This window comes from Osmerus mordax, chromosome 10 (assembly GCF_038355195.1).
Source record: "Osmerus mordax isolate fOsmMor3 chromosome 10, fOsmMor3.pri, whole genome shotgun sequence".
NCBI lineage: Eukaryota > Metazoa > Chordata > Actinopteri > Osmeriformes > Osmeridae > Osmerus > Osmerus mordax.
In genome coordinates, this window is record NC_090059.1 from 1,032,570 (window position 1) to 1,176,748 (window position 144,179).

Here is a 144,179-nt window from a genome sequence, read left to right on the forward strand (position 1 = left end):
CCTGTCTGACAGGAAGCAGTGCGTTAAACTGGGAACACAAGTCTCTGACTCCCGGTCCATCAGCAACGGATCACCTCAGGGCTGCGTCCTTTCTCCTCTGCTCTTCTCCCTGTACACCAACAGTTGCACCTCCAGTCATCCGTCCGTCAAACTCCTGAAGTTTGCGGACGACACCACCCTTATTGGGCTCATCTCTGGTGGAGACGAGTCTGATTATAGGTGGGAAGCGGCCAACCTGGTGACCTGGTGCAGCCAGAACAACTTAGAGCTCAATGCTCTTAAGACAGTGGAGATGGTTGTGGACTTCAGGAGGAACACAGCCCCACTCACCCCCATCACCCTGTGTGACTCCCCAGTCAACACTGTGGAGTCCTTCCGCTTCCTGGGCACTATCCTCTCCCAGGACCTCAAGTGGGAACTGAACATCAGCTCCCTCATCAAGAAAGCACAACAGAGGATGTACTTCCTTCGGCAGCTGAAGAAGTTCAACCTGCCAAAGACAATGATGGTGCACTTCTACTCAGCCATCATTGAGTCCATCCTCACCTCCTCCATCACCGTCTGGTACGCTGCTGCCACTGCCAAGGACAAGAGCAGACTGCAGCTATCATCCGTACTGCTGAGAAGGTGATTGGCTGCAATCTGCCTACCCTCGAGGACCTGCACACCTCGAGGACCCTGAGGCGAGCGAGGAAGATTGTGGCCGACTCCTCCCACCCTGGACACTCCCTGTTTCAGTCACTCCCCTCCGGCAGAAGGCTGCGGTCTATCAGGACCAATACCTCACGCCACAAAAACAGTTTCTTCCCTTCCGCTGTTGGCCTCTTCAACAAGGCCAAGGGACCACACTGACTCAAATGACTTATTGCCTAAAACACTCTGCTTTTGCACTGCACCATAACATGGTATCTTGTACATTTGTATTTTCTGTAATATTTGTATTTTTGTATTTTTATATTGTAATTTACGGCAACTTATATTTATCCCACTTAGTACTGCTAGTTTATGTACCCTTAGTATAGTTAGTCCACATATTTAAATTTTAGGTATATGTTTATTGTATGCACCTTCCTGCCAAAGCAAATTCCTTGTCTGTGCAAACTTTCATGGCGAATAAATCCCTTTCTGATTCTGATTCTGAGAAGAGCCGGATTATAGGGAAGCGGCCAACCTGGTGACCTGGTGCAGCCAGAACAACTTAGAGCTCAATGCTCTTAAGACAGTGGAGATGGTTGTGGACTTCAGGAAGAACACAGCCCCACTCACCCCCATCACCCTGTGTGACTCCCCAGTCAACACTGTGGAGTCCTTCCGCTTCCTGGGCACTATCCTCTCCCAGGACCTCAAGTGGGAACTGAACATTAGCTCCCTCATCAAGAAAGCACAACAGAGGATTTACTTCCTTCGGCAGCTGAAGAAGTTCAACCTGCCATAGACAATGATGGTGCACTTCTACTCAGCCATCATTGAGTCCATCCTCACCTCCTCCATCACCGTCTGGTACGCTGCTGCTGTCGAAGTACAATAATCCAAATTTGTATCCAATATCCAAGTTTTTAAAACAGCACGTAAAAGGCAGCAAAGTATGATGCAAAGTGTTTATTAGCATCCAACACAGAGGAACGATTCCAACAAACGTGAGTGTGGTCTCGAGATCAGACTGACTTTTTCTCCGGACATTTGTCTATATATCTGCTTTCCATTATTTTGAGATCTTTTGTCATTGGTACATTATCTCTGGTCACAGATGCATTTATGTATTTCACGCCTGGTTGGTCAATGGTCACAAAATTTACATTGCTCGTACTTTCCCCCTACTTTCTCTTTCCAAGGCCCACGTGGGGCCATGCAGCCCAGCTGCACAGGGACACTGAGTCTAAGGACATAAATCTGTCCCCTGACATCAGGCGGTTGTAGTTCTCTATCTGGGCTATGTAGTCCTTCATGGGAGAGGCCTACACACATTCTTTTCTCTCTGGCACTCAAACCCCATGTATCTGGACTTCCACATTTGGCCATGTTTTAGTGGCAATTCTAATCCATCAACAGCTTTGCATCTGGTTTTCAATAATATAGCGTATAAAAGTAAAAAAGGTGATTAAGTGGTTCTATATCAATCATATAAACCATGATCATTTCTCCATCGTCATAATTACAACAGTGTGCTGATAATTTCTTCATCACTGCCACTGCCAAGGAAAAGAGCAGGCTGCAGCGTATCATCCGCACTGCTGAGAAGGTGATTGGCTGCAATCTTCCTACCCTCGAGGACCTGCACACCTCGAGGACCCTGAGGCGAGCGAGGAAGATTGTGGCCGACTCCTCCCACCCTGGACACTCCCTGTTTCAGTCACTCCCCTCCGGCAGAAGGCTGTGGTCCATCAGGACCAATACTTCACGCCACAAAAACAGTTTCTTCCCTTCCGCTGTTGGCCTCTTCAACAAGGCCAAGGGACCACACTGACTCTAATGACTTCCTGCTTAAAACACACAGCTTTTTGCACTGCATTACAAAATTGTATCTTGTACATTTGTATTTTTTGTAATATTTGTATTTTTATATTGTAATTTACGGCAACTTATATTTTATTTTATTGTATATTTTATTTAATTCTAATTGGGTGTGCTCAAGCCTTCGGCGAGAGCACAACCTTTGTTCTCTCACATATATATTATTATTATGTATTTTTTTATTTTTTTTGCCCCCCTAAAACTCAGTCAATATTTGGCCTACATAGACAACGTAGGTGTCAAAAGTTTTGTCTTGGTAGCGATTGAGTTGCTTCTATTGGAATTTACGTTCTGTTGCATGGTTTAGGCTTAAGTTAAGTTTTTGTGGCGAAAAGTGAAGCTAACGGTGGCTAATTTGCTAGCCACAGTCACTAACGTCACTGCGTCACTAACGTCACGAAAACACGCGTGACTAACTTTGGCAGAACATTCGTTTCGCATCTGTTAACTTGGGGGATAGCTAGGCTAACTATAGCTTTACTGCAAGGCAGCTGCAGAAACGCCACAAGAAAAGAGGCCAGGGTGATAACTATTTACTCATTTTACTTTGTGATATGACACACAATTGTGATGTGTAATGTACAATATAAGCTGATATTATTAAGGAAGTACATCTACTTTCGGAAACAGTAGTCTACTATTTCACTGAAGTATTAGCATCATGACATTAGCCTGTGTTGCCCGGGCAACACATACTACAGTGGTCTATAATGTAGCGTTATCTGTTTTCAATCGTTAAAATAAACATTCCTCACATATACATTTTCGTTGTAGGATTTATTCTGACATTAGTAAACGATTTGTTGGTGAAATTACCATTACCTGTGGTTTCAAACCAGTGTAGCTCACTGCAACGCTGTAGCTTACGCGAGACACACTACAAAAACATCTACACTACACAGCTGTAGGAAGTCAAACGGCGACAGAACATGTTCGGCACTCCCCTTACTTACTATCTACTAACCTGAACTTCATTGCCACAGCCTAAACGTTGTCAATCTGTTCATGAAAATAATTAATTTCAGCTTAAACCGTACAACGGAACGTTAAATCCAATTCAACCAACGCAATCGCTACCAAGACGAACACAGCAGTAGTCTAGTACTGTACCGTAGTAGTACAATTTACCGGGGCAACTTCTCCACACAGGGCTATATCGCATTTTGCGTTGTTACTGACAATGATCGCTACCAGTGAGCTTTTTATGAATGAACGATTTTCCACTAAATAAATGTCAAGCTTATTTACGTTTTTGGGGGCATATTTTCAGTTAGCAGATGGTACTGTTTGAATCGCGATTCCATCTTCTACTGCCGGGTAACGTCGTAGAATAATCTTCAAATGGGGTTCTTTATTATGAATGAATGCAATGAGTAGGCTAAATGCCTGAAAATATCACGAGAAGGGAAAACTTAAAAGGACATTTAAATCATAGAGATTAGGTCAATTTTTACACCGGTCTGCCAAATGTATTAGTTTTGATTCAGCTATGAGGCTGCCTCTTGCAGGGGAAATGAGAAGAAATCTATTTCATTCTACACTTCACTCGTATTTTGAGTTGTAAATGAGCAGCAAAAAAATATGCTTTTAAATCTATGTAATGTTTATTAATAATAAGTATGCATTTTTATATAAAATATACAGAAATATCAGTTGTAAACATTTCATAAAAAACGGACCCCGCCTGTGCAACCGACGCAAGCAAGCACACCCTACAATTTCCCCAGAAATTGTACCCTCTCTAGTTCCACTTAGTACTGCTAGTTTATGTACCCTTATTATAGATAGTCCACATATTAAATTTTTTGGGTCCCTATATGTTTATTGTATGCACCTTCCTGCCAAAGCAAATTCCTTGTCTGTGCAAACTTTCATGGCGAATAAATCCCATTCTGATTCTGATTCTTTATTTATATAGCACATTTCCTACAAGAATTGTAGCTCAAGGTGCTTTACATAAAATCAATAATACAAGTGATAAAAGTAATAATTAAAATAGCAAATTATAAAAACAATAATATAACTAATAAAAGTAGTAAAACCCTTCTGAGATAGTCTGAGAAGGTTTTAAGCTGTCTTTTAAAAATGTCTAGCGTATTTGCTTCCCTAATATTTATGGGTAATTTGTTTCATAGTTTTGGGGCGTAATTGACAAAGGCCGAATCACCAATCTTCTTAAGACTGCTTCTGGTGACCTCTAATAGGCCTGCATTTGATGATCGCAGTGTTCTAGCTGGTGTGTAATTTATAAGGGAGTTAGCAATGTAGCTAGGTCCTTGTCCGTGTAGAGCTTTGTAAGTGAGGAAAAGGACCTTAAAGTCAATTCTGAAGGTAACGGGGAGCCAGTGTAGAGTAGCTAGGACAGGACTAATGTGTTCTCTCCTTTTAGTTTTGGTTAATAATCTAGCTGCAGAAATTTGAATGAGCTGTAGTCTTTCAGTGGTTTTCTTGGGAAGACCAGTGAAAAGTGCGTTACAGTAGTCCAGCCGGCTGGATATAAAAGCATGAATTAACTTCTCTGCATAATTTTGGTTTATGAATGGTTGTACCTTTGCTATATTCCTCAGGTGAAAGAAAGCTGTTTTGGTCACTTTATTAATGTGAGCGTTGAAATTCAAATCTGAGTCCAGGATTACTCCGAGACTCGTCACCTCTGGTTTAAGACAGGGGGTTAAGCCTCCTAGATTCTTAGTAAGCATCTCTCTTTTGGATTTGGGGCCACATAGTAGGACTTCGGTTTTGTCTTCATTTAATTTAAGAAAGTTATCATTCATCCATTTGTTTATTGCCAACAGGCAGTTGGTAATGGAATTGATGGCCGTTGCATCGTTGGGTTCAGTGGATATATATAGTTGTGTGTCATCCACATAGCTATGGAAATCTATGTCATGTTCTCTGATTATGTCGCCGAGTGGTAACATATAAAGAGAAAAAAGTAATGGACCTAAGCAGCTTCCTTGAGCAACCCCGTAGCATTTCTAATGTTTCTTGGACCTATGGTCTCTTAAACTAACATAAAACTTCCTTCCTGGTACTGACCTTCCGAGCAGTGAACGGGACTGCACCCGTCTACATCAAGTCTCTCCTGCAGCCTTACACCCCCACCCGTCACCTAAGGTCTTCTTCAGACAACCGCCTGGTGGTCCCACCGCTCAAGACCGCCCGGTCCCAACACAAGCTCTTCTCCTGTCTGGCCCCCCAGTGGTGGAATCAACTCCCCACCTCCATCAGAGACACTGACTGTCTCTCCACCTTCAAGAAAAGGCTCAAGACGCACTTGTTCCGGGAGTACAACGGTACTTAGGAACGGTTCGCTTGACCCGATGTTAGTTTCCTCAAGGATCACAATGACTCTTGCTTAGAGACTTGTTGCTCTTGTGGTTAGTGGTAACTGATTTACATTTTTGTTCTCGCTGTGATATATTGTTTTATTACTGTTGCTTGCTTTTTTCCACAGGTACACTTGCACTTGTAGCTGTTCATGTTGTTTAATTGTAACTTGTTTAACTACATGCTCTTATGGTTCTTCCCTTTGGCACTTACTTTGGTTGTTCACAATGTGTGCTTCATATTTTGGCTACTCGCGATGTTTTTTGGCTATCTTGTTGTTATGATCAGTGACCTATGCACTTTGTAAAGCTCTCTCTTGGAAGTCGCTTTGGATAAAAGCGTCTGCTAAATGAATAAATGTAAATGTAAATATGATTTCATCCAGTTCAATACACTATCCGTGAACCCAATAAGCTTTTCCAGTCTATTGATTAGGATGTCGTGATCAATGCTGCACTGAGATCTAACAGGATAAGGATAGAGACTATTCACACACAATGGCAATTCAAAGTGCTTTACAAATGAGTAAGTGTAAGTGTATTGTGTATTTATTAAAACAAACATATAACTGTGTAAAATAATGAAAATTATAAAGGAGAGAAATATTCAATTTCAAATTAGAACGGCCAAAAATGGTACTACTTACTTTGCGCAAAAATGTCAGCTCTCAATTGTGTGTAAGAGTGCTCTTGGGTGTGCGTAAATTCTGTTCTTACCTAAGAACAAATCCCAAAAAGGAAAACATTGATAAATGCCAGAATCTTAATGAAAACTGTGTAAGTGGGGTTTGAGCAAACCCTATTTGTGCAAAATAAGTAGTTATACCGTTTTCGTCCGTTCTAATTAAAAATTTTATATATTTCTCTCCTTTATAATTTTCCAACTAATAACTTTCATTATTTTACACATTCTTTTTGTTTGTATTAATAAATACACACTACACTTACACTTCTGCTCATTTGTGAAGCACTTTGAATTTCCATTGTGTATGAATTGTGCTAGGCCTATATAAATACAGTATTTTACAATCGCTATGACAATTTTTTCAATACTTTTAACAAGTTTCCTAAACTCTTGACACAGTTAGCACAACATCCGTCTGTATTGGCTATACCATTAACACATTTCTTGTTGCTTTGACACAAAATGCATAGAATAAACACATGTTAAATGCCTGAACTTCTTTTACACACAAGCTTAACCAAAACCAAAACAATCGATTTTTACTGCCCAATTTACCAATGCTTTCACACTGTATGTCGGAACAGATAACATCATGTTCAAAACCTAACTTATTGGCTAAAGTCAAAGTGAACAGCTGTTCATATTGTAAATTGAAATACAAACATATCCCCTGTATTTTATTCCATTGCTACTGAGAAACAGCTGGTTGAAGTTATGCAAATACTGTAAATCACAGCTAATTCCCAACTCGGAAACACTCAAGTGTTTACAGTAAGAGGACCTCTTTGGGCTGATCTTATGTGGAAAAAGAACAATACAGAGAAACACGAAGAAAGAAAGAATATGTAATGCCTGCACGAGGGAGAAGAAGACCATTACCAGGACAAGGGAGAGGAGTTAAAATGTGTGGTGGTGCTCAGAGAAGGGCCAGAGCTAGGGTAACTGATGAAATATTGTAAATGGCAGCTATATTGCATATTTCTTGCAGTAATGTCCTGTTGCAACTGAAGCCTTTACTGCAGCAATTATGTTTCTGTCTTCTTTTTTTCAATACAGTAACCGTACATTCTATAAAGCTACTCTGAGATGGGTCATTCATTTTTTGTTCTGAATTTCTGCAACAAAAGAAACAAAATGCATGCATTTACTAAACCCAACAAAACTAAAATGTAAAGAGGCTTCAAAAGAAACTGCATTGCAAAACACAATCTATGATCCATATACTGTGCGACCTGACACATATACTGTATAATATAATGCAGTTTCTGTAATTTCATCTGATGTTAGTGTTTTTTTATGACATGTGCTATGATTGATTAAATGTTCCTGTTGAAAGAGAACGTGTGTTAGTGTTTTGGTAGACATGGTGTAATGTTTAGTGTATTTTTGTGTTATGAAAATTAATGTTTGAGTTTAGTTTACAATGTGTGATTTTGAGCGTGAAATTAACAGTTTTGCCAATTGTGTGTGGTAGGTGTGTTGGTGCATTAAGAGTTAAGGAAACTTGTTAGATGTATTGAAAAGATTGTCATAGCGATTGTAAAAAAAACGTTGCCATCCAATAATAAGTGACTTATCACTGTATTTATAGGCCCAAAGTAAGCTTATTCCACACACTAGTACTACACCACACAATGGCGTATTTATTGCTGCTGCAAAATACTTCTCCAGATACAGCGTTCACTGCATGAGTAATGGCATTCCATGCATCGGTTTTATTTACTGCTTTGTATCCACCGCTGACGCTACTAAATATGATGTGTCATTTGTCGCTAAGTTCTTGCAGCTGTACCTCCACTTCAGAATTACTAAAGTTTTTCTGTCTTTTGGAGTCGAGGCCTCCACCGTCTTTACCACGTCTTTTCGAGCTCACAAGCTTTCAACTTATGACATATTGGGATTCATCATTCTAAGACCACACCTGCGAACAATTCTGCTGTTTAGGAACACGTCATGAATCACACGTATACTTTTCTTAGGAACTTTCTTAAGAACAAATGTAAGAAATAACTTAAGAGATATTGGTGAATGAGGCCCAATGAACCTGACTATAAGATGTGATACAAATGATCTCAAACAGGCAGAAACACATTGGGCCTCATTCTCGAACGCAGTTAAGAAGAATTTAAGAAGGAATTTCTTCTTTATTTGATTTAGGCAAACATTTGGCATTCATGAAAGGTTTCTCATCTGGGATTTGTTCTGAACTTCAGAAGACTTTCCGAACTCGAAATAGCAGTCGTAAATCGGCCAGTTGTCTCAAATGCGATTCCTTAAAAAAACACAAGGGGAATTGCATTTAAGAAAATTCTGCGTGTTAGAAGTGTTAATGAATTTGTGAGAAATCGTTGGTGATTGCGTTCACATCAACTCTGCAGACATACTCGGATCAAAATAATTATAATAATTTACCTTGCTTAGTGTGCACACTGTTAGATCCAGTGGAGAACAATTCCACTGCTCATCTTACTGGTATGATGTTGTATGTGACAAATAAAACCGTTAAGTTGCACTTGGACTTGAACATCATCACTGATCACTCGACCTATTTAAAGGGACGAATGTGCATATGGAAGCAAATTGTTACCAAAATTCTAATGAAAATGCCTTTTCAGAAATGCATTTGCAATTTAAGAATGTGGCTGCATTATTTGACTCATAAATAAAATTAGTAATCAATCATCCTATTTGCATTTTAATTTTCTTCAAGAGTGCTCAATCTTTCACTTAATTAAAATGAAAAAGAAATAGACATTTGAGATTTAATTTTCAAAACATGCCCCAGCAAATAGATACCAAAATTCAATTTGAAATGTAAAATTTGTGAAAATGAAAATGCATTTCCAGAAAATGCATTTTCATTTTCAAGAACGTGGCTGCAAATTTTTATTTTTTCAAATTTTACATTTCAAATTGAATTTTGGTATCTATTTGCTGGGGCATGTTTTGAAAATTAATCTCAAATGTCTATTTCTTTTTCATTTTAATTAAGTGAAAGATTGAGCACTCTTGAAGAAAATTAAAATGCAAATAGGATGATTGATTACTAATTTTATTTATGAGTCAAATAATGCAGCCACATTCTTAACCCTTGTGCTGCCTTCGGGTAACATGACCCAAAGGTTCATAATGAACCATCGTTGTGTTTACCCAATTTTACCCAATACAAAAACAAATAAAAATAATTTATTTTAACCTTCGCAATGTGGGGGGTCTGAGACAGCCCAACGGTTAAAAGAAAATGTTTTACTTTGTTTTTGTATGCGGTAAAGTTGTCGCAATACGACGGTGGGTCACAACGACTGATGGGTCAGAATGACCCGAAGATAACACAAGGGTTAAAATGCAAATGCATTTCTGGAAATGCATTTGCATTTGAATTATGGTAACGATTTGCTTCCATACGTGCACCCTAGGCATACAATATGGCACAATTGCTTTTCGCTTGGACATAACGTGCGTTCGTGTTGCTTTCCTAATTGTGTCGATTCTGACTGCATACGTCATTGCTGTTGTGTGCCCTTACAAGGAGCTGTCGGGGCGTGTATGTATGCAAATTCAGGAGCACGAGGACGCGCTTTCAACTTAAGAAAACTCTTTCGAGGGAGCACCAAGCCCCCACCCTCGCCCCTCGGCTTGAAGCAACGGCCCCGGTGGATGTAAGTGGTATTGCATTTCGTGTTTGACTTCCGACTCTTCCGGTCGTTTTTATTCTATTAACTTTTACAAAACTATCTCCCCCAATAATTTTTGTTCGATTCTCGAACCTGGCTCATACTACTAGCTTTTTCATAGAATAATTTTTCCTGCTTTTTGCTAAGTTTGAAACCAATCCGAAATGGTTAAACTAGCACCCCATGTATTTGCTTACGTCAATAAAAGTTGCCTGCAAATGTGCTCGCGGATACTAACAGGGCACGAGCACAAAAGTTCACATTGGCCGATAGCCGATTTACCTGGAGCTGAAAGAAATGGCTTGAGTTGCCTGCCCTGTTGTAGCAAGTTTAGCAAATGGTTGTCACACATAATGAAATGTTGTTAATATAGTTTATTCCCGTTATTTTAAAATAGATTTGATTTTTCGTAAAAACGTTCATGACATGATGGCAAATATTATATTATGTTAAGCGTGAGCATAGATTGTTGACATGTCTATCTGGAGCAAAGACGAAGATTAATAGTACTTTAACTGATAACCACAATAGGAAATTATATATATATTTAAATAATATTAGTCTTGCCTTCAGAAGCTTTTGTTAAACACACTCATTATTCTTTTTTTGATCGTGTCAAAGCCAGACTGCTTTTGTGGGACAATGAAGGTCCTCAGTGACTATGTTTCACCCCCACTTATATCTGATGGGAACGTCTTGTATATAGTTCTGTTAATATGCCCCTTTCAAAGGCACGTTCAGTAAAGTAGATTATATTTTAGACACACTTCTCAATTTATTACATTATTACCAAGTCTTGTTAGATCACGTTATATCCATTAATAGGCGTTTGGGTTAGGGTTAACCCTACAAAACCAATTTTAGGTTGAACATATAAAACACAAGCCACATTTCTACACTGATGTTAGATTGAAGGCAGTGTGATTTTCGTGGCATTTCGTTTGAATATAAAGTTGACAGTAAGCTATGGTAAGTCTGCATTATGGAAGATTTCTGTTACAAAAATAACTATTAAGCTTTCTTTGCCTGGCGAGACGGAGCTAAGTGTTCATGTTAACAGTTTATTTAATCCGATACAATGCGTTGGAAATCATACTCAAATCACGAAGAAAAAAACCAACATATGTGATGAGTTCCATCTAGAATAGCCCTATATTTAGCCCTATAGCCTATTTCTAAAAAACAAGTGAAAGGAATGCTATACAGTGACAGCATACATTTCCGTAAAGTTTGCATCATGTCTCTGATTCTTATCGGACTTGTACCCCATTCTGCCACTGCAATGCCTTAGCTCACACGCTCGCAACCATATAAATCTATGCTCGCGACTGGTTGTCGCAAAGTATGACGTGTACAGCTAGTTGCAAGCGTGCACGAGGTCTTGGAGCTAGGGAAAAAAAGAGCCACTGTTTAAAGCTAGACCGAAAGAGTCGGAAGTGGAAAGATGGCGCGGTCCAGTTTCGTACTCTCGCTTGCCTCACTGCGCCACTGAGCACTTTTCATAGAAATGAATGGGGACGCCATCTTGGAAGACAAAAGTTGCTTCCTATAGTTATATTAACTCTATGGGGAGCACAGCTCAGAAAACTTCTGCTGCGTAGGAACACATTTTCAAGCGTTCATGAATTTGGCGGATGTATTTTTCTTACGTTGTTTTTCCGAAGCCCGTAAGAAACATTTCAGAAGAAACTTCAGAAAATGTTTGAGAATGAGGACCAATGTCAAAAGACAGTTCCGTCGAGTTAATTCCTGCACGCATAGCATTTTGTTCAAAAACATGCAGACTTTTTGAAGTGCAGACATGAATGAATTGACGTGTTTACTTCCTCTCCAAAGAATGTATTAATTTAAATAAACAAGTTGAGAAATAATGCCACTTTAACTGTTCAAAAGCCATTGGTTAATTGACATAAAATAAAGAAAGGGATTTATTCGCCATGAAAGTTTGCACAGACAAGGAATTTGCTTTGGCAGGAAGGTGCATACAATAAACATATACCTAAAATTTAAATATGTGGACTAACTATACTAAGGGTACATAAACTAGCAGTACTAAGTGGGATAAGAATATAATTAAATATACAATAAAATATAAGTTGCCGTAAATTACAATATAAAAATACAAAAATACAAATATTACAAAAAATACAAATGTACAAGATACCATGTTGTGGTGCAGTGCAAAAGCAGAGTGTTTTAAGCAATAAGTCATTTGAGTCAGTGTGGTCCCTTGGCCTTGTTGAAGAGGCCAACAGCGGAAGGGAAGAAACTGTTTTTGTGGCGTGAGGTATTGGTCCTGATAGACCGCAGCCTTCTGCCGGAGGGGAGTGACTGAAACAGGGAGTGTCCAGGGTGGGAGGAGTCGGCCACAATCTTCCTCGCTCGCCTCAGGGTCCTCGAGGTGTGCAGGTCCTCGAGGGTAGGCAGATTGCAGCCAATCACCTTCTCAGCAGTACGGATGATACGCTGCAGTCTGCTCTTGTCCTTGGCAGTGGCAGCAGCGTACCAGACGGTGATGGAGGAGGTGAGGATGGACTCAATGATGGCTGAGTAGAAGTGCACCATCATTGTCTTTGGCAGGTTGAACTTCTTCAGCTGCCGAAGGAAGTACATCCTCTGTTGTGCTTTCTTGATGAGGGAGCTGATGTTCAGTTCCCACTTGAGGTCCTGGGAGAGGATAGTGCCCAGGAAGCGGAAGGACTCCACAGTGTTGACTGGGGAGTCACACAGGGTGATGGGGGTGAGTGGCGCAGTGTTCCTCCTGAGGTCCACAACCATCTCCACTGTCTTAAGAGCATTGAGCTCTAAGTTGTTCTGGCTGCACCAGGTCACCAGGTTGGCCGCTTCCCACCTATAATCAGACTCGTCTCCACCAGAGATGAGCCCAATAAGGGTGGTGTCGTCCGCAAACTTCAGGAGTTTGACGGACGGATGACTGGAGGTGCAACTGTTGGTGTACAGGGAGAAGAGCAGAGGAGAAAGGACGCAGCCCTGAGGTGATCCGTTGCTGATGGACCGGGAGTCAGAGACTTGTGTTCCCAGCTTAACGCACTGCTTCCTGTCAGACAGGAAGTCTGTGATCCACCTGCAGGTGGAATCAGGCACGTTCAGCTGGGAGAGCTTGTCCTGAAGCAGGGCGGGGATGATGGTATTGAAGGCAGAGCTGAAGTCCACAAACAGGATCCTGGCATAGGATGCTGGGGAGTCCAGTTGCTGTAGGGTGAAGTGGAGGGCCATGTTAACTGCATCGTCCACAGACCTGTTGGCTCTGTAGGCAAACTGCAGGGGGTCCAGTAGAGGGTCAGTGATGGATTTAAGGTGTGCCAGCACCAGGCGCTCGAAAGACTTCATTACCACAGAGGTCAGGGCGACGGGTCTGTAGTCATTATGTCCTGTTGGCCTTGGCTTTTTGGGCACAGGGATGATGGTGGAGGACTTGAGACAGGCTGGCACATGGCATGTCTCAAGGGAGGTGTTAAAGATGTAGGTAAACACCGGAGACAGCTGGTCAGCGCAGTGCTTGAGGGTGGCTGGAGAGACAGAGTCTGGGCTTGTAGTTGGTAATTTGCCTGAGCCCTCTCCAGACAGAAGCAGAGTCGTTTGCAGAGAATTGGTGTTTTAGCCTCTCTGAGTACAGTCGTTTAGCCTCCCTCACCGCCTTGCTAAACCTGTTCTTCGACTCCTTGAAACTGTCTTTGTCCCCACTCCTAAACGCGGCCTCTTTCTCTGACCTCAACCTTCTGAGTTTAGCTGTAAACCAGGGTTTGTCGTTGTTGTAATGGAATGGAAATGTATGTAATGGAATTCTGTTTTACAATTTATTGTATTACCTTGGAAAATAATGTTAAGAATATAAGCAGATGACTTTATTCTGTATAACATTTTAGCCTCAATGGATACAGGATTCATGATTGTGTTAAAATTATTATATATATTTTATGTGGACTGCAGGATAATCATAAGTAAGTAAGTAAGTAAGTAAGTAAGACTTTATTTATATAGCACTTTTCATACAAGAATTGCAGCTCAAAGTGCTTTACATAAAATCAACAAAAACAATAATACAAGTGTTGATCTAAAACGTTTAACAAACCAAACTAGCCGCACTCTATCTGCGGTCTCTCGAATCCATCTTAGATCCGAGTTGCCACTTGCAGTTTCTAATACACCTACATGACAAGGGGGTAGACAGGACGAGACTAGAAAGTTACAGCATAACATGAGAAGAGAGGAGGAGAGCAACACCCAGACAATGCTCCTAGAGGAGTACAGTGTGGGAACAGACAAAAACCTCAGCACATAAGCACAAGAACATTTACAAAAACACGTGACTTGCAACGGGGAGGTGGGGGGGGGGGTAGACAAGCAGCATCTGGACCTGCAGCCATGGTAGGCGCTGGACACAGACCCGCCAGCCACCCTGGGGAAACAAGCAGGCGAAGGCGTTGGATGGGGGTGGGGGGGTGGTGATATCTGTAGTAGGTGAAAGTTAATGTGTGAGTAGGTCTGGGTTGGCGCCCTCGACCTCCATAGCTTCACTGGTCCACTGTTTTGATGTCCTCACAGCAGGCTTACAGCGCTTTAGCTTCTGCCTGTATGCAGGAATCAGGTGGACCATGGCGTGGTCAGAGTGACCCAGTGCTGCTCGGGGGACCGCATGGTATGCTTTGCTGATTGTAGAGTAGCAGTGATCCAAGGTGTTTCCTTCTCTGGTAGGGCATTTGATGAATTGTCTATATTTTGGGAGTTCTTGAGTGAGATTGCCTTTGTTAAAGTCGCCTAGCACAAGTCTGATTCTGATTCTGATAAGGCCTTAGAAACTAAGCAGAGCATCTAGACAAGTTACAATCAATTATGGCATATCCGTTCTTGGACAACCCTGTGGAGAGGGGCGGAGCAAGGGTTGTGTCTCAGGGGGGGCGAAACTGATTGGGGGCCCCCCTGTTATTAATATTTTGCAGTGCAATAAAATATAACAATAAAAAGTAACCAATGGCAACCTCTATTGTGAACAGCACATATTAGCCTATATAATAAATGTGTTCAGTCATCATAGCCCATAATGTGCGGACAAAATGTAGGCCTAGGCCACTAGCCTCGCATTCAGCATTCATTAGAATCCTTCACACACAGTAGGCCTACACAAATCCATGCATAACATGGGTTTAATGATCTGTCCATTTACCAAATACACTATATTCAAATTCAACGATAAGATGTCATAAACCCTCCAAAATGAAGTTAAAGACAGTAGCCTATAGTCATCCTAACAGTGACAACTAATAATAAACAAACATAGGCCTATAAAACAATTCTTTCAGCAACAATTTGGGCAAGCTACACGCGAAACCAAGCCCCCATGAAAAAGAAAACGAGTGTGCAACACACACACACGCGTGACGCGCACTACAGTTGACCACCTACAGGCATGCTACGATTGAACAAAAATTCTACTAGACTATAATCATTTTCTTTTCCGAACTGACATGTATTGTGCATCTCTCAAAACCAGCAAACTCATAGCCGACACACAGGTCAAAACACAAAACATTTATCAATTTCAGACGGCTGAAAGTCCTCTCTGCCTTAGCACTGCTTATCGGAATTGTCAAGTACCTAAATGCGATAAAGAATGGCAAGGGTGGGGAAAGCACAGTCCATGTCGTTGTCAATGAGAAATGGTAGGATGCTGTGTGTGTTTAGTTCATGTTTTTCCATGCTCAGCTCACGGTACATGGTACAAAGTGTAACAAATTCATCCACCACATAATTGGCCTTAGACAGATATTCCGAATAGAACTCTGCAAGCGCTCTAACATTCCGAGCAGCATCAGGGTGACAAAAATGTTTCGGGTTCATCACAGCAAATTTCTCAGCCATTCTCCTGAAATCAGCAACGCGATGCTCAAACTGCGAAAGTTTACTCATCTATCCTACTGTACGTCTACTACGTCTCTACGTCATGTAAACAAATTGAAAATGTATATATATTTAGTAAAATGGTCTTTTAGTTAATCCCCATGCTTGATGCAGTAACAGGAATGAATGAGACACTAAAACCACCTGATGATCACGACAATCCTTGTTCATACAACTAGCCCAGAAACACTGCGCCACAATAATAATCTCACCTACATCTGAAGGAATCTGATATATTTTTGCGAAGAAATTGCACACAACTATATGGAAAACTATATTTAGTAAAATTGTCTACCATGGATACAATCAACGTTTGCCAAAGAGAAATTATGAAAAAAAACATATCGCGAGGCCCCTTCGGGTGCGGGGCCCGGGGTTTACGGCGCCCCCGCCCCCACCCCCCCTCCGCTACTGCCTATGGATGAAGGTGCTCAGATTAAACAAAGAGCGTTTATCCCACCAGCCCCAAGGGTCTTCAGAGACAGAAGTAATGCTTCCCTGACCAGTATGTGGAAGAGGTATAGGTTCAGCAGGCCCAGCATAGTTTATCTTGATAGATTTTATAGTCATTCTTAAATATTGCCCAGGGTGCCCCTTAACGCAATAAATTATAGTGTGCCCTCTATAAATGTCAAAACATGTCTTAATGAGTTTCTTTAAGGAAGATAAAATGTGATGCAGTACCCTATAAGGTGCCCTTACAATGGTCTATTTTTGACTGTTCGCGTGCCCTTACTTCCAATGGAAAAGGGTGCTGTCATGAAGTGCCCTTTATGCTGCCCCTACATGACAGTGTCCCAAATGGTGCCCTTTCCAAAGAAGACGATTAGATGCTGTGCCCAACAGTCTCCCCTACAATGTGCCCACTAGGGCAAGCTTTCCCAAGTGAGGCTGTGACGACACTTGGGGTGTCGTCCCATTCCCATTGTTACACTGGTGAGAGCCCATGTTGTGCAGTAGCAATTAACATAGGCAGACTATGTTAATTGGAAATATGGAAATATGGGACAGCTGTCCATACACTGTCAGCCAGAATAGTAATAATTGGATTTGGATTAAATATGCACGCGTAATATTATAATTATATATTCTTAGTCATGCTGAGCAATTTTAAATGACTGTTCTGCCAAGCAAAGTGTGCTACAGTTTGGGTCACCTTCTGATCTGAAAGATTGTGCTGGATCTGTGCAATAATACTTATTTCAGTGAATCCCATTTTAGTCATGGTTATCTTTCCCTTTTATCCTAAAGCTCAGCATTTAGCCTATCAGTTAATAAATGTGTGTGGCGAAGTATTGCTGCCACGTTCTTTTTTGAGCCATTATTCTCAATCTCCTGTTGAGAATATTGACCATAGGCTACTGTCAGAATGGTTTCAGACAGCTCATCAAATTACGCTAATTAGGCTATCAGTAGGCCTAACTGCATATAGTTATGTTAAGTAGATTTGGTATGCCTACAATTTACGCATTTTAACGGTCCTAATGGCTTGACAAGTTGTCTCCATTGCCATGTTAATTGCGGCAACATTGCCCTTTTTGGGGACAACTCCAAAAAACTCAAAAAATCAATTTACGCTGCTGAAAATAACACCCCTCTGCTGGTTTTGCTTTTTTGCGACATAACTCCTCTTTTCGACGATTGCCTTATCTGGGCTGCACAGTCCAAGCTTATTGGGGTCTAGTTTGAATTAGCGTTGTCTGTTAGTGGAACAGAACGTTAGTGGAACGGCTTGAGGTTTAAGTCTAAGTTGACGTTTACCCAAGTGAGACTTATTTGTGTAAGCGCGACTTGCGTTAGCGACGTTGATGGAACAACCCACTGGTGAGAGTGGGACCTGTGTAGCAGGTCAACCTGAATTTGCAGGTAGGCTACATTAGATGACTGTCATGCCTATTAGAGGTCAGTAAAATATAAAGTAAAGATATGTCGTCCCATAGCGGTTCCATAGCCTTTAGTCAGATATATTTTCATCATAATAGATAAATATTGGTATTAATAAGATATTAATTGTACAAAAGTTAGTTTCTAAGAACACAAAAGCAAGAACAAAGCTTTTAAAGTAGGTTTAATTTTCAAAATGTACCAAGTTTACAAATTGATAAAAATATGAAAGCCTTTGATTAAAAATATAAAACAAGCAAAATATATTTAAAGTTTTTTGGTGAGAAATTTCCTGTGACATAAGCACCAACACTGTCAAGGCAACAATTTTGGCCCTGCCCGAAATTTTTACTTGGAATGTTACTGAGCATTTGGAGATCTTAATCCAGTAAGTTTTTTTTATTATAAAAATTTATCTGACAAAATGATAATTTAATACAACCACTTTCTGCTTTATTAAGTAGCCTACTATGGTATGAATTCATGTTTCAGCAATAACAAATTAGAATTTAATGATAATCACTTCACTAGTTCAACTCTTTGTGGTGATTATCCCCCCCCCAAAAAAGCACCCAGAAATTGTATGCAACTTCACGCCACACTCTTCCCAGTTCAGCAAGCAGGACAGTCAATGTTTGTGTATGAATAAAAAACATGCATGCATTTAACAAAAAACTGACAGTTACACCATTTCAAGATCAACAACAAAGGATTACTCTGCTAAACATGTAAATAAAGTTGTGTTGGTCACAATACTTGAACAAATAATACATTTTCATCAAGTTATGGGAGATTGACTATGCCAATACTGGTTATTAAACCTGTGTGGTGTCGTTAAGCCATTTTAAATTAAATTCATTCCTTTTTTAAGTACACCCTTATATGGCATACAGACAGTGAACAACACAAACATCAAACCAACATCAATACAACATTCAAGGGGTAAATATAAAACATACTCTTAAACAGTATGCACATGGTCTGGTTTCCTTACAGAATTTAGATTTCCTGTGTGCCCTGTCCAAAACTGATTCTAGTATACCTACTTTTAACAATCAACCAGAATGTAGGTATTGGTTTGAAAGATTGTCTTAACCACTTCCAAAATGTCACTCACTTAAACAACTTACAAGGCTTATGTTTCAAACAAGTTTCAAAACTATTTAAGCAAAATATTAAGGACAATGCTACAAAACATTCAAAACTAATGTAATGTACAAAATAAACAACATTTTATGATTAAACCAGGGGCGTAGACAGAATAATCTTTTTGGCTAGGTAAAAAATATGGATATGCATCTTTTCATATATTTTTTTACTTATTTACTATTCGATGTGCACCCGGTGCATCATTTTTCGGACATATTTTCATTTTTGGGTAGGCCTTAGAACAAATTGGGTAGTCCGGTGCCTACCCAAGCCTACCCGTGGCTACGCCCCTGGGTTAAACACACACTAAAGGTCTGAAGAAAGGGAAAAACATTAAAGACATGGATCCTGGCTGCCATACAAATTGACCTTGAATTCATACCAGAAATTTGGGATGAACTTTGACATTTTGGGAGATACAGTGCAAGACATATTGGCTAGATTTTTCAGGCTGAGACCAACAAGCCTATCAGAAACAACGGTGGGTAAATACCTTTGTTGCCCTTTCTTTGGTGTGCACAGACATATTTAACATGTTGTATCTTCCCCCAAAAATGTAACTTTGATTCTATTAAGAGAACTAGCTAACTTGACAGTAAAAGTATTTACTAATTTAGAAATTTTACTTTTTTATTTATTTTTGGCCTGGACATTGCAACTACCTGCACAGTGACACATTCACATGCAATATTTACAAAGAAACTAACAATATATTTGAATTTGCTAGACTGCACAATGGCAAAGGATCAAAATAATCTAAATTGGACTGATGGCTGTGAAAAAACTTAAGTTGTGTGTTAGATAGGTGTTAATTTCAAGCTAATGAAAGATAATTATTTTAATTTTCCTGATGATTTTTTCCAATTCAGATAGGGCATGTCAAACTAATTGAGGGCACAGCCTCTTCTTTATTGATGCATTGTACCAACAGCATCGGGGATGTCCCAATTTCCCTTAGTGAAATCTATGCAGGGGTTTGGCTGGCCCCTCAGCTGTGGACACACTTTAGGTTTGGAGATGGACAGTAGACAAAATGAGATAAAGAAACAGCAGATGCAAATTTATCATGTTACATACTGTGTGCGATGAAGGCTTAAATTTGAACCCTACATCTCAGCCATTATAACACATTGGTGTCTTTTGGTGTGTCAAGATGTGAGCAAGATGCTAGCCAGTTCCAGTTCTGTGGATGACATGCAGATCTATGGTTGTGAAGGCTCAAGTGAGCCGTATTCCCAGCACCTGCTCCAATTCTTGTCTTCTTTGCTGCACCTTAGCAAACATAAAAAAGGTGATCAGCCTCTCTACAGGTGAACTATGGTGTACTCACCATGTGGATCCTCTAATATAATAAAACTTTATTTATATAGCACATTTCATACAAATATTGCAGCTCAAGGTGCTTTACATATAATCAATAAAAATAATAATAAAAGTAATAAAAGTAATAAAACCCTTCTGAACATCAGGCCGCAGTCTTTGCGGTATCTTGGGCCAAAGTCTTTGTAGTTTCCCAATATAAATCTAAATGTAACTCAGCAAAAACACAGGCCGCAGTCTTTGCGGGAATCCAAAACGCATAAGCTGCAGTCTTTGCGGTATCTCGAGCCACAGTCTTTGTGGTTTCCCAATATAAATGTAAAAAAATGTAACAACAAAATACAAGCCGCAGTCTTTGCGGGAATCCAAAACACACATGCCGCAGTCTTTGCGGTATCTCAAGCCACAGTCTTTGCGGTATCTCGAGCCGCAGTCTTTGCGGGAATCCAAAACACACATGCCGCAGTCTTTGTGGTATCTCAAGCCACAGTCTTTGCGGTATCTCGAGCCACAGTTTTTGTGGTTTCCCAAACAAGCCGCAGTCTTTTCGGTATCTCGAGCCACAGTCTTTGTGGTTTCCCAATATAAATAAAAATGCAACTCAACAAAACACAGGCCGCAGTCTTTGCGGGAATCCAAAACACATAAGCTGCAGTGTTTGCGTTATCCTGAGCCACAGTCTTTGCGGTATCTCGAGCCACAGTCTTTGTGGTTTCCCAATATAAATAAAAATGTAACTCAACAAAATACAAGCCGCAGTCTTTGTGGGAATTCATAACATACAAACCATGGTCTTTCCGGTATCTCGAGCCACAGTCTTTGTGGTTTCCCAATATAAACAAGCCGCAGTCTTTGCGGTATCTCGAGCCACAGTCTTTGTCGTTTCCCAATATAAATAAAAATGCAACTCAACAAAAACACAGGCCGCAGTCTTTGCGGGAATCCTAAACACATAAGCCGCAGTCTTTGCGGTATCCTGAGCCACAGTCTTTGTGGTTTCCCAATATAAATCAAATGTAACTCAACAAAATAAATCAAATGTAACACAATCAATAAAAGCAGTAAAACAATTCAAAACACAATCCGCAATCTTTTGCGGGAATCCCAAAAATCGATAAAAACAATAATGCAAAGTAGTAAAACCCTTCTGAGATCAAAGTAGTTAAATGCTTTTGGTAAAAAGATTTTAAGATGTCTTTTGAAAATGTCTAGTGTGTTTGCTTCCCTAATATTTATGGGTAATGTGTTCCATAGTTTTAGGGCATAATTGACAAAGGCCGCATCACCAATCTTCTTATTCTGGTGACCTCTAATTGGTCTGCATTTGATGGTTGCAGTGTTCTAGCTGGTGTGTAGTTAATAATAGACTTAGCAATGTAGCTAGGTCCTTGTCCGTTTAGAGCTTTGTATGTGAGGAAAAGGACCTTAAAGTCAATTTTGAAGGTTACAGGGAGCCAGTTTAAAGTAGCTAGGACAGGACTAATGTGTTCTATCCTTTTAGGTTTGGTTAATAATCTATTTGCAGAGTTTTGAATGAGCTGTAGTCCTTCAGTGGTTTTCTTGGGAAGACCAGCAAAAAGTGCGTTACAGTAGTCCAGCCGGAATTTATGGCTGTTGGATCGTTGGGTTCAGCGGATATATATAGTTGTGTGTCATCTGAAAGTTTGCACAGACAAGGAATTTGCTTTGGCAGGAAGGTGCATACAATAAACATATAGGGACCTAAAATTAAAACAATTGTGGACTACCTATACTAAGGGTACATAAACTAGCAGTACTAAGTGGGATTAGAATTCAATTAAATATACAATAAAATAAAATATAAATTGCCGTAAATTACAATATAAAAATACAAAAATACAAATATTACAAACAATACAAATGTACAAGATACAATTTTGTAATGCAGTGCAAAAAGCAGTGTGTTTTAAGCAGGAAGTCATTAGAGTCAGTGTGGACCCTTGGCCTTGTTGAAGAGGCCAACAGCGGAAGGGAAGAAACTGTTTTTGTGGCGTGAGGTATTGGTCCTGATGGACCGCAGCGTTCTGCCGGAGGGGAGTGACTGAAACAGGGAGTGTCCAGGGTGGGAGGAGTCGTGCTTTACATAAAATCAATAAAAATAATAATAAAAGTGATAAAAGTAATACAAATTTAAAAATTCAAATGTAACTCAACAAAATACAAGCCGCAGTCTTTGCGGGAATCAACACACATAAGCCGCAGTCTTTGCGGTATCTCGAATCTGTCTTAGACTCGAGATGCCTTTGCAGTTTCCAAAACATATAACATCCGAGTCTAGCCGCAATCTATCTGCGGTCTCTCAAATCCATCTTAGACTCAAGCTGCCTTTTAGTTTCCAAAACATATAACAACCCAGACTAGCCGCAATCTATCTGCGGTCTCTCGAATCCGTCTTAGACTCGAGCTGTCTTTGCAGTTTCCAAAACATATAACAACCCAGATTAGCCCCAATCTATATATAAAGAGAAAAAAGTAATGGACTTTGAGCAGCTTCCTTGAGCAACCCCGTAGCAGTTCTCATGTTTCTTAGACATATGGTCTCCTAAACTAACATAAAACTTCCTTCCTGTGATATATGATTTCATCCAGATTAATACACTATCTGTGAAACCAATAAACTTTTCCAGTCTATTGATTAGCATGTCGTAATACATGTAGCATCAACACAATGTTATGGGTGAGCGAGTTGATTGTAACAAGATGGCCGCCATGTGCGGACGTTCAACTCTGTAGTGATGTGTTCGATTCGTTCATTTCCCGACTCGGTCTTTCTACGAGTCTTTGGATCATTTTTCACGTGACCTGCATAGGCTCTGTAGTGGTAGCTAGAGGAAACGAACGATTCGTTCATTTCCCGACTCGGTCTTTCTACGAGTCTTTGGATAATTTTTCACGTGACCTGCACAGGCTCGGTAGTGGTAGCTAGAAGAAACGAACGATTCGTTCATTTCCCGACTCGGTCTTTCTACAAGTCTTTGGATCATTTTTCACTTGACCTGCATAGGCTCTGTACTGGAGGAAATGAACGATTCGTTCATTTCCCGACTCGGTCTTTCTACGAGTCTTTGGATCCTTTTTTCACGTGACCCGCATTGTATTTTTTAGTAGAGGAAACAGTTTCCTCATTCCCTTTCGCGTGGCCGCTGTTTTAGTAAGACGTGAATGATATTCGCTCCAGTCATCATACTAACTGGTTTTGTTATTTTCACTTTACATTTACACTTACAGTTTAGTGCAGTGTAATAGTTTGCCGTGATAATTAAATGCTAGTGTGATAATAAATGACCAAATCATACAACTGTCATGATACATTATTTTAATGTATCATATTTTAACTCTTAAAATAGTATCTGCTGGTGCACATGTCATGCACTAACCTACATGAGAATATGATACAGTGGACGGATAGCCCCCCCCCCCCTGTTGAATGACTCGAAAAAAGATTCGTTAATTTTACTGAACGAGATTCAAAGAACCGAATCAGTAAAATGATCCGAACTTCCCATCACTACAACTCCGTTGTCCGGCAATGCGGACGAGACATCTACCCTTTATATATCTATGCGCGTGACTACCTGTAGCAGAACATTCGTTTCGCATCTGTTAACTTGGGGGATAGCTAGGCTAACTGTAGCAGTTGTTTTTGGTTTTGCCCTGCCCTAGTGTTTCCCTGTCATTGTCTTCACCTGTGTCGTTAGCTTCATTGTGTCCACCTGTGTGTCGTTTGGTTCTGTGTATTTAGGTTTCTGTTTTGTGTCCAGTCTTGGTCTTGTCATTACTACTACCTGTGTCGTGTGAGTACCCTTTCTGTAGTGAAGGGCAAATCGAGGCTTTTCGAAACACCAATACAATCGAAACATTAGAGTCGGGGCCTTTGAAACGCTCGAAACCTTTACTCAACAGCGACATCTGCTGGCAGCTACGAGTATACCAAAACTAACAGTCTTATAGCTAATTTGGTGTGCTTTGCCTTCGGCAAGGGCACAAACTTTGTTCTCTCACATATATATTTATTTATTTATTATTTATTTTCGCCCCCCTAAGGATCAGTCAATATTTGGACTACATACACAATGGCGGTGTCAAAAGGTTCGTCTTGTTAGCGATTGCGTTGGTTGTATTTTTATTTACGTTCCGTTGCATGGTTTAAGTAGAAATTGCGTTTTTGTGGTGAAAAGTGAAGCTAACGGTGGCTAATTTTCTAGCCACAGTCACTGACGTTACTAACGTCACTACGTCACTAACGTCACGAAAACACGCGTGACTACCTGTAGCAGAACATTCGTTTCGCATCTGTTAACTTGGGGGATAGCTAGGCTAACTATAGCTTTACTGCAAGGCAGCCACAAGCAAAGAGGCCAGGGTGAACTATTTACTCATTTTACTTTGTGATGTGAAACACAATCGTGAAATGTAATGTACAATATTAGCTGATATTATTAAGGAAGTAAGCCCACATCTACTTTCGGAAACGGTAGTCTACTATTTCACTGAAGCATTAGCATCATGACATTCGCCTCTATTGCCCGGGAAACACATACTACAGCGGGCTATGATGCATCTGTTTTCAATCGTTAAAATAAACATTCCTCACAAATACATTTTCGTTGTCGTATTTATTATGACATTACATTACAAGTAAACGATTTGTTGGTGAAATTATCATTACCTGTGGTTTCAAACCAGTGTTGCTCACTGCAACGCTGTAGCCTACGCGCGACACACTACAAAAACATCTACACGGCTGTTTAGGAAGTCAAACGGCGACAGAACATGTTCGGCACTCCCCTTACTTAAATCAAAAGTCTTTCAATAGGTGAAACTATCTGACTACTAACCTGAACTTCATTGCCACAGCCTAAACTTTGTCAATCTGTTCATGAAAATAATTAATATCAGCCTAAACTGTACAACGGAACGTTTAAACGAATTCAACCAACGGAATCGCTACCAAGATGAACACAGCAGTAGTCTAGTACTGTACTGTAGTAGTAAAATTTACCGGGGCAGCTTCTCCACACAGGGCTATATCGCATTTTGCGTTGTTACTGACAATGATCGCTACCAGTGAGCTTTTTATGAATGAGCGATTTTTCAATAAATAAATGTCAAGCTTATTTACGTTTTGGGGGGCATATTTTCAGTTAGCAGATGGTACTGTTTGAATCGCGATTCCATTTTCTACTGCTGGTAACGTCGTAGAATAATCTTCAAAGGGGGTTCTTTATTAATGAATGAATGCAATATGAGTAGGCTAAATGCCTGAAAATATCACGAGATGGGAAAACTTAAAAGGACGTTTAAGTCATAGAGATTAGGTCAATTTTTACACCGGTCTGCCAAATTTATTCGTTTAGATTCAACGATGAGGCTGCCTCTTGCAGGGAAACTTAGAAGACATCTATTTCATTCTACACGTCACTCGTATTTTGAGTTGTAAATGAGCAGCAAAAAAAGATGCTTTTACATTTAGTCATTTAGCAGACGCTCTTATCCAGAGCGACTTACAGTAAGTACAGGGACATACCCCCTGAGGCAAGTAGGGTGAAATGCCTTGCCCAAGGACACAATGTCATTTTTGCATGGCCAGGAATCGAACCTGGCAACCTTCTGAGTACTAGCCCGCTTCCCTAACCGCTCAGCCACCTGACTCCCTTTTAAATCTATGTAATCTTTATAAATAATAAGTATGCATTTTTATATAAAATATACAGTTGTAACTAGAGAGGGTACAAATTGTACCCTCTCTAGTTATTATTATTACACATCTTCTTCTGCTATGGGAGTCTATGGCAGCCCTTAGAACCAAATTGTCAAAAGTTGTGAAATTTGGCACACTCTTTGGGACCAGTGCCCTCATCAATTTCACCAAGTTTCATGTCTCCCATTCCAACCATCTAGCGCCACCAATGGGTCAAAGTTGAAGGTGTGTTTACACACGTTACTTTTGAACAATATGCCGCATTTTCTAAAATGAGGTACCGTTGGATTTCCTGGATCAAGACGAGTCAAACGCACTCTATGACATCATACCCGATTATATAGATTCTCCGCCATTTTGAATGTTAAGGAAAAGCGTTTTTTCGCTGCTCCTCCTACAATTCCTGTTGAATCTTTTTCAGAATTGCCACAGATGATCTTCAGACCAAGCCTCACAAAAGATATCCCCTGGCGTTTTGATTTTCGCAACCGTTTGTTAGTTACAGCCAATCAAATTGATGTGGCCGAATTGATGTGGCCACCATTTTAATTGAATGAATATAATGTTTTTTCGCTACCTCTCCTATAAGGTTTGTCGAATCTTCTTCAAAATTGCCACAGATGATCTTCAGACCAAGCTTCACAAAAGTTATCATATGGATTTTTGATTTTCGAAATTGTTTGTTAGTTACAGACAATCGAATTGATGTGGCCGCCATTTTGATTGAATTAATATAACGTTTTTTCGCTACCTCTCCTATAAAGTTTGTCCAATCTTCACCAAATTTGGCACAGATCATCTTCAGACCAAGCCTCACAAAAGACATCACATGGCGTTTAGATTTTTCCAACTGTTTGTTAGTTACAGCCAATCAAATTGAGCAACTGATCCGGAAAATGGGAAGTGAGGTCATATCTTAGCCAATCTTTGATGCATTGTCTCCAAACTTGGTGTATGGACTCAGGGCCCTCTTATTAAGAGGTCTGAGACAGGTAGTGTCATTTGACCTCTAGGGGGCACTACAATAGGCAGGATTGTGTGTTGACCAATAGCTGTTGATTTGTTTGTCTTATTTAAGTGATTCCTTTGTCTCGTGATATGTTAGTAGATCCCTTGTCTGACACATGTTAACTTGGGATACCAGCCGAAATGATGTGGCCGCCATTTTTAAAGGTGACATGACATGAAAACTTCACTTTAGGAGGTTAGTTAACATTAATGAGTTCCCCTAGCCTGCCTTCGATAGGTGTAAACCAAGCCCTGGGTGTTCTTCTCCGCCTTTGAGAAAAGGAAGGCTCAATTGCTCTGTTTGAAAATCTCCTCTTTGTTACGTCACAAAGAGGAAGGTTACCTCCCCTCTCTCTGCTTTGCCCGCCCAGAGAATCTGACCCGCCCATAAGAAACTGAGCTACGACCGTGCAAGTGTTTTTATCCTTGAGAGACATCATGGCTTGCAAATGAACGAAGCATTACATTTCCTCAGTTTGGATGTACAAAGGAAAAAAAAATATTTTTACAGTTCCTTCATCCGAGCCTCTGAAGACCCAGTGTCTTAATTTTATTTTCTCTGGAAATGCGCCTACACAACTTCTGTTGTAGGCGCATTTGTTTTGTATGTCTGCGCCAAACACTTCAGCCACGACTGTTTCCTCAACTTGAGCTGATACAAAACTGGCCTTGCTGAAATTAAATTCTGGATCAGTACTAACTCTCCTTCATCCAGCTACTAACCTCGGACAAGTAAGTTAACTAACGCTATATCATTTTGTAGCTTTACTGTATATGGTTACCGAGCTTGCTACCCCTAGAATGTGGCTGTAACATTAGCTCTGCAGCTAATAGCTGAGTTACTGTCGCTGATGTAAAGGTAGCATCAAGTATGTGTGTGAATACACATGCTGTAACGTGAGTGTTGTACACTTCTTTGTTATTTGGATAACCGTTCTGCTGTTGGTGTTATGGCGCGCGCGATATCCGCCTTTCCCCTCATTGAAATGACTGAGTGTATACCTCTGCAAACCAGGGTTATCAGATGAGAATGGGCAAATTCAACGCATCTTACAGCAACGGGCTACAGCCGTTGCGATACATCCATTGTAAACATTAGCGCATGGTGCCGCCCCTCCGCTCCTCATTAGCATTTAAAGCTACAGACACCAAAACAGTGCGTTCTGAGGAAAGCTCTTTGTGGGACTGCTAGTAGTGGCTGTAATTCTGCACCAAGGCTGAATTTCGGGAAAGAGACTTCTGATACAGTATTAGGGGACCACTAAGGCCTATATAAAAGCATCCAAAAACAGCATGTCATGTCACCTTTAACGAATATAACGTCTTTTCGCTAACTCTCCTATAAAGTTGTCCAATCTTCACCAAATTTGGCACAGATCATCTTCAGACCAAGCCTCACAAAAGAAATCACATGTTTTTTGTTTTTTCTAAACCTTTTGACTGGAACAGCCAATCAGTCGTCAACCAAGCCACCATAAAAGAAGTGAGGTCATATCTCAGCACCTCTTTACTGCATTGACACCAAATTTGATATAAGGACTAGGGACCCTGTTCTAAAGAGGTCCAATAGGTCAATCACCTTGACATGTCAAAATAGGACTGAATTACAGCTGTTTAAACTTGGGCCAAATCTGACAACCGCTTGCCAGTTGAAAAACTGCTTATATTTTTACACAGTAATTTCCAGCACTGAGAATAGCTCACTAGGATAAATTGGTGTCCTCGCAAGGGCAACATAAGAGGTTCGAATCCAGCCAACGAGCCTGCATGTCACTGGTTTTCTGTTTAGCGAGACTGTAAGCCACTGCAAAGGAAGCCAGGTACAACGCAGTCGCTAGCTACCTGTAGTCTAGCTGTATATAGTCATGGCAATCCTCACACAAACTATCAAAATTATTTTAGATTTTTGAAACGGTTTGATCGGTACAGCCAATCAAAATCTGCGGCAAAGCCGGCAAACAGGAAGTTGGGTCAAATCAGCAAATCTTTGATGGATTCAAAGCTGCATTTACTCAGAACCCTGTCTAAAATGTTTTTTGTTCATTTTACCTGCTTTACCGGTTTGGCCACCTCATTGCTGCTTGCAGCTATATTTATTATTATTATTGGTGGCTAAGCAGCGACGCAAACTCTATGATGTCATACCCAGTTATATAGATTCTCTGCCATTTTGAATGATAAGGAAAAGTTTTTTTTTGCTACTCCTCCTACAATTCTTGTTGAATCTTCTTCAAAATTGATCTTCAGACCAAGCCTCACAAAAGTTATCCTATGGCGTTTTGATTTTTGCCACCGAAAAACTCAAAACTGTTTTTCCGGTAAAGCTGATCAAAGTCGGTGATGAAGCCGTCAAAACAGGAAGTGAGATCATATCTCAGGAAATATTTGCTGAATTGACATCAAACGTGGTACAGGTGCTCGGGACCCTGTTCCAAAGAGGTCCACAAAAGGTTGTGTCATCTAACCGCTAGGGGGTGATCCCGTGTCTGACACATGTTAAATTGTGATACCAGCTGAATTGATGCGGCCGCCATTTTGAATGAATGAATAAAACGTTTTTAGTGGATATCAAATATTCACCAAATTTGGCACATATTATCTTCAGACCACAATCACCTTGACATAGGACTGAATTACAGCCTTTTAAATTTGGCCCAAATCTGACAACCGCTTGCCACGGGGAAAACTGCTTATATTTTACCCAGTAGCTGAACTCTGATTTCCAGCACTGAGAATAGCTTACTAGGATAAGTTGGTGTCCTGGCAACGGCAACGTCAGAGGTTCGAATCCAGCCAAAGCTGACGAGCTTGTCATGTCTCTGATTCTCTGTTTAGCGAGACTGTAGGCCACTGCAAAGGAAGCCAGGTACACCACAGTCGCTAGCTACCTGTAGTCAAGCTGTATATAGTCAATGCAATCCTCACACAAACTATCAAAATTATTTTAGATTATCGAAACCGTTTGTCCGGTACAGCCAAATCGTCAGCAGAGCCGCCAAACAGAAAGTTGTGTTGTATCTCAGCAAATCTTTGATGGATTCACGCCAAACTTGCTGCGTGTACTCGGAACCCTCTTTTGAGGATGTCGAAAGTTTCTTCTGGGTCATCTGACCTGCTCTGCCACCCCATTGCTGCTTGCAGCTATATTCCAATTTGGATGCCTTCAAAACAGCGACAACAGCTGTTTTGAAGGCATCTGGGAAAACGACAGTTTTAAGGGATGTGGAAACTCTAGCACCGGACCTGAGATACCATCAAACACTCGCTTAAAGAATGTTGTGGGTATAGGATTAATATCTGAGGTTGTGGATTTACATTCAGTGACTATTTAAGTTCACTTAGTGTGATACATATAAATGTGATCATGGTTATGTTGCAGGATCTAGTGATGTCAGTTTCACCTCCACTAGTAATTATACTATCTCTGATCGAAGTTATTTTGTTCTTGAAGAACAGAGCAAGCTCTTCACATTTAACTTCTGAGGATAGAGGGGGGCCGGGATAGTGTTTAGCAGCTGGTCAATGGTGGAGAAAAGTACTGGAATTTCTGGCATTTTCTGTAATAATGTTGGAAAAATATTATTTCCTTGCTAGACGGATGGTTTTGTTACAGGTGGTTAGTGCATCTTTATAGATATTGTAGTGGATAGTGATCTTTGTTTTTCTAAATTTTCTCTCTGCTGCACGGCATTTTCTTTTCATTTCACTAACTTTTTTATTTCTCAGCCATGGGGAAGTTCTGCTTGTAGACTTCTTTTTGGTTTTCAGTAATAGAAAAAAAACAAACACGGTCTGAACTAACAGGGTTTCAAACACCTTAAAGAATTCAGAACTAGGCATGTAACGATTCACTCAACACACGATACAATTTACAATACTGGTTTCACTATACTATTTTCATATGATTCTTTTTAACAAAATTAGATTTTAGACAAATTATAAATTCAAGTGTTTTTATTTCTCACTCATACACATACACTTCCAACACAAATAACGACTCTTTTAGAAAGTTAACAATTTCTTAGTCGCTGTTGATGTCTTCAGTATCGTCTGGATAGTAAAACTCAGCTGACTCCTCGATATCGCTCATTTTGAAGATGACGTCAGAGCAGGGCAATAAGAATCCGTATCAGACCGCAGACCGGCGATGAGGTCAATACGCGGCTGGCATGACTACCCATTAGCCAATCAGAACGCTCGTACTGTCGTTGCCATATAATAAATCTAATATAATTTTGACTGATGTATACAGTAACTGTAACTGAGTAACTGAACATGATAATATTCAACACTGAGAATAGCTCAATGGTCTGGGACAATGACCCGCAAAGTATAAGGTTGTAGGTTCGAATTCAGCCACAGTGGTTGAGCCTGTCTTACATTTGAATATCTGTTTAGTTAAACAGGATGACATCGTTCTGAAGTACCATGCGCAATTTCACCTTGATATGTCAAAAGATCATTGAATTAGAGCTGTTTCAACCTTGGCTGAATCTAACAATGCTTACCACAGGAGAAACAGCTTACTTTTTCATACAGTAACTGAACATGACAATATTCAACACTGAGAATAGCTCAATGGGCTGGGACGGTGACCTGCTAAGTATAAGGTCGTAGGTACGAATCCTGCCACAGTGGTTGAGCCTGTCTTAAATTTGAATATCTGTTTAGTTAAACAGGATGACATCGTTCTGAAGTACCATGCGCAATTTCACCTTGATATGTCAAAAGATCATTGAATTACAGCTGTTTAAACTTTGGCCGAATCAAACAATCCGTGCTACAGGAGAAACGGCTTCTTGTATAGTAACTGACCACGTATTCTCATCCTTTAGGGTAGCTCAATGGGTTGAAACGGTGTCCTACAAAGTGCAAGTCACAGGTTTGAATCCAGGCACAGTCTTTTGGCCTGTCATAATTTTGATTACTTGTTTAGTTAAACAGGCAGACATCGTTCTGAAATACCATGCGCAATTTCATGCAATTTCACCTTGAAATGTCGACCGTTTCTTAACCTTTGTCCCAAAGCTGATCAAAAACTAATACTCATATCACGCAGTCGGAGCACAGCTAGATAATCAGCGTCAGCACCCTTGGGTACCCAGCATGCAGTGCGGCATGTCACAAAACGCAAAGTCTTGTGGAAAATTGTTTGGTTACAACAGCCGTGCGAGGGATTTCAGTTTCAGTTAATATAATCTTGTTGGTCACCCTGATTGTGCATGTTGTGTAGTTTAATGGGACCAGAGAGTCGGCTGCTGTACTGTCACAGGCTATTCTCGCAAGGAGCTGAATATGACCGCTGCCCTAGCCCAGTTGCCCACATGACTATTGTTAGTTGTGCATTGACTGAGAGTCTGGAAAGAGATCAACTCAAGAAGAGTTTAAGTATCCTATAAAAAGTTAATACTCAGCCCTTACTAATCATAAAATCTCAGCAGTTGGTGTGTAGCAGAGAGGCTAGAGAGACTGACTAGTAACCTTATGCTCATGAGTTCAAATCCCTGGTCAGTATATTGTTGTTGGCCAAACATGAAGTAGTTTTGCTCTCTTGTTGTCCAAGTCTCGATCTTCTACAGTGTACTTGTTTATAATATTTTGCCATTTTGCGGAGGAACCCGCATCGCTCCTTGCAGCTATATTTCTTATTATTTTTCTTCTCCGTGCGCCTCAATATCTCAAAAAGTCCCTTGTCACAAATTTTCTAATTTGGCACATTGATACTACATCCAAGTGGTTACCCCCACACCAAATATGGGCCACATCAGACCATAGGGGGTGCCACAGGCCACGCCCAAAAGTCAAATTTTCAAAGTGATGGCATTCCCACCTCATTGCTCCAATTCTTCTGAATCTTGGTGTGCATGCCTCAATTTTCATGAGGAACAAAAAAGCCTCAAGGACCCATAAGGTCCGCCATGATGGATTTTCCTGTACAGTGATAATTTTGGAAAACTTCCTCTTCTCTTGAACCAAAGCTCTAATTGACTTGAGATTTTGTACAGAATGTATCATTGACGTATTGAAAATTTTTACTTAAGACAATTGAATCACATACAAAATGGCTGAAAGGGGTGTATTTATGTTAATGTCCACATTGCCTCAATATGTTTGTGTCACTAAATCAAATGTATTTTTGAAGGATGGTTCAAACTTAATAGCCTTTAAGGTGACATGCCCCTGAAGTACCATGCAAAGTTTCACCTTGATATGTCAAAATATGACTGAATTACAGCTGTTTGAACTTCGAGCAAATCTGACAATGCTCGCCATTGGAGAAACAGCTTTTTTTATTATCCAGTTTTGTGTAATCCATGTCTGGGAATGGCTCAATTGGCTGAGATTTTGTGCTGGTAAGCAAAGGGTTGTAGGTTCAAAACCAGTCAGAGGCATAGTTCCGATCAATCCTCCGGTTGTAAAACATAACAATGCGTGTTTATTTGAGCCCATCACAACACTCTGATCAACTGTTTAGCGAGACTGTGTGAACCACTGCAAAACAAGCCAGGTTCACCACAGTAGCTAGCTACTTGTAGTCTACGCTTGGTAGTGTCAGATTCACAACTGAGTTAGCTTTAATTAAGTATATTGATTGTTCAGGTGGATCCCTTGCCTGTTGCGCAAATTCATTTCATTAACCTAAGCCAGGACAAATCGCCACTGATGTTATAGGCATGATTTGAAATTCCCTTCCATGACAAGTTATGGCACCCCAAACAACCTTTTTAAAGCACTACGAGTACGAGTTCTAATCCAGTCAGAGGTATAAACATTTTTTTTTATTATTCTGACAGAAATTACAGTTTCAAGTCTTCTGGTTAATCCCAGTCCAACTATCTATTATGTCAATTTTACAACACAACTTGCCATTTTGAAGGAGGAATCCGCCATTACATTTACATTACATTTAGTCATTTAGCAGACGCTCTTATCCAGAGCGACTTACAGTAAGTACAGGGACATTCCCCCGAGGCAAGTAGGGTGAAGTGCCTTGCCCAAGGACACAACGTCAGTTGGCATGACCGGGAATCGAACTGGCAACCTTCGGATTACTAGCCCGATTCCCTCACCTCTCAGCCAACTGACTCCACTACTGCTTGCAGCTATATTTACTTTTTGTATTCATTGTAACATTGTTTCAAACTGACTGATCTTTTTCCATCTGACAGCCAATTTTCAGCACATTTAGAGGCATCAAACATTTCCAGGGAGGGCGCCTCTGTACTGATCCGAATGAGGTCCTCTGTGGTGGATGGATTCAAACTACTCATTAATGGGAAATGTAGTTTTTATGTTGTATTCGCACCGGTGTTCAAGTAGGGCCGCAACTGCGCTCTTGGTTTTCAGCATGGCTTGCGGTAGGATAGAAGGGGACTCAGTTGGGGCGTTGATTTTGTTGACGGAAGCATTATTTAAGTTTCTATTGTTAAACTCGTGTTTATTTTGGTATGTGTCGTGTGGACGTAAGTTTGCTTAGTTCTATTGTTCACACTGAGTGTGAAGGTTAGCTAGCTTGATCGTTAGCTAGGCTGTTACAGCGCAGGACAGATCCAGTAGGCTATCGCAGGACGCAGCCTATGAAGTTTATCTGAGTCATGATTATTAGTATAATAAAAAAAGGAGGAATAAATGTTTCCGGTTGCAAATAATAATGGTTTGAGACGCAAAAGAAGGTCTTGCGTTAATAGCGCTAAATTATTTTGAATGCATTAAAAAATTCTAATTAATTGCTAAGATTAACGCATTATCTTTCCCAGCCCTACTATTTTACAAAGACTGGCCTTCGGAAAAAAAGACAAATGTTGCCACATTACGTTGGGATGCTGTTGGAGCAGCAAGTTGCCTAAATAAAGCCTATGCAATGTTTATGATAGCTGTCAATGCGAAAAAGGAAAGCTCAGAGGAGGTGAAAGGCTTGGTGACCGGCATGGAGAAATGCGCGTCTAGTGTGAACATCCTCGCGCCATTCGTAACCAATCGTGGCGCTTCACAGCCAGTGTGTCCCAGGCGTAACGCTACAACTTGCTCGCTGCTATCACAGCTGTAATGAAAGGTCAAAGTATACAGTTTCAGCACCCCTGCTGTTTGAAATGTGTAGCTCGATTTGTTTAACATCTCAACCGACTTGAATTGTTACAAATCGAATATCAATCAGCTCAGAGTGCATCGTTACATCCCTATTCAAAACCCTTCTGCACACCTAACTCAATCTGCTAAACTTAACCTGTGCATTTGAGAACGTCTTTAAGAGGCATTCCCTCCTCATCATTGCCTCTTATTATCAAATATTTCAAAACTTTCACTTTTAATATATAAGCAAAAATAGCTAAGACATGTTTTCAACTTGTCATAATAGGGTATCATGTGTATATGATATAAATCTTAAAAAGATTATAGGCTGTGATCATGCGGTAACATTTGATAAATTATTAACAAGCCACCAAACTAAGACTTGGATAAGTATTGTTGAATGGTGGTTGGCCATGGAAAGGCTGCATTGTTTTGACATTATTGATTTTATGTACCAACTCACAAAAACAAAATTGGTGGATTTGCACAAACAATGATATATTGAAAGGTGAAGGTCTGAATACTTTATGTTTATGGATAAATGTTCTACTAGAAGCAAACCTTTGCGTTACCGTATCTGCCCACAGCCTCAGGAACCCACGGGGCCTGGTAAAATTCTGTTCGCCTCTCCTCCTCTGGGTTCCCTGCAACATCCATCATCAGCTGGAAAACAAACAGAAATATGACATTATGTAGTATAAAACCAGACCACATGATGTCAAGCAATCGCAGTAGGGCCTACATTTGTAAAGAGGACTTTAAAAATCCTACTTAAAGGGCAACCGTTAAGTTATTCTATTTGTTTTCATTCAATCTAACATTGGTGTGCTCTAATACGTGAAAATAAAAATGAATACTGAACAGATTTTAAGCCCTCTAGGGCATAGTGCCTGTGATGCAGTTGGTGATTAAGATCCGTATTTGTGAAACACAAAAATACATATTACTTGAAATATAGTGCCCCTGATAAAGATCAAATCACAATTGAAACTAGAGAGGGTACAATTTCTGGGGAAATTGTGAGGTGTGCTTGTGATGGTTGCAAATAGTTTTTTAATTTAAATTTTACAACTGATATTTCTGTATATTTTAAATAAGTATGCATACTTATTATTTATGAAGACGGCATATATTAAGAAGCATTCATTTGTTGCTGCTCAAAATTCTAAGAGTGAAGTGTAGAATGTCTTAAGATTCCTATATGTTTAATGTATGCACCTTCCTGCCAAAGTAAATTCCTTCCTTGTCTGTGCAAACTTTCATGGCAATTAAAACCCTTTCTGATTCTGATGAAACAGTGTTCTCTTCTCCCTGAGATTCTTCTCTGGCAGCCTCACATAGTTGAAACAGTTGCATGAAAACAAAGAAATTGGGCAATCCTTTGTAAAAACTGTCCTAACCTATATGACTTCAACTTCCCCTAAGTTTTTCCCTTCAAGTGATATTATTTTAGCATTTTAAGATAAGATAATCTTTTATTAGTCCCACAGTTGGGACATTTTCAGGATTACAGCAGCGCAGAGGTAGTGCAAACTTACAAACAAGAGTAGAAAGAACAACATAGTGCAAAAACAACAATGTAGCAAAATAATTAAAATAAGTAATAAAAATACAGTAGTAGGTAAATATATTGCACAGATTTGTTGTGTTTGGTGGTCTACTGGGAACAAAGCTGGTTGTACAGCCTGACAGCAGCAGGAAGGAAGGACCTGCAGTACCTCTCCTTCACACACCGGGGGTGAATCAGCCGGTGGCTGCAGGAGCTGCTTAGCGCTTCCAGGGCCTCCCGCATGGGGTGGGAGGTGTTGTCCATCAGGGATGATAGCTTGGCAATCAGCCTGTCTCCCACCACCTCCACCGTATCCAGTGGGCACACTAGCACACTGCTGGCCTTCCTAATTTAAGCATGTACTCATATTGCATTCAATCAATGATAAATAACCCACTGTAACACCCCTATGTTACGTCCCACTAGTCAAAGTGGGACGAACAGGCCCTCAGACAACTGGAGGCCGTAACACCCCAGCCGGGATGTTAATAGAAGAGTCGGGTATCAAACAGTAGGAGCACTGGGGTGTTTATTAACAATACACAGACAGTTGTGGGCCACTGTCTACGCCTTAACTTAGAACAGTAAAATGCCTAATAAAGCTGCTAACCTAATACTGTAGCCTGACTAACTATAGGCTACAGCCAAAAGACCCCCTGGACAAACACCCAGCTATACCACAACCCCCCCAGTCTCCAATAAGAACCTGAACATTTAACACAAACTTCAATTCAATTCAACTTTATTTCACCATGTATACAGATACTAGCAATTTGATTTGGTATTCTCCATGCAGGCTATAGCATCACAAATAGAACAACAAGACAATACAGAAAAACAATACATGGACAGATAGTACCAGTATGAGAAAAATAATAAATAAGAATGGAGGTAGTGCAACAATAGTAATGTTAAATAAAGTGCTATAAAGTTCATGTGTAAGAACTATTTAGGAGGGCTATTGCTTGGGGGAAAAAACTGTTGAGGTGACCTGATGTTTTGGTCATGATGGCCCTGTATCGCCGTCCAGAGGGGAGACGGTTAAAGAGACTGTTGGCAGGATGTGAGGGGTCTGCCGTGATCTTTATTGCTTTCCTGAAGGATCTGGAGCTGTGAAGGTCATTGATGGAGGGAAGGGGGCAACCGATGATGCGCTTTGCTTAGATGAATGTCCAATAACTATAGAATAGACTAATGCGTTCTGCAGAGAAGGGAGACTAGCGTTAGTCACGGTTTGGAATGTTTTTTTTGGGACAACGTTGTTAATGCGGCAGGCGTGTGTTGCTTAGGCGGCCGCCTTAACTGAAAAGTGCTGCGGGAAACCCTGGCAATTCGTCAACGCTCAGAATGTAGCTCTAAAACAGGGGCACTCATTGGACATAAGCTCATTCTCAAAAGTCCCAACTGGAAAATGTTTGCTATTTTCACAGCCGTGTAGAGAAGATCTTCGTGACAAGATTGGCATCTAACTCATTTTCACCGTGGGCCACATCAGCATTAGGGTTTCCCTCAAAGGGCCAGTTGTAACTACGATGTAACGATCTTTTCGACGTAAAAACATTGTTTTTAGCTGTAGCTTTTGTGAACATATTCTGCTGCGATTGCAGTCCGGCTTTTATTTCTTGGACAATCTGCTGTTTTTCTTGGAGGATAAATTTGGCATATTTATCTCTGTGTTTGGTGTCAAAATGCCGACGGAGATTGTTCTCTTTAACGACCAACATCACCTCAACACAAAATACATATAGTTTTTTCTCCTTGAAGCAAATTTTTTTCGGCTATTCACGTTCCCATCTTTCTTGAAACTGCCTTCCATCCAGGGCCGGATGCAGCCTGCTTTGACTGGGGTAGCTGTGAACATTTATGGGGGGTATCGTGATTACGGAAAGGGATCGTATTATTTTTTATATTGGATATGCTGTTGGAGTGCTGTCATTCAAACCATGCTCGCCTCCACCCACTTGGAAATTTGCGTTAAACACCGATGTGTATATAGACTACACTGCTTTCTAGAGGCGGGATGTGCACTTTGCCATAACATAATTGAAATTGTGAGAGATGTATGTTTATGGTCAATGCACGCTGTAAAGCAGCGTAGACTTATTTCAATAGGCCTACACCATTTAAGCTCCCGCGGGCTTGAGTTTGACACATGTGGTTTAGGCTGTGGCATTGAAATTCAGGTTAGTAGTCAGATTGTTTCACTTTTGATAAATTAAGTTCCAGCGGCGTCCTTGGACTACAGTCTTGCACGGTTTCATTTTTCGGAACTGTAACCGAACCACGCAGGCAACATCAATTCCGAGATCAAACCGACACCCGACATAAGGACAGATTTCACCCCCGAAAACTGAACCACCCTCATTTAATTGTTCTGAGAGCCGAATCCTTACCCGTTAAAAAAAGACTCCAAACAGCAGATTTAGCTTGCGCAGGTTGCACAATAGTGTATTCTCCGTTATAACCTTTTGTTTGATTTCACCATTTATCGTTAAGTTAAGCATTTTGATAGACCCACTGAATTATCTTTTGTAATGTATATTCTCAATTGCAGGCAACAAAACAGTGGATAAATTCGTCTTTTTGTTGTTGCTACGCACTCTATCATAACGTCTTATCTGATAGGCTATTAACTGAGTATCATGCAAATTAGAACATTAAACACATCTTGAAACATTTTATTTTAATAACGTTTCCGACCCGCAATATATTAGTTCTGAACCGCGCAAGCCTTCCCTTAAGCCCAAAAATTATATTTTAGCGGGTTACCTGCGGGGAACCACGGCTACCCAACCGGGTGCCGGACTCTACTTTGGACCCTTTTTACTGGGGCATGTGCCCCAGTATAAATCTGCTGTGCCCCAGTAAAATCTGAAGTTTGAGTTTTAACAATTTACTTCATTAGTCAGTGCATTCATTTAGATTGATAATCCCGGAAAAAATAAACACTGTATGCCAATCAACGCTTGTAAAATCAAAGCAGTTTAACACAAGCCGATGCCCACAGAATTCCATGTCAGCGTGCTCTTCTGAGCTTGCCAAATAGCCACTGTAGCACGCACACAGAAGTCAGACTTGAGGTAGGCTAAGAAAACATTACAAAACGAAAGAACGTTTCTAAATAATAGGCCTACAGATCATCTTATTTTGACTAAAGCATAAAAACAATATTACATGAAGCTCAAATAACAGTATTTGCACTCAAATAAATACAAAAAAATGTGCGCGCTCGCATTAACTATTGATGTCCCTGCCAAAGCTGATATCAAACTTGCGTCCATGAACTGTTGTATAGTGGGTTAAGCAAGGGGAGTTTCTATAGCCTACCGTATTTTTCGGAAAATAAGCCACATTTTCTATAAACCACACCCCACCAGAATGGGAGCTTTGTGTTTGTAAATCTGAGAATAAACCTCACTGGAATATATGCCGCATTTGATACAGGAACAATGATACCAAGCAATGCACAAGTAGCCTATAGGTGATCTTACAGCATGCCGTTGTGTAACACACTTCGAAAACGAAAGTAAGTAAGTGCGTAATGTATGTTTTCTATTGCCCGGGGGAATTAACTAATATTTACCTTTAGATGCCTGAGTTCTAAATATTTCCGACAGCCCCCAAAGCGTAAATTGGGGAGTAGAGCATTCAGCCGCTCTCCATCCCCATCTCTGGAATTCACCACCACCCCAACTCAGAAATATTGATTATATCCCCCATTTCAAATTGGAACTCAAAACCCATCTGTTTAAAACTGCTTATTCCATTTAATGTCAATTACTCTGCCTTCGTCTGTTGTTTTTAATGTCTTATGTACCCTGTACGGTGTCCTTGAGTGCCAAGAAAGGCGCCTTTAAAAAAAAACTTCCGGGCTAAGTTAGCTAGCATAATACCATGCTAGTGTTACTTGTTAGCCTTCTCATTAGTACATTTTGAAGCCATACTAAAGCATTTGTGGCATAGTTTTTGTCCATCGGAAAATATTCAGATGAAATGTTCTAAATCGCATATATGCTACGTTACGCTGTGAGACCCGCATTCGAACAATCACATATGTGCGACACTACTCCTTAACGGGCTAAATAGCATTCATGAAAAAAGTGTTTCTACTGTTGTTTCGTTATAAAAACGTGCTATAAGCCACTTCGAAATATATACCGCACAACCACAAGAAAAAATAAATAAATCGGGGTATAAACCGCGGTTTTATTTCCGAAAAATACGGTAGTAGTGCATTCTGGCAGCAAGCTTGGAAGAAAAAAAAGGGATATGAAAAGGGGCCGGTGACCCAGTATAGCTTTATGTCTAACAACGCCCCTGGGAAGTGCCGAAAATGTTCTGTTGCCGTTTGGGTTCCTAAACAGCAGTGGAATTGTAATTTTTTCTTACCAGTGTCGCATACAACGCTACAGTGAGCTACACTGGTTTAAAACTTCAAGTATATAATGATAATTTCACCAACAAATCATGTACTTATAATCTAATATCATAAATCCTAAAACTGTATTTGTGAGGCATGTTTATTATTTTAACGATTAAAAATGGATGTATCACAGACAGCTGTCATGTGTCATCCAACAGAGGCTAATGTCATGATGCTAACGCCTCAGTGAAATAGCAGACTACTGTTTCTGAAAGTAGATGTACTAATAATATCAGTGTTTATCGTTTTGTACATTACATTTCACAATTGTGTTTTTATCACATTGATAAAACAAATAGTTATCACCCTGGCCTTTGCCTGTGGCGTTTCTGCAGCTGTCTTGCAGTTTTAAGTTTCTACCTATCTCCCAGAAGTTAACGAGTGCAGAGGTTTGTGACGTTGTGATGTTTGTGACTGTGGCTAGCTAGTTAGCCACCATTAGCTTATAGCAATAGTGGTACCTGCGACCTTTCGAACAGAGTGCCCGGTTCTCCTAATAATTGTGGGAAACTAAGGTGGGACACAAAAACAAACAAACACACACACACACAGATTCTTGGCATTATTAGAGAGATTTAGCTGTGTCCTGCAAAACACAACTTTTTACCTCTTTTGTAGATAAAGTTTGCTGTCTTTCATTAGACATGTGGTCGATTTAAAGATCAACAGAGGTCAACTTTTGTTTAGGTTCCCAAGCAAAAAAATAACTACTTTTAGAGCTATATAGGGTCTGTTGGTACATAGGTGAGAAAACTGCACTTCATTGCAGCCTCTGCATGTCCCAAACACTCATGTTTGGGACTCACTCAAAATGTGGTGTGTGGGGAACATGACAGGACCAATGATGGTAGGAGGTTGCTGCCTAATGACGTGCTGTCTGTGCACTCTTGCGATCAAGCATCCTTGTCCTAAGAAGCTTGAATCTCATTTCAGCATTCATATGCTGCCTGCCTTTGTGATGTTCTTAAGGCACAGTACCTCCCGCACCTTCACACTCAATTTGCACCTTTTCCGTGTAGCCCAGAGACTAAAGGGGTTCTTAAATAAAAATTACTTTTTGGAAAGGTTAGCAAGTTAGTCATTCAAGAGGAGAAAACTAGCTTGCTACTGCAGATGGCAAGGCAAATGTTATGAATTACACTCACTGGACTCAAAAATACATTTCTGAAACCAAGAAAACTATAATATACTTCATACATCTTCTGAAACGTGTACAACTAATTCGAATAATATTACTGAAATACTCAACTATAACTCTCTATCTCTTTCAAACAACAAAAGTCACAACATTTCTTAACACATTGAGAACAAAGAGCCATTAGCCGTTTATCAATCCGAAGAACGCCAAGAAGGTACTTGTGTTCTTGAGAAAAGCGTTCTTGACGAGAATAGTCTTAGATCGTGAGGGTTAGGGTTAGAATGTAATGCAGTGACTTTTGAGGAAATCAGATGCATTCCTGCTGATCAAGTCACCAACCCATGCATCTTTGATAAAAGGGGTGGATCGAGAACAAATCTGGGCATTTTTTGCGTTCTTGGTCAATTGCATTCTTCGGATTGGAACAATACTTGGCCTTGAAAGATGACGTCAAACAAGTTCACGAGAACACAAGGACGGGAAAAAAGCAGATTTATAAACAGCAACTGAGTCTACACCCCAATAATGCTGTGTGGTTTCTATTGGATGATCCAATTATTGGATGGACAGCATGTCAGTTTATACTGCAAAAGCTTTGATTGGTGTGAGGACATCCTTCAGAAATGATCATAAATACCATGTATGTCTATGGAAGGGGGTGCAGCGTATAAGCTTCGTAGGTTTTGTATTGAAGTCAATGTAGCCATAGGAGGATGGAGGCTAGCTGTTCTCTGACTGTTGAGCTGTGCTGTTGAGTTACTGTGGACCTTTATTGCAAAACCTTGTCATTACCCCCCCCCCCCCCCCTTTTTGTACGATTGTGGACTTCCACAATTAATAAATTCCACATTCCACATGCATAGTGGCAATAATTTGAGCCCAAAATAGTTTTTGAGTTTTATGTAAAATAAATATTATGTTGGACAATGACAACCCAAATTTTGGGCCACACAGTGCTTAGCAGCCAGTGTGGCCGGTCCAATTTCATGACATGGGCGCCAAAAGGAAAAAGGCTCCGCTTTCAAGCGCTTTCACAGCTAATTGCAGTGCTTCGCTGCCAGTGTGTTAGATATAATTACCCCCCCCCCCCAATGCAGCTAACTTTAGATCAGGTTTTAGTTATCAAGTTATAGTTATTTAAGTTAAACTGCAACTTGTTTTTGTTGTGCCATTGAGGTATATGCAAATCCTATCCTTTTTCCACAGTGCATACTTGCCCACTAGTCCATTTCAGTTAATAGCTGGAGTTTTATGTTTTTGCTTTGCTTGTAGCTGCTAGGTAATCACTTCAAGGTAGGTCTCTGAGGTCAAGACTGGGTATAACCAACTATATACAACTCATATTGCATGACAGTAACCAACCTGAATCAATTTTAGTAGTGGCTATATATTGATTTGTAAAAGTACTAACAGAACATGCTAAATTACACTCCTCCATTTAAGGACTGTGCACTATAGCATGGTATAGTACCGTTTGTCATATACATACATGCAGGGGCGCCGTATAAAATAGGTAAATCTATTTAAAACATTGTAAAAACTCATATGAAATTACAATATATCATATAAACCATCATCATTGAGTATATATATATTTCAAATATAATACTACAATTTATGATCTCTTTGTTTTTACTTGTGTTTGACAATAAAAGTTAAATATCCCCATTGACAGGAATGTTTGTTCCTGCCTTAGCGCACTTATCACTGACAGTGTTTAGTTGCAGTCAGTAGACGCATTAGTCGCCAGAAATAGTGATCACAATGTTGCCTAGTGAACATAAATCAGGTTTTCAAAAAACATCATAGAACGTCATAGAAAAAAAAGAGAGAGGAAAGTCAAAGGAGAGGTTTTCAATCTGTAACCGAGTTTTTCACCAAAAAAGGTGGGTAGCCAGTAGTCTGTGGTATTAACCTGTTGGCTTAATGTCCATAGTGAAATAAGCTAGCATTCTGACCCATCAGTCATTGTGACCCACCGTCGTATTGCGACAACTTTACCGCATACAAAAACAAAGTGAAGCATTTTCTTTTAACCGTTGGGCTGTCTCAGACCCCCCACATTGTGAAGGTTAGAAAATTATTTTTATTTGTTTTTGTATTGGGTAAAATTGGGTAAACACAACGATGGTTCGTTATGAACCTTTGGGTCATGTGACCCGAAGGCAGCACAAGGGTTAAAATAATCCAGTTTGATACGTTCATTTAGATTGAATTATGGCCGTTACATGACATCTATAGATACAGACTTTATTATTCCCATCATGAAGTGCAATTTATTTGAGAAGCTTGCACACACACACACCCACACACCAAAACATCTATTGGATCTAATCATTAGATCCAATAGATACAAATATGCCATATACCAATAAATGAATGTTCTGTAGTGTGTAGACATTGTCTCCAAAACATTGTCAATGTTCTGTAGTGTGAGTATCATTTATTGGTAAATGGCATATTTGTATATATACTGTATATATCACGATATATATATCACATGCATTGTGTACATCCTACAGAGCCAGGGCCCTCTCAGGTAGAGCTAGAAGGAGGAAGCAGTGTGGAAGCACAGGAAGAAGGGAAAGAAAGTTACAGTGATGATGAGGATGAGAGATGCATGGTGGAAGAAGACAGAAGTCATAAAAAGGATGTTGACCCAGGTTTGTGGCCTGCAGGTTTGACTGACAGGGACAGGGAGGCTTTTGTGAGGGCACTGGCCAGCAGAGATGATGATGACGATGTACACATGCAGACTTGCATGTACAAATCACCAGCAGTAACAATTGTGCTAGTACTAGTATTGAACTACAAGAAGCAAGACAGTTGCAAGCCTTTAATTAGAGTTATGTAAAGCTTTTGATGGGACAGTTAGGTCCTAGATTTGTGGTGACAACAGCTGCGCACAGGGGGCCCAATTCGATTCTTTTGTCATGGGGCCCAACATTCCTGGTGGCGCCCCTGGATATATCCAAAGTCTGTAACTGGAACATATGCATGGATAATATAAGTCAAGTAGTACCTTAAGGTCCCGGCTTTGGGACTTCAGCCAATCCTGGATGAAGTCTTGGGGGTTGTTACTGAAGCTCAACATGAAGTCTCTCTGAGTCTTCAGATGGTTGATAGACTCTATGGTTTCATGGATCTGTGAGGTGTTGAGTTAAAGCAAGCCTTGTGAGACAGCCAATAATATTGGCTGTACCAATATTATTGGCTATATTATTATTACATTATATTAATTAATATATATTATAGTATTACATATTATTGGCTAATACCAATAATATGAAATGTTTGTACAGAATAAGCAACTACCAAATTCAGACACCTCTTTTGTATTTTTTTTTATTTGAACAGGTCAATGACCTTAGTGTTTTATATACATAAACTATTAACCAATTAACATGGGACATTATTTAAATGACATTTATTGAAAAAACCTTGGGCCACATTACACATTTTTCTATCTTGGACTACAATGAAAAGACTGGGTAGTGTCTATTCAATGTCTCACTATAGGTTTTCAGACTATTCTGCAAACACAACTGTTGTCTTTGAGGAGCACAAATCAAAAATCTAAAGTCATAGTAGGGAAGGACAGAGTTTTGTGATACTTATACTTTTTGAGGGAATATACTTCCTGCAATATTTTGACATCAAAACAAACAAGGACGCCACAGCTCGCAACCACTGTTGTTTGTGTATTGTAATTTTTATTTTAATAGCGTGCTGACATTATTAAAACTTTCATAAGTTTACCACAAATCCTAACATTGATCCTCTATTTCCATAGTCCACACTTGCCCACTAGTCCATTTCTTTGTGTTTTGCATTGTGCGTTTCTTGTCTCAAACTTTCTGTTTTTCCCATAGGTTTTAAAACTAAGTTCAGTATGTTTACTCTGGAATTATTGGCAACCCTGATGAAGATGACTAAAAAGGGTTATAAAAAATTTACATTTTGGTGATTAGCTTAATTTCACCCTGAGAAAATGTTAACAATCCAAAAATCTAAACTCCCTTTGCAAACGAAGTGCATAACATTAAGTGACGAGCCCTGATAAAATCAATTGTGACCTAGCTAACTGGGATTGATTCTTGCACTCACACACACACATAATGATTACATCTATCATTACAGCATGATTACCCTAGACTACTGTAAATCAGTCTAATAACAAATTGTTCCCAAATCTGACAATTAAAATCGTGTAGTGTGGCCCTAGTTTAAGGCAAATCCAATTTAAGTGTGAGGTAAACTTTAAGTATATCCAGTCTTTTCAATGAAAGAATCAATGTAATGGACCTAGCCTGGAAAGAAAAGGCTAGATTATCTGGATTTGTCAATGCCAAAGTTTAAATTAAGTGGACTATGACATCACTGTAGTGGTTGGCTTAATCAACTGTACCTTCATTTCAAGAGCAGCAAACTCCTGCTGATTAGTTGCAGAGGACAGGAAGCTGTTCATCTGAACTTTGAGCGGGTCGTCCACCTCCACATCAATGTCATAGCATGCAGTCTTCTTGAGGTCATTAGGGTCAACACTAGGCAATAGTGAGAATTTGGCAGACAAGTACCAATCATTTGATTTTGATCATTTCTTCCAAAATCACAACCACCATGTAATGTTGATGAATTTACAAACTTGGGATACGCACACGTGCCCATGGACAAACCTGATGAAATGATGGATGATTATGGGGTCAGGATGCTGCAGTAGCCCAGCCAGCTTCATGGGAATCTCAGTAAATCTCAGACGAGGACAGACAAAAATCTAGAGGGCCATCAGACAGACCATCAAATTATCACCACAACCCTAGCCCTACCAATGCACAAACAATATTACCTTTGTATTCTATACATTTACATTTATTCATTTAGCAGACGCTTTTATCCAAAGCGACTTCCAAGAGAGAGCTTTACAAAGTGCATAGGTCACTGATCATAACAACAAGATAGCCAAAAAACATCGCGAGTAGCCAAAATATGAAGCACACATTGTGAACAACCAAAGTAAGTGCCAAAGGGAAGAACCATAAGAGCATGTAGTTAAACAAGTTACAATTAAACAACATGAACAGCTATAAGTGTGAAATCAACCTTCAATCCCTCTATAATTTCACCCATTTTGTTGTTTCTTAGGGCTAATCAGATCACTTCCAAATAAAGAGGCAATGCTAATACAAGTTATTTTCTGTATTTACAGTAAGAGGAGCATATTAAGCACAACACATTAATGTGAAGTACTGACAGCACAAACTACATTGTTTGACAAAAGATAAGATTTAGGAACACATTCTAATACACAATTGTTTCCTGCCTGGTTGCATGTTTCATGTTGGTACCTGTCTCAAGTAGCGGTTGCAGTTAATGTACTCCTTCTCCTGGCTGTCCTGCAGCTGGTTGACCTTGATGTAGAGCCACAGAGCCTGCATGATGCTGGCACGTGTTTGAGTGTGGATACCTAACAGTCGGGCCAACCTGGGGTCCAGTTTATATTGAGGTGGCTGTACCAGTGGACGAGTTTGGAAAGCAAACAGAGGCTGGCTTCATTTATCGGGCTTGATCAACATGTTTCATTCAACATTTTCCAACATTAGAGTGGGTGTTTTTGATTGCCCTGTTGAGTTTTTCTTAGAATATGAACTCCTGTGTGCCGCTTTCCTTTTTGTCTCAAAAATACAAATTGCATAATAGTAAGATTCATAAAATGTATAATTAGTTATTTACCTGGTGATCAAGCACGAGTAGTAAAGTGCATTTTACACTTGAATCTCCAGGTCTCTTCACCTGGAAGCCATCAGTTTCCTGGGTGGTAGGCATCCTGTGCCACTGAGACAAAATAATTAGAGTTCAGGCTTGAACAATGAAATTACACAATTGAGCCAATTATAATTTCTGCAATAACATATGATAGTGTATATCCTTATGAAGCAGGTCATACCTCTACCAAGTGGTTGTCTGGCCCATAAAGCTCCTTGTCAAGCTCAATTACCAGACTTTTAAAAAAAGATGAAAACTTCCGTTTTTGCTTTCCAGTCTATCAACAGAAATGTGAGAGATGAGGGAGAAATAAGTTTACGAGCATTATTTTGTAGTTGAATGGTTTAATTACATTGTGTATAGAGCTGCATTTATTGGATCTTACAACTTAGACTCATGAATAGTGTTGCTTTTGTCAACGAAGAAGGAGTCAGATTGTTGAGTGGTTAGAGAATCAGGCTAGTAATCAGAAGGTTGATGGTTCGATTCCCGGCCGTGTTATATGTTATAACGTTATTTTGCCTCGTTTAGTTGCTTTATTATGATTAGCCAACTCAGGAGGCTGTGGTTAATGTGTCTCATTTTAACGTTAGCTTTAGACGTTAGCCACTGGAGCTGAAAACGACTGAGACAAATGTGTGTGACTAGCATGTGTGTATATTTGTTTGTGAGAGAGTGTAAAGTGGGTTGACAAGAATGACTAGTGTGTGTAAGTGTGTGTGTCTTTGTTTGTATGAGAGTGCAAAGTGGGTTCTTAGTTCCTACCTGACTGACTGTACTAAGAATCCCTTGTTGGCCAAATACTGTAGCTAGTTTTGTCATTTACATAGCAATCACACTGAACTGAATTTGGCATCAACAACATGACTTTGAATACCTTATTCTAGACCAATACATACATTTAAACAAATGTTTTAGGCATTAACATGCCTCCCGAGACTACTGCTTCGACTACTTCTGTTTTGATTAAAAAGAGACAATTAAGATAATTAAGATCAAGATAAAATTAAACTGGACTAAATGCCATCAGTTTTCATTGACTAAAACTACACAAAAATAGTCATGGATAAGTCTGACTAAAATAAGACTAAAATGCTCAGACTTTTAGTCGACGGAAACTTGACTCTACTAAAAAGAGTATGAACGTGACTAAAACTAATAAGAACTCAAATGAAAGCTTGACACAACAGATCTGTAGCACGCAAACTTGGGGTTGATGAAAGGCGAGTGGTAAAGTCAGCTACCTCGCTTTATTGTACATGTAACTGTCGCAATTAAATTATACTAATGTATAATTTGTTTTCAACCAATGTCATGATTTAGAATTAATAATTGCATTCAGTAGGCTATTATTAAGTGGTTGGTAAGAGTACAGTGCCTTTATTTTGAAGACCGTGGAACGCTTGTGATTGATAGAGAGCGTCAACAAGCTAACAGCAAACGAAACACGGACAATTTAATGCTCTGATAAAAGTTTAAAGTTGTTATAGCTTATGTTAGCGATTGGGGGAAACCTCTAATTCCCTTGTGTACAGCATACAACCAACGAGTTATGTTGTTTTGTGTCTGTATTTTACTTTGGTGAACGTTATTTAGGCTACATGCTGCGCATGTCATTGTATGTTCATATTAAGCTAATGTGGTCTTTATTTTCTCGTTATACTGTGGGTTTAGTTTTCACGGTGGATTTGGAGAAGAAGCTTCAAATATATGGAACGCCGAGTTAGTCAAAATTAAATAAATAAATAGGTAAATAAATATATAAATACATACATAAATAAATATGGCTATGAAAAAAAATCTGAAATTTAAAAAAGATGGCAATAAATATAGCATTATATAATTATATAGCTGAATCCATTTACCGACATCAATAAATAAATACATTTATTTATATCAAAATGACCTTTTTGTAAAGACAACATTTATTTATTTCATGGGACTTTTATTTCCTGATGCCACATTTATTTATTTTTTGAGACTTTTACACACCACATTTATTTCCACATATATTTCCACACCACATTTATTTCCACACCACATTTATTTCTGTGCTGTTTTTATTTCCCATCTCACATGCAAACTAGAGGGGCGTGGTTATCTTCAGACCAACGCAGCTCCACAAAAGATCGAAGGCAGATAGGACACCTAGATTCGGTAGATGATGGAAGACATTAGTCGTGTCAGAGATCGCATGCTGGCCTTATAGATCAAATTGATCAGCATGGCTTGTCAGGATGTATTATTTTGGCACACATTGTATATTTTGTAGAGGTACTTGGGCGGATAAATGCTAAGTCTTAAATGGTTTGAGACTCAAGCACCGTGTTTTTGTGCAAGACGGCAAGTGTAGAAAGCCACAACAAGAATCTTCCTTTAGGGTTTAGCGTATTTTGATCGTAAACTATTGTCTGGGTTCACAGTGACGATTTAAGTAAGCTAATTTGTAAGATGTAGTTTCATAAGGGGCTGTGGTATCGTGGGAAATTTGGCTATTGCCTCAAGACAACCCCAAATAGGCCTACGCGATTAGCCTACACATTCGGGTATTTTCTGGTGTGCCCACGATAACCAGCTGTTTTCGATGAACCCAGGCCATACAAAATGTTGCTTAAGTGCCAATAAATTTGTGACTACAAGCTCCTTTCATCCATGAGCCTGAATAGCTTCAACGGACCAACAATCATGTATTTTTGCTCTAGTGCGATCGAATCCCACTTCATGCCAGCTTGCAACTGTTTTATTTTCTTAGCCTACAGCAGCAAGTATGAGATGCGACTTTAAATTCGCCAATAATGTTGAATGTTGTGTGAATTTGTGACGAATCTGGTGATAGAGGCCAACGGCAGCTGCTGCTGTTAGGTGAACGCACAGCTCGATAGCTGCGACGTAGCGCTGAAGTTACCTTTGTAAACATTGCTTTAGCTTGTGTGACGTGTAACTTGTCTGCAAAGCTAACAATCACTGCCACCACGTCTTCCTAGGTGGTATTTAAGACTTCAATATCTATGTTCTGTAGAGCACTTATCCGCCCAAGTACCTCTACAAAATCTACAATGTTTGCCAAAATAATACATCCTGACAAGTCATGCTGATCAATTTGATCTATAAGGCCAGCATTCGATCTCTGACACGACTAATGTCTTCCATCATCTACCGAATCTAGGTGTCCCTATCTGCCTTCGATCTTGTGTGCAGCTGCGTTGGTCCGAAGATAACCACGCCCCTCTCGTTTGCATGTGAGATCGGAATTAAATACAGCACAGAAATAAATGTGGTGTGGAAAAGTCTACAAAAATAAATAAATGTGGCATTAGGAAATAAATGTCCCATGAAATAAATAAATGTGTTTACAAAAACGTCATTTTGAAATAAAGGTATTTATTTATTGATGTTGGTAAATGGATTCAGCTATATAATTATATAATGCTATATTTATATATGTATTGCCATCTTTTTTTAATTTCAGAATTTATTTCATAGCCATACTTATTTATGTATGTATTTATCTATTTATTTAATTTGGACTAACTCGGCCTTCCATACAAATAAACCTGTAGCAAGACAGCCACTTGTGCCAGTGCTTCAAGGGAATTATAAATACTGTTTTAATTTAACCATTTTAAGATTGTTTGGGTGCAGCGTTTAATTGAAGGCGGCGTTTATTACACAATGGTCATTTTTGGTGTGGCGTTTATTCATGTGCGGCGTTTAATCGAAGAAATACGGTAACTAAGTTGGAGGTAAAGGGAGGGGGAACTATTCAAAGTTGACTGAAGAAAATTTACAAATTGCATTTTCAGTTCCTTGTTTTGAAGGGAAACTGATCTGTACAGACATCTGGTAGCATGGTGGAAGACAAAGGCCAATTAATTTTTTGAAATGCAGGGACTTGAGGGAATTCCTTCAGATTCTGAAAAGCAATTTTCTTACAAATGAACATCATCCAAAAGACATTTTAAAAGCCTATAGATTCTGTCACGCTTTAAATTTAACAAGCAACTTTCAACAAGGAATATGCACCACAGAGTTTTGTACAGATCTATTAACACTCAAATACCTTCTACACAAATTGGCTAATATGGACACCACCATATGCAAGTACTCTGAAACAAAGCATGTTCTTGCAGGTCACAAGATAACAAAATATTTCAATGATTAATACTGCTATATTTACATCGACACTTACATCCTCTAGTAGTTTGCCCTCCATCCTTAGTTCCCAGGATGAAACTTTATCAATTTCTTCACCTTCTGGCTTGCCAGGAGTATAGGTGTTGGATATGTAAATCCTCAATTTGCGCTTTTGCTGTAGTGGATGGAATTCAGTCATAGAACAAACACCAGACCATGTGAACAGAGCGTCACAGTAACAAAACATAATAACCCTCCTTGGCCATGGCACTTTAAATAACAAGCTCAATACAAACAAGTGGCTTATTAGTTAGCTAGCAAAAGTCTTTGTGAAAGGGATTCTGGACAGATGTTCCTCATTTAATTTGAGCGTTGTGTTCCAATATGGGTTCTTTTTTCCCACAGTTTTTTTTTCTGGGCTGAACTTGCATCTAGAAGTAGTGTTTTAAGTCAATAGAAAGAGCCACACTGGTTTTTCAGATGTTCAAGTTCAAGTCTTTTATTGTCAGATGCACAGAACAACACAGGGTCAGACTAGGCACTGAAATTCTTAGGACAAGACAACGCAAAGCAACCTGGCATAACATTTACATTACATTTATTCATTTAGCAGACGCTTTTATCCAAAGCGACTTCCAAGAGAGAGCTTTACAAATAACATATAAGTACACAGAACATACATTACATCTATGATAAGATAAAATATAGTAAATCTCCTAATATACAAATAATATACAATATTCAATACAGTATACAGATGTGTTGTTCTAAGTGACAGTACAGAGCAATATTAGTGCCAGCACAAATTGAATCTGAATGTACTCGTTTTAGAATTAATTTGTTTTATTTGAATTTGAAATGTACAAACTGTATTGTATACTAAATTATGCCATTTGGCAGATTGATACTGAATCTAATGGTTTAAAATCAAATTTCGACATTATATTCGACTTCTATGTATTCAATTTTGTTGTAGGCAAACGCAGCTAGCCTAATCAGTCACAAATGATTTGGTAGTTGACAACACTCTCCCTCTTCCAGAGTGCCGAGTCTGAACATATTAGGTTAGCCAATGTAGCCTAACACACATTTTTCGCAACCACACAAATCGGTAGCTAGCATATGTGACAGGTGCTGGTATTAGTCCTCATGTACAGTACTGTGCAAAAGTTTTAGGCAGGAGTGAAAAAATTCTGTAAAGTAAGAATGCTTTCAAAAATAGACATGTTAATAGTTTATGTTTATCAATTAACAAAGTGCAAAGTGAGTGAACAGAAGAAAAATCTACATGAAATCAATATTTGGTGTAACCATCCTTTGCCTTCAAAACAGCATCAATTCTTCTATATACACTTGCACACAGTTTTTGAAGGAACTCAGCAGGTAGGTTGTCTCAAACATCTTGGAGAACTAACCACAGTTCTTCTGTGGATTTAGGCAACCTCAGTTGCTTTTCTCTCTTCATGTAATCCCAGACAAACTCGATGACATTGAGATCAGGGCTCTGTGGGGGCCATACCATCACTTCCAGGACTCCTTGTTGTTCTTTACGCTGAAGATAGTTCTTAATGACTTTCACTGTATGTTTGGGGTCGTTGTCATGCTGCAGAATGAATTTGGGGGCAATCAGATGCCTCCCTGATGGTATTGCATGATGGATAAGTATCTGCCTGTACTTTTCAGCATTGAGGATACCATTAATGCTGACCAAATCCCCAACTCCATTTGCAGAAATGCAGCCCAAAACTTGCAAGGAACCTCCACCATGCTTAACTGTTGCCTGCAGACACTCATTTGTGTACCGCTCTCCAGCAATTTGGCGAACAAACTGCCTTCTGCTACAGCCAAATATTTCAAATTTGGACTCCAGCGCACCTGCTGCCATTTTTATGCACCCCAGTTCCTGTGTTTTGATGCATAGTTGAGTCGCTTGGCCTTGTTTCCATGTCGGAGGTGTGGCTTTTTGGCCGCAAGTCTTCCATGAAGGCCGCTTCTGACCAGACTTCTCCGGACAGTAGATAGGTGTACCAGGGTCCCACTGTTTTCTGCCAATTCTGAGCTGATGGCACTGCTGGATATCTTCCGATTGCGAAGGGAAGTGAGCATGATGTGTCTTTCAGCTGCTGCAGTAAGTTTCCTTGGCCAACCGCTGCGTGTGCGGTCCTCGACGTTGCCCGTTTCTTTGTGCTTCCTCAAAAGAGCTTGGACAGCACATCTGGAAACTCGTCTGCCTTGACATTTCTGCCTGGGAGAGACCTTGCCGATGCAATATAACTACCTTGTGTCTTGTTGCTGTGCTCAATCTTGCCATGGTGTATGACTTTTGACAGTAAACTGTCTTCAGCAACCTCACCTTGTTAGCTGAGTTTGGCTGTTCCTCACCCAATTTCATTCCTCCTACACAGCTGTTTCTGTTTGAGTTACGGTGCGTGTCCACTACAGCGGAGAGGAGCGGAGAGGAGCGGCGCGGAGCGTCAGATTCCAATTCATTTTCAATGAAATCGGGCGTTGACGCTCGCGTATGGCATTGTGGGAAGGCGAGCGGAGCGTTGCAAGTTGGATTTTCTCAACTTTATGTAAATGAGGAGCGTGAAAACGCTAGCGTTGGCCAATCGGATTGGTTTCTTGTTTCTTGTAACGTAGCAACTGTTGTTCACAGTAAACATGTCTAGGTTTTACAATTTCAAGATGGAGGAGAAACTTATCGTATGTGTCTGCACACCCAGTTCTGTTCAGAACAAAGTTATGTAATGTGACAAGCCTGAATTTAAAGGTTACATTAAACTAATAATGCATGTTGCAGGGTTGCCGACGTTGTCAGTGTCCCTAGAATGTTTTTACACTTTTAAATTCAGTCTCGTCACATTACGTGACTGTTCTGTGCCACTGCTAGCTTGCTAGCCCAGCCTACAAATGACTGGTTGAGTGACCGGTGGCGTGACCGGTGGCGTAACATTAATTCTACTGTAATCTTGCACTAGTAAAAATCCAGATTTGAGGTTCGGCCGAATACCGAATCCACTGGTTAAGATTCTGCAGAATTCGAAACCGAATACCGAATCCTACTTCCATCCTCAGTTGATTAACACAGTAAACACATTAATGAAGTAAACAAAATCCACAGCAGTGCATTTTTCATTTCCATTTTATTTTTACTGTAAAAAAAAGGAATTGGCAACATTTTGCCAGGAAGACAAGTGGGAAAAACTATTTTGACAATTACCATATGCCTATGTTTACCCTATCTCAAGATCAAATCAATATCCAAAATATTAGCCTTTTAGATTTCTTGAATTTCTTTCGGATGTTTCATACGCAAATGTTTTAACAGCGGAGATGTTGTGTATTGTTTAGGGTCTTTGCCACCATGAGATAAATCGGCATTGCAAATTGAACATGCAGCTCGACTTGAATCGCCTTCTTTTGACTTTTTGAAGTACTGCCAAACAACACTTTTTCTGCTTACAAGTTCCATTTTCACTTTCTCTTAGCCTACTGTATTGAACGGTCCACCTACGTAAACACCTTCCCGTAATCAATGGTGGCATCATTATGTCGACCAGCGTATCACGCGTAGTGCAAGCGTAGGGTTCGGTCGGTGGAAAAACATTCTAAGGTTCGGCCGAAACCGAACTCCGTCAAAAACAAATGTTTGGCTAAGAAAGGCATACAAACGCATGGCTGTCGATTATCTGCATGTTTAGAACATAATATGCACATCTGGGAATGTCTGGGCATGTGTGAGTATTTCTGGGCATATCTTTGAAATGTGAGTGTGTTATACTCAGTTTCAAACCTGGCAACAACAAAAGGACACAGAGAGAACGGTGCCAAATTTGAAACTGAAAATGTGTAAGCAAAACATTGTAAAAGAAACAATCAGACTTTTTAAACTTTATTTAGATCTTATAAAACGTTTTCAAATTTTTGAAACATATTTTTTCAGATGAGAAAAATAAATAAAATAAATGACATTTCAAAAAAATAAAAGTATATTGCCCACATAATCATACAGTATGATCAGATTTGGAGGTGCTGATTCCCATCCCAGCCGCTTCGCATTCGGTTGCGAACCGCTCCAGTGAGAGGTGAAGGTCACGGCCCGATGAAGCCATCAGGACCTGAGGTCACCAAACCGGACCCCCTCAACGCCCTGGCTGCGCCTAGAAATTCTGTCGATATAAGTTATGAACAGAATCGGTGACAAAGGGCAGCCCTGGCGGAGTCCAACCCTCACCGGGAACAAGTTAGACTTACTGCCGGCAAAGCGGACCAAACTCTGGCACCGGTCGTACAGGGACCGGACAGCCCTGATCAGGGAATCCGGTACCCCGTACTCCCGGAGCACCCCCTACATGAGCCCCCGAGGGACACGGTTGAACGCCTTTTCCAAATCCACAAAACATGTGTATACTGGTTGGGCGAACTCCCATGCACCCTCCAGGACCCTGCCGAGGGTGTAGAGCTGGTCCACAGTTCCACGGCCAGGACGAAAACCACATTGCTCCTCCTGAATCCGAGGTTCGACAATCCGACGGACCCTCCTCTCCAGAACCCCTGAATAGACTTTCCCAGGGAGGCTGAGGAGTGTGATCCCCCTAAAGTTGGAGCACACCCTCCTCTTTTTAAAAGAAGGGAACCACCACCCCCCAGTCTGCCAGTCCAGAGGTACTGTCCCCAATGTCCACGCGATGTTGCAGAGTCGTGTCAACCATGACAGCCCTACAACATCCTGAGCCTTAAGCAACTCCGGGCGGACCTCATCCACCCCAGGGGCCCTGCCAACGCAGAGCTTTTTAACCACCTCGGCAACCTCAGCCCCAGAGATAGAAGGCCCCCCCCCGATGTCCCCAGACTCTGCCTCCACGTCGGAAAGCGTGTTGGTGGAATTAAGGAAGTCTTCAAAGTATTCCTTCCACCGATCCAGGACGTCAGCAGCGCACCATCCCCCCCATATACATTTAGTCATTTAGCAGACGCTCTTATCCAGAGCGACTTACAGTAAGTACAGGGACATTCCCCCGAGGCAAGTAGGGTGAAGTGCCTTGCCCAAGGACACAACGTCAGTTGGCAAGACCGGGAATCGAACTGGCAACCTTCGGATTACTAGCCCGACTCCCTCACCACTCAGCCACCTGACCCCTGATATACAGCGTTGACAGTGCACTGCTTCCCCCTCCTGAGTCGCCGGATGGTGGTCCAGAACCTTTTCGAAGCCGTTTGGAAGTCGTTCTCCAGGGCCTTGCCGAACTCCTCCCACGCCCGGGTTTTTGCCTCCGCGACCGCCATAGCCGCATTCTGCTTGGCCTGCCGGTACACATCAGCCTATGCCTATGTCGTCAGTCAAATTCTTTTTACTGTTTTTTTTGGTGGCATTTCTGCCTTTAGTATTTTATGATGGACACAGTGTGTTTGGACAGGAAATGTGGGAAGAGAGAAACAGGGCACAGCCTACATTGTGCGTGCATTAGTCTGGTGAGCCACTGGGAAGCCCTAGATCTGCAGTCAAATTCTACCACTATATCACAGTCTACCATAATTTTTCTTTTTCAGATTTCATAAGAAAGCTTTTTGAAACCACCAACAAGATCTAACATGATTGGCTGGTGATTGGCAGGTGTTAATGTCAGCCCTAATGGCCCTTGTATGCATGTAATAATCTAATTTGTTTGGAGCAGTTTGGTTAGTGTGTTTCTATAGAATTGGACAGTTCCAGGGAACAGTTCCAGGGAACAGATACAAAAGTTTAATTGCCTACCCATAATACGAAGTTAGAATATTAGCGTTACCGCTATAGGCTTCTTGATGGCTTCCTGAATTTCCATGCGCTTGCGTGCGATGGTCTGATCCAGCTTCCTCTCAAAGGCAAGAAGGTCCATGTAGGCTTGGGACTCAGGAACAAGGTCTCTGATCTATGATGAAAACAATCGTTTTCAATAATTGAGCTCCGGTTGTCTTCCAGTCTAATTAGACATGTTAGCAGTATCTTCCTTTAAAGGGAAGAAGTTCGACTCACCCTTTGGGGAAGCACCTTGTCAGCCATCTTGCGCCTTTTTCCACTTACAAGACAAAGTAGATAAATACATAAATTATAGATACTATTATTTAAAGGTGGGTGGTATGACGGTATAGAAATAAACCGGTATAAGTTTGGCCTACGAAATGGATTTTGACTATATTGTGTAACCGCGGTAGAGCCTTCCAGAAATAAAATGTGTCACAGACCCATTAACACCAGGCACGGCACACAATTACCGTACAGTACTTTATTGCAAAAATCGTAATAAATCTACGCAAACATCGCAAGCAATCTTATGCATCCTCGTGCATTCAAAGTTTAGACTACAAAAACTTGAACGTCAAAGATTTGGCATGAAAGAGTATAGCCATGCAAGAAAAGATGCCAGGTTGGTTAGAATTATGAAATTTTTATTGTAGGCCAACAGAGTTATATTCATCCATGTAATGACTTGTTATTTAGCTCAATATTTGTATTGAGCTAGATAACAAGTTCTTGTTATGCCATAAACGTACTGTTGAAAGCTAGATATTAGCTCTTTTTCCATGGAAAAGCACTGCAAAAGTTTGAAAAATTCAACCCCATCCAAATCCGGTAGAGTAGCTGCAGCGGTGCATATTACATTGTCATGACATTTTAAGAAAAATTAGGTACATTGCTTTTAACAAGTCACTTATCTGTGTAACTAGGTATAAGGTATCATAATAATACTATTACATAAATATAATCCTATTAAAATAAAAGGCCTACTGATATCAGAGGGTAGATGGATAGATATTGCTTTGCTAGCAATAGAACAATCAGGCATCAAATGACAGGTCCTTCATTTTGTTTACACACAAACATTCTAGCTACAGTATAAACAAGAAACACATTATGTTTTGCATATTTGCCAAAGTGTTTTGTTGTGTTTTCATCTGAGCATATATCTTTATGCCATGTTGTTTTTTATTCATACCAGGGTTTTTCCTGCATAGAGAACATTTTGGCGCACGCCAAAGCAGTTTTCCCAAGCGCCAATGACAAATCCCGCCAAAGGCAAAAAAAGTCAGATGAGAAAAAAAAAAAAAACCTGTGTTCATCACGTGTGCAATGCATGTCAGCGAATATGTTCTCAATAGTATGTTTCAAGTAGGCTACAGCCGACCCTCGTTCTGTTTTGATCAATAGTAATCGAGTTGATAAGCGTGTCTTCTTGTCTGATCAATATGCAACTATGAGGTGCGCGAATGGACAGAGCAGCCAGTAAACTGTCGTTCCGCTGCGAGGGCCAGCCCGACGTTCACGAATACACCTGTACAAATGCAAATGAAATTTCCACTCAAAATGCTGACAAAAGTTTGATTTACGATTTCCAACGCAGCCTCCATTGGTATTCTTAACCTGGAATGATAATATATAAGGCAATGTTTCCTCTATGGCTAAATTTCTGCCGCCACGGTATCAGAAATGTAGCCTGGCTTTGCCCTCCTACGTACTTCCGCTCAATTTGGATTTTGCTTCTGTACTAGGTCTGGGATTTCAGTGCATCAGTCGTTTTTTGGAGAAAAAAAATTTGTAGGTCCAATCAGCGAACAGAGGGAGTGGCTGAGAACGATGACGTTAATGTTGTGCACTCGTTTGAGTTGTAGTTCAGTAATGGCGGCGGAGAAAGATGCGAGCGAAACTATTCTGCGGTTGTGGCAACGCTGCCGAATATCCCTAAGTTAAAGCCGGAGCAAGAACAATCCTTGCTGAGTTTTGTTGGTGGTCATGATGTTGTGGCCCTCCTCCCCACGGGGTTCGGGAAAAGTTTGATTTTCCAGCTACGGCAGCTAGCTCCGTTACAGTAGTGGTGAAGGAGTTGGCTAAGGCGAACGCTAGCGATTGGTTATGGCAGATCAGAGCGGCTCTGGGCAGATCCAATAGTTTTAAACTTCAACAGAGTACCCGCCTTCAAGGAAGTTAACGCTTGTCAATGGAGCGATCCCAGACCCTCTGTACAAATGAAATGTACGAGGGTCTGGTTAGGACCAGGCTATCAGAAATCAGGCTGTACAAAATTTTAGGACGTCTATCAGCAGTGATTGTTAGAGTGCATGTCGGAGAATTGCACGGACACACGCTTCACACCGCAGTTGAGATTACGTGTGTGCGTCCTTGAGAACTGCAAGTCATATAACTTATGTTGTCAGTTCATTTAAGCCTGTTATTGTATAAGTCTATAGTTCTTGCAAATTTAAATCAAGTTACTGGTGATTTTTGTTGTTTGTATTTTTCCCCTGCTAGCTAAATTGTCTGTTGATTCGATAGCAATTGCTGCCCTTGCTCAGGTTTGTATTTTAGGTGCATTATTATGCGGAAGTTTTAATTAATAAAAAGTGGGTTTATTGTTATTATTTGCTACAGAATGCTTAGCCTATCAAGATCAAATGAAGCAGGCAGTGTACTTCAGAGTGGCCTACCTTAATCAATAGGCTAGGCTACTACAATATTACATTAGCTATTAGACTATTATATTAACCTGTTCCGAAATGGAACAGGTTAATGGGGGGGGGGGGGAATAAATACATTGATTAGGACACCTGTAACAACATACTGACCTTCTTAAATCATGCACATTAGACTAACTGTGCGCACCACTCACCCATGCCTTGGGCCTGCAAGTCCCACTTGCTGGTGAAGTTGTTGCTGCTGGTGAAGAAACCTCTTTCTGGAGACGTCTACAGGTGAGAGCCCCATTCCAGTGCGTGAGGGCATGTTCCCACCAAAATAGGGTCCAGGATGATGACCCCCCATGGACCGCATTGCTATCCTGGGAGTCAGTCCAAGGCGCTGAGGAGAAGAGGAGTAATTTTATTTTAAAGAAAGGATAATGGTGTCCCTATTGCCTTCCATTAGCATTGCAACGAAAACTAATAAAAGTGACATATCTCATCCATCAGATACTGAAGTGCAATCGAGTTGAAATTTTCAGAGGTGCTAATTGTCTATGGGAATAATATTAAGGAATGTTAATAAGTAATTAACTTTGATTGGCCTACTGTATGTCCCATGTCATATGCAGACAAATTTAGTAATCAGCAATATCCTAACAATATCCTAAGGGCTTGAATTTACTTTTTTAATTGGTGGCACTGCAAATATTTAGGAGAACCCACTGACTATTAAGGACCACAACAAAAAATGTATGTTGTACAGCAGTTCCGTGTGGTGCTGGGAATATAATTTAGCTGTGTTATGATAGTTATTTTCGTTTTGACTGGCAATGTACTGACGTTGCTCGTCCACAAATGCCCTATTAAACGCATAGAATAGGGTTGCTTCTCTTGCTAGATTTTTACAATCTACCGCCCCCCCTGAAACAAATTCTAGGGGAAACACTTATCTGCATTAAAGTTGAGAACTTAAAGAGGAAGTTTAATTGGTTATGTAACGTTGATCCGGTCACTGTATACACTACTGTAGTACCGAGCGTTTTATAAAGAAATTAATACAGGTCGCTTCTCACAAATATATTTTTAGTTCACACACACACAATTTTGGGAGCATATGCGACCAAAATGGTCGCAATTTCAAGCCCTGTAAAAGCATTTAACATAACATGATAAATCAAGTTATAACACACAGTGTATTATTGAAGGATGGCCAAAACTAGTAGGAGAATGGTAGCTAGCTAACAAATCATACCCAAAGCGACAAAGAAATAGTACATATTGTACAGAGGTTCTCACTTATTTTGAGGGTTCTCAAGAGGAGATAAGATTATGATGTGTGAAGCTACATATGTTAGGTTCTGTAGGGGGGGGAGGCAGTGCCCTGTGACAACAACCTTGGACCCCCTAAATCTTGAGTCTGAATCATTATCAACATGGTATTTTGCATTTTAATGCCTGCCTGTGAAGAAAACAATGTGACAACAATAATGGTTAATGTAACTGGCCCCTCTAACAGTAAAACTGGCCTCCTGGTCCCCAAAACCCTAGGCCCGGCCTGGTCACTGGAGGTAGAAAGCTTAGCATGAGAGATGTGATTGTTCCCTTGACATCCCTGTCATCCTGGTTAGCTGCTTTAACAGGATGACCGTAATAAACTGATAATGGTGAACAGAATGGGATTTAATTTGGATCCTGTTTGGTGGGATTCATCAGGTTGTTTCAGATTTAGAAGGGTGCTGGCTGAGGAACAGCACATTTCAGAGTTTTGCACTCTGAATTTGGCACTGAAAATCATGGGGTGGCACACCACAATTAAAAGCCATTACTGAATTTCAGAAATTGTATTATGCTGTTGGAGCACATGTAGGCTAGTTGAAAACTGGTTAGATAGCCAGACTGCTGTCTACAGAATAGAAAAATATCAATGGGCATATTTCGTTTTTCTGTGAAAACTAAATAGTGAGAACTAGAATATTATTTGATAGTAAATACCTTATTTAGCTTGATTATTTTTTATAAACACTGTGCTAAAGAGTGCATTCCGATTAATCCCAAATCTTCTTCAGGCTGCCATGTCTGGATTGTGTTCTGATATGCACTGACAACTGTTCGACTTTACATTAGCCATAACAAAGCATGTCAAATCAGTTGATTTTGCCAGACTCAGTCATCATGTTGTAGAAAAAGTTCTCAATTTCGAGTGTCATAAAGCACTTGGATTAATTGTACAAATGTACTAAAATATGTTATTGAGGACATAAAATAAAAACGTTTCTAATTTAGTATGTCAATATAGGGTAATGCGTAGATTGATAGAGTAAAAATGTAATCCAATTTCCAGTAATGCAGACAACTGTTGGTGGCTCGGAATGTAAATTACCTGGTTGTATTGCGAAGCAGTGTTGAAGGATCGGAAGCCTGTGTTGATCAGTGTTGGCATCCTTATCGCAGCATTCTTATGTCCGGTGATTATCGAGTTTACACTGGGGTTCATGAGAGGACCTCAGTAGCAATCAAATTCAACAAGTTGGTTTGGTCGTTAGCTAAAAAAATGTGCTCCCTAGTAAACTAGGCAATCTATCCAGTGAGCAGATCAAGTTATTTTCCTTACCAATAGATTCCAGCTAGTACACTATACGATCTAATGCTGTTGCTGTAGTGAAGCTTGTAACTTTTAGCAAATGTAATTTCCGGGATGGTTCGTTGGCTGACGCTAGCTAACACGTTAGCAAGATCGAGTCACTTTGTTTAGTGCTACGTAAACTGCGAAAGGTTGTGGTGATAAGTAGCGAGAGTAGGTCTACATGTTGTTCACTCCAATCGTTGGATATGCCTGGGCAATTTATTAAATTTCGTTAATAAGAAGTTGATAAACAATTACTCTAGCTAGATTATTATGTGTGCATGTGTGTGATGTAGTCAGCGCGACTCAATTTCTTCGTAATACAGTGCAACCTCTGCTATGACTAGCACCGCCTAGTATGTGTTTGCTTGTTGCCAGCAGAAAATATGTTGTTATTTTCTCTTTTTTGGGATGTTAATGCGTTTACGTACACAACTTTGATGATTTTATTGTTGTTTTTAGTATATTTAAGTCAAATATTGTAACTTAATACTTTAAAGAAAAATAAACTAAACAGAAATCGAAAATGCAATCTAAAATTAAAACGTTTAGTCTAAAATCTACTGGCAAATTACCAGAGGTCCGACCTCTGACGTAATTTTGTAGTTCACTCTGTCCAGGTTGAATTTATATTTTGAGCTCTCGAGTTCTGGCACAAGGCAGAAGTTGGTTTCTTGTTCTCCGGTTATTAAACTTTGACGCGTTGGATCTTTTAGTAGGTTTGCACTATGGTCTGAAATGACTGGCTGTTATGTATTATAGTTTCATTATTTGACAAGTAACTCACTGTATAAAAATAAGCTAAAGCAGCTATACTGATTTGAATCTGATTTTCTTTCCCCCTCAAAATATGAGTGGCTTCCAGGTTTTCAAAACACTACTTTACAGACCTGCAAACTTGTCGCTTTTCGGCGACAATCGCCGTTTTCTTGGTCAATTGGATCATTTACGTGAATCGTGTATAACCGGAGAGGTTTTTTTTGGGGGGGGGAGGGGGGCGGGTGTTGGCTGTCCTTCTTCTGCATGCCAGCTGTGTGTTTAGCAAGTCGCAGTGTTTCCAAGCCCTGATAGTTTAACTGAGATGACGCAGTAGATACGACGTGCAAATATGTGCGAGGCTGGATTGAACTAGCACTATATCATATAGTGGTACTGTGCAACAGTCTATCCCATATATGGGATAGACTGTTGCACAGTACTACTATTACTAGTAGATAGTACTTAAGCTACTACTAGTAGCTTGTGCCGTTGTGTACTGGTAGGCTGCAAGGTGAACCACGAAAAGTCTTTTAGAAAATGATTCCCGCTCCACAGTCTGGCATCTACACAATCTTTAGCTCATAAAAAAAGAACGATTAGTGCTAAGCTACCAAAAAAAAGTTCGTCGCTGAAACTCCAGTCGATTATCGTTGCGTCTATGTTTTATGCAGAACTAGTTTCTTCAGAGCGTAATAGGATTTTGGTGGCACGGTTCGACACGTGATTGTTCTACACCAATAAGGTAGCTGCTTTTTGTCAACATGGATGGATACGTTTGGCAAATAGTGGATGGGACCTTGCACGTAACAGAAATTCGGTCCCTGACAGTGTTTTGCATGTGATACACTGCGGGTGCAAAAGTGCGTGTGAGACAGGCAGATGTTCATGTTTTTCTGCAGGACTTTGTTGCACACTTATGTCGTTATTGTAATTGTGCCAACACAAAAGAAACTGAGGAACTGGGAGATAACTGTCCTGACACTGACAGTGAGGACTGAGTGTCCTTAATCTGTTATTCCTTATTCGGTTTTGTACAGTTTTATATTTCATTTTTCATTACGATTGTTTTTGAATGATTACATTCAAATTTGATTACAACAACGACATAAGTCTGCCCCCCCCCCCCCCCCAGGTTAATGTAATAGCCTAGTTTAATAACTAATGTGATATTGCACATATTTTTGTACTATTTCCCCTAAAGCAATAAGGTTAGGCTACTTGGAGACCTTCCACTCAAAGTATGTTCTAGTATGTTCTGTTGGCCTCTTCAACAAGGCCAAGGGACCACACTGACTCTAATGACTTCCTACTTAAAACACATTGCTTTTTGCACTGCATTACAAAATTGTATCTTGTACATTTGTATTTTTTGTAATATTTGTATTTTTATATTGTAATTTACGGCAACTTATATTTTATTGTATATTTAATTCTATTCTAATCCCACTTAGTACTGCTAGTTTATGTACCCTTAGTATAGATAGTCCACATATTTAAATTTTAGGTCCCTATATGTTTATTGTATGCACCTTCCTGCCAAAGCAAATTCCTTGTCTGTGCAAACTTTCATGGCGAATAAATCCCATTCTGATTCTAAATGGCATAAATGCTGCCAATTATTAATTTACGTATTAATAATTTACGTTGGTCAGTAGCCTATCGATTAAGGTACTCGAAAGCATGTACACTGTCTGCTTCATTTGAGCTTGATAGGCTAAGCATTCTGTAGCAAATAATTAAAAAATATCTAACAGCCAGCAGTGTGTATTTTTCTTGCCTCCCCTTTCGAATTCAGAATTCAAATCGGTCCGTGTACCTTGTGGCCATTGGTTTTTATATTTTGCAACCCGTGTTGACAAACGCAAAATAGGGCCGTAATATCGTTTTGTCACTTTAGTAAGTCGAACACACATTTAAGTATAACGGCTTGTTTTTGGTTGTTTTGTTTTATTTTGGAATAACGGAATAACCATATAACACATGGTATTACGGTCCGTGTACCTTGTGGCCATTGGTTTTTCTAATTTGCAACCCGTGTTGACAAACGCAAAATAGGGCCGTAATATCGTTTTGTCACGTTAGTAAATCGAATACACATTTAAGTATAACGGCTTGTTTTTGGTTGTTTCGTTTTTTTTGGAAAAAATCCTTTATGCTGATATCTGCAAAAGATGAAAAATAGGCTCGTAATATCGATTTGTCCATTTCGGAAGTCAGAACCAGATGATGGGGAAATGCGTGGTATCCGTTGTTTTGTTTTATTTTGGAATAACGGAATAACCCTATAACACAAATGGTATTACGAGCCATTTACTCGTTTGTTTGATTATTCCATATCCTTTATGCTGGTATCTGCAAAAAATGAAAAATAGCCTCGTAATATCGTTTTGTCCATTTTGGATGTCAGAACCAGATTATGGGGAAAGGCTTGGTTTCCGTTGTTTTGTTTAATTTTGGAATTACGGAATATCCATAAAACACAAACGGTATAACGAGCCATTTACTCATTTGTTTGATCGGCCGTATTATGCATACTGGCACAAGTGAAAAAGAGAGAGGGGGAAAAATGTGAAACTATTGGGGGTGTTATTACTTGCGAACACCAGAGGGAAGCAACGACTAGCTTTTAAAAAAAAATTCCTGTGATCTGCAGGCCTACAATCTTGACGACATGGCAGCAGGTTCTTTAGTAGAAGACACACACACCAAACTGAAGGCACATGTTGACCGCGTTTGCTAGTTGCTACTTAGTTAATAAATCTTTGATGAACCCAAGTTTCTTTAATATATATTAAGTTTCTTTAATATATATTAGAAACATTACAAGAAGGGGCTCCAGTGTGTGTTCAAACAAGGCCAAAAGTGCCAGAAGGTATCAATCACACCCGTGCAAGTAACACTCCACGCCCCAACCCTTCCTCCCCCCACCTAAATGACGCTTTCAGTTCTGTTGTACGTCTTAATGAAGTGCATTGAGGCAATCATAGTGAGCAAGTTGAGGTCATGTGGGATACCTTTGCAGTTTACATAGACACACAACTGACACTGTTGTGGATACTTTTCTGTTCTGATCATATTCTATGTCCAAATTCAACTTCTTAAAAATCCAAAAACAGCTTAATGAAGAACTTTAATGAAGTGCATCGAGGCAATCATTGAGCAAATCTTCCCTTTTTATTTATAAAAAAACATTATTTTCTCATGTAACTTTTATTCAGTTTGGATTAAATGTAGAGTTAACTTGACCCAAAACATTACATTTAAATCTATTCAATTTTGCAAAAGGCCATTGTAGGGACAATACAATTGTCCTTACATCCATCAATGTACAACACGTTTTAGCCTACATCAATGCATTCATACCCTGTGACACACAATTTAAAAATGTCCTTTGAAAGAAAATTTCTGTTCTGCTTGTGATGATTTGTATATCAGCCTACACTTCTGTGCTTAAAGTTAGTATACTAGCTTTAGGGGGGGGGGGGGGGGGGGGCAGCAGTTACATTGGGGCCAGAGGTTCTGTTAGAGGGGCCAGTTACATTAAACATTATTGTTGTCATATAGTTTTCTTCACTGCAGTGCAGGCATTAACAGGCAAATGCAGTGGCACCCCCAGAAAGGTTTTATAGGAGTGGCCAGATGGGGCCACTGAAATCCTGGGGTGGCTTTCCAAAATCACAAGTCATAACTGAATTTCAGCAATTGTATTATGCTGTTGTAGTATTTAGGTTAGTTGAAAACAGTCAAAGGAATTAACACACAGGAACATCATAAACATGCAATGGTCTAGCGGCAGTTATCCTGGCATAACATGTAGCCTAATGTTCTTTATGTATTATCAGGACATGGTCCAAGTAGGCATACACATTATAGGCTATGTTACATGTTGATGTTCAGCCTATTCAATTTAACAACTTTCAGAAGGACAAGACAGGCAGTGGATAATATCTTAATATCTTTTTTTTGGTAGCCTATGCCACTTTCATTCTATCCTTTGTGTAGCCAAAACACTTCTTTTTTAAAGCTAGAATAGAATAGATTAATATGTAGTCTACATGTTATTAACTTTGATCTTTTTTCCCATTTTTGATACAGCCTTACATTTTGTTTTGGAGGTAAGTAAGTAAGACTTTATTTATATAGCAAATTTCATACAAGAATTGTAGCTCAAGGTGCTTTACATAAAAACAATAATACAAGTGATAAAAGTAATAATTAAAATAGCAAATTATAAAAACAATAATATAAATAATAAAAGTAGCCTAGTAAAACCCTTCTGAGATAGAATTACTGAAATGCTTGGGTAAAAAGGTAGCTTTTAAGCTGTCTTTTAAAAATGTCTAGCGTATTTGCTTCCCTAATATTTATGGTTAATTTGTTCCATAGTTTTGGGACGTAATTGACAAAGGCCGAATCACCAATCTTCTTTTGACAGCTTCTGGTGACCTCTAATAGGCATGCATTTGATGATCGCAGTGTTCTAGCTTTTGTGTAGTTTATAAGGGAGTTAGCAATGTAGCTAGGTCCTTGTCCGTGTAGAGCTTTGTATGTGAGGAAAAGGACCTTAAAGTCAATTCTGAAGGTAACGGGGAGCCAGTGTAAAGTAGCTAGGACAGGACTAATGTGTTCTCTCCTTTTAGTTTTGGTTAATAATCTAGCTGCAGAATTTTGAATGAGCTGTAGTCTTTCAGTGGTTTTCTTGGGAAGACCAGTGAAAAGTGCGTTACAGTAGTCCAGCCGGCTGGATATAAAACCATGAATGAACTTCTCTGCATCATTTTGGTTTATGAATGGTCGTACCTTTGCTATATTCCTCAGGTGAAAGAAAGCTGTTTTGGTCACTTTTTTAATGTACAAGTTGAAATTCAAATCTGAGTCCAGGATTACACCGAGACTCGTCACCTCTGGTTTAAGACAGGGGGTTAAGCCTCCTAGATTCTTAGTAAGCATTTCTCTTTTGGATTTGGGGCCACATAGTAGGACTTCTGTTTTGTCTTCATTTAATTTAAGAAAGTTATTATTCATCCATTTGTTTATTGCCAACAGGCAGTTGGTAATGGAATTGATGGCCGTTGCATCGTTGGGTTCAGTGGATATATATAGTTGTGTGTCAACCGCATAGCTATGGAAATCTATGTTATGTTCTCTGATTATGTCGCCGAGTGGTAACATATAAAGAGAAAAAAGTAATGGACCTAAGCAGCTTCCTTGAGCAACCCCGTAGCAGTTCTCATGTTTCTTGGACCTATGGTCTCCTAAACTAACATAAAACTTCCTTCCTGTGATATATGATTTCATTCATGATTTCATATATGGTAGCCTCTGACCCTACACCCCTAGGCTACTGTGTATTGAAGAGGTTTGTCCTTAACCACTTAACAATAATTAAATATAATGATTATTTTATTACTTTTATACTGTTTGGAATACTCTGAATATAATAAAAAATGTTTGATCTATACCCTGCTATATCAAGCTAATGAGAACATAACCCTTGGTCATGTCTAGGAGAGAAATATAGAGAATCTATAAATTATTTTGCTTGTATCATTGATAAACTGACATTTTGCTGTTTGCTTATGCCTGCATAGCCATAAGTTAGTTATTTGTGAGGTGTGACCAGGAAATGCCTGTGACACTAGTGTAGGTCAGAGGTCACAATATTACCAAAGTGTATAATGCCATGCAACTTTGAACAAGGAAAATAGAAAGAGCGTCAAGGCCATTTCTAGGAGCCCTATCTAAAGGCCTAAACAAAAGCTATCAAGACTAGCATGCAGCATCTTCTTTCTGTGCTTGCAAAGCTATGTTGATTGGTATCCCCCCTGACGTTTCTTGTGAGAGTAAAACCCCCAATATTGTGATACTACTTAGCTGCCCCTGCTCTTAACCTTTTAAGAATCCTGTTAAATTTGCCTGAAAACGCCTAAACAGCATACCCAAAGTAAATTGGAAGCTGTTCTTGAACCATTTGGAGTACATGCATGTAAATGATCTCTTTTGAAAGCTGACCCTCTGGAGTTATGTCCCCTGTTGTCAGGACCCCTGTCAGTCCTACTAGTGTTGAGTAATAGAAGCTTGAACACAAGGAAAGTGAAAATTTCTATTTCCGCCTAGATTTTGTTTTGAAAACAGAGGCCTGAAGAGGCCTAGAGGTGGTAGGTATTAGCTGGAAGACTAAATTGGACCACAGGTTGAAGCCTTACCCAATTCAAATCAAAAGTCAAACATAATACCACAATATATTCATATTTGACACATGTTTTTATAAGAGTACATCCATTCATTTTCTAAAAGGGCCTTTTGGAGACTCCAAAATGACCCTTTGTAACCAAGGTCAAATACTCAGGATAAAAGGTATTATTTTTCTTAATTGTTATCTCTAATGAAAGGTGGTACTTAGAACTATCATATATAATAGCTAAATCCCTAATTAGTATTACTGAAACACAAAAATTGAAGCATGAACACATTGGAGTGCTTTATCTGATTCCCAGGATTGGCGCACAAAGAAAACTGATTGCGCAATTGCCATATTGCGCAATCGACTTTTATTTTGACGGCTCCACAGACACATACAAATGAGGTATTGGCATTTTCAGCTAGCTTTCAGCTACAAGGCTAACGAGCTCATTTCAGAGCCAGTCGAAGCCAGTTTGAGAAATGTGTTTAGAAAGAGTGTGTGTGGGGGGGGGGGGGGCAGGACGCACAGACCTAATTGGCTTTAGAGGGCTGTCAACGGGGCATGGAAGCTCCTATTGGGTCAAACAAGGTGTCAATCAAAAGGGGAGGGTTCAACGGACATTTTGATGCCTTCATATCGTAAATACTCCGTTGCTAACCGGAGAAAAGAACACTTTTATGTGAACAAGTTGTTTCTTCCGTCGGCTAACTTGCATAATGAAACAAAGGATAATGGCTATTCATGAACGTAAAACATTGTATTTGGACGAATTACTTTACATGGTTAGATACTTTGAACCCTTGGGAATGTACGCAGATCAAGTTTTGATGTGTTGTTTGCATACCTGGACGACACAGAACCTTTGAGGGTAAGTAGAGACGTTTGGCTTTGTAAACAACACCAAAGTGGTGACTGGACAAAGACGTTGACTAAACTTGTTGTTGTGACTCGATCTTGAAATGGTTTACATATCTACAAGCACAAGAATCGTAGCTTTCCAATGATGTATAACATGTGTAGCGTCTAAAAAATATATTTGTTAGAATTTAGTGCGTCGTAACTGAGGAAGGGGGGGGCAGCATTTTTGTAACGCGGGCGAAACAGGAACATGATTAACCCTGTAAGTTTGTCTGCAGTTGTAATTCAATGGTATAGAATCATGTGTTAAAGCTTAATATTATGAGCAATATCAATAGGCTAGTGACAAATACACTTTTGTATCATGTTCTAACAGTCTGCTGGTTTCTGTTAGTGTAGCGTCCACACAAAAAATGGAAACCACTGATGGTCTGAAGATGTTTAATTTGCTGTCTTGCACTTCTACACCAGTGCTAAACAGAGAAGTGTAGTCAGAAGGCAAAATTATAAATTAAAACTCCCATTAACAAGGCTACATTCATTAGTAACTCATTAGCACCACCAAGTTAGCAAAAACATCAAATAAACTCAATACAATTACATTACACTGTTGCCACATGTTGGGAAATAACCAAATACAATCAATATAAAAAATGTAATGAATGCAAACTTTACAAGCATGAAACACACTGTATTGTGGTCACCTACGTAGTCCTAGACTATTCTAGGTTGTGGTCCTGTGCCTCGGTCCTTAATAAGCTGAGCCCTTTAACAAGCTGGGTCTCTCCATACTAGCAGGAACATCATCACTGTTAGCTTTTTAGTTTGTAATGATTCTCTACACACTCTACACTTGCACTGATCCCACATCCACTCCCTACACTACTGATTTACATGACCCTCACATGCAACCGTTTCTTTGTAAGCACTTTTTATTGAATAAATACACTGTTATCCTTATTTCTGTGGCTTGTCACTTCCTCAAGTGTATCCATCTTCATATTAACCCGGTTATGACAGCTTTACACAAGTACTGGTTGGCTACACCTAATGCCGGGCTTATACAGATGTGTGTATTGGCACTTTGAAAGGTTTGAATTATTATATCCACATATCAATGTATCCATGTTCAATCCACTGCAACAATAGGACAAAGGAACACCAACAAAATGTGAATAGCCTACAAACAATGAGCATCCCAGGCGATTCTAGGTTTTAAAACTGGGGGTGCAAAAACATGCTCAAAATTAATACTATATCTTAAAATGTATACTTAATCATTAGAGTACAACAAACCATGATAGAACATACAACTCTGACATCACTTTAACGTGTTCTAAAAACATTTCTTCGTTTTTTTACATTAATTTGAAAATGTAATGTTTTCATCCCAACAGTATCAAGTCGTGCATTAGGATTTTACCAAAGGTGCAGCCTGCACCTGCGGTAAAATCTGTGACTGAAAAAAAGCCGTCACTGACTTGTTTTTTCAAAACTTATTGAGTGAAATCGTGCATTAGGATTTTACCGCTAATGCACGACTTGATTTCACAAAAAACAAGTCAGTGACGGCGGCGACGTAGCTACTTAGTAGGTGTGTCTCACACGGCTTAGTGGCGACGTACTTATCTCAGACGTACTTAGTGGGCGTAAGGTTTTTTTATACTTTCGAACATGCGTCGCCGCGACGTCGCCGCCGGTAGACGTTCCTTACATGCCGTCGCCGTAAAGTCGCCGCCAGTCTCTCGTTTGCAGTCCCATTAGTCCCATTCAAAAATCCACACGGTCAGGTGGCGACGTATGGTTAGGCTGCTCCTTATCCTTCTCCTGGTAGGCCTAGGAATGTCCCTTTCCGCCCCCCATAATTACCCCCCATAGGGACCGACCACACTGGCTACGAAGCGCCGCGATTGCCTGCGATCGCCTGCGATCTGCAGCAATCGTTTCGGCAGCTGGTCGAATGTTTTCGCGAGACGCTTGCGAAATCGGCTGCAGGATGATGAAATACACCATATTAGTTGATATATTTGAATTTGATTTTTTTTTAATTAAGATTTGACTCCATTAATTGTAGACTACAGTGCACATTTGTAAAGTTGTAGACTTTATAATTACACAATGTTGGTAACGAACGGCCTTTACGTGTGGTTACTGTGAAGGAATGATAACATACTGCTAATCAATGCTGCTATACCAATCACTACCTTATATACATATATACACATATATTATGTAATGCTCTATACTAAAACATGTATCCAATTGTGATCAATTGATTTAATAAAGAACATATGAGATCATGCAACAGGATGCTTTCTGTGCAAGTAAGGTCGTGCTGAAATGTATCTGTGTAAAGTAAGATCATGCTAAATTGTAACTTTGTGTGTGGGCAAGAATGCCGATGTCAGGCAGACTGTTTTGGGAGGCGAGTTTGTGATGCTCAGGGACTGCAGTGAGCACAAAAGGGCCTCTCAGCGCTTGGGAGTAAAAGTGTCAACTTAGGAGATAAGGTAATGTTGGGACAGTAACTCTTCTCTGCTTAAGGACGGGTCAGATCAGCCGGACTGACCACCTTTGGATATACTCTGTTCTGAGGTCATATTCCCTTGGAGACCCTGCCCCTGTCCCCCCTTTCACACTACCCCTCCCCTTGGAGACCCTGCCCCACCTGCATCCCCTTGGAGACCCTGCCCCCCCCATTTTCACACTGGATGATCTACCCCTTCCCCTTGGAGACCCTGCCCCACCTTTTCCCATACATCATCGACCCTGGCCTGGTCTGCCTCACCCCTTCTCCTGGAGACACGACCCCCCCCCCTTCCTGGGAGGCGCAGCTCCCATCTCCCTGCACGCCATCAGGACCTTGGGGCGATCTACTCCCTTCCCTGGAGCCCCCCTCCCTTGGATTACCTCAGACCTGTGGGTCTTGTCTGCCCCCCTCCCTGAGTAGACCTGTGGGTCTTCTCTGCCCCCTCCCTCTCCGAACATCACCAGATCCTTGGACTGCCCACCTTGTGCCACCATGAACGCCCTGGACATTTAATTGGACAACCACATTCCCACCCCACAGTCTTCTGACCAATCACCTGTCACAGACCTCCCTCTCTACAAGACCTGTCTCCCGAGGACAGCGAGACAGAACTTGGTGTGGGCAGAACTCTCTCTGATCTCTGTCACGACCACTTTCTCAATGAAGGCCTTGGTTTGTTCTATTCTGAGACTGCTGTTGCATCATCGACTGATTCATTGTACTAGACTACGAACATCCTGGTGTGTTGTTTTCATTGTGTATCTTGTGATTGCATCATTACTTACATTAAACAACAAATAACTTGGTCCGATGTTTAACCTTGTATTATTCTCCACTACCCAGTTACACAATCCTTAACATTACCCGGATGAAAACGAATGAAAATAACCGGATTGATCTGTTGAGCTGGCATGCCCGTTGTTTTGTTTGCTTGAGAGAAACGAGTTGTCACGCGTTGCACACAACACACACGCGTGCAGACATAGCCTACCGAGAGAGAACCCCCAAGTCGATTAGTAAAATCAGCATCAAATGAATTCTCGAAGTTGAAAAGCACAGGGAGTTGTTGTATGACCCCCAGCAACAATTTTACAAGGACAACGTAGATAAGGATCAATGCTGGGATATAGCCAATGCCATGTTTATGCAGACATTGCAAGTCTCCTTAAATTGTACAAACTAAATACATTTATTGAAACCGCCATCTCTTGACTGTTCAAATCTACACAGTGCCACTAGAATTTTTCCACAACAACTCCAAACCTACTTTTGATGTCTCACTACAAGTTCACCATACAAAGTAGTTGATTTAGACATTATATTACATAAAGTGTAATGGTGTGACTGTAATGTAAAGCAGACTTGTACACACGTAATGAATTAGTAACAAATTATTTTACTCAGAGTAACTGAATTTAAACGTGCACATGAGCCACCGTTGTAGACTCTCGTCTCTAATGCATCGTTGTGTTGTTATCAGCGCCTCCTAGTGGCGTATATCATTAATTGTAATAACTGAAGTCAATATAGGTAGCCTACATTTGCATTTCGATACTCTGAGTAAATATAGTTGTTAATAATAGTTCATTATTTGAATCATATGAAGAACCTTGTCAATAAATGACACCCTATGATTGCAAATGTACTTTCTGGGTATTATACATATTGGAAACTACATTTACATTTAGTCATTTAGCAGACGCTCTTATCCAGAGCGACTTACAGTAAGTACAGGGACATCCCCCCGAGGCAAGCAGGGTGAAGTGCCTTGCCCAAGGACACAACGTCAGTTAGCATGACCGGGAATCGAACTGGCAACCTTCGGATTACTAGCTTGATTCCCTAACCGCTCAGCCACCTGACTTCAAACTCTCCTGGATACAAATCTGTTTAAATCACTCAGATATCTTTATCACAACTGAAGTTACATCTTTTTAAAGTCGACCTGTGTCAAAAAGTGATATGGGAGAAAATCCTTTTGTTCGTAATGACGTTGTGAATGTAAATGTCAGTTTAAGTATAGGCTACATTAATAACTTCTCAGCAAGTTATTTCATTGATCAGTTGTTATGGGCTGCTGCAGCACTCAAAAGAGCAGGCAAACTAAGCATTTGATTTGACATGGCTTGAAAATCTTGCTAGCTGACATGTCCAAAAACCGTTGAAATTAATAGTTTTTCATAAGTAATCATATACTTTTTGTACATTACAATGAAGTTTAGGGTGTTAACTATACAAAACATCAAAAATCTCAATTTTGACAGAAAACGATTTTCGATCTTTTATGGCTTATAGCCAACAATGAGCGGCCGCGACATCCATGGGTTTCCGCAGGCCGCCACACATACTTAAAAAATTCTATTCTAAAATGGCCGCGGGGCAGTTAGGCTACATGACAGTAAACAAAAGCTGCAAGACACCCAATGCAACTGCCACGAGACACTTGCGTACCACTATCAACAGAACAGTAACTGTCATGTACCAGTGGAGGCGCTGTCACGTACCACTAGCCCTTGTCATGTACCAGCAAAGGCACTGGCATGTACCACTAGCTACTGTCACGTACCACTAGCTCCACTGGCACGTACCACTAGGTGCCAGTAGAGCCACTGTCACGTACCACTCGCTCCACTGGCACGTACCACTAGCTACAGTACAGTACAGTTTCGGTTCTAACTGCCTCTCACTTTATGTCAAAAGAAACATTCTAATTTCCGGCGCTTTCAAACAATCAGTGAAGTGTGACTAGCAACAGCAGCTAGCTTGCCTCTAGCAAACTTCTTTTGAATTAGCCATTTTCCCCTAAATTAATGTCAAACTTATTTACGTTTTGAGGGGCATATTTTCAGTTAGCAGACGGTAGGCCTACTGTTTGAATCGCGATTCCATCTGAAATACTGCCAGTGACAACGTTGTTACAGTAGCTTGTTTCAAAGGGGGTTCGCTTGTTTCAAAGGGTGGTCTTAATGAATTATGCAATATGAGTAGGCTAAATGCTTGAAAATATCACTAGAAGGGGAATACATTTTCGTTGTAGGATTTATTATGACATTAGATTACAAGTAAACGATTTGTTGGTGAAATTATCATTACCTGTGGTTTCAAACCAGTGTAGCTCACTGCAATGCTGTAGCCTCGCGAGACACACTATTAGGCTACAGTACCAGTAGCTAGAACAAAAACATCTCCACAGCTGTTTAGGAAGTCAAACGGCGACAGAACATGTTCGGCACTCCTCTTACTTAAATCAAAAGTATTTCAATAGGTGACACTATCTGACTACTAAACTGAACTTCATTGCCACAGCCTAAACTTTGTCAATCTGTCATGAAAATAATTAATTTCAGCCTAAACCGTACAACGAAACGTTGTATCGAATTCAACCAACGCAATCGCTACCAAGACGTACACAGCAGTAAGTCTAGTAGGGCCTACTGTAGGCTAGCCTGGCTCTGCCCTCCTACGTACTTCCGCTCAATTTTATTTTTGCTTCTGTACATAGGTCTGGCCATGAGGTACGTAAGTCAGATTTTTCAGGTTGATTTTCTACCGGCGAATCAGCGAACAGAGGGAGTGGCTGAGAACGATAACGTTGATGTTGTGCGTTAGTTTGTGTTGTAGTTCCGTAATGGCGGCAGAGAAAGATGCGAGCAAAGCCTTTCGGTCCGTTGTGGCAACGCTGCCGAATATCCAACAGCTAAAGCCGGAGCAAGAACAAGTTTTGCTGAGTTTTGTTGGTGGCCATGATGTTGTGGCCCTCCTCCCCACGGGGTTCGGGAACAGTTTGATTTTCCAGCTACGGCAGCTAGGTCTGTTACAGTAGTGGTGAAGGACTTGGCTAAGGCGAACGCTAGCGTTTGGCTATGGCAGATCAGAGTGGCTCTGGGCAGATCCACAAGGAAGTCAACGCTTGTCAATGGAGCGAGGCCAGACTCTCTGTACAAATGCAATGTACGAGAGTCTGGTTAGGACCAGGCTAACTGTAGGCTACTGTAGTAGTAGGAATTTACTGGGGCTGCTTCTCCACACAGGGCTACATCGCATTTTGCGTTGTTACTGACAATGATTGCTACCAGTGAGCTTTTTATGAATGAGCGATTTTCCACTAAATAAATGTAAAGCTTATTTACGTTTTTGGGAGAATAATTAGCCTACTGTTTGAATCGCGATTTCATCCTCGTTGTTGGAATAATCTTCAAAGGGGGTTCTTTATTAATGAATGAATGCAATATCGGTAGGCTAAATGCCTAAAATATCACGAGAAGGGAAAAACTTAAAAGGACGTTTAAGTCATAGAGATTAGGTCAATTTTAACACCGGTCTGCCAAATGTATTCGTTTTGATTCAACTATGAGGCTGCTGATCACCATTCCCTCTTGCAGGGGAAATGAGAAGACAACTGCCGTATTTCTTCGAATAAACGCAGCACCGTTTATTAAATAACGTTCATTTTTGGTGCAGCGTTTATTCGAGGGCGGCGTTTATTCGAAAAATACGGTATTTCATTCTACACTTCACTCTTAGTATTTTGAGTTGAAAATGATCAGCAAAAAAATATGCTTTTAAATGTATGTAATCTTTATAAATAATAAGTATGCATTTTTATATAAAATATACTGAAATATCTGTTGTAAAAATTTCATTAAAAAACTGACTCCTCTGCAACCAAAGCAAGCAAGCAAGCACACCCTACAATTTCCCCAGAAATTTTACTTTTATTCTTGCATTTATTGTATCGCTGTGCTTTTTAATAATTATGTTATGTCCACTGTACTGTCCTGTCTACAGTGTTGAATGTATCTGTTTTCAAGCTCTTGGTGCAGAACAAATTCCCCTCTGGGCAATAAAGGTTTTAATTCATTCATTTGTGGTGATTATTTGTCTGGCAGAGAGACAAGCAGTCACTGCTCCTCCTGGTGGTGGTTTAAGGAAATGGTTTGAGAACAGACATTGGGTGGAGTGACAGCCAGACTAGAAAATAAGTATTTAATCTTCCTTAACTGAGTCTGACTCTTTGTTCTTCATTAACTACACAACACGCATCAAAAAAATTGCTTTACTTTTTCTATTACCTACACCTGTTTATTTTTATTTTTATGTGCACTTACTACACAGCTTTATTTTGGTGTTTGCTCCCCCTCCTGTGTGAACCTTTTTATGTTTGTGTTTGTCAGGGCGAACACAAGTGTCACGTGAGTTCACCCTTTCTACCAAACTGAAGAGACACATGCTGATTCACAACAGCATTCGGCCACGTCTGCTTCAAGAGCTTCGTTCAGAAGCAGACCCTAAAAACCTACATGATCGTCCATCAATTTAGTGCAGGGTGTGTAGTTTTAAATTGGAGGGATTTAGATTGTCCAGTAAGCAGATCCATACTCCCGGGCAGAAAGTGGAGGGAATGCACCAATAACTTAAACAAGAAGAAGACGAAGGTGGGTGTGTAGATATAGGTGTTCATTTTATAGCCTGATGTATTTATTTAGCTGATTTCGGTGGTTGACACAGGGTTGATTTAGGCTGTGTCTACTACCGCGCACTTGTGCACTTCGAGCACTGACTTTCAGTGCTTAGGGCGCTTACACTCACAAAACCAGCAGAATTCAGGGCACTGAAAGTACCCGGATGACGCACTGCAAACGGTCAAAAAATGCAGTGTACAACGATGGACACTACTCGCCATAAACGGGCGCCATATTGGCTACGTAGCGGAAGAGGAGGAGCCCTTTTCGGCTATTCGCAGGTGTCACAATCAGATTTGCGTCCGTCATTTCCCGCCAAGTGGTTAACTTAAGTGTTCCATTTGAGACAGCACTACTCAGCGACGGAGTGCACTACAGATGTAAGTGCACTGTATTGCAGTGCACTGTATTGCAGTGTACTTAGTAAAGTGCACTTAGTAAAGTGCGCGGTAGACACAGCCATCGTGAAGTCCACCGGTTCACACTTTTGAACAGAAGGTGGCGGTGATTCACCTCACCTACCATAAACTCAGTAAAAGAAGAAGTCAATAATGCTACAAGCGATAGCCTCAGTATTTAAGTATATGGTTAGACTAGGTGTGTGGATGTGATCGTATTTTTTTTTTTTACATCACTAGCAATTTCCTAAGTTTAGACGGTAACTTCAGACATGTTGTAGCCTGTCTCATATAGCTGATAAATACCTTTAGGTGCTGTGGGTTTTATATCAGTATATTCAATCAAACCCCCAGTAAGATAGCCTACTTGGAAAATAATGTATTAAGATTTAGGATAAACCAAAAAAATGGAGACATGCTTGCCTATTAACGAACAAGGTAAATATCATCCCACTTACTAGTAACTTCATTCGGAGGCTTTCTTACTCAAGGAAAAAACTTAGGCTACTAGTCTTTCTACCAGGTCTGAGGGGAGATGAGATGAGGCGACGGCCACATGGCTAGAGCTACCTAATTCCTTATGATGCACTTGATAACTCAATCACCGTCCATGCATTTGGTAATAAAATAACAAGAACTATACACTCTATATGAGAGAATGCTGCTTAGTAGCCACTCAATTAATATAAAGAAAGCAAGTTTACAATCCATTCGAGCAGTTCGATTCCATTTGTGTGCCATCATGGATTTTTCTGTACAGTAATATGAGAAAAACCTAATTCTAAGCGTTCATTGGTCCAAAGCTAGAAAATTGGACTACATGCGTGGAATCTGTCTGCTCATGTAGCCTACACAGTCACACGAAGTTGCAAATACAAAACCACAAATGGCTGAATTCATGATGTGTGCAATGACAAATTGTGTAGGCATGTCTTGTGTGTCCAAGACAAATCGTAGGTTCTTCACATTGACCAAATATGAAGAAGTCATGGCCACTTACACTCATTTGATAGTTCAAGTTGTTACAGAATTACGAGGGAGACAGGTTTGGACGTTTGTGATTGTTCAGCCACCAAGTGTCAATCAAAACGTTGAGCATCGCCCACAAAAAAAAAAAAAAAAAAAAAAAAAAAAACTCAAAGCCTGACCAATTCTAATTCCTATAGTCTGTTCTGAAAGTGGGACGGTTCCTATCAGTATGCACAACCAGCACCTCTCCTTTTTTGTTATTTAGAGTACCAGAAATGTTAATTGCGTACCAGGACCTCTTGGAAACAGCCATTACTCTCTCCTGCCAAAGTCTGAAAGCTAGAAACATGTAATGTTGGAGCATAGACAGACAACATACAATCACTGAACCTAAATCAAATAGTCGTGTTCCCTCAGAGCAGTCTCAACCAACCAGCACTAACTTTGACCTTGTCCTAACAGTGCAAAAAGCATGTACCTGTGGATTGAGCTGTTACTGCTGCTGATGTTTGCATTAATATGTTCTTGCATTACAGCCTGGAGTAAGGCGGATCTTCAGAGGCTATTTTCTGGTATGAAAGGCAACATACCAAAAAGGGACATGAGTGCATACACTCAGAGGCAAAAGAAAATGAACTGGGAGAAAGTGGCATTCCATCCATATACAGCAGAAATGTGTGACAGGAAGTGGAAAGAGCTATCAAAAAAGGTTGGTGACTTGACTGCTGGTGTGTAAGAGCTTTATGGTCAGTCCAATGACTGTCAAAACTGTCACAAAGTTTGGCCATTTTCTTTCAAAATCAGCTTAAACTTAACTTTTTGTTACTTGGTGGCACTGTTGCTTGAGTACCAGCAAAAATGTAGGAGTGAGATTACCATACCATACCTTATCATACCATACCACCATCTCATGTTTTAAACAGTTCAGGCAGCCCCGCCTGAGCAGGGCATCAAAAAATGGGTTGATACTCGTGATGTTCCTCTTCACAAAGTCTTTAGTGAAAGGAGAAAGGCTTGTGCGCACTGAAGAGAAACCAGAGTGTACTGAAGATTGAAGGAAATGTTGTTTCTGATTGGCTGGTCGGTGGCATTTAACTCGAGACACTTCACTTCCGTATGCCTGCGCCTCGTACATTAAATAAGTAGGCCTCATTAGCGAGCGTTTTGTGAAGAAATTAAAACAGGTCGCACCATAACGATTATTTGCACCTGCACAAATGCTCCCAAATATAATTTGAGGTTGTACAGACACAATTTTTGGAGCATATGCAACCAAAATATTCGCAATTTTAAGCCCTGCAAATTTCGTGCCCACAAGTAACTTACTTTGGTTTACAGCACAAAACATTTTCTAATACTGAGTGAGCTGATGTATACAAAAGTACTAGAAATCTCAACTCGGCATTTTGCAGCACTTTTAATGACTTTGTTGAATTTAAACAATTTGTATTCTTATTTTGTTTACACAAAATCATGCATGATGTGATCAAATGGTGTCAGTGAAGCAACTTGTGTGTTTTTCTGGGCAGATTCGTAAGAGTCGTACTCTCTCTGACCTGATCAGTGATGCTGAGGTTGCTATTGACAGTCCGTTCAAGGGAGATAATTTGAAGGTAAGCGAAAAGGCACTCATTCCAAAAATGCCTGAAATTGGTAGCAATGAGACATGAGGCTTGTAGTTTTATTTTCTTCTCACCCTTGGTAATAGGCTTCTTTATAAATATGTTGTTAAAATCCATTTGTCTCCCTGTGATGTTGATCATTTGAAGAGAAATGACCTGCTGTACTGTTGATAGGTATACGCTAAAGGCCTGAAAAGACCATGTCCTCCAAACGCCATCTTCTATCAGGAGAAGCACAGAATGTTTGAGGAGCAGTACCCAGAGATGAATGCTGTTGAAATTTTAAAGTTGACCAACAAAGAGTACAAGGGTCTTCCAGAGGAGGAGAAGGTTAGTAAAAATAGAAAAACAACACACAAACCTGACTGTCTAAAAGCAGTAAATGTCTCAGATTGGTGAGGATTTGGAAGGAAGTCAAAGCTTTCCTGACTGACTCACATTCTAGCCAATTCCCTTGTACAATAAATGTAACTTGACAATAAAAATGAAACTCATGATAACATAATAGCAGACCTCAGTGCACCCGTTGAGTATTTAAGTTTATTATGCTGGGATATCTTTGCGGCCAAACGCTGCCTTTGTCCCAAATGTATCAACCCATCTATGATGTTTCTTCCTCAAGCTAACTGCTTTCATTTGCCTACCATTCTACTCCCAGGAGCAGCAACAGCTTTAGATATTGTGTCCAGTGAAAGGCCTGACAGAGGTAATCCTGTTACTAAGTAATGCTTGTTTTGGTTTTGTGAATAGGGTATATACATCGATAAGTTCCAGGCAGCAAAGAAACGGTATACAGAAGAAAAGGAACACAGAAGGCAAGTAGAAACATCCTTGAAATAGCGTAAGAGAATTTTACAAAGGAAACTGTGGAAAAAAGTTAAATCCATCTCCACTGAAACGGTGTGACCATGAGTTTAGGGTCTAGAATCTAGTAAGTATCAGACAACCAGCTGAATGGAGAGAGAAAGATTAACAAACACCTCCACATGAAGATGATCTGTTCAGACAAAGCGGTACGAGTAAAGTCTCTCTGAAACATGTAGGTCAGAGGATGGGGTTTATAATCACATGGAGAAAAACAAAGATAACATGTCTAAATGGTGTTTGTTATTATAGGCATGCGGATGCCACATCATAGACCGGTGACTGTCATCAGAACACAATAGGTTATAGTAGGAACACTTATACAGTATATGAATGGATAAGATGGAATTTATGAACAGATAAAGCAATAGCTGATCTACTTGTTGGGATTAACATAAGAACAGAAATCCCTGATTTCTTCAGCATCACCTTTTAATATAGAAACAAGTGACAGGAAACGCCAACATAAAGTGTCTTGCATGGTGTTGAGCCATCACAAGATTCAAGATCTGCTTCATGGTACACTGTTATTTCAAAATATATTCCCTCATTTGGTGGTTGGAGGATGATGGTGAAGAGCGTTAACATGTCTATCTAAATCTCCCATAACTGTTCAACTAGGTTGAGATCTGAAGGCCCTAGCACGAGGCACATAATTGTCATACTCATCAAACCATTCAGTGACCCGTGGTGCCCTGTGGAGGAGGGATCATCATAGGGCGAGCTTCTGGAAGGTCAGGAGGGATTGCATGACTTTCCTGAAACACTTTCATCAATAGGCCATTAACAAGCCACCTTGCCAACACAAGGCAGAACTGCCCTCTGTTGGTAGGCCATGGCATGGCTGCAGTTACATTTGAATCAGAATACAGTTTAATAGGCAAGTAGTTTACACAACAAGGAAATTACTTTGGTGGGCCGGTGCATACAGTAAACATATAAGAATTCTAAAAGTGTGTGCAGTCTTAAAATATAAAAAAGTACTAAATGTATTTTTTGTTGTTGATATTTACAACAAAATATTGACAAACTGTACAGTATGCAATCAAATATAAAGTAACATAAAGTAATGAGAGTTCAGTAGGCTGTGAATCAGAGTAGAGTTAATGCAATGCTAAGTATTTTATAAGTAAGTTAGTGTCAGTTGGGGGTCCTGGGCCTTGTTGATGAGGCTAGCTGCAGACCGAAAGAAACTGTTCTCATGGTGTTAGGTTTTGGTCCTGATGGGCCGGAAGGGAGTGGCTGGAACAGTGTGTGTCCAGGGTGGGAGGAATCAGACACAATCTTTCTCGCTTGCCTCAGGGTCCTCAAGGTGTGCAAGTCCTCGAGGGTAGGCAGATTGTAGCCGATCACCTTCTCAGTCCTCTTGTCCTTGGCAGTGGCAGCGTACCAGATGGTGATGGAGGAGGTGAGGATGGACTCAATGATGGCTGTGTAGAAGTGCACCATCATTGTTTTTGGCAGGTTGAACTTCTTCAGCTGACGAAGGAAGTACATCCTCTGTTGTGCTTTCTTGGTGAGGGAGCTGATGTTCAGTTCCCACTTGAGGTCCTGGGAGAGGATAGTGCCCAGGAAGCGGAAGGACTCCACAGTGTTGACTGGGGAGTGGCACATGGTGAGTGGGGCTGTATTCTTCCTGAAGTCCACAACCATCTCTACTGTCTTGAGAGGGTTAAGCTATAGGTTGTACTGGCTGCACTAGGTCACCAGGTTGTCAGCTTTCCACCTGTAGTCAGACTCATCCCCGCCAGAAATTAGACCAATGAGGGTGGTGTAATCTACAAACTTCAGGAGTTTGACAGACTTGTGACTGGAGGTGCAGCTGTTGGTGTACAGTGAGAAGAGCAGAGGTGAAAGGACACAGCCTTGAGGGGATCCAGTGCTGATGGACCGGGAGTCAGACATATGTTTCCCCAGCTTCACGCACTGCTTCCTGTCAGACAGGAAGTCTGTGATCCACCTGCAGGTGGAGTCAGACACGTTCAGCTTGGAGAGCTTTTCCTGTAGCAGGGCCGGGATGATGGTGTTGAAGGCAGAGCTGAAGTCCATAAACAGTCCAGGTGCTGGAGGGTGAAGTGGAGGGCCATGTTTAGTGGTGGTGGGGGAGGGGGCCTCTCGGGTGGGTAGGTGTGGGTAGAAAGTCTTTAATGGAGTGGGGGGCTCTGGGCTTGTAGTTGGTGATCTGCCTGAGCCCTCTCCAGACAGAAGCAGTCGTTAGCTGAGAACTGGTGTCTTAGTCGTTTAGTACAGTCGACTGAGTACAGTCGTTTAGCTTCTCTCACCGCCTTGCTAAACCTGTACTTCGACTCCTTGAAACTGTATCTGTCCCCACTCCTAAACATGGCCTCTTTGTCCAGCCTCAGCCTTCTGAGTTTAGCTGTAAACCAGGGTTTGTTGTTGTTGAAGCTCACCCTGTTGCGTGTTGGTATACAGAAGTCCTCACAGAAGCTGATGTATGATGTCACAGCCTCTGTGAGTTCGTCCAGACTATTGGTAGCAGTCGTGAACATATCCCAGTCAGTACAGTCCAAGCACGCCCGCAGATCTTCAATAGCCTCACTGGTCCACTGTTTTGATGTCCTGACAGTAGGCTTACAGCACTTTAGCTTCTGCCTGTATGCAGGAATCAGGTGGACCATGGCATGGTCAGTGACCCAGTGCTGCTCGAGGGACGGCGTGGTAGGCATTACTGACCGTAGTGTAGCAGTGATACAGAGTGTTCCCTTCTCTGGTTGGTATTTGGGGAGATCATGGCTGAGATTGCCTTTGTTAAAGTCGCCTAGTACAGTAACCAAGGAATCCTCGCTCCACACTCAGTATCTCAGGGATCTCAAGATTTGAAGACGGGCAAGAGTGACATTCTCTCCCCCCCCCCCCCCCCCCCCAGGTGGGTCAAAATTAATTAATTAATTGATTGATTTTTACCAGACATCTTTGAAAGACAGATGTAATGATTATGGCATCCATGGCCAGGATATAAATTCTAAAATATGACATGATTTTAAAAGTGAAACATTTAGTCATTTAGCAGATGTTCTTATCCAGAGCGACTTACAGTAAGTGCAGGGACATTCCCCCGAGGCAAGCAGGGTGAAGTGCCTTGCCCAGGGACACAACGTTATTTGGCACAGACGGGAATCGAACTGGCAACCTTCAGATTACTAGCCCGATTCCCTAACCGCTCAGCCACCTGACTCCCTGAGCCACCTGGCTCAGGGAGTCACGTGACTCACTTAAATGTATTTAGTGCTAATAAAATTATTAAGCCTATTTGGAGAGAGGCGTTAATAATGTGACAATATGTCAGTCATCGTGTGATAACGAAAATATGACTAAGCCTAGAATACTTCTGAGAAGGTGTTTGTCAGTGAACAGGCTGTAAAACTGTTGGCTGAGTTACAGACACTCATGAAAAACTGATGCTCATTATCTGGGAAACATTTTCTAACATAAGTCAAGTTGTAATTGTTTGTGTCAAACAAGTTGTGAATTTGTTGTAGCATTAAAACAGGAGATCATGACTTACTCTGTGCTCAAAGTGATGCTCGAGCTCCAGTGATCCTCTGTGGGTGAACAAAACTATCAGAAGATGTTGTAGCAGAATCACGTGAACAATTCCAGGATATGCTTTTTTTAATTGGTTGTTGCGTTCAATCTTACCCAGATACAATAGTGCTATTTTCTAATTGGCTATTGTGTAGCACTTTCAGTTTTTTTGATCGGTTGGGCGCTGCAGCATATTACATGTATTATAAATAGTTTTTCTGTGTGAGAAATACAATGTGTGGCGGGAGTGCGTGTCAAAAGACCGAAATGAGTGACTGTCACGCTCAATGCTTGACACTTGAGAGCCCTGGTATCTGGTCGGCGAGCTCACATTGTGCCTCCTTGACGCTAGCCTGTGGAGGCATGTAGACGCCGACCAGATTGAATGACGCAGACATCCCAAGTCTCCCGGAAGGTCCGGGAGTCTCCTGCATTTCAATAGCGGCTCCCTGACGCTATTGCAGGTCGAACTTTTGTAGGGGGGGGGGGGGGCAGCTGAAGTCCGTCCAGTTTGCTCAGCGAATGCACATTGGAGAGAAATATCCCGAGTAACGCTGTACGAAACCCCACGCTGACGAAGTTGCACCAGCGCACCGGCCCGTTTTCCCTAATCACAGGATAATACTCAGAACAACTATAGCAAGGACCCTTCTCGCTAACAAGACAAATGGACCCAAACCATGCCAGGGAAATAGCCACACAGCTTAACAGAGCCCCAGGACCCCTTACTGTAGGGGGTCAAACATTCTGGCTGTTACTGTTACATTGCTCAATGCCACGCATGCAGGAGCAAGTGCCCCTCTTGGCAACAACATGCCAATTGACCCACCAGGGAACGTGTTGGAGCAGATGTGCTCAACGCTGAATGTAAAATTGTATCAAGTGTAGCAAATGCAGTACATGCCATAATAGCCCACTAAATTTGCCTACTAAATAGCAAACTCAATTGAGTTTGTTGTCCCTCCCGTAGATGCAATGGCACTTTTGTCACTGAAATTAATTTCATGATTATTCGCTTTTGTCACTGAACTGAACTTGTGAATCAGTTTCAGCAGTCTTGGTGATTGTAGCTCTGACCATTTGAGTCCAAATAATTTAAACTCTTTAAAATCACTTTGTTTCCTGTTGATTGAAGTCAGATGGGCATTCTCAGTATTTGAATACATGTCACAGAGCATGACAAAGTGTTAATCGCTTAATTGGATCATGCAGTACACCTGTATGGAAGTATTGGCAGTCGTTATGTTTCTTCTTATTTATTCAGGTTTTTCCTTCACGTTCTCACTTGTAAAATACTTAATGATATGCACTATTTTGTACTTCCTTGATATTTATTTTATGCTTACATTAGAAAGGTATGTGCCGTTGTATTGATATTAAAAGTATCATGTAAACCGATTGTTTTTCAGAAATCTGTGTCTGGATTTAATTGGTTTATGTAGTCCTGTGACACTTCATGGACTCCCGAACAGCGATGAACAGGAGTCTTTGCCGGCTTCCACAAAAGTGAGTTTTTTTGTTTTGTAAGTAACCAGGGCTCTGTTCCATAAAGCCAGTTTACCGAAAGAGCCAGGCTTATGTCAGTTAGCTGAAAAAGAAAGTTATTTTAGGATGAAGTCACCTGCATTTTGACGTGGTGGATCGATTTGATCCATGTTTTACCTTTTGGGCTGTCTTAAGAATTATCTTGACTTCTTGAATAATCGGATTGCATGAACTGGAATTGGCCTTTTAAATCCCCCCAAAATTGGGATTTTAAATCCAGGTTTTTTGAGCGGCCTTTATGGAACAGGCCTCATACATTTCATTAAATTCACTTATGTTGTTTACCCTGTCTGTAACTTCCATGTGAAAAAGTTGGGAGAACAGTGTGAAGGGGAGGCGGTGAAGATGCCTGGAGCACGGTCAAGTTGCCAAGACTCCTCGTTCGTCCCTCAGATCTGGATGACGGTCTGGGTTTCCACATGGTCATGGAAAACCCAGAAGAGTTAGGAAATATTTAAAAATATTTCCAGACTCAAAAGTCATGTAAATGTGTACAATAAAAGCATATGTTCCCATTGGTCTAACATAATGTGTGCCAGGGGTTTGTTTTCCCATGTAGATGGGATAGCTCTTTTGAATAACTGAAGATGCAGGCGTTAAATACAATTTTCTGTATTAAAAAAGTGTGTTGGGCGGGGGGACAGTTTAGCCTTTTTCAAAAGTGGGTGGTTTTTCATGTTACACATGTACACGTGTCTAATGTGTACATGTATAATGAAACCTACATCCCTGGTGCGTGCAGAGGGACATCTGTCCAATGCCAGCTGTATTTTAGCTTCATACTTTATACCCACTTAGTGAGATAAGTAATGTGTTGCTTTCGGTGACTTAGGCCAAGCAAAAAAAGAGTTGAGCCTGAAGAGAAGCGTGTTGAGACCATGGTGAAAGGACTGTAGGAGAGGTGCCAAGTTGAATGGGTAGCTCATTCCACCACTGTGGAAATGGTGTGACTGGCTGGGTGAAGTCCTGGAGGATTGTGTGGGCCACTCCTGTTGGGGGTCTGAGACAGCCCAACTGTTAAAAGAAAATGATTCACTTTGTTTTTGTATGCAGTAAAGTTGTTGCAATACGACGGTGGGTCACAATGACTGATGGGTCAGAATGACCCGAAGATAACACAAGGGTTAAATAAATGGGACCCATTATTCAATAAAACCGTATTCTTTGGGTATCCTAAGCCCCTCACTCACCTGCAATCCAGAATGTGTGTTCTGGCTTGAAGATGGTGTCCCTCAACACTCACCAAGACCCGGGCCGGGAATTTTTTTTGGACTTCAACAATGGTCAAATATTGCAAAGTGTAAAATTGATGGAGACAAATCCTTCTTTGATACTGTTGGAGTATCAAGGGTATCTTTTTGTCCACATTGAAATAGGAATTGCTTGTAGGCATTAGTTTGGAAGAGAAACAAAAAATTGGAAGATACTTCAAATTGGGTGAGGATGATTGATAGCACAGAAAACTTATGCAAAAAAAAGAACGAAAAGAAACGGTTAAGTTTCATAGTGGTGATGGTAAAATTGCAGTTTTTATGCCAATGATTTAGTTATTTATGTCTTAAGGCAGGATGGGGGGATTGCTCATTGGCTTGCACATCAATACGATTTACCCATGTCAATTACTAATCTAACTACTCATCTCTGCATCAACTTTTGAGAATTTATAATAAGTCATAGATCGATTCTAAAGAATGCCTGCCAATTCTGGCTTCACAAGTTAACGTTTTGTTGAGAAATGTGAAGAACTGTTGTGGCAGAATTCCCACAATAGTAGTCACTAGTAGCTCTTCCTGTCATGTGGAAACTTAACACTAGCACATTTTCAGACCATTCAGCCATTCCCTTGCACCCGCAAGCATAATCTTACATCTTTATAACCCAAAATGTGTTTCTGTTTTTCCAATCAGACAATAGAGGAGTGCCCCATGGACACACCAACTAAGGCCAACAAAGAGGTTAGTTGAGTGGTGTCAGCTCACAATCAAAATACATTACCCTGACTATCAGTAGAATGTAAAACCTCCCAAACTACCTCATCAAAACGAATCTAGACATGTTGTCCTCAATCAAGTGTTGATTGTAAAAAAATTACATTTACACTATGATGTACCGCAGCCTTCCCTGGGCATCTCAAAGCCAACTGACCCAAAGGAGAATAAAACACTGTTTCCTGGTGAACCCAAGAAACCACCTGAGTGAGTCATTAAGCCCTGAAGGCTTTTTTCATAAGCTGGGAAATTAGACTGACTTTTGATAAGACAATTTACTCATTTAGTAAATAGTATAATTGAAATACAATGTGGAAATGGATTTGTCAGTATAGTGTGGGGGTCATGATTCTTGATGTGCACAACCTTCTTTGACGCAGGTGCACTAGAATAATTAATTGTAATTCTGTATTGCTTGTGTTCACTTCAATCAGATGGGGTAAAACATTGTTCTGCAATGAGCAAATGGAGAAGTTAGAATTGCATCACCTCAGTACCAAGCAACGCCTGGCCATGGTCAGACCTCGATGGAAGGAGCTAAACAAGAAAGAGAAGGAGGTCTACCAGAGGAGAGCAAAGAAAAGTGTTCTGAAATACTCAGTGGAGCTACAAATCTGGTTCAGTGTATGATTGTATTATATTTTTACACTAAGGTGTAACAGTTATAGTAAAAAAAAATTTGGGGGGGGGTCCTGGCACCATCCTTTTGGAAGAGCTTTAAGAGCTACAGGATTTTTTATTCATGTGGGCCATTTCCAGGTGGTTGGTGTCTGCTGTGCTTCTAAAGTGTACCTACTTGTTTTTGTTTATATTTAATATATATATATATATATATATATATATTTCATATGTACACATGTTTGTATACAGTTATGACTTGAGACTACAATTATGATTTTCTGTGAATTTACTTGACATCCTTTAACTGGTGGTCCTAACATTTACACTTTTCAGCATTTGTCAGCCATCAAGAAAGCAGAGTTCTTGAAGCACAACCCAAGAGTATGTAATTATGTTGTTGTTACTTGTATTTCTATGTGGGTCTTGCATATTTGGGTCACTGTGTTCCAAAAATGTATTCTCCTCAGAAACATGCCATTTTGAATCATTCCAAGTTCTGCAAAGAAAAAAAAAGAACAAAAGAGTCACAAAGGTCCAGGAAAAGAACATCTGTAAGTGGATTTAACACATTCCTGTTACTCACAGTGGAGTTGGGGTGTCCAACACCAACATCCTCTGTCTGGGGGCTTACAGTGTTTCTCCCACCATAGGACTCGGAAGATGATGGGATCGATGACACGTCCAGTGAAGAGAGTGAAGATGACAGTTCTGATGATGAGGTTAGAAGACCTCTAACCCATAGTTTTGTTAATTTACCACATTACATTCATTTAAACTAATCTATTAATACACTTTTAGGATGAGAACGTGAGTGATAAAGAAGAGTGCCTGAAACAGAACGTGACAGCGAGCTCCAGTGATGGTTCCAGTTCTGAAGAAGATTGATTTTTTTAAAGGTTGGGCTACAGTGACTGAAGGCAAGGGAACTGAAATCTCAGGCCAGTGCTGTTAAGATGGTGTGGCACTCGAGTTTTCGCAAATGTAAATTTGTATGCAGTTTGTTAATGCATACTAAAATAAAAATCGAGTGAAAATGTTGTCCCCCGTCAACTTTTGTTTCCTAACTTTTTTACATTGAATGTGGTTTGCGCTTGTGTGGTTGTCATTAAGAGTAAGATGGAGAGAAAAAAATGACACCAAAGATTTCTTACAACAAATCGTAATGTTTATATTGCATACTTAGTAACACTTCTTGAATGAATTAAAGGATGACTGATCGGCATCAGAGGCTTATTTATTTTTTAAGAACTCAGACATGGATGCGTTGTGTAGTTTAACAATTCATTAAAGTCTACAAACTGAACTCTTTTTGTAAAAAATATCCTACGGTAAATAAGAATCGCAAATTGAAACATCGTTCTCAAACTGAATACGGTATCTACTCGTTTGACTGGACGATTTTATATGTTACAGCATGTGTAGTGCTCGATTGCTACTGCCTGAGCACTGTTGCCTAAAGATGGACGTCTGCAGGAATAGGTAAACAAAAGCCGAAATTCTGGTCATTTATTTGACTTATATTTTAGCAAAGGCATGTGCTAATTTACGAGGTGGTAGGGTTTTCTGTCATCTGTCATTTGTCTGACGAACGAGACTGCTGATGAACAGTATATATTCGCTCGTGGACAGGTTAATTACCTCTTTCAAAGGTTAATTCAGTGAGTTACAAATGTGTCCCATTGTTTAGTCTTTGCAATTGAGTCGATGCCCATGCCATTTTTCTATCACCGGACTGCCTCAGCAAAAATTATAATGATTTGGTTATCCGTTACAATTATGTTATAATTACATTATCACTTAAAAAAAAAAAGTAGATTTAGAAAATTATGTCTATCAGATCTGTCGAAGGTAAAAGTCTCTTAGCATTCATAGGGGCCTGCTGATGCCGCAACATTGGTAAAATACTAAGGCCATCATGTATTTATTCAAAACAGGTTACGAACGTGGATAGACTGAATCTCCGTTTCCTAACATAATTTATACTGCAGTGGTAAGTATTTCTTAAAGTACTATCACAAGGAATGGTTTTATTAGAAGATGCAAAGGGGTCATGTTGTAGGTTAATTATGTTTCGTCCACATGCAGTTCTCATCTGTCCCTGTCCGAACCATTGCTGCACTTGCTGCACTACAGTATGAACACAGAGGTGTCGGCTTATCCTGACGTTCTGGCAAATGAAAATGGAGGAGGTTTCAATGTCCAGTCTGGACAACAGCAAACTAGAGGTAAAACAGGTGTGCTCTTTGTTTTGCTCTTTTGCTCATTGTCCATTTCTTTTTGTAAAAAGTCATTCCAATTGTTATATTGTTGTGCAGTGTAATAGTTTCTTTGAGTAAATCCCCCCCCCCTCCCAATACTCTGGTTCTGTGCGTTTGTCAGGGCCTAGCTCAGGACGTCTTGTCTGATCTGGTAGAAGACGCCTGTCTCGGTCTCTGTTTTGAAGTCCACCGGGCCGTCAAGCAGGGCTACTTCTTTTTGGAAGACACTGACCAAGAAAGCATGAAGGACTTTGGTAAGTGCACAGTGCCTCACAGTAGGATGTTTTAGTTGACTGGCATGATACTCAGAAGATTCTTACAGTTTATCTGGGTTTTTCTTGCTATTGCTATATTTGACAGATTGTCGTATTCCAGTTCTGGTCATTTAGTCTTGTGTCTGTTACTCATTTCCTTTCCTGCATGCTGAACATGAGAGCTTAGGGTTAGTTGGTTAGATAATTGTCCTCTTATATCAATCATATTAGCTGACATACAAGAAAAGTTCAAAATCATACACAAGTTAAATCCACGTTTTACAATGTTGTGATTCACATCATTCCAGAATAAATTCAGCCATATCTGTCGGTAGCATCTTCTGGAAATTAAAGAGTCAACTATGAGCATCAAAATATCTGTAAAAGAAAGATGTGGAATGGCACAGATCAGGGGTGCATGAGCATCCAAAATGTTACGGCTTTGGAACACTATCAGGACATAGTACTACAAGTATGTAGAAGTAGAAGGTGTATGACACAACTGAAAGCCTGCCTGGATCAGGCCCTCCCTCCTAACAAGTTGACCAAGTAAGAAGGACACTGATCAGAGAGACGACCAAGACGGCACTCCCAGATTTGATAAAGCTAAAGCTTTTAAAGCTAAGACTAGTCTAGTGTGCATGTGTCAACCATATCCTTCCACAAATCTGGCCTGTGAGGTAGGCTGGGAAAAGCCCACCTTGAATACTGTTTGTATTCAAGCAGATTACTGAATGTGGCAAAAAGTGACAAAAACACCACTTGTTGGCATTAATACAAGCATTGTTTCTCATCATCCGGAACTTCTTGGGATCAAACTGAAAATCAATGCAGCAATGTACAGAGTAGTAGATGCATGTTGTGACCAAACTCCAATGTTGTCAGACCAATCAACACGCCCTGGCATCTTGTTTGTGATATACTATATGTTTCACTGGGTAAAATAGAGAAATTATTTAAATTTCCCACACTTTCATCAACATGGTCACCAAAATGATTTTTTGTATGAAGCAATGGCCAGTAGTGTGCACTAAACAAGATCCATGTTCAGAAGCAACCAGTGTTCAACAAGATTGATCCAGCTCTTGACCCAAGTTGCCTACACTGGTAGCAATGTAACGAATAGCAGTTTAACTGAGGTTCTTTCTCCTACCCACTTGGCCTGCAGCACAGTTGCAGGGATATGCTAATATGCTCATAGTTTAAAAGTCCCATGACATGAAAACTTCACTTTAGGAGGTTATTTAACATTAATATGAGTTCCCCTAGCCTTCCTTTGGTCCCCCAGTGGCTAGAAATTTCAATAGGTGTAAATCCTGCCCTGGATATTCTTCTCCGCTTTTGAGAAAATGAGAGCTCAAACACTTGGTTTTGAAAATCCCCTATTGTGACATCACAATAGGGAAGGTCCCCTTTCTCTGCTTTGCCCGCACAGAGAATTTGGCCCACCAATGAGAAAATGAGCTACGACATGAGCGCGACATTGGTTTTTCCTCGAAACATCATGGCCTGCAAACGACCCAAGCTTGGCAGTTAGCCCCGCCTCTTTCTTCCTCACAGCATTTAAAGCTACAGACATAGGAACAGCGCGTCCTGAGGAAAGCTCATTGTGGAACTGCTCGTAGTGCCTGTAATTCTGCACCAAGGCTGAATTTCAGGAAAGAGACTTCAGATACAGTATTAAGGGACCACTAAGGCCTATATAAAAGCATCCAAAAACAGCATGTCATGGGATCTTTAAAGCTGATTGAATAATTCCCACAGTAATGTACAGTTAGGAGCTTGTTCTGTATCAAGTTAAAACAAGTTGATGAAATTTGACAAACAACAACAAATTGTTGATCTTGAATTGGATGCATTATCTTCACCAGTGTCCTTGGCTCCAGTGTAAAAGTATTTTGAAAAGTCAGAAATAAATGACCTAAGTAAAAGGATTAATTTGATGTTGGACCAAAATACTTTTCCAGAAATTGTGGACCAGCCAGGGGTGGACGTGTTTGGGCAGGTGTACAACCAGTGGAAGAACAAGGAGTGTGTGTGTCCCAACTGCAGCCGAAGCATTGCTGCTTCACGTTTTGCCCCACACTTGGAGAAGTGCCTGGGAATGGGACGCAACAGCAGCCGCATAGCCAACCGCAGGTAAGACAGCAACTTGAAGATATTTTTTGTAAATGCATTGTCAAAGTTACATATAAAGATGGTTGGAAAACTAAAGGAAAAACCAACATAAAGTGTCTTAGTATGGTGTTCATGAGCCTCGGTATAGATTCTACAAGTCTGGATCTCTACTGGAGGGATGGCGCCAGGGGCATAGCCACCCAATTTGTTCTAAGGCCTACCCAAAAACGAAAATATCTCCGAAAAATTATGCACCGGGTGCACATCGCAAAGTAAATAAGTAAAAAAAACTGAAAAGATGCCTATCCATATTTATCTAGGCCTACCCAAAAAGATTATTCTGGCTACGCCCCTGGATGGCACACTGTTATTTCAAAATATATTCCCTCATTTGGTGGTTGTATGATAATGGGGAGGATGATGATGGTGAAGATTGCTATCATAACACGTTGATCAAAATTTTCCATAACTGTTCAAATGGGTTTACATTTGTGCATTTAGTCGCTTTTATCCAAAGCGACTTCCAAGAGAGAGTTTTACAAAAGTGCATAGGTCACTGATCATAACAACGAGATAGCCCCAAATATTGCGGGTAGCCAAACATGAAGCATAGGTTGAGATCGAATTGAAGGCCAGAGCACAGGAAGTTTGATTTATACTTCAACATCAGACGCATCTGCGTAGGGTCCACAGACACGTTTGAATTTGGCTTTTGGCCTGATAGATTTGTAAAGGAATCAGATATTCTTTTCTGACTCGCCATAGTTGGCTGAGTTTTTTTTTCTCGTTTGAATATTCAAATTTTTGCGTAGTCACGTTATTCACATTCCAGACACATTCCCTTCAGACAGTCCTCTTAAAATATGCGTGCATTCTATGATATGAGTTGCCTATAGTGTTCTGCGTTGATGTGATAGTTTTGGATCCTTCAAGAGGGGTCTCAAGACTTATCTTTTGATCTTACACTTAAATAATTAAATAATTCTTAGTTATGATTTGTATATTTATGCTATTTTATACAATTTTTTATTATTATTGATATTTGATATTGTATTGCCATTATTGTTATTATTACTATTTTGCTTAATATTGGCCCAGCAACTTTTAAAAAGTTTACTGTTAATTTTAACTCTTGTAAGATTCATATTTTGTCGTTTTGGACAAAAGTGTCTGCGAAATACAATAACCACAGACATTCCCAAAAGCTACAATAAAGCTGAGAGTAGTATATGCCCTGGAAAAGAGCATCAATACAAGAGAAGCAGTGTACTCACTCACTTGTTATTTACGATTTGGAGGCCACAATGTCCATACCAAGTGCAAGTAACAGTGGAAAGCTGCATGGCCCTCTGAACAACACTGGATTATTACCATACAGATACCTTTTGATACCATTTTACCTATGCTTGGTGGCCGCAGTGGTTAAAATAGGGCAACCTAGTAATACTGTGTCCTCCAATTTAGCTAGATAGATAATTTATTGTATTTCTTATGTAACTACTAGCCTATAACAAATCAGTTGTGTGAGCGTGGTATATGTCCATAATCTTCCCCTTCAGTACTTAATTCAGTATTATTCATGTTATTGGATTTTTGCAGTTACGACGTAAAGCGCACATAACACATACACGCAGCCTCCCTCCCTTCCTGAGAGTCCCTGTTAATTTGCCTACTCCTTACCACGTCGTCAACTACTCTCTCTTCTATCTTTTCCTCACTCGCTCCCATGGCCCTGTCATGTTCACTCTCCTCCTCCTCGGCTTCTTCCCTGACCCTGTCAGTATGTTGTTTCTGCTTCTCTGAGCCAGCCACGGAGCCACCTCTCCTCCTTCCTCTACAAGTAGCCTAATGCTGATGTTGAAGCAGCTAAAGCCCCCCCAACATGTTCGAAATCTTTCACATGTTGTGGCATTCGCATGTAGATTTTTCATATTTTTCTCCTTTAACTTTTCTTGCCTTCCTTGCACTTGGTGGTCGTTTCTCCATTTTAGCGATGCTAAACTTTAACGATCCTAAACCAGCATACGCATCAGCGAACAGCTCGTGTCTCAGGGCCAGCGGGAGGTGATATTATGAATCAGGGGAAGGGGGTTCCTGGATTTGATTGGGTCAGGCCAGTGCCAATAAAGAAAATTAACCAATGGGCTGCTGTCAGTTCTCTATGGGCCGGCCCGACCAATTTTTTTTTTACCAATGGGCCGGGCCGCTGTCAGTTCTTTATGGGCCGGCCGAAATTATAGTTGAGGCTTTGCAGGAAAATTGTGGTTGGACCCCCAAAATACCAAATCTCACTCCAAGATTTTTGGTAAAGTTGGCTGCCATGTTTTGTATGTAAACTTGTCTATTTCTCAATAAACATTTTAAAAAAGCTCTGAGACTCGTGCACCCTAGCTGTACACGTCATACTTTGCAACAATCAGTCGCGAGCTTGTGAGCTAGAGCTAAGGAATTGCAGAAAACTGTCAGAATGTGGTACAAGTCCGATCAAGAAGCACGTGAACTTCACGAAAATCAATACTATTGGTACTGTAGTATTATACGTGCAGGGCCTATACGTTGTTCTTTTTGCTTCGTGTTTTTAGTTTGACTGCTTAAGTATTGTGTGTGTGTCGGATTAAAGAAACTGTAAACTTGAATATCTGTCTCTGTCGTTGTTCTAGCTCGGCAAAGCAAGCTTAATTAAGCCTATAGGCTACCTATGTTACTATTATATTGATGATGAGTGTTGCTTACTATTACTAGCTTATTGTTAATGCCATCGTTGTGGTGTTAATTGACATAAAGTTCTAACAATATAACGACCATAACAATATTGTGGTTATCAGACATGATTTATTGTTGGAATGCTGCTTCAGCATTCCAAGTATTGTTCTTTGAATCTTTATTCAACTTCTTCATATTAATATTATTATTCTATTTCTTCCGCGACGCCTTTCAGCGCCTTCAAATCTTCAGCTATTAAAACCGTTCAGCTATCAAAAAAATCAGCAGTTTCAGGCTATGACTGCTATAGCTTTTCAGTTTTGTACCTCTTATGCTTGAATTAATATAAATCAATATTCATAATCTTGGAGTTTTTTTTCAAATCCTCTCAAACTTCTTTAAACTTCTTCAACTTTCAAATCCTTCTTCTTCCACAATCCTTCAGCTACAGCCACCATTTAAACTTTAGAATGTTGACAAAACCCTAAAGTATTATTTTTTTAATTCAGCTTTTTGTTATCTATTCCATCCACCCATCCATCATCTTCCGCTTGTCCGGGGGTCGGGTCGCGGGGGCAGCAACCTAAGCAGGGAGGCCCAGACTTTCCTCTCCCCGGCCACTTCCACCAGCTCTTCCTGGGGGACCCCGAGGCGTTCCCAGGCCAGCCGAGAGACATAGTCCCTCCAGCGTGTCCTGGGTCTTCCCCGGGGCCTCTTCCCAGTGGGACGTGCCCAGAACACCTCACCAGGGAGGCGTCCAGGAGGCATCCTTATCAGATGCCCGAGCCACCTCAACTGGCCCCTCTCGACACGGAGGAGCAGCGGTTCTACTCTGAGCCCCTCCCGGATGACCGAGCTTCTCACCCTATCTCTAAGGGAGAGCCCGGACACCCTGCGGAGAAAACTCATATCGGCCGCTTGTATTCGCGATCTTGTTCTTTTGGTCACTACCCACAGTTCGTGACCATAGGTGAGGGTAGGAACGTAGATCGACTGGTAAATAGAGAGCTTCGCCTTTCGACTCAGCTCCTTCTTCACCACGACGGACCGATGCAGAGCCCGCATCACTGCGGACGCCGCACCGATCCGCCTGTCGATCTCGCGCTCCATCCTTCCCTCACTCGTGAACAAGACCCCGAGTTACTTGAACTCCTCCGCTTGGGACAAGATCTCCTCCCCGACCCGGAGATTGCACTCCACCTTTTCCGGTCGATAACCATGGCCTCAGATTTGGAGGTGCTGATTCCCATCCCAGCCGCTTCGCATTCGGTTATCTATTCAACTTTTTTTTATATCACTGATTATGTTTCATGAGTTTTTCAAACCGTTTCTGAGATTTACATGGGTGTGTATGTGAGAGCCTAGAGTGCTGACTGAAACGCTTAGAGTGGAGGGGAGCTTCGAAATCAGTTTCAAAAAGTATTTCTAGTTTGCCAGAATTGCCACAATTTTCACTCTTCATGCTGCATTTTTGGATCAATAGATAGCTAATTTTGTGTTGATCGTAGACAGTTGTCTGTGGAATCCAACAGACTTACACATTTGTTCAGAGCCCCACGAAAGCGAGACAAAGTCCAACTCTCGCCCCATAGAGACCAATGCAAATATGGTGACAAAATCGTCAGAGAAAGCAAAAAGAACAAGATTTTGAAACTGCCGGTAGAGTCGTATTTCTGGTTTCGGCAGAGTCTTGGGTCTCGGAAAATATCCTTATTTTTTGGATTGGACGTATAGTTTTGCGTCTAAGTTAACTTGTTTGAGGTGTGGATTCTAGCTACATTTCTGTTATTCTCTGCCCTCAGCGTGTTAGCAATCATAGCTGCACCATCACCGTGGCAACGACAGAGTATTAGCTGATTAGTGGAGTCACAAGATAGAGTTTGATAGTATTTCAACCTAATACAATTTACAAGAGGTGACTCTGCAGGTGCTGCTAATATCTCTTTTACTACTATTGCTAATGGAACTGTTTTATTCTACTATGGGAGTCAGGTGGCTGAGCGGCTAAAGAATCGGGCTTGTAATCAGAAGGTCACTGGTTCGATTCCCGGCCGTGCAAAATGACGTTGTGTCCTTGGGCAAGGCACTTCACCCTACTTGCCTCGGGGGAATGTCCCTGTAATTACTGTAAGTCGCTCTGGATAAGAGCGTCTGCTAAATGACTAAATGTAAATGTACTACGCCACTGAGTGCTTTTACTTGACCATGAAAAACCCGATTACTAGCAACTGTCGGTTTATGCCATACGATTACTCCGTTTACATGTGTAATTAGTTATGCGGTTACTCAATAAGCGCGTCTACATGATTCTTTTTATTAATCGTTGTATGCTCCACGGACAAAACTTGCACCATCATCCTTCTGCAACAAAGTGTCGCTGTGTCTTCCTGTATCGGCCCTACTGCTGTATGTTTCAGAGCAAGATTTGAAGGCGCTGAAAGGTGTCACGGAAGAAATAGAATAAGAATAAGAATATGAAGAAGTTGAATAAAGATTCAAAGAACAATACTTGGAATGCTGAAGCAGCATTCCAACAACTAGAAACGGCTGTTCCTGCGAAACAGCAGTGAGAATGCTGAAAACCTGAATGGGGATAGCTGACCATACTAAAAAAGCGTAAAATTGTGAACATTTAGTCGAAAGTTATAAGCTGACGCGCCTGAAAGGTATAGAACTACAGAAAAAAGACAAATGCAAAAAGATAAATAATTCTGAAGAATTTGACAATTTAGCAGAAATCTTTCGTCCCCTCTGTCCCAGACAGCCCTGTGGAGGAGCATGCCTTTCTGTGGTTTTAACCTGTTAAAACCTTGACTTGACAAACCAAGTTGATCTTTTCAAGTGGGGCTTGTGTGCCTGAAAATATTTGCATAGCTCATATAGCAATCATAGCTGCACCATCACCGTGGCAACCACACAGACACGCCACTCAGTCTCTTACAGTGCGTGTCCACTGCAGCGACGCGAATCGCTTGCCATCGCTCGCCTTCCCACAGTTCACCACGCTCGGGGGCGTTTCAAACAGATTAATGTAAAATGTAGTTCTCTAAAGTCACTGTTGTAGTTGTCATGGCCAAGTGTGCAGACTTGGGTTTACGTACTCGCAACATCGATCAAAATACAACTTGTATACAAAATACAAAAATGTTTAATAGACATAAACGTTGACATGTGTAAAAACCGTTTTATTATATTACTCAAAGTATGCTAATCTGTCGATACGATAGGGAGTTCCAGCCGGGCTAGCTAGCTACTGTAGTTACCACAGAACGAAGTTACGTAATGTGACTAGACTGAATTTGAAAGTACAAGCACCAACAGCTTCGGCAACCTTGCGCCATGCGTCTTTTTTTTTGTATTAACATCTCTGTACGAATACAGCTATGTATCGTACAGGACTGGGTAAGCAGCCACACAAACGATTAGTTTCTCCTCCACCTTGAAACCAAGAAATGTTTACCATGGTTGCTACGTTACGAGAAACAAAACACTCCGATTGGCCATCGCTAGTGAAAATCGCTCCTCATTTGCATAAAGTTTAGAAAATCTGAACTCGGTCGAGTCGCGTCGCTACCCACAATGCACCACGCAAGCGATTTGCCTGGCTCCATTGAAAATGAATGGAAAACATGTTGTCGCTCGCATCGCGTCGCTGCAGTGGACACGCACTGTTACATTGCGTTCACACTGCAGCGACGCGAATCGCTTGCCATCGCTCGCCTGAATGAAATATGATATCTTCTCATTTCCCCTGCAAGAGGCAGCCTCATAGCTGAATCAAAACGAATACATTTGGCAGACCGGTGTAAAAATTGACCTAATCTCTATGACTTAAACATCATTTTAAGTTTTCCCTTCTCGTGATATTTTCAGGCATTTAGCCTAGCTACTCATATTGCATTCATTCATTAACCCCTTCGAAGATTACTCTACGACGTTACCGGCAGTAGAAGATGGAATCGCGATTCAAACACTACCATCTGCTAAATGAAAATATGCCCCCAAAAACGGAAATAAGCTTGACATTTATTTAGTGGAAAATCTCTCATTCATAAAAAGCTCACTGGTAGCGATCATTGTCAGTAACAACGCAAAATGCGATATAGCCCTGTGTGGAGAAGCTGCCCCGGTAAATTGTACTACTACAGTACAGTACTAGACTACTGCTGTGTTCGTCTTGGCGATTGCGTTGGTTGAATTCGATTTAACGTTCCGTTGTATGGTTTAGGCTGAAATTAATTATCATGAACAGATTGACAAAGTTTAGGCTGTGGCAATGAAGTTCAGGTTAGTAGTCAGATAGTTTCACCTATTGAAAGACTTTTGATTTAAGTAAGGGGAGTGCCGAACATGTTCTGTCGCCGTTTGACTTCCTAAACAGCTGTGTAGATGTTTTTGTAGTGTGTCTCGCGTAGGCTACAGCGTTGCAGTGAGCAACACTGGTTTGAAACCACAGGTAATGAAAATTTCACCAACAAATCGTTTACTTGTAATGTAATGTCATAATAAATCCTACAACGAAAATGTATTTGTGAGGAATGTTCATTTTAACGATTGAAAACAGATGCATCATAGACCACTGTAGTATGTGTGTTGCCCGGGCAACAGAGGCTAATGTCATGCTAATGCTTCAGTGAAATAGTAGACTACCGTTTCCGAAAGTAGATGTGGGCCTACTTCCTTAATAATATCAGCTAATATTGTACATTACATTTCACAATTGTGTTTCACATCACAAAGTAAAATGAGTAAATAGTTATCACCCTGGCCTCTTTGCTTGTGGCGTTTCTGCAGCTGCCTTGCAGTAAAGCTATGGTTAGCCTAGCTATCCCCCAAGTTAACAGATGCGAAACGAATGTTCTGCTAAAGGTAGTCACGCGTGTTTTCGTGACGTTAGTGACGTAGTGACGTTAGTTACGCCAGTGACTGTGGCTAGCAAATTAGCCACCGTTAGCTTCACTTTTCGCCACCAAAACTTAACTTGAGCCTAAACCATGCAACGGAACGTCAATTCCAATAGAAGCAACTCAATCGCTACCAAGACGAAACTTTTGACACCTAGGTTGTCTATGTAGGCCTAATATTGAATGAGTTTTAGGGGGGCAAAAAGAATAATAATAATATATATGTGAGAGAACAAAGGTTGTGCCCTTGCCGAAGGCAAAGCACACCCAATTAGAATGTATTTGTTCAATGAGTGAAACATACAGATGCATATAAATGAAATATTCCCCTGAGCTGTAACACAGGAGTAAACATTTACAGTAGAGACAGCAGACAGAGAGCTCTCCAACTACTTCTAGCACATTAGCTACCATTTCACCAAAATACCATCATTCTACACCGAGTAGCCTAATATCAAGTTAGCGGTTTGCACTAATTATAGCAGAGATACCTCTGGAAAAGTTATCTAGTATAATTATAACAAGCACACAGAACTGAGTGATGAACTGCTGGCGGCGGTGGATGGTCCAGGTGCGACCGGAGGATGAACGGCCGGGGGGGCGATGCTCGGTATGGCTCCGCGCTGCAAGAGAAGCCGTGTGTTGGTGAACCCCGTCTGTGTCTGGTCCATGTTAAAACTGTCCGCCGTGAAATGGTCAGTGGCGCAGAGGCGGCTGTTGGAGTTTATCCAAAGCTTTCCATGAGCGTGGCTCTTCACAACATCTATCCACCTATTTTTCCTTTCATTATCAACAGGGAACTTAAATGGCGTTGCAGCGCAGCTGGAGTTCTTGCATCCAGGGAAGAGGCAGTTGCGGGTGGTGGGAGACATCCTGAAGCTAGCTAGCTAGCTGATGTAAGCTACAATAACAGTACAGCAGGAGGAGCCATTCAGTGATCTGACGTAGATGGGGCGAAATGATGTAGATAAGGCATTTTTTGGCTCCGCCCATTAAAACCTGATCTGAAAACGGTAGAGAAACAGTTCTTCGGTCTAACTCCACATTTCAGTGCGGCAAAGTTTTAGCGCTTTGCACATGCTTTCAGGAAATCATTTCACACATATACAGTTAGGTCCATAAATATTTGGACAAATATTATTATATAACAAAACCCCCACTGCTGTCAACCTGTTTGAATGGTTTTCGGCGGGACAGACAGCAGCACCATCTCGATTCACGGACATTTTCGGTATATTAACACATAATGTCAATTGGTTACTGGTGTGTTGTATCATGTACAGTTAGGTCCATAAGTATTTGGACATTGACACAATTTTCATCATTTTGGCTCTGTATACCACCACAATGGATTTGAAATGAAACAATCAAGATGTGCTTTAAGTGCAGACTTTCAGCTTTAATTTCAGGGTATTTACATCCAAATCAGGTGAACGGTGTAGGAATTACAATACATTTTAAATGTGGCCCGCCCCTTTTTAAGGGACCAAAAGTAATTGGACAATTGGCTGCTCAGCTGTTCCATGGCCAGGTGTATGTTATTCCCTCATGGGAGTTCGTTATTTCATTGACAAGGAGCAGATAAAAGGTCTAGAGTTCATTTCAAGTATGATATTTGTGTTTGGAATCTGTTGCTGTCAACTCTCAATATGAAGTCCAAAGAGCTGTCACCATCAGTGAAGCAAGCCATCGTTAGGCTGAAAAATCAAAACAAACCTATCAGAGAGATAGCAAAAACATTAGGTGTGGCCAAATCAACTGTTTGGTACATTCTTAAAAAGAAAGAACGCACTGGTGAGCTCAGCAACACCAAAAGACCCGGAAGACCACGGAAAACAACTGTGGTGGATGACAGAAGAATTCTTTCCCTGGTGAAGAAAAACCCCTTCACAACAGTTGGCCAGATCAAGAACACTCTCCAGGAGGTAGGCGTATCTGTGTCAAAGTCAACAATTAAGAGAAGACTTCACCAGAGTAAATACAGAGGGTTCACCACAAGATGTAAACCATTGGTGAGTCTCAAAAACAGGAAGACCAGATTAGAGTTTGCCAAAAAACATCTAAAAGAGCCTGTACAGTTCTGGAACAACATCCTATGGACAGATGAGACCAAGACCAACTTGTACCAGAATGATGGGAAGAGAAGAGTATGGAGAAGGGAAGGAACTGCTCATGATCCAAAGCATACCACCTCATCAGTGAAGCATGGTGGAGGTAGTGTTATGGCGTGGGCATGTATGGCTGCCAATGGAACTGGTTCCCTTGTCGATGATGTGACTGCTGACAAAAGCAGTAGGATGAATTCTGAAGTGTTTCGGGCCATATTATCTGCTCAGATTCAGCCAAATGCTTCAGAACTCATAGGACGGCGCTTCACAGTGCAGATGGACAATGACCCGAAGCATACTGCGAAAGCAAAAAGAGTTTTTTAAGGCAAAGAAGTGGAATGTTCTGCAATGGCCAAGTCAATCACCTGACCTAAATCCAATTGAGCATGCATTTCACTTGCTAAAGACAAAACTGAAGGGAAAATGCCCCAAGAACAAGCAGGAACTGAAGACAGTTGCAGTAGAGGCCTGGCAGAGCATCACCAGGGACGAAACCCAGCGTCTGGTGATGTCTATGGGTTCCAGACTTCAGGCTGTCATTGACTGCAAAGGATTTGCAACCAAGTATTACAAGTGACAAGTAGATTTATGATTACACTTAAAGCACATCTTGATTGTTTCATTTCAAATCCATTGTGGTGGTATACAGAGCCAAAATGATGAAAATTGTGTCAATGTCCAAATACTTATGGACCTAACTGTATAATGTACTTAGAAGCAAAACATGGAATTTACTTTACAGCACCTTTAAGGAGCACCACAACTACAATGTTTGTTATCGTTTTTACAGGCTTCAGGGCTGGGGGGGTGTTGCTTCTGATGCCAAAGGCCATAACATGGCCTTTGTCGGGAGTCAGGAGGCTGAGCGGTGAGGGAGTCGGGCTAGTAATCCGAAGGTTGCCAGTTCGATTCCCAGCCGTGCCAAAATGAAGTTGTGTCCTTGGGCAAGGCACTTCACCCTACTTGCCTCGGGGGAATGTCCCTGTACTTACTGTAAGTCGCTCTGGATAAGAGCGTCTGCTAAATGACTAAATGTAAATGTAACATATGATTCACATAACTTTCATAGTCCTCAAACCATTGTGACCCCTTGTGCCATATCCCTAGAAGAGACCAGTCCCACCAGGATATACGTATTTCCTTACAGGATAAAGGTTATCACACAGAACAACTGTAGTTATTTGCAAGGACCCTTCTCCCTAACAAGACAAGTGGACCCAAACCATGCCAGGGAAATACCCACACATCTTAACAGAGCCCCAGGACCCCTTACTGTAGGGGTCAAACATTCTGGCCGGTACTGTTACATCGCTCAATGCCACGCATGCAGGGGCCAAGTGCCCTCTTGGCAAGAACTCATCTGACCATAAATCTCATGTCCACATCTGTTTTGCACCACTGATCTCCCCTTTCAACAACAATTTCCAAACCTATTTACTAAAGGCATATAAAGGCAGATGTAAATGCAATCAAACAAATGAGGTTATAAATGTTATTTACTCTCTGAAAAAGCTTTTAATGCACTCCCGAGGTTCTGTGTAATACTATGTAACTTTTGTCATTGAATCACTTCATGCTTTATCTCACAGAATAGTGACTGGTAACAATACCAATAACAAATCAGAGAGTGATCAAGAGGACAACGATGATGTCAATGATAATGACTGGTCTTATGGCACCGAAAAAAAAGGTAACAGACAGGTTTCTAGTCTTTTAACAAAGCAACTGATTAATGTAAGCATTATTGATTGCTTACTTGTAACATACCTTACTAACCTTTAATGTTACCTAGAAACACATCTGATTCTAATTCACTTTGAACGCCAATTTTTGTGACAATGCTCATTCTTAATAGCATGCATAGCATAATATAGTTAGCAGTTTCTCTGATTACACATGGTCTCATATATCCAGTGTTGAATATGTGCTTTTATGTAAACCTTACATATTGTCCATGATGAGTCTCACTAAAATCCCTCTTTTTGCAGCCAAGAAGAGAAAATCAGATAAGGTACCTGTATATTATTTGAAATCTTCACTCTTCCCCTTAGGTGTGACACCCAATGTTTTCAGTTTACCATTCAGACCTCCCAGTTGCTCTCTATGATACCCAATATAGGAACTGCTGTGTATCAAACAATAAAGGCATAGATTTAGTGAGCTTTGAGCTTTCACCCACTTCAAGGTTGTGGGATGGGCCAGTCAGTCCACCAGATAGTAAAAAAAAATCTATATATATGATTTGTAGATCATCTTTATATTTGTCTGAAGAGACTCAATTCATGACTCATTGTTTTCGAATTGACAATTCCCCATTCAACTTTTATAAACTGAAACTTTTTTTTTTTTTTACTGAAAGGTTTATTTTCATAATGAAATGAAATATCTTTATGAATATGTTAGTATTTTACAAGCATATATTTTCCTGTTTTATTCATTATTAGATATACATTGAAATCAATGCAATGTTGGCATTAAATATTAAAACACTATTCAGTTGAAATCTACATAACTGTGGAGATAATATAATTGTCTTGTTCTGTCTTAATTAAGATTGTATGCCAATCACTACTCAGACATTGCCATTTGTCTAGTAGGTCTTTTTAGTTTAACAACCTATACCTATGTTTCTTTCATTGGCTGAAATTGAATGCATTTCAGAAACCAAAATCCCATTGTCACAGGGGTTCATCTCAACAGTTTAATAGATACTATGCCATAATATGGACATGACAAACAGAACAGATCATCAAGCTTCATGTGCATTGCTATATCTCTTCCATACTGTGTCCACATTTTGTAACGGTTGTATTTCTTTTCAATATCAGAATTCAAATTCACCACGAAGATCAAAATCATTCAAACATAAGAGTAAGTGGACACATTTTTCTCTCCAATTGAGAACATGACTTTTGAAATATATACCTAGGGATCTGTCTTTGTGGCACTAAAGGGAGTTTTGTAAAAAAAATAAAATACAATTATTTACCAGCTATGATGGGTCCTCGGCGTCGTATGGAGAACCAGGAAAGCCCGCACATGTTGATGAAAGATGAAACTTTTCGACAGTAATGTGCAGACAAGAAAACCAAAAAGAATCCATCTCTGGTTTATTGTTTTAAAATGACCTATAATTCTATATAGGTTAGTATGCTATGTATGTACGTATATATTCAGCCAATCAGCTGAATATTTGTTAGTTTAATTAACCTCTTTGTTATTTACACAAATCATTACACCAATTCGCAATCTGTTACTTACTTTATTACAGATGTCTCCATTTTGATCACTTCATGTATTATATAAAAATGTGTCAGGGCAGTTAACAACCAGGAAAAGGTACCACTATGTACAAAGTGTAAAATGTTAGCTGACAGGTTTTTGTGTTTAGAAACTAAGCTGTTCAGTAGACAGTGAACATAATTATGATTCCATTTGACCACTTTTCAGACAATAATGGGCAATGTGTCTTTGTATTTTAGACTCTCGGATTCACTTAGTTAAGATCATGATTCTCTTTACCAATGCATGCAAGGATTACCAGCTGTTACTTGTCACACCTGTTTATTATGATTCCGGATGTTTTCAAATCCTTGACAAATATTTAGTTCACCAAATACACCTCCACTCTATGGTTAGATTGTTTAGTTTGGATTCTATCTATCAAACAATAATTTATATCATATGTTTACATTGTGACCAGTTAAAAACTTGTTGTGATCATGTAAATATTAAAGGTTATACAAATGATGCCTTTGTTGACCATGTCTTCTAGCATAATAAATTATTCATAAATTCTAATACAATCCATAAAATAATGTTTTCCCTCAGATGTGTAAGCCTGATATGAACAGGGAACAATTATATTTATATACTTTGGAGTTTGGCAACACCTGCAGAGGCTCAAACAGAGTAACGGGGCTCTAGAGTGCGACCAATTTGGTCGCATATGCGACCAAAATTTGTACGGGTGCGACTAAAAATGTTCCTAGGACGCACCGGTGCACCTAACCTCCTCACATCCGCTGCCTCTCCACGAACGAAGCGTTTGTTCTCCTTTGACGGAACTCACACTCATGGTTGGATCATATCGTGGTCTAAACCAGAGCCATAGAAAAAGAGTTGCGACACACTTTGATCTTGCCGACACGTGATCACGTGGTTCATGTAGCTCGCTGTAGTTCCAAAAAAAAAACACTGCTGTCAACCGGTTTGAATGGTTTTCAATGAAGCTGGCCAACGGAAGTCGCTTTCTCAGGCAAATGATGAATGAAACAGGCTTGGTTAAAGAAATCCGATATTCTGGCACACTGCCAGTGAAACACAGGAAAAAAGCTAGAGCTTTTTTGTCACGTGGTTCCGGTAGCTCGCTGTAGTTAAACAAAACCCCCACTGCTGTCAACCTGTTTGAATGGTTTTCGGCGGGACAGACAGCAGCACCATCTCGATTCACGGACATTTTCGGTATATTAACACATAATGTCAATTGGTTACTGGTGTGTTGTATCATGTACAGTTAGGTCCATAAGTATTTGGACATTGACACAATTTTCATCATTTTGGCTCTGTATACCACCACAATGGATTTGAAATGAAACAATCAAGATGTGCTTTAAGTGCAGACTTTCAGCTTTAATTTCAGGGTATTTACATCCAAATCAGGTGAACGGTGTAGGAATTACAATACATTTTAAATGTGGCCCGCCCCTTTTTAAGGGACCAAAAGTAATTGGACAATTGGCTGCTCAGCTGTTCCATGGCCAGGTGTATGTTATTCCCTCATGGGAGTTCGTTATTTCATTGACAAGGAGCAGATAAAAGGTCTAGAGTTCATTTCAAGTATGATATTTGTGTTTGGAATCTGTTGCTGTCAACTCTCAATATGAAGTCCAAAGAGCTGTCACCATCAGTGAAGCAAGCCATCGTTAGGCTGAAAAATCAAAACAAACCTATCAGAGAGATAGCAAAAACATTAGGTGTGGCCAAATCAACTGTTTGGTACATTCTTAAAAAGAAAGAACGCACTGGTGAGCTCAGCAACACCAAAAGACCCGGAAGACCACGGAAAACAACTGTGGTGGATGACAGAAGAATTCTTTCCCTGGTGAAGAAAAACAAGCAGGAACTGAAGACAGTTGCAGTAGAGGCCTGGCAGAGCATCACCAGGGACGAAACCCAGCGTCTGGTGATGTCTATGGGTTCCAGACTTCAGGCTGTCATTGACTGCAAAGGATTTGCAACCAAGTATTACAAGTGACAATTAGATTTATGATTACACTTAAAGCACATCTTGATTGTTTCATTTCAAATCCATTGTGGTGGTATACAGAGCCAAAATGATGAAAATTGTGTCAATGTCCAAATACTTATGGACCTAACTGTATGTTTGATACTTTATTAACATGTATGTATTACATGAACTTATAATACTTAACGCAATATTGTGAAGCAGAGCTAGAAATGGCTATGCTAGCTACCATACTGTACATACCAAACAGTAGCCTAATGAGGACTATATTGTTCCACTTAACGTTTAACCTTCAACTGTTGAAGTAAATGGGACTTGTTAAACGTTTTTTTATTCATCAGCCCAATTTACCACATTAACAACACTTATATTTGTAGTACTTGATGCAAGTTGAATCTAACCATTATGGTCCGTGTACCTTGTGGCCATTGGTTTTTCTATTTTGCAACCCGTGTTGACAAACGCAAAATAGGGCCGTAATATCGTTTTGTCACTTTAGTAAGTCGAACACACATTTAAGTATAACGGCTTGTTTTTGGTTGTTTTGTTTTATTTTGGAATAACGGAATAACCATATAACATAAATGGTATTACGAGACATTTACTCATTTGTTTGATTATTCCATATCCTTTATGCTGGTATCTGCAAAAAATGAAAAATAGCCTCGTAATATCGTTTTGTCCATTTTGGATGTCAGAACCAGATGATGGGGAAAGGCTTGGTTTCTGTTGTTTTGTTTCATTTTGGAATTACGGAATATCCATATAACACAAACGGTATAACGAGCCATTTACTCATTTGTTTGATCGGCCGTATTATGCATACTGGCACAAGTGAAAAAGAGAGAGAGGGGGAAAAATGTGAAACTATTGGGGGTGTTATTACTTGCGAACACCAGAGGGCAGCAACGACTAGCTTTAAAAAAAAAAAATCCTGTGATCTGCAGGCCTACAATCTTGACGACATGGCAGCAGGTTCTTTAGTAGAAGACACACACACCAAACTGAAGGCACATGTTGACCGCGTTTGCTAGTTGCTACTTAGTTAATAAATCTTTGATGAACCAAGTTTCTTTAATATATATTAAGTTTCTTTAATATATATTAGAAACATTACAAGACGGGGCTCCAGTGTGTGTTCAAACAAGGCCAAAAGTGCCAGACGGTATCAATCACACCCGTGCAAGTAACACTCCACGCCCCAACCCTCCCTCCCCCCACCTAAATTAAGCTTTCAGTTCTGTTGTACGTCTTAATGAAGTGCATTGAGGCAATCATAGTAAGAAAGTTGAGGTCATGTGGGATACCTTTGCAGTTTACATAGACACACAACTGACAGAGGCACTGTTGTGGATACTTTTTCAAAGTTCTGATCATATTCCAAATTCAACTTCTTCAAAGTCCAAAAACAGTACGGAGCAGCAACGAGAGTGTTCCCAGGAAAATCTGATTTCCCTTTTGTCTGTGCTTCACCTTTTATATCCAACAAATTACACCCCTGAACTTTTAAAACAGATCTATTGGCCTACTACAATTGTAAAAATCCTACGACTTCTGCTACAATTGGGCCTTGATGCAATGCCATTGAATAGTTTCTGCTGTTTCTGCCACGTTTTTGGGGACTAACCAGGGACCAAACCAGTAACTTGTGCCCAGTTCCTCTATTCTGCCCTACTACATTTGTTTTCCAACACCAGTTGCAATCAACCCTGGGTTATAGCCCTTCACCATTGCATGGTGCCATTCATTCTTCACAGGTCACACCCATCAAGTCAAAGTGAAAAGTAACTGGTCCAACTCCATGTCAAAGCCCATGGTATCTGTGGAGGAATACAGTCATCACACTTGTCAAACCCTCCCCACACAAGTCCAATGACTGCATGTTTGCAGACATACAACACAGATGAGACTCAGGAGAGTGAATTAGAGATAATGGTAATGGGAGGGTGTTGCACTTTTCTGCTTCTCTTTTCTCCACTCACTTCTTTACCTTCTCACGCTTTCCAATTGTTTAAACAAGTCTCTATACTCTATTCTCTCTGTATCCTGCACAAAAGATGACTGTACTGTATATAAAACATTCCGGCATATAAATCCACGTATCTCCACACTCAGATCCTGTCACGCTTCCCCAGTCCGCTGCTGTTTTCAACTAACCTAAATACTACAACAGCATAATACAATTGCTGAAATTCAGTTATGACTTGTGATTTTGGAAAGCCACCCCAGGATTTCAGTGGCCCCATCTGGCCACTCCTATAAAACATTTCTGGGGGTGCCACTGCTTTTGCCTGTTAATGCCTGCACTGCAGTGAAGAAAACTATATGACAACAATAATGTTTAATGTAACTGGCCCCTCTAACAGAACCTCTGGCCCCAATGTAACTGTTGCCCCCCCCCAAAGATAGTATACTAACTTTAAGCACAGAAGTGTAGGCTGATATACAAATCGTCACAAGCAGAACAGAAATTTTCTTTCTAAGGACGTTTTTTAATTGTGTGTCACGGGGTATGAATGCATTGATGTAGGCTAAAACGTGTTGTACATTGATGGATGCAAGGACAACAATTGTATTGTCCCTACAATGGCCTTTTGCAAAATTGAATAGATTTAAATGTAATGTTTTGGGTCAAGTTAACTCTACATTTAATCCAAACTGAATAAAAGTTACATGAGAAAATAATATTATGTTTTTTTATGAATAAAAAGGGAAGAGTTGCTCAATGATTGCCTCGATGCAGTTCATTAAAGTTCTTCATTAAGCTGTTTTGGGATTTTTAAGAAGTCGAATTTGGACATAGAATATGATCAGAATAGAAAAGTATCCACAACAGTGTCAGTTGTGTGTCTATGTAAACTGCAAAGGTAGCTCACATGACCTCAACTTGCTCACTATGATTGCCTCAATGCACTTCATTAAAACGTACAACAGAGCTGAAAGCAGTAATTTAGGTGGGGGGAGGGAGGGTTGGGGAGGGTTTCTTGCACGGGTGTGATTGTCTTTTTCAACTGATACCGTCTGGCACTTTTGGCCTTGTTGGAGTTGGACCAGTTACTTTTCACTTTGACTTGATTGGTGTGACCTGTGAAGAATGAATGGCACCATGCAATGGTGAAGGGCTATAACCCAGGGTTGATTAAAACTGGTGTTGGAAAACACATGTAGTAGGGCAGAATAGAGGAATTGGGCACAAGTTACTGGTTTGGTCCCTGGTTAGTCCCCAACAACGTGGCAGAAACAGCAGAAACTATTCAATGGCATTGCATCAAGGCCCAATTGGAGCAGAGGCACAGACAAAAGGGAAATCAGATTTTCCTGGGAACCCTCTCGTTGCTGCTCCGTACTGTTTTTGGACTTTGAAGAAGTTGAATTTGGAATATGATCAGAACTTTGAAAAAGTATCCACAACAGTGCCTCTGTCAGTTGTGTGTCTATGTAAACTATGGGAGTCAGGTGGCTGAGCGGTTAGGGAATCGGGCTAGTAATCCGAAGGTCGCTGGTTCGATTCCGGCTGTGCCTAATGATGTTGTGTCCTTGGGCAAGGCACTTCACCCTACTTGCCTCGGGAATAATGTCCCTGTACTTACTGTAAGTCGCTCTGGATAAAAGCGTCTGCTAAATGACTAAATGTAAATGTAAACTGCAAAGGTGTCCCACATGACCTCAACTTTCTTACTATGATTGCCTCAATGCACTTCATTAAGACGTACAACAGAACTGAAAGCGTCATTTAGGTGGGGGGAGGGAGGGTTGGGGCGTGGAGTGTTACTTGCACGGGTGTGATTGATACCTTCTGGCACTTTTGGCCTTGTTTGAACACACACTGGAGCCCCTTCTTGTAATGTTTCTAATATATATTAAAGAAACTTAATATATATTAAAGAAACTTGGGTTCATCAAAGATTTATTAACTAAGTAGCAACTAGCAAACGCGGTCAACATGTGCCTTCAGTTTGGTGTGTGTGTCTTCTACTAAAGAAGCTGCTGCCATGTCGTCAAGATTGTAGGCCTACAGATCACATGATTTTTTTTTTTAAAGCTAGTCGTTGCTGCCCTCTGGTGTTCGCAAGTAATAACACCCCCAATAGTTTCACATTTTTCCCCCTCTCTCTCTTTTTCACTTGTGCCAGTATGCATAATACGGCCGATCAAACAAATGAGTAAATGGCTCGTTATACCGTTTGTGTTTTATGGATATTCCGTAATTCCAAAATGAAACAAAACAACGGATACCACGCATTTCCCCATCATCTGGTTCTGACTACCGAAATGGACGAATCGATATTACGAGCCTATTTTTCATCTTTTGCAGATATCAGCATAAAGGATATGGAATAATCAAAACAACGATTAATGGCTCGTTATACCATTTGTGTTATATGGTTATTTCATTATTTTTTTTAAAACGAAACAACCAAAAACAAGCCGTTATACTTAAATGTGTGTTCGATTTACTAAAGTGACAAAACAATATTACGGCCCTATTTTGCGTTTGTCAACACGGGTTGCAAATTAGAAAAACCAATGGCCACAAGGTACACGGACCGGCAACGCGGACGAGACATCTACCCTTTATATATATCTATGCATTGTACGGCCGGCGGGCAACAACCGGCCCGTGTGAGATAAATAAAAAAATTAAAATAAATAAATGTGTTGAGCGGTAGTAAATATGTAGTCCTGAAAGACTACAGTGATCAGGCGATTTACATATGTGCGCTTGCACAACCTCACCGACAGAAGAGTTAGCTGTTGGTTAGCCCTAGAAAATGAAAAACAAAAAGTTGATACTGTAACGATGGCGCTAGAGGGCTATAATGGGGTGGATGCGCAATGATGTGACACCAAGAAGAATACCTTTTTATCCTGTGTCCCATTCACCGCACGATTACAGGTTTAGTTACTACACCTACAATCGCATGTGTATGCCAACAACAAGTCATTAACTCACATACAATTCCCAGTTAAGGCAACAACGACAACTTATAGTTACTAACATCGATACATCATCCACTGACAAACCTAATCGACAGAACAACAACATTCAATTCAAACATGCATGCAACATTAATTAAACATGAAACAAGTATGTGAATTGCGCCACCCACAATCCTGTGCGCCAACAGCGCGAGTTAACAGCGACCAATCCGTGGGTCGCTACAATACAGAATGTAGAGTTTTTAACAAGATAGACTTCTAAGTATATGTTTACTGAGGTCAAAGTCAAAGCTGTGTTCTTAGTTTGTGGAGAACAGGTCGCTGTGTTGAAGGATTATAATTTTAATCGACACTAAGGGACTAAAGAAAAAAACGAACGCGGACATATTACAGTTTTTCTTGATTGCTAACACACAAAAATGGTATGTGTAAGCCATCCTCACAAAACCATTTTGCCAATTCCCAGCAGAAAGACCATGCACCCAAGTCTTTAAACACAATTTACCCTTTTTGACACATTTCTCAGGTTCATTCACACTTCTTTGCCAAACTCTAAACACACCTCTCACTTTAAGACACAATTGTCACCATTATGTCATTTAGAAAACACTGTCCTTGGAAAAGTCAACTCAAACCAGCACAATTCAAACACCCTTAACAACCAATTATCCAGGGTAATTATCCATTATATTATAAGCACTAACGAGCAAAAGTACTCAACAAGCAATCAGGGGTTTGGACTGAATAAAAAGCGCAACAGGTAAGCCATGGAAGCTAATGTCAGAAGACACTGCAGAAACGTCACAATGAGAAGAGGTGGACAAGTTACATTTAGACATTTAGTAATTTATTTATTTTTTAGAGGGAGAGGAAGAGGCAGAGGAAGAACATCCATCTCAAATGAGATTCGTGCCACTGTATTGGACCATGTTCTAGTACACGGAATGACAATGAGAGAAGCAGGCCTGAGAGTTCAGCCAAACCTGAGCCGTTTCACTGTTGCGTCGATTGTCCGGACTTTCAGGGATGAAAACATGTACCATACTATGAAGTTGTACTTTTATGTACTACCGGTATCTACCATGAACCTATATGCATTACAGTAGAAGAAGCAGAAAATACAAGAAATTGACATGAAGTTGAGTATTTACAGTATATTGTCAATGAGTGACAATGTCAAACACTGTTGTTTGTTTGCAAAATTGAAAGACAACCAGTTGGTGGTGGTAGGCCAAGTATGTTTAGTGATGCCCAAGTCAATGCCATAGCGAACATTGTTTTGGAAAACAACCTCATACGCCTCAGAGAAATCCAGGCAAGAATAATGAAGACAATGACACATTCCAAAATATTGTGTCAGCATTTCAACAATTGATCGCATCCTTCAGCGCATCCATATGCGCATGAAACAAGTGTACCGAGTTCCATTTGAAAGGAACTCAGAGAGAGTGAAAGAGCTGAGTTTTCAATATGCCCAGGTATGTGTTTACATGTATTCCATAAATTGTGTGTAAATATCAACTATTGGACTGTGTAGACTACATGTTGTAATAGTTTCCATGGCTTACTGTAACAATACTGGATTAGCTGTATTGTAATGTAATCAAATCTCATTCAGACAATACTCCAGCTTGATGCCAGTGACACCTTGCATGAGTTTATATTTGTGGATGAGGCAGGATTCAACCTCACAAAGCGCAGACGAAGAGGGCGAAACATTATTGGCCAACGTGCTCTGGTCGATGGGCCTGGCCAGCGTGGGGGTAATGTTACACTCTGTGCAGCCATCAGCAACCATGGAGTCCTTCACCGCCATGCTACTCTTGGCCCACATAACACACAACGTCTTCTGGCTTTTCTGGATGGCCTACGGGACGCTCTTTTTCAACATGCCCAGAGAGAAGTGCAGCCTTGTTATGTTGTTGTTTGGGACAACATACGTTTACACCATGCTGTTCTTGTCCGAAACTGGTTCATGAATGGTCCAAGATTCACAAATGTGTTCCTTCCACCATACTCACCTTTCCTCAATCCGATAGAGGAGTTCTTCTCAGCATGGCGTTGGAAGGTCTATGACAGAAATCCCTATGTTCAAATCGACCTTCTCCAAGCCATGGAAGAAGCTTGTGGGGACATGGCTGTGGAGTCTTGCCAGGGATGGCTCAGACATTCAAGGGCATTCTTTCCTCGCTGTTTAGCTAGAGAAAACATTGTCTGTGACGTGGATGAGAATCTCTGGCCTGACCCTGCTCAGAGACAGAATGCTGACCCAGAATGAACAGTAACCTACTGTAGCATACTCAAGCCCTAACTTACCCAAGTGAAAATGCTTTGTTTATTTCCTTGTTTTCCTAGCCTTTGTTCTGCAAATTCCAATTTAAAGTAATACATTTGTGTTGACTAACAGTAGCCTACTACTATTTATTGTATACTGTGACCACTACAGTACTGAAACAAGACCTCAAAATGTACTTGCTAATAAACATCCTTGTGATATTTATGATTTGCATCATGTCCAACTCATGAGGTGGAACATACCGTAACTAAAATTCAGGGACACGTTATATTCAATGGTTCATGAAAACCTTTTTATAATAGTGTTTTCAATTCCTCCCAGCAGTGTGTAAAGGGTATTCAGAAGGCTGATTTTATTTGAGGGCTTTGTGTGTATTTTGAATGCAAAGTTAGGTTTATACGACAGATAATATGGTTTTGACTACAGTGTTTGATTTTGGATCAACAGTCAAGAGTTTGGCCAAAACTGTGTAAGTATGAAGATGTGTGTTTAGAGTTTAGAGAAAACACAGTACACATTCAAGAAATGTGTCTTAGCAATTGAGAAAAACTGTAAGAACTTGACTGATTCAGTGGGCGCGGGCCGCTGATGGTTTGCTAGTTAAACTGCAGACCTTGATCATCACCTGTCTGCTGTCCTTCGCATATTCACCTCAGACATTCAGCCAGATTTTGATGCACTTGTTCGAGCCCACTGGATTTCTCTCACAGAACAAAATGAACTGAAAAAGTATTGCTTTTTGTATAAAGTTGATCAATTGCATATCTTTAACATACTGCAAAACAACTTTTCAGTGTTTGTGAAGATTAACTAGTTACAAATAAAATGAAACTGATGAAATAATTGTTTTTGTTTTTACTGTTACTTCTATAGTCTTTTCCTATTTGATCTACACCAAAATTTTTAATATTTATATAAATATTTACAGAATATCATTATTCTTCTGATAACCAGTAGCAGCTAATCAAAATATAAACGTTACTGCTTTTTTCAATGGGAGAAATGGAATAGTGAGCAGAATTAAGTTCAAGTTATCATTGATGCGGCCCTCCAACACATTTCAGGTTTCTTATGTGGCCCCTTGTAAAAATTAATTGCCCACCCCTGAGTTACGGAGCTGGGCCATTGAGCTAACCCATGGAGCTGGGATTTTGATGCTAGGGAGAGTGTGGCAAGCTGGTTTAGCCAAGGCCAAAGGGCAAGAAGGCCAAATTACAGGTGTTGGCCATCTGAAGGGCATGCGATAGCAAGGGGAGACCCGCTATAAGACTTTGAGCCATGAAATGTTAGGTCTCAGTTCAGGGAAGCACTTTTAAACAGTAACACTTTCTATTTTGAAATGTTTTATTTTGTTTAAAATGTTTTAGTTTGGCAGCTCAGTGAAGCACTTAAAATATTAATATTTTTAAATACAGTATAATTGTGCTTCAAATAAAAAAAATATGAACCTACAACTTATTCTTGTTTACTATCATTTACATAATATATATGAATGTATATGGAGCGTGATAAAAAGGTGACCTTGAAATTTTTGGCAACGCAAGGAAAAATTTGGGGGCACCAAATTTTTTTGCTGGTGCACCTAAATAAAAAAGTTAGGTGCACCAGTGCAACCAAGGTTAAAAGTTAGTCTGGAACCCTGAGTAATGTAACTGCCAAAGTTATGCAAGCCTGTTTCTGACACCACAAATTCTTTAAGGTCCCATGACGTGAAAATTTCACTTTAGGAGGTTATTTAACATTAATATGAGTTCCCCTAGCCTGCCTTTGGTCCCCCAGTGGCTAGAAATGTTTATAGGTGTAAACTAAGCCCTGGGTATTCTTCTCCGCCTTTGAGAAAATGAAAGCTCAAACGCTCGGTTTTGAAAATCTTCTCCTTATGTCATCATAAGAGGGAAGGTTACCTTCCCTTTCTCTGCTTTGCTCGCCCAGAGAATCTGGCCTGCCCATGAGAAACTGAGCTACGTACAAGTCCGATATCATTTTTTCCTCAAGAGACATCATGGCTCGCAAATGAATGAAGCATAGCAGTTGATCAGTGTTTGGATGTACAAATGAAAACCATTGTATTTTTTTAGTTCCTTTATCCGAGCCTCTGAAGAATCAGTGTCTTAATTTTATTTTCTCTGGAAATGCGCCGACACAACTTCCCAAAGTTTTGTATGTCTGCGGCAAACATTTTAGCGACGATTGTTTCCTCAAATTGGGCTAATACAAAGCTGGCCTTGCTGACTGTCTGAAATTAAAGTCTGGATCAGTACCAACTCTCCTTGGTCCAGCTACAAACCTCAGACAAGTAGTCAACTAACGCTATATAATTTTGTTGCTTTACTGTATATGGTTACCTAGCTTGACCCGCCTCTCTCCTCCTCCTTAGCATTTACACAGAAACGGCACGTCCTGAGGAGCCTCATTGTGGGACTGCTCGTAGTGGCTGTAATTCTGCACCAAGGCTGAATTTCGGGAAAGAGACTTCAGATACAGTATTGGGGGACCATTAAGGCCTATATAAAAGCATCCAAAAGCAGCATGTCATGGGACCTTTAAGATGGTAATAATGGGACTGCTAGGTGTTATTGAGAGATAACAAGTTGTTATGAGACAAATTGTTAAAATAAAGTATGAGATAGTATGTCATGATTATGATTAAAGGGAAGCTGGTGTTTGAGAACTGAATGATTAGATAACCCAAGTAATGAAATATATGTTCATTTGTGTTTAACCTATGGCTGAACACAACCCTATAATATCCGTTCATTTAAATAGTGGTTGATCCTTACTTAAGTCAAATTGTAATAATAATAATAATACTTTTTTTCTAACGCACTTTTCATTTGAAAACAAATGGTCCTTGGTGCACTGGGTCTTTATGATTTGAACGTTTTAGTAATAAAAAATAAAAAACAAACACCTGTTTGTTAAAACTGGTTTTGAGATATCTCGTTTGTATTTTACTGCAACTAGAAACACAGGATGGCAGGAGCTTCAGAACTTCAAAACATCACAGGTTAAGCAAATAACACTCATCGTCTCCAAACAAAGTCCTATGACAAGCATGCGCAACCCGTCCTCTCCAGAGGATTCAGAACGCGGCGGCCCGTCTGGTCTTCAATCTACCCAGACGCTCCCATGTTACCCCGCTCCTCATCTCCCTCCACTGGCTTCCCATCACGGCCCGTATCAGATTCAAGACTCTGGTACTGACCTTCCGAGCTGTGAACGGGACTGCACCCGACTACATCAAGTCTCTCCTCCAGCCTTTAACCCCCCCCCCCCCCCCCCCCCCCCCCCGCCACCTATGGTCTTCTTCTGAGAACCGTCTGGTGGTCCCACCGTTCAAGAGCGCCCGGCACTTAGGAATGCTTGGCTGGACCTGATGTTAGTTTCCTCCAGGATCACAATGACTCGTATTGAGAGACTTGTTGCTCTTGTTGGTTAGTTGTAACGGTTTCACATTTTTGTACTCGCTGTGAAATATTTTACTGTTGATTGTTTTTTCTACAGGTACACTCTTGCACTCTTGTGGGGAGTTTCATGTTGTTCAATTGTAACTTGTTTAACTGCATGCTCTTAGGGTTCTTCCCTTTGGCACTTATTTGGTTTTCCACAATGTATGCATCATGTTTTGGCTGCTCGCAATGTTTGGGGCTATCTTGTTGTTATGATCAGTGACCTATGCTCTTTTGTAAAGCTCTCTCTTGGAAGTCGCTTTGGATAAAAGCGTCTGCTAAATGCATAAATGTAATGTAATGCAATGACAAGCGTAGAATTGTTCTGGCCAGATGACTGGATCACAGCATCTCTGAAATGGAAAGGATGAGTGAAGGTTGTAAGTTCCTGATGAATAAACAAGTTATTCCATACTTCAGACATTTATTACAACTGGCGAACAAACAAGACAGTTTGGAGGACCGGAACTTGACTGACCTCCGTAACACGTGACAGTATCTACCAATATTCAGACTGGGCCGCGCACCAGTGGGAGGAACACTCAGCCGGCGCTCACCCACACTCAGGATCGAACCCGCCACCTCTGACATCTCAATCGCGACCACTATATACTAGCTAGCTACGCCAACAAAAAGTTTGGAATTAGCTGGCACGAGTGGCCTGTATAAATACTTGAGGAGTGAGTTTTACCGGCTACACCGACAGTGGTCCAAGAAGGGACAAGCCACAAACCAGTGACATGTTGTTGGGCGCCCAACAACCCCATAGCCCACAGCTATGCTGTCTGGTCCAAACTGACAGAACTGTGGCACAAGTCACAGGAAATATTAATGATGGTTACATGAGGAATGTGTCACAACAGTGCATTGCACCCTGCTGTGTATCTGGAGACCCATCAGAGTGCCCATGATGACGTCTGTCCACCATCGAAAGCGTCTACAATGGGCATGTGGGCGTCAAAACTGGACCTTAGAGCAGTGGAAGAAGGTCGCCTGGTCCGATAATTGCAATATTACATGTCCTCCTGTGTATTATTAGTGTATAGATTCTTTACATAAAGTAAATTACTGTGTATAATTTGTGTAAACAAGTCATTTGTGTTTTGGCTTATTGTTGTTTTTAATTTCAATATGAAATTGCTGAAATTATGTAATTTCCCCAAGGGGATGAATCTTGCGAAACCTATATCTATTGAAGCTATTATGGCTGAGGCCTAATACCTTACGAATAAACAATTGTAGTTTTCTTCACTTGACTGTAGATATCCAGAGGGCTACCTTTAAACAGGCTCTGGTACAACACACTGCCAGTGGGCGAGCTGAATCTGACTCTGAGGCTAACGTCAAAACAAGACGCGGTCTCACTCAAATTCCAAGTTTTACACAAATCTCCAAAATATGCTGACCCGCTGGCTGTCTTCGCAATTGCCATATCTTTAAAACACTGTCCCCCTTATGATTGTTGGCGTAGAATTGACCCTGGTTCAAAATTAAGAAAATACTCATCAGACGCAGATCGACAACAGCTGCCGCAATCGTCAACGGAGGCTGACAGGGCTCTCACGTAGCAACCAAATCAAAGTTTTTACAGCAACAATCTCACCACCTGGCAGTCTTCACAATAGTCATATCGTCATAACATTGCCATCCTTCTGTTTTTTGGTGTAGAATTGACCGAACTATAAAATTACGAAAATACTACTATGACGCTTTCTAGCATGGCTGCCGCCTAATACTAGGCGATCTCTTGGGCGACCCGCACTAGCTCAAATTACAAAGACTTTCACGACCTAAATCAAAAATCCGAGATTGCAGTTCCACTCGAAATCGCTTTCTCAACAAAGCCCAATGGTTGGGAATTTTTTGGGGTGGCATTTTTCACTCAATCCAAGCTCCAGCTCAAACTTGCGTGCTAGAACGTCTCTATCACGTTGTATCCGTGCGTCGTTGCTAACGTGTGCTGATGTTGTGATGTAAGATAGCACTGAGTTCCCTTTGTTGACAAAAGGCACTTTTTGCCACAAAAACGTAATTTCAATTTAAACCATGCAACGGAACGTAAATAAAAATTCAAGCAACTCAATCGCTAGCAAGACGAAACTTTTGACATCAACGTTGTCTATGTAGTCCAAATATTGACAGATCCTTATGGGTGGGAAAATTAATAATAATAATAACTAGAGAGGGGACAATTTCTTGGGAAATTGTAGGGTGTCCCAGATACATTTACATTTAGTCATTTATCAGACGCTCTTATCCAGAGCAGATAGCAAAGAGACGTTGAATTGACAATGAGTTTTGGTTATATTGATCGGTTTCCGTCGGATAACCTAAATTCAACGTTGAATCGACATTGTAAGTGGTTGTTCTATCAACGTCGTGGAACGTCGTTCCAACAACATCGATTCAACATTGCTTTTGATTGTTTCAACATCGTTCACAACTGTTGAATGATGGATCGGATTTGTTAACAAGTGGGTACGTAGAATAGGGATTTTGCAGCATCTAGACTTGGACACCACATTTGAAAAGTGCGTGATGCGAGCTCTCCTCCCTGAGTCACCACCTTACCGCGATGGAGGGGTTTGCGTGTCCTAGTGATCCTGGAAGCTATGTTGTCGGGGGCTTTATGCCACTGGTAGGGTCACCCAAGGCAAACAGGTTCCAGGCGAAGGACCAGACAAAGCGTGGCTCAAAAACCTACCATGAAGAAAATAAACAATGGTTCTCAGTTGCCCCTGCCCGGAAGCGGGTCACCGGGGCCCCCCCCTGGAGCCAGGCCCGGGGGTGGGGCTCGATGGCGAGCGCCTGGTGGCCGGGCCTTTTCCCATGGGGCCCGGCCGGGCACAGCCCGAAGAGACAACGTGGGACCCCCTTCCAGTGGGCTCACCATCCGCAGGAGGGGTCATGGGGGTCGGGTGCAGTGTGAGACGGGTGGCGGCTGAAGGCGGGGGCCTTGGCGGTCCGATCCTCGGCTGCAGAAGCTAGCTCTAGGGACGTGGATCGTCACCTCGCTGGCGGGAAAGGAGCCAGAGCTGGTGCGCGAGGTAGAGAAGTTCCGGCTAGATATAGTCGGCCTCGCCACAACGCACAGCATCGGCTCCGGAACCAGTCTCCTTGAGAGGGGCTGGACTCTCTTCCACTCTGGAGTTGCCCTCGGTGAGAGGCGTTGAGCTGGGGTGGGAATACTTGTTTCCCCTCGGTTTGGCGCCTGTACGTTGGGGTTCACCCCGGTGGACGAGTGGGTAGCCTCCCTCCGCCTTCGGGTGGGGGGACGGGTCCTCACTGTTGTTTGTGCTTACGCACCAAACAGCAGCGCAGAGTACCCACCCTTTTTGGAGTCTCTGGGAGGGGTGCTGGAAAGTGCCGCTCCCGGAGATGCCCTCGTCCTCCTAGGGGACTTCAATGCTCATGTGGGCAATGACAGTGAGACCTGGAGGGGCGTGATTGGGAGGAACGGCCCCCCAAATCTGAACCCGAGCGGTGTTTTGTTGTTGGAATTCTGTACTAGACACGGCTTGTCCATAATGAACACCATATTCAAGCATAAGGTTGTCCATATGTGCACTTGGCACCAGGACACCTGAGATCTCAGTTCGATGATAGACTTTGTAGTTGTGTCGTCGGATCTGAGGCCGAATGTCTTGGACACTCGGGTGAGGAGAGGGGCGGAGCTGTCAACTGATCACCACCTGGTGGTGAGTTGGCTACGATGGTGGGGAAAGACGCCGGTCAGGCCTGGCAGCCGTCAAGCTGAAGAAGGAGGCCTATCGGACTTTATTGGCTGGTAGGACTCCAGAGGCAGCTTATGTGTACCGGAAGGCCAAGCGGAATGCGGCTTTGGCGGTCGCGGAGGCAAAAACCCGGGCGTGGGAGGAGTTTGGCGAGGCCATGGAGAATGACTTCCGAACGGCTTCGAAAAGGTTCTGGACCACCATCCGGTGACTCTGGAAGGGGAAGCAGTGCACTGTCAACGCTGTATATGGTGGGGATGGTGCGCTGCTGACCTCGATGGGGGACGTCTTGGACCGGTGGAAGGAATACTTTGAAGACCTCCTTAATCCCACCAACACGCTTTCCAACGTGGAGGCAGAGTCTGGGGACATTGGGGGGGGGGCCTTCTATCTCTGGGACTGAGGTCGCCGAGGTGGTTGAAAAGCTCCGCAGTGGCAGGGCCCCTGGGGTGGATGAGGTCCGCCCGGAGTTCCTTAAGGCTCTGGATGTTGTAGAGCTGTCTTGGTTGACACGACTCTGCAACATCTCGTGGACATCGGGGACAGTGCCTCTGTACTGGCAGACCAGGGTGGTGGTTCCCCTCTTTAAAAAGCGGGACCGGAGGGTGTGCTCCAACTTTAGGGTAAGTCGAACCTGTTCCCGGTGAGGGTTGGACTCCGCCAGGGTTGCCCTTTGTCACCGATTCTGTTCATAACTTATATGGACAGAATTTCTAGGCGCAGCCAGGGCGTTGAGGGGGTCCGGTTTGGTGACCTCAGGATCGGGTCGCTGCTTTTTGCGGATGATGTGGTCCTGATGGCTTCATCGGGCCGTGACCTTCAGCTCTCAGTGGAGAGGTTCTCAACCAAATGCGAAGGGGCTGGGATGGGAATCAGCACCTCCAAATCTGAGGCCATGGTTATCGACCGGAAAAGGGTGGAGTGCAATCTCCGGGTCGGGGAGGAGATCTTGACCCAAGCGGAGGAGTTCAAGTATCTCGGGGTCTTGTTCACGAGTGAGGGAAGAATGGAGCGTGAAATCGACAGGCGGATCGGTGCGGTGTCCGCAGTGATGCAGGCTCTGCATCGGTCCGTCGTGGTGAAGAAGGAGCTGAGTCGAAAGGCAAAGCTCTCTATTTACCAGTCGATCTACGTTCCTACCCTCACCTATGGTCACGAACTGTGGGTAGTGACCGAAAGAACGAGATCGCGAATACAAGTTGACGAAATTAGTTTTCTCCGCAGGGTGTCCGGGCTCTCCCTTAGAGATAGGGTGAGAAGCTCAGTCATCTGGGAGGGGCTCAGAGTAGAACCGCTGCTCCTCCGCGTCGAGAGGGGCCAGTTGAGGTGGCTCGGGCATCTGATAAGGATGCCTCCTGGACGCCTCCCTGGTGAGGTGTTCTGGGCACGTCCCACTGGGAAGAGGCCTCGGGGAAGACCCAGGACACGCTGTAGGGACTATGTCTCTTGGCTGGCCTGGGAACGCCTCGGGGTCCCCCAGGAAGAGTTGGTGGAAGTGGCCGGGGAGAGGGAAGTCTGGGCCTCCCTGCTTAGGTTGCTGCCCCCGCGACCCGACCCCCGGAAAAGCGGCAAATGATGGATGGATGGATGGGTGATGCGAGCTTCCTTTAAACTTGGTTAGTTTTTCTACGTTGGGCCTATATAGGCTACAATTAATACGACGCCTAAAAATAAACCTACCAACTAGACAGGCAACTTCATATCACCTATTGTAAATAGTTGTAACATGATCATTCCTTAACCCATTTGCATTACAGTGAGGAAGATGGTTTGGCTACAATTGCAGTGATGTTGTTCTGGTCATGGGACCACAACAGATCTCGAGTGCATTTTCATTTTAACAGTTTGTAACCTATTGCAAGTGACAGTTTTGAAATATATAGCTACCACATGGATTTCAATCAAGCACAATATTAAGTGTTGCATCCCAGCGGGTATAAATGTAGGCTATGTCATGTAATTAATTGGCAACACAGCCTTATGTCATAATAGTCATTAATTTTTTAATCTACAGAAACAATTTGGGCTACTAGCTAAAATACTAAAATGAACTTGGAATAATTTCCATTCTTTACTATAAAAAATTACAAAAGCAATTGGTGATGTGTGACATTATTAAGCAAACATTATTTGTATAGCAGCCCAAAGCTGTATAAATCATACACAATGCAAATTTGAGCTCCAATAATTTAAGCGTTAAATGTGATGAAACAGCGAATCTCCCATGAGTTTCATTTCCAAAGACAAATAATCACAGGATATCACAGTTCTCGCTGAGTGAACCTAACTAACATTTTGGAAAAGAATACACAACTACAGCAATTGCAGAATAATAATAATAACTGTATTGATACAACACATTTTCGTACAGAGATTGCAGCTCAAAGACCTGTCCATAAAAATGCTAGTGAGAAAAGATACTATGCAGGTCTGCTTTTGCCGTGATCTATCTATCTACCCCCCCCCCCACACACACACACACACACACACTGAAGCAGCACAGCTGGCAGTGGATGCTTCTAGGACTTCAGCCTCCTGGACATGAGATTCCTCTGGTAGCCTTCCTTGCTGCTAAGAGAGAAGATCAGGAAAAAGAAGGAGAGACACAGCTGGAAATTTGCGCAGCCAATTCTAGATATGATGTTCATTCTTTGTATTCCAATACAAGATCATTTTCATAGGTTTACTTTCTACAACAATGACATGTCATGGACAAGTGAGTAATTATATTAGCTTGCTCCATTTATAAAATACTGTAACATAAAATGCATATGTAATTCAGATTGAACTTCAGGTACTTCGGCCTTCAGGTACTAAGGAAACAAAAAAATGAGTAGCATCGAACCAGAATTGCATTTACACAGGTATATGTAGTATTACACAGATGGTATGCATACCAATATACAGTGAGGGGAAAAAATGTTGATTCCCTGCTGATTTTGAACGTTGCACCAAGTACTAAGTTAGGTTTTGCAGAGGGGTCAAATACTTATTTCACTCCTTAAAATGCAAAAAAAAAAAAAAACATGTCAACATTAAAAAAAAAAATTTGACATGCGTTTTTCTGGATTAATTGGTTTATATTTTGTCTCTCACTGTTCAAATAAACATGCCATAATACCAAATCAGCAGGGGATCAAAAAAAAAATCCCCTCACTGTACATACACTAAGTAAATACATAATTATATGTAGTGAGACATGTAAATATGAAGTGACTAGGTATGTGGTCTGGGTGTAGTTTTGTAAGTAAGTAAGTAAGACTTTATTATAGCACATTTCATACAAGAATTGTAGCTCAAGGTGCTTTACATAAAATCAATAAAAACAATAATACAAGTGATAAAAGTAATAATTAAAATAGCAAATCTATAAAAACAATAATATAACTAATAAAACTAGAAAACCCTTCTGAGATAAAATTACTTAAATGCTTCAGTAAAAAGGTAGGTTTTAAGCTGTCTTTAAAAAATGTCTAGCGTGTTTGCTTCCCTAATATTTATGGGTAATTTGTTCCATAGTTTTGGGGCGTAATTGACAAAGGCCGAATCACCAATCTTCTTCTTCTGGTTACCTCTAATAGGCCTGCATTTGATGATCGCAGTGTTCTAGCTGGTGTGTAGTTTATAAGGGAGTTAGCAATGTAGCTAGGTCCTTGTCCGTGTAGAGCTTTGTATGTGAGGAAAAGGACCTTAAAGTCAATTCTGAAGGTAACGGGGAGCCAGTGTAAAGTAGCTAGGACAGGACTAATGTGTTCTCTCCTTTTAGTTTTGGTTAATAATCTAGCTGCAGAGTTTTGAATGAGCTGTAGTCTTTCAGTGGTTTTCTTGGGAAGACCAGTGAAAAGTGCGTTACAGTAGTCCAGCCGGCTGGATATAAAAGCATGAATTAACTTCTCTGCATAATTTTGGTTTATGAATGGTCGTACCTTTGCTATATTCCTCAGGTGAAAGAAAGCTGTTTTGGTCACTTTATTAAAGTGAGAGTTGAAATTCAAATCTGAGTCCAGGATTACACCGAGACTCGTCACCTCTGGTTTAAGACAGGGGGTTAAGCCTCCTAGATTCTTAGTAAGCATCTCTCTTTTGGATTTGGGGCCACATAGTAGGACTTCGGTTTTGTCTTCATTTAATTTAAGAAAATTTAAGAAAGTTATCATTCATCCATTTGTTTATTGCTAACAGGCAGTTGGTAATGGAATTGATGGCCGTTGCATCGTTGGGTTCAGTGGATATATATAGTTGTGTGTCATCCGCATAGCTATGGAAATCTATTATTGTTCTCTGATTATTTTGCAGAGTGGTAACATATAAAGAGGAAAAAGTAATGGACCTTAGCAGCTTCCTTGAGCAACCCCGCAGCAGTTCTCATGTTTCTTGGACCTATGGTCTCCAAAACTAACATAAAACTTCCTTCCTGTGATATATGATTTAATCCAGTTAATACACTATCCGTGAACCCAATAAGCTTTTCCAGTCTATTGATTAGGATTTCGTGATCAATGGTATCAAATGCTGCACTGAGATCTAACAGGATAAGGATAGAGACTTTATTTGCATCAGTTTAGTCTGAGGTCGCTAATTATTTTGGTGAGAGCAGTATCCGTACTGTGATATTGCCTGAAACCTGACTGCGAGACTTCCAGGATGTTATTTTCTTCAAGAAAATAATTTAATTGGACTAAAACTATCTTTTCCAGTACTTTACTAATAAATGGAAGGTTTGATATTGGTCTGTAATTTGCAAGTAGACTGTTATCCAATTTGGGTTTCTTTAATAGGGGCTATACAACAGCTGTTTTGAAGGCATCTGGGAAGACGCCAGTTCTAAGGGATGTGTTTATAATCTCTAGCACCGGACCTGAGACACTATCAAACACTCGCTTAAAGATTGTTGTGGGTATAAGATCAATATCTGAGGTTGTGGAGTTAGATTCGCTGACAATTTTGGAAAGTTCACTAAGTGTGATACAGGTAAATGTGCTCATGGTTATGTTGCAGAATCTACTTATGTCAGTTTTGACCCCACTATTAATAATACTAGCTCTGATCACAGTTATTTTGTTCTTGAATAACAAAGCAAGCTCTTCACATTTAACTGCTGAGGATGGAGGTGGGGCAGGGACAGTGTTTAGCAGCTGGTCTGCTAGTGCACTTCTTTTTGGTTTTTAGTGGTGCAACAGAGTCTAACACAGATAATAGTGCATCATTGAGGTTCTCTACCATTTCATTCAGAGATCAATCATGGTTAGTCGGCTCATATAGAGCAAATTGTTCAGAAAATTAAAATTATTGTTCAGAAAATGGCATCATAGCTGTATCGTCTAAACATCTTCTATGGACTAAGAATGCTTTTTTGGTTTTGTTAGGATAATTTCCACATTAAAAAGTATATAATGATGGTCTGGGGAGTGGGGACAAAGACAGTTTCAAGGAGTCGAAGAACAGGTTTAGCAAGGCGGTGAGGGAGGCTAAACGACTGTACTCAGAGAGACTAAAACACCAATTCTCTGCAAACGCCTCTGCTTCTGTCTGGAGAGGGCTCAGGCAGATTACCAACTACAAGCCCAGAGCCCCCCACTCCACTAACGACTCCCACCTGGCCAACGACCTGAATGAGTTCTACTGCAGATTTGAAAGACAATTGGACAGTCCTGAACTACCCCTTCCCACCCAGGAGGCCTCCCACCTCCTCCCCTCTACAGTGACGACTCTCTCCATTCAGGAGGGTGAAGTTAACAGACTTTTCAAGAGGCAGAATCCCCGCAAAGCAGCTGGGCCGGACTCTGTCTCTCCAGCCACCCTCAAGCACTGCGCTGACCAGCTGTCTCCGGTGTTTATCTACATCTTTAACACCTCCCTTGAGACATGCCATGTGCCAGCCTGTCTCAAGTCCTCCACCATCATCCCTGTGCCCAAAAAGCCAAGGCCAACAGGACATAATGACTACAGACCCGTCGCCCTGACCTCTGTGGTAATGAAGTCTTTCGAGCGCCTGGTGCTGGCACACCTTAAATCCATCACTGACCCTCTACTGGACCCCCTGCTGTTTGCCTACAGAGCCAACAGGTCTGTGGACGATGCAGCTAACATGGCCCTCCACTTCACCCTACAGCACCTGGACTCCCCAGTATCCTATGCCAGGATCCTGTTTGTGGACTTCAGCTCTGCCTTCAATACCATCATCCCCGCCCTGCTTCAGGACAAGCTCTCCTAGCTGAACGTGCCTGATTCCACCTGCAGGTGGATCACAGACTTCCTGTCTGACAGGAAGCAGTGCGTTAAGCTGGGAACACAAGTCTCTGACTCCCGGTCCATCAGCACCGGATCACCTCAGGGCTGCATCCTTTCTCCTCTGCTCTTCTCCCTGTACACCAACAGTTGCACCTCCAGTCATCCGTCCGTCAAACTCCTGAAGTTTGCGGACGACACCACCCTTATTGGGCTCATCTCTGGTGGAGACGAGTCTGATTATAGGTGGGAAGCGGCCAACCTGGTGACTTGGTGCAGCCAGAACAACTTAGAGCTCAATGCTCTTAAGACAGTGGAGATGGTTGCGGACTTCAGGAGGAACACAGCCCCACTCACCCCCATCACCCTGTGTGACTCCCCAGTCAACACTGTGGAGTCCTTCCGCTTCCTGGGCACTATCCTCTCCCAGGACCTCAAGTGGGAACTGAACATCAGCTCCCTCATCAAGAAAGCACAACAGAGGATGTACTTCCTTCGGCAGCTGAAGAAGTTCAACCTGCCAAAGACAATGATGGTGCACTTCTACTCAGCCATCATTGAGTCCATCCTCACCTCCTCCATCACTGTCTGGTACGCTGCTGCCACTGCCAAGGACAAGAGCAGACTGCAGCGTATCATCCGCACTGCTGAGAAGGTGATTGGCTGCAATCTGCCTACCCTCGAGGACCTGCACATCTCGAGGACCCTGAGGCGAGCGAGGAAGATTGTGGCCGATTCCTCCCACCCTGGACACTCCCTGTTTCAGTCACTCCCATTCCGGCAGAAGGCTGCGGTCCATCAGGACCAATACCTCACGCAACAAAAACAGTTTCTTCCCTTCCGCTGTTGGCCTCTTCAACAAGGCCAAGGGACCACACTGACTCTAATGACTTCTTGCTTAAAACACACTGCTTTTTGCACTGCATTACAATAATGGTATCTTGTACATTTGTATTTTTTGTAATATTTGTATTTTTATATTGTAATTTACGGCAATTTATATTTTATTTTATTGTATATTTAATTCTATTCTAATCCCACTTAGTACTGCTAGTTTATGTACCCTTAGTATAGATAGTCCACATATTTAAATTTTAGGTATATGTTTATTGTATGCACCTTCCTGCCAAAGCAAATTCCTTGTCTGTGCAAACTTCCATGGCGAATAAATCCCATTCTGATTCTGGTCTGAGAGGGGTAGATCAGTTATTGAAATATTCTTGATATTTAGTCCAGTTGTTATCACTAGATCTAGTATGTTTCCGTGCCGGTGTGATGGGTCTGTTATGTGTTGAGTTAGATTGAAACTGTCGAGGAGATTCAAGAGCTCAATAGTTCTTGGGTCTGCTTTTTTATTTACTTGGATATTTAAGTCTCCGTTTAAAACCACTTTGTCATATCTAGTGACACATAGTGATAATAGTTCAGAGAATTCTTGTATGAATATTGGCGAGTGCTTGGGTGGCCGATATATAATAACAAAAAGTATTGATTTGGTTTTGATCTCTATAGCAAGATATTCATATGATGTGAATTCACCTAGCTCAGTGATTTTAAACAACAGTTTAGAGGAGAAAATAGCTGCGACTCCTCCACCTTTTTTTGATTTCCTAGAAACTTGGTGAAAGCTGTAATCGGGCGGACACGCTTTTATCAAAGTTGCTGTTGCCGTGTCATTGTTTAGCCAGGTTTATGTTAGACAGATGCAGTCTAAGTTGTTTTCTTTGACCAGATCATTAACTAGAAATGTTTTGTTATTTAGTGATCTAACATTTAGAAGGGCCAGTTTCATCTGTGCGGTATTAACAGATAAAACAGGGGTAGATAAATCTGTTGGAAGAATATGGATAGTTCTTTGACTTTTAACACTAGTTTCAGGTTTGTAACCATGCATTTTACCATGCCATTTTCTGTTTGTGATGATGACCGGTATGTCTAATGAAATAGCATGGTGGCTGTCCTAGCGTAGCTTTTCTTTGGGAAAGTCTATGTCACTGAGCTGTTCCATCACAAGGGAATTCATCCGGGGGGCAGGGCCCATGTCCTTGCAGGAGGCTGTTTGAATGTTCTGTTCTGTTCCATGGGAGGTTGTTTGGGATGTGTCAGTCAGAATGGACACAACAGGGCTGGGGAGAGAAACTTGATTTGTGGTCAGGAGCACGTGACTGATGTTTGCTGTTAGTAGTCGAGATCCTCTACGGTTTGGGTGGAGTCCGTCAGCTTGAAAACGTTCTGCACAGTTCCAGAACACATTGAAATTATTGATAAATCTCAGTTTGTGTGTCAGACAGACAGATGCCAACCATGTGTTGAAAGATAGTAGTCGACTGAAGTCGACTGACTTTTCCTCTGCGAAAGCATGCAATCGGTCCACTGATGAATACATCTTGATATCTGTTGAGTGTGTTCAGTAGCTGGGTGAAATGTTTTTTAAGTATCTCAGTGCCAGTTTTCTTGTGTAGGATATCAAACGAGCCAGTGTGGATGATAATCTTAGGGTTGTTTGGTTTATTGTTGAGGATTGTTTGTACCTCTGACGACAGTTCCTCGACAGATGTGTTGCTAAGACAAATATTTTCTGTCTTTGCCAGTTTAACATGTGCTGTCATGGCATCTCCAATCAAGATAGTGGCCATATGTGGTGTTGTGTTTGCATTTCTAACGTTTGCCTTATCAGTACCTGCGGAGCCAGTTCTTATCTTATTTGGATTAGCAATGATAGGACCTTTTTCTAGACCAAGATTAGCCACTGCGTTAGTGCTAGCAGTAGATTCTATAGTGCTAGCAGCGTTAGCTCCTCTAAGTGTTGATGGGCTGTGGGTAGTCTTAGCATACCTTGGATCTTGATAATCCTGTGGTATTGTTTTCTGATTAGGCTTGATAGGGGGTCGAACAGCACCCCGAGCGGTCCGAGAGGGGCTTGGAGTGAAATGGGGGACTCCCAGTCGCAGCAGACGATGATGTGTTGGATTTGCAGGTGTGTATTAGCAACCATCATGGTGTGTCAGCGATCTGGGCCCTTCATGTTTGTTAGCTGCGTGGCTAGCACTCCTGTGCCTCTTCGCCTTGGATTCCACACACGAGGGAGAGAGAGTTCCCAGTGGTTCGAATCTGTTTCTGAGTGTGACAGGAGGAGAGGTGATGCGGGAAGAGTTTCTGCATCGCTTTTTTTGCTGTTTATCCTTGGTGACAGTCCCATATACGATGAAGGTAGACGCGGCGCTAGGCCTCTTTGGTTTAGCGCCGAGAGCAGGCCATGACTCATCCGGTCCACCGGCCGGTGGAGAGAAAGCTGGTTCCAAGGGTGGCTCATTGGCCGGTAGCTTAGCCTCCGGGATAGGTAGCATGGAATCTATGAAGTCTTCGGTCTCTCTGATATCTAAGAGGGTTCTGACTCTTAGCTCCAGTTCGACTATCCTCTGAGTAAGTTGTTTGCAGTCGTTGCAAGCCATAGTTCTACAGGGAACAAGCTTTAGCTTGCTTGCCTGTGGTCAGTCTTGGAGAGCAGCCCAAAATACTTCTGTTCTACTTGGGCTTCAGTCCTCTCAGGTTGTTCCTTTTAGTGGTTGTAGTCGATCCACTTTGCCCCTATCCGAAGTATTTGATTTTGAGGAATATCATCAAACACTATCCAAATGATTGAAACTTCAGAGCATTTCTCTGTGAATAACTAGACAATACGATAGAAGCCAAGCAGGCTTCTATCGTAGTTGTATGTGTGGTAGTGCAGTTTCTGTACCTGTTGATGCAGGAGCAAAGAGGTGGGGGACAAACAGTCTGGTTGGGGTCCCTGATGATGCCCCGAGCCCTCCGCAGGCTCTCTTCAGGAAGAAGAGGGACCAGAGAGATGTGGACAGTCAGGAATTTGAAACTGGAGACATAGATTTAAATTGTATTAGGCTAACACTAGTTTTACAGTAGTATTTAGTAGATCTCTATATTAAGAATTCTTGAGGTCAAAAGTTACTTTGAGAGAATACATGTAAACATTACAGGCTACTAGTGACATCAAGAGTCAACGAGTGGAAATCAAATACTTGTGCATGTTTGTAACATATTCCCTCTGCTACTTATGTACACACAGTACTGGATATAACACATATGGCATAAAAATACAGGCCTACAATGTAAATTTCCCAATGTAAAATACATTGCAGTGCAATCATGTGAATAAAATCATCTTAACAGCAATGAAGTCGCAGAGGTCCCATAATATCAGCTTTAATGCAGCAGTTGGAAATCAACAAATACAGAGCTCTGGGGTTGTCTACGTTTCCCTACCCGCAACAGAGTTTGGGCTGGTTCACGAAGTCCAACTGGCTATCTTTCCCTGCCCCAGCATATTATTGGGTGTGCTTTGCCTTCGGCAAGGGCACAACCTTTGTTCTCTCACATATATATTATTGGGTGTGCTTTGCCTTCGGCAAGGGCACAACCTTTGTTCTCTCACATATATATTATTGGGTGTGCTTTGCATTCGGCAAGGGAACAACCTTTGTTCTCTCACATATATATAATTTTTTTTCTTTTTTTTTTTTCTCTAAAACTCAGTCAATATTTGGCCTACATAGACAACGTAGGTGTCAAAAGTTTCGTCTTGGTAGCGATTGAGTTGCTTCTATTGGAATGTACGTTTCGTTGCATGGTTTAGGCGTAAGTTAAGTTTTTGTGGTGAAAAGTGAAGCTAACGGTGGCTAATTTGCTAGCCACAGTCACTGACGTTACTAACGTCACTACGTCACTAACGTCACGAAAACACGCGTGACTACCTGTAGCAGAACATTCGTTTCACATCTGTTAACTTGGGGGATAGCTAGGCTAACTATAGCTTTACTGCAAGGCAGCTGCAGGAATGCCACAAGCAAAGAGGCCAGGGTGATAACTATTTACTCATTTTACTTTGTGATGTGAAACACAATTATGAAATGTAATGTACAATATTAGCTGATATTATTAAGGAAGTAGGCCCACATCTACTTTTGGAAACGGTAGTCTACTATTTCACTGAAGCATTAGCATCATGACATTAGCCTCTGTTGCCCGGGCAACACATACTACAGTGGTCTATGATGCATCTGTTTTCAATCTTTAAAATAAACATTCCTCACAAATAAATTTTCGTTGTAGGATTTATTATGACATTACATTACAAGTAAACGATTTGTGGGTGAAATTATCATTACCTGTGTTTTCAAACCAGTGTTGCTCACTGCAATGCTGTAGCCTACGCGAGACACTACAAAAACATCTACACAGCTGTAGGAAGTCAAACGGCGACAGAACATGTTCGGCACTCCCCTTACTTAATCAAAAGTCTATCTAACTACTAACCTGAACTTCATTGCCACAGCCTAAACGTTGCCAATCTGTTCATGAAAATAATTAATTTCAGCCTAAACCGTACAACGGAACGTTAAATCCAATTCAACCAACGCAATCGCTACCAAGACGAACACAGCAGTAGTCTACTAGTACTGTACCGTAGTAGTACAATTTACCGGGACAGCTTCTCCACACAGGGCTATATCGCATTTTGCGTTGTTACTGACAATGATCGCTACCAGTGAGCTTTTTATGAATGAGCGATTTTCCACTAAATAAATGTCAAGCTTATTTACGTTTTGGGGGGCATATTTTCAGTTAGCAGATGGGACTGTCTGAATCGCGATTCCATCTTCTACTGCCGGGTAACGTCGTAGAATAATCTTCAAAGGGGGTTCTTTATTAATGAATGAATGCAATGAGTAGGCTACATGCCTGAAAATATCACGAGAAGGGAAAAACTTAAAATGACGTTTAAGTCATAGAGATTAGGTCCATTTTTACACCGGTCTGGCAAATTTATTCGTTTTGATTCAACGATGAGGCTGCCTCTTGCAGGGGAAATGAGAAGACATCTATTTCATTCTACACTTCACTCGTATTTTCAGTTGTAAATGAGCAGCAAAAAAAATGCTTTTAAATCTATGTAATCTTATAAATAATAAGTATGCATTTTTATATAAAATATACAGAAATATCAGTTTTAAAAATGTCATTCAAAAACGGACCCCTGTGCAACCGACGCAAGCAAGCACACCCTACAATTTCCCCAGAAATTGTACCCTCTCTAGTTATTATTATTATTTTATTTCTTTTTGCCCCCCTAAAACTCAGTCAATATTTGGCCTACATAGACAACGTAGGTGTCAAAAGTTTCGTCTTGGTAGCGATTGAGTTGCTTCTATTGGAATTTACGTCGTAAATGAGCAGCAAAAAAAATGCTTTTTAACCTAATTTTAAATGTCGAAACAGTATCAGACTAAACATAGTCATACAGTGTCGATGGGTTTTGAAACACCAAAATCCATTGTTCAACTTTATAGATGTAGGACAAGACCAGAAGACTCGCGACCAGGTCCAGCGTTGGCCGACCGACGACCAGGCAGGTGCTGACAACTCAAACCACACCATAAGGGATGTGTGTGGGGGGGGGGACAGAGAGAGGAGAGCAGGGATTAGAGAATGCCAGGTGCAGCTAACAGTTACAGTCATAATAGAATGAGATCCCCACCGGTCAAGTGTGGACTGGTGCAGCAATTTAACAGAGCAAAAAAGGGGTATTTGATGCAGCCCCACACACCAAGACAGCGACAGCCCCCCTCGGTTGGAACATGAAATCTGTTCCAGGGGAAGAGAACTCTAAAATAAGTTATACTTATAGAATAAGGATGGAAACAACCCGTCCCCCGTTGCCTCCAACTAGTAACATACTTACCTTTAACAGTCGTAGAATTGACTAAACAATAACGTTTTTAACCTAATTTTAAATGTCGAAACAGTATCAGACTCCTTAATTGAGACAGGTAATTTGTTCCAGAGAAGAGGTGCTCTATATGAGAACGCCCTACCTCCAGCTGTTTTTTTCTTAACTTTGGGAACCACCAGATAGCCGGCATCTTGAGATCTAAGTGTCCTTGCGGGGCAATAGGGTGCAAGGAGACCGGAGAGGTACAGTGGTGCCAATCCATGCAGAGATTTGTATGTTAGTAGTAGAACTTTGAAGTCAGCTCTGGCTTGGATAGGGAGCCAGTGTAGAGAGATAAGAGTAGATGTTATGTGATCAAACTTTCTTGATCTGGTCAATAGTCTAGCAGCAGCATTTTGCACCCGCTGTAAATTTTTTAGGTGGGTAATTGGGAGGCCAGAGAACAACACATTGCAATAGTCCAATCGGGACGTAACAAATGCATGTATTAGTTTTTCGGCATCATCCTTTGAGAGAAATCTTCGTATTTTGGCAATATTACGTAGATGGAAAAATGCAGTTCAGGTAATTTGCTTAATATGGTACTCAAACGAAAGGTCTGGGTCCATTGTGACTCCTAAATTTTTTACTAGCTGGCTTTGAGAGACTTTGACGCCGTCTAGGTCTAAGGTCAGATTGGGAAAATTATTTCTATATTTTTTAGGACCGAAAATTTGAACCTCGGTTTTATCCGAATTTAGAAGAAGGAAATTTGCAGTCAACCAAGCTCTCAACCTAGAAACACATTTTTCCATAGCATGTGGAAATGCTCCAGACTTTATAGACATATATAGCTGAGTATCATCTGCATAACAGTGAAAATTTACCCCAGAGCTTCTAATTATGTTTCCTAAAGGCAGCATATAGAGAGAGAATAACAGAGGGCCTAGAACTGAACCCTGTGGTACTCCGTATTTTACAGTGGAGCTCCTGGATGAGCAGCCATCATAGTGGACATATTGTCATATACAATCTAAACCACTGAAGTGACGTACCAGAAATCCCAACATAGTTCTCCATACGTTCCAAGAGAATCTCATGATCCACCGTGTCAAAAGCTGCACTTAGGTCTAAAAGAACCAGGACAGAGATAGAACCCGCGTCAGAGGCTAACAGTAGATCATTGACTACCCTGGCTAATGCAGTTTCAGTGCTGTGGTGGAGACGAAATCCAGACTGGAGAGGTTCATAAAGCTGATTTGAGGAGAGGTGCTCAGTGAGCTGTTGTGCCACAGCCTTCTCTAAAATGTTGGAGAGAAATGTCAAATTTGAAATTGGCCTGTAGTTGCTAAGACAACCTGGATCCAGGTTTGTTTTTTTTAGAAGGGGCTTAATAATAGCTTGTTTGAAATCGATGGGGACTTGGCCAATTTCAATAGATTCATTAATAATACTAAGCATGGGTGGTCCAATAATAGGGAGAAGTTCCCTACAGAGTTTAGCAGGGAGGGGATCGAGAAGGCAGCTAGTGGGTTTCGAGGAGTCTATCAGCTTGATGAACGCTTCCATAGAAATAGGGTTAAAGTGAATGAGAGCCTCAACATGCAGCATGCTTTGTATAGGGGAAAGTTCAGTGTTGATGGCCACTCCTCCAGGACTAGTCTGTAGTTTGTCCCTTATTGCATAGATTTTTTGGTCAAAGAAATCTAAGAAATCATTGGGAGAGAAATCTGAACTAACACAGAGTGTACTTTTCTTAGTGAGACTTGCAACAGTATCAAATAGGAACTTAGTGTTGTGTTTGTTCTTACTAATCAACCTAGAGAAATAATCCGATCTGGACCTGATGAGGACATGCTTGTACTCCATTAGGCTGTCCTTCCAGGCCAGGCGGAAAACCTCCAATTTAGTGGTACGCCACTTATGTTCTAGTTTTCTAGTGGACCTCTTAAGAGTGCGGGTTTCTTCTGAATACCATGGAGCCAGTTTCTTGTCCTTTCTTTTCCTTGGTTTGAGAGGGGCAACAGAGTCTAGGGATAGCTGAAGAACCAAATTCAGATCCCTCGTTTTAGTATTTAATGATTTATTTGGGACGTCAAGGACTTCTAGTGCAGCGGGTAGAATATTAGCCAGTTCCAGAGCTGTGTTTGGGGTTATGCAGCGGCTAGTAAAAATATTCTTAGTGCCTCCAAGGCTCTGGCAGAGGTCCATTTTGAAGGTGACCAGGCAATGGTCTGATAATATAGGATTGTGGGGGTGGACAATGACGTCACTAATCTTAATTCCCCGCGTGAGAACTAAATCCAATGTATGCGAGTGAAGATGGGTAGGTTTGGAAACCACCTGAGTGAGACCTGTGGAATACATTAGAGCAGTAAAGGCCTTACTTAAAGGATCTTTTGGGTCATCCACATGAATGTTAAAATCACCCATAATCAAGACGTTATCAGTATATGTCACAAGATCAGCACTAAAATCTGCAAATTCCTCCAGGAAGAGGGAATACGGGCCGGGGGGCCGGTATAGAGTAACTATACAAAATGAGGGAGGGGGGCCAGGAGTAGTAGCATTATTCCTTTTTAAAATAGTTGGTGGTTTCATGCAAATTATTTCAAATGATTTAAAGGTATTTACAGATTTTAGGCTGAGGTTGAAGCTATCTTTATATATCATAGCAACACCACCACCTTTCTTTGATACACGAGGGATGTGTGAGTACGCAAAATCCGGAGGCGATGCTTCATTCAGGGGGGAATATTCATCAGGTTTTAACCAGGTTTCGGTGAGTCCAATCAAGTCCAGGCTGTATTCAGACATTAGATCATTAATCAAAACGGCCTTTGTGGATAGAGATCTGATGTTTAGGAGCCCAACATTCCAGTATGGGACGAGTTTATAAATAATAAGTATGCATTTTTATATAAAATGTACAGAAATATCAGTTGTAAAAATGTCATTCAAAAACGGACCCCTGTGCAACCGACGCAAGCAAGCACACCCTACAATTTCCCCAGAAATTGTACCCTCTCTAGTTAGTTATGCGATTACTCAATAACACGTCTACATGATTCTTTTTTATTAATCGTTGTATGCTCCACGGACAAAACTTGAACCATCATCCTTCTGCAACAAAGTGTCGCCGTGTCTTCCTGTATCGGCTCTACTGCTGTATGTTTCATTCCATCAACACATTGAATCCTACTAAGAAAGCCGAGTAAACGCATAGGCTACATCTGCTACTGCTAATACTATCCCAACTATAATTTCATCTGTTAAAACGATAATATTCTTGTTACGACTAGCTAGCCCACTTCTTCTGTTTAACAGTTCAGCTTTCAGCTTCTCCCACATTGTAGGCTATTTTAGCTCTTAGCTTTGTTAAGATGATGCAGTTCAGCTTCCACACTGCCTCTTTTGTGTGACTCACACATTTTTGAAATTAATTTCAGCTTGCGGGTATTTTCTCATTTCTCACTTTTATACTTTTTAAAATATTAAGGTTTTTGTGCAAATTATTCTCCCTTTAAAAGTAATGGTAAATCCTTTCAAATCATTGTTGGAATGCTGCTCCAGCCCCTTTCAAAAATACCTTTCGGTTGCTTTGAAGCTTCAGCTTATAACTTTCTACTAAATATTCACTATTTTCAGCTTTTTTAGCATGGTCAGCTATCCCCATTCAGGTTTTCAGCATTCTCACTGCTGTTTCGCAGGAACAGCCTTTTCTACTTCTTCTTCTTTTATCTTTTTCTACAGTTTCAGTAATGCAGAGACTAGTTTAGACCAGGTTACTGTCTGAAAAAGCTGATGCCCTCTGTAAGACAAACGTCTTTTCAGATAAAGACGTATGACTGATATTGACAACAGAGGTTAAGGAACTTGTCTTTAATCAAAAGATGGTCTCCGTTTTCAATTTGAAGCAGTAGATGTAGCTTATGTAGGAAATGTTCCATTGCATCCTCTCTCTAGCTTAGCTTCGGCTACAGATGGACGACAATCACGATGCATGCATTATTCACGCCTACGGTGTTAATACAGTCTGTAAAAATACCACTTTGACACACTTGCAAGATGATCCGCTGGTTAGATGTAGCATGATCTTATTTACTACCCACAATAGTTCAACTTTTTTTGCTGCAGCATTTTAATCAGTTAGTTCCAGGTCCTCTCTAAAATACATTTCAGACCTTTTGAAAGCTGAGCAAATGACTCTACTACATTTTCAAATTCTTCTGAATTATTTCTCTTTTTGCATTGTTCTTCTCTTTTCTGTAGTTTTATGCCTTCGTCCAGCTCCTGCCCCTTTCAAAAATACCTTTCGGGCGCTTTGAAGCTTCAGCTTATAACTTTCTACTAAATTTTCACTATTTTCAGCTTTTTTAGCATGGTCAGCTATCCCCATTCAGGTTTTCAGCATTCTCACTGCTGTTTCGCAGGAACAGCCTTTTCTAGTTATTATTATTATTGTGAGAATGCTGTTATGCATTCTCACTCTCACTATTGTTTTCCTGTTTCTCTTTATTAGTATTATTATTATTGTGAGAATGCTGTTAAGCATTCTCACTATTGTTTTCCTGTTTCTCTTTATTATTATTATTATTATATCAACTTCTTAGTTCTTCCGACGTTTTTTGGCCTTTAACCAGTTCTGCATACTTTCACCGATTCCTACAATTTATGTATCAAAACGTTCAGCTCCTTCAGGAGATGTTGGCTATGACTTTTGGTATTTCTCACTTTTATACTTTTTAAGACATTAAGGTTTTTGTGCAAATTATTCTCCCATTAAAAGTAATGGTAAATCCTTTCAAATCATTAAAAGGCTTCCTCCTCTTTCAAACGTAACTACTTCAGCATACTTTCAGCTAGAGACCCCATTCAACCTTTAAAATGTTCACAAGACATTCAGCTATTCCCAAATGATTCAGCTTTTTCAAATATTCAGCCAATTTAGAATTATGACAGTTTGAAATACATTAAAATGTTTGCTCCTTCTTGTTTTTTATGAATGAGCAGCAAGCAGAGTGGCACACTCTGCTGGCTGCTCTTTTTCTGATATTCAACTAATTTGTCAAACAAATTCCTCTAACGTTCATATAGTTTAACTTACAGAAACAAGTTATACCTTAAAATGTAGGAAAAATTGTCCTCTTTCAGCCAATGTAACTACTAAAGAGCTCACATTTACAGATTTTTAGCTATGAGCCTTGAAGCGAGAGCAGCCTTTCAAATTCTCTCACTAACTTCAATGGAGAGGTGAGTAAAATCAGTCAGAGAAAGCAAGAAGGAACAAGATTTTGAAACTGCCGATAGAGTCGTATTTCTGACCGCACAGACATATAAAGGACATCTCTGGTTTCGGCAGAGTCTTGGGTCTCGGAAAATATCCTTATATTTTGGATTGGACGTATAGTTTTTAAAGAATGTATAATACATTACAACACATATTCTAGAACTGTAATCACCAGCTGCATATCAGGCACGGCACTAACTATGATCCCAGTTATTAATATGTGTGGCATTTTAATCACTGAATGCATCACGGGCACTGTGCACGAGTGAATATAACAACAGGATTTATGAAGGAGGCATGTCTTAAAGTTATGTATTGTGCTTATTAAAGTTATGCATTGTGCTTATTAAAGTTATGAAACTTAGAAGTGTGCTCAGGCTTAAACATTGGGTCTCACACTGAGTGTGGGAAGCAGGCTGTTCTTTGTGTCTCTATCTTTTCATTTTCAGAAACAACCTTGAATCTGGGTGGAGATGGCACCCGAGCAGGTGGGACGCGGAGGCAAGAACAACTCCCTGATGCACGAGAGAACAAGCTCAACCCTCTTTTCATCTTTTATTTTAATTGCACTGTATATTATATGCTGGGGCAGGGAAAGATAGCCAGTTGGACTTCGTGAACCAGCCCAAACTCTGTTGCGGGTAGGGAAACGTAGACAGCCCCAGAGCTCTGTACTTGTTGATTTCCAACTGCTGCATTAAAGCTGATATTATCGGACCTCTGCGACTCCAGACCACTCTTTCTAGAACACAGATTTGTGTCATAGAATACCATCATTACTTATTGGAATAGACACATAGATTTAGAATCCTTCAACTGGTGACCCCGACGCTGAAAAGAGGGAGTCCAGAGGGTTCCGGCCCGACCGACAGATCGGGAGAAAGATCCATACACCGGTACGAGGAGGCAGACGTAATCGTCAGAGGCGCCTCAACATAAAAAAAAAAAAGGTAAGCAGACACCTGTTAATTCAAAGTACTGCTATTCGGAACTGAGAACCAAATTTAGACGATTACTATGTTTCATCGTACCTAGTCAAACCAACAGTGGTGGGAAATCAACCGTTTTTGTGTTTTGTCTTGTCCAAGGGGAGGTTAGAGTCCTCTCCAGGGGTTAGAGTCCCTAAACTCGTTGTCTTGTCCAAGGGGAGGTTAGAGTCCTCTCCAGGGGTTAGAGTCCCTAAACTCGTTGTCTTGTCCAAGGGGAGGTTAGAGTCCTCTCCAGGGGTTAGAGTCCCT

At 40.9% G+C, this 144,179-nt stretch overlaps 3 protein-coding genes and 1 non-coding gene across 8 annotated transcripts; 2 read left to right on the plus strand and 2 right to left on the minus strand.

Moving 5' to 3' along the window:
• Positions 1-18,185: 18,185 nt before the first annotated feature.
• smarcd2 (SWI/SNF related, matrix associated, actin dependent regulator of chromatin, subfamily d, member 2) lies at positions 18,186-63,669 on the minus strand. Of its 4 annotated transcripts, none has more exons than XM_067245586.1 (14): positions 63,326-63,669; positions 63,095-63,197; positions 60,924-61,111; positions 58,295-58,337; positions 58,068-58,190; positions 52,334-52,453; positions 48,326-48,421; positions 48,112-48,213; positions 47,727-47,888; positions 47,058-47,155; positions 46,790-46,925; positions 45,404-45,526; positions 35,844-35,934; positions 18,186-20,423 (listed from the first exon to the last, which is right to left on the minus strand). In XM_067245586.1, exons 2-14 carry the CDS (start codon positions 63,152-63,154, stop codon positions 20,272-20,274), a joined length of 1,494 nt encoding a protein of 497 aa, XP_067101687.1. In that variant the 5' UTR covers positions 63,155-63,197; positions 63,326-63,669; the 3' UTR covers positions 18,186-20,271. The 4 variants fall into 4 exon arrangements, with proteins under 4 accessions (XP_067101687.1, XP_067101688.1, XP_067101686.1 ...); XM_067245587.1 differs by having other exon boundaries at positions 35,833-35,934; positions 63,095-63,216; XM_067245589.1 differs by lacking the exon at positions 18,186-20,423 and adding an exon at positions 35,195-35,242 and having other exon boundaries at positions 35,833-35,934; positions 63,095-63,216.
• A 16,021-nt stretch (positions 63,670-79,690) lies between these two features.
• Positions 79,691-91,812, plus strand: LOC136950634 (upstream-binding factor 1-like protein 1). Of its 2 annotated transcripts, XM_067245076.1 has the most exons (14): positions 79,691-79,966; positions 81,034-81,206; positions 82,027-82,110; positions 82,294-82,449; positions 82,870-82,934; positions 87,939-88,035; positions 88,387-88,479; positions 89,982-90,029; positions 90,190-90,269; positions 90,497-90,686; positions 91,017-91,064; positions 91,151-91,234; positions 91,334-91,402; positions 91,482-91,812. In XM_067245076.1, the coding sequence occupies exons 1-14, from the start codon at positions 79,936-79,938 to the stop codon at positions 91,566-91,568; spliced, it is 1,305 nt and encodes a 434-aa protein (XP_067101177.1). In that variant the 5' UTR covers positions 79,691-79,935; the 3' UTR covers positions 91,569-91,812. The 2 variants fall into 2 exon arrangements, with proteins under 2 accessions (XP_067101177.1, XP_067101178.1); XM_067245077.1 differs by lacking the exon at positions 88,387-88,479.
• Positions 81,428-81,540, minus strand: LOC136951230 (U5 spliceosomal RNA). Its single transcript, XR_010877716.1, has one exon. It is a non-coding gene; the product is annotated as a U5 spliceosomal RNA (small nuclear RNA).
• A 292-nt stretch (positions 91,813-92,104) lies between the features above and the next one.
• On the plus strand, positions 92,105-108,772 carry atxn7l3b (ataxin 7 like 3b). The gene is made up of 9 exons (XM_067245043.1): positions 92,105-92,162; positions 92,618-92,673; positions 92,769-92,908; positions 93,063-93,195; positions 95,163-95,334; positions 106,618-106,718; positions 107,017-107,039; positions 107,857-107,899; positions 108,021-108,772. Exons 3-9 carry the CDS (start codon positions 92,858-92,860, stop codon positions 108,098-108,100), a joined length of 603 nt encoding a protein of 200 aa, XP_067101144.1. The 5' UTR covers positions 92,105-92,162; positions 92,618-92,673; positions 92,769-92,857; the 3' UTR covers positions 108,101-108,772.
• The last annotated feature ends 35,407 nt before the right edge of the window (positions 108,773-144,179 follow it).

Excerpts from the sequence above, each read along its gene's own strand:
- smarcd2 (XM_067245585.1), bottom strand. The coding sequence starts at position 63,208 with ATGAACCCCAGTGTAAACTCGATAATCACCGGACATAAGAATGCTGCG. Across the intron at positions 58,338-60,923 it reads CTTGCAGGCCCAAGGCATGG|TGGAAAAAGGCGCAAGATGG; the intron begins GTGAGTGGTGCG and ends TTGTCTTGTAAG. Across the intron at positions 48,422-52,333 it reads AGGGCAAACTACTAGAGGAT|ACTGGAAAGCAAAAACGGAA; the intron begins GTAAGTGTCGAT and ends TTCTGTTGATAG.
- LOC136950634 (XM_067245076.1), top strand. The coding sequence starts at position 79,936 with ATGGAGACATGCTTGCCTATTAACGAACAAG. Across the intron at positions 90,687-91,016 it reads AGCTACAAATCTGGTTCAGT|CATTTGTCAGCCATCAAGAA; the intron begins GTATGATTGTAT and ends TACACTTTTCAG. Across the intron at positions 91,403-91,481 it reads ATGACAGTTCTGATGATGAG|GATGAGAACGTGAGTGATAA; the intron begins GTTAGAAGACCT and ends ATACACTTTTAG.
- atxn7l3b (XM_067245043.1), top strand. The coding sequence starts at position 92,858 with ATGAAAATGGAGGAGGTTTCAATGTCCAGTCTGGACAACAGCAAACTA. Across the intron at positions 93,196-95,162 it reads AGAAAGCATGAAGGACTTTG|AAATTGTGGACCAGCCAGGG; the intron begins GTAAGTGCACAG and ends ATACTTTTCCAG. Across the intron at positions 107,900-108,020 it reads AAAATCATTCAAACATAAGA|CTATGATGGGTCCTCGGCGT; the intron begins GTAAGTGGACAC and ends ATTATTTACCAG.